The 144179-nt window shown below is 38.2% G+C and overlaps 1 protein-coding gene across 1 annotated transcript; it reads right to left on the reverse strand.

Moving 5' to 3' along the window:
• Positions 1-40154: 40154 nt before the first annotated feature.
• LOC139731069 (uncharacterized) lies at positions 40155-111429 on the reverse strand. The gene is given in 69 exon segments (XM_071641948.1): positions 40155-40244; positions 41069-41149; positions 41699-41794; positions 42257-42701; positions 43106-43181; positions 43694-43734; positions 44202-44274; positions 44667-44707; positions 45292-45379; positions 45943-46189; positions 47009-47136; positions 47615-47737; positions 48407-48532; positions 49056-49172; positions 49692-49820; positions 51011-51251; positions 51908-52020; positions 52551-52679; positions 53129-53254; positions 53876-54016; positions 54316-54561; positions 55109-55225; positions 55670-55789; positions 56327-56449; positions 56834-56965; positions 57694-57825; positions 58447-58569; positions 59234-59356; positions 59625-59750; positions 60826-60970; positions 61446-61549; positions 62167-62286; positions 62734-62862; positions 63542-63664; positions 64447-64627; positions 65014-65195; positions 65632-65832; positions 66387-66668; positions 67222-67329; positions 68042-68248; positions 68783-68870; positions 69441-69646; positions 70309-70428; positions 70928-71116; positions 71688-72180; positions 72662-72841; positions 73118-73279; positions 73897-74045; positions 74631-74756; positions 75081-75206; positions 76018-76188; positions 76693-76872; positions 77417-77533; positions 78895-78936; positions 79570-79596; positions 81570-81701; positions 82357-82548; positions 82796-82816; positions 82819-82914; positions 83593-83715; positions 84136-84255; positions 84592-84699; positions 84898-85020; positions 85733-85861; positions 86385-86495; positions 87028-87465; positions 88223-88954; positions 89994-90110; positions 111339-111429. Coding segments are annotated over 69 exon segments (10584 nt in total).
• Positions 111430-144179: the final 32750 nt, after the last annotated feature.

Raw genomic sequence — 144179 nt, forward strand, 5'->3', positions numbered from 1 at the left:
GTCTTTACATTCTTAGAATTTTATTCCAAATGGAGTGGCGGACATCTTGAGTTTCTGCTTTGTAAGGTGACGTTACCCGTCTGATAATTCATCCAGGGGCCTGTTTTATGAAGAGTTGAAATTGATTATATAGTTCAAATGAATGTTATCTTTCGATAAAACGGGGCCCTGATCACTTAAATATCCCCTTTTCCGTCGAAGTGTGTCGCACTTTAGCAAGGATGCCAGGGGCATAGTTTCAGGCAAAAGCCTGAATTCCGGCTCTTGTAGTGCCAAAGTTCAGACCCTATTTCATGTACAAAGTAGCCTAATGTAGATAATTATATTCCAGGTCCTTTCTTTCATTCTAATTGGCATCCTCATTTAACGTAATGATATCATCATTATAAGCGCTGAAAATCATATTGCGTAATAAGTTCATTGTGTATTTGATTGCTCGGTCACGTGGTAATGCATTGTATAGCGAATCCGCTTAAGATCAGTACTCATGCCGGTATAATCGATTGCGTCAAAATATATATGGATGTCTAGAACATTATGTTTCGTGATACAGGTATTGCTATTCAGTGAAGAATGTGTATACTATGTTCCCTTACAACTTTTTTTTCAATGAAATGAGAGCGTATGAGAGCATAAGATGACAAGAAACAAATAACAGTTTCCTTGAAATGATTATAAGAATACATGTCTATACAATGCATAAAAAGAGAAGAATGTAAAGGAGCCATCCAACTGTTTTGTTCTATTTATTCGTATAAGGCGTAACGCATGTGGTTACAGGAAATTAAAAGAGGTAATTGATTCTGTCTTGTTTCATTGACTAAAATCTTCACACCTTACGCATGAAACGCATGGCCTTTAGCCTACGGCAAACCGGTGGTTTCTGCGTTACTTTATGAAACTAGACTGAGGTCACGTGGGAAAAATGATTCTAATTCACAGTACATGTACATTGCAAACATGAATCAAGTAAACGTGATCCAAAATAGTAATAACCAGCTTGTATCATCAAACGTAACTTTGTCATACATGTATAATGACTGTGGAGGAATGGACTTTCTCTACATTCAAATTTTTGTCCTTCGACCTCGCTAGATTAATTTGATACAAAGTTACATTAAACATTTAATGAAAAAGCGGTGGTTAGACTTGTAACATGTGAAGCAGCGGGAAAAATAGAAGACAATATGAAATGATGCAACAATGTTAATGAATAATGTGGCTTGCAGGTCCAAGAAGGAATGAAGAAATGTTCCAAACAATGTGTCTGCATATTGCGCATCAGAATCCAGGTTTTCCACGCATGTACAGTGGAGTCTAAAAAGAAGTTGATAAAGGTAGGATGTTGTGCTGAAGCGACATTTGAATGAGTGTTTGCGTATGACGCCGTTTTCACACGACGGTTAAGATGTGTTTGCAGTCACGATGATACTCCCAATGACTGTAGAATTACAGTCCTTTTGCAGAAGACTACTTGAAAATGAGTATCTGAATATAAGAACGACCCAAGTCCAGTGAAAACCATCTCGAGTAAACTAAAAAAAACTTCATATCTTTTTTATTTGTCCAATAATATTCTATTTAACTGTGATGGGAAGGCAACATTGTATATACAAATTAGAACATAATATGTTCTGATTTGTATATACAATGTTGCCTATTATTATTATGATATTATTATGACAATTAACGTTTACATTAATTGTGGAGAGGCCATTTTGTGTGATGGACTTTGGTCGTTCTTTGAATCATATACATGATATTCTGCTATAGAGATGAGAGAAGGATGAGAGAGGGCACATTCTTACATTCATATAAGATTTAACTCATTCATTTCAGGCACTTTCGGGCGTAATTAGGATTTATCATGTATACACAAGATGAGTTCATGCATAAGCTACGATTTCCCATGTCAAACTGAATTTGGCCAAAAATTGGACTTGGGTCGTTCTTATATTCAGGTCTTCAAATGTCTCGACGGTATAGTGTCATTTGAGAATAATCGTGATTTTAATCGCGTTTTGCAATCATGTTTTGGCTCTTGTGTGATACCTCACTAACAGTATTTCGTCCATGTACCTGTTTGAATAAAGATTACAAGCTTATAATTAATCGTGCGGACTAACATTTCTCAGGGCATTATGACGTCATGAATGTAAATTGATCTCTTCGTCAATACTAATACTGTGAGTTACGTGTTTCGTTTGTATGCAAAGTTACATTAAAGTAAGAATTCCACCTATTCAGGCTCTTTTCATTGTATCTTTCTTTGTCATGCTATAAGTTGATTCCATAAGCTTGATACCCACTGGTGACTGACCCATTGACTCGTAAGGAGAATGATACTGAAAAGCAACGACAAGACCATTTCTTATTTCTTTCACAGTTGTGCGATAGATGGTGTTACAAGAAATGACGCTGTGAAAACATACACTCAAACCACTTATATGTCGACTTATTTGAATGGCGCCACCAGCGTGGACATTGATGTAACGTCTGTGGTAGCGGCGTGGCTGACTCCATTGTCTTTGTTGTCACGTTTCAGCGCAAAATTGGCCTTCAGCCTTATTAAGAGGACCATTTCGTTGTCATACCGTCAAATGTCGAACCGTCAATTTAATGTCGATGTTAATTAGTCAGCCGTGGTGTCGATAACAGATTCGAGCTATCTTCTCTTACAGTAGACGTTACTTATCAATACAATATAGGCCTACTATTCTTTGGCCAGTAAAGATATTCGTAGTCAAACGTGAAACGATTACTTACTACCTTAAAGGGAATGGCTAGTAACCGATCAGTGGGAATCAGTGGGAATGCTCAGGGATGATTGTTCCAGTCCTTGTGGGATTCATTTAAGAGTACATTATATATCTACTATTGTGTGAAAATCATTTGCTTCAGAACGGTCTCATGTTCAAGTAATGTGCAAATTAATGCCCCGTCACTGACCAGGCACGCTAACCTGGAAACATTAAACTGCACATTACTTGAATATGAGACCATTCTGAAGCAAATGATTTTCACACAACAATAGATATATAATGTACTCTTAAATGAATCCCACAAGGATTGGAACAATCATCCTCCAGCATTCCCATTGATTCCCACTGATCAGTTACTAGCCATCTCCTTTAAGTTGGATGATATATTTCTACAAGTCTTCGATGAGCTCATGCCGTGAATATAGATTAACCTGATACTCATATAAGTCCTACTATCATTAAAAAAAAATGTACCAGTAAAGGGTTGACATACGTTATTTTTCTTCTTTTAAATCACCTCCGCCAAAAGGTTCTGGGTTCATCATGTGGTTTTTTTTTAGCGTGAATCAGCCGTTCCCAACTCATAGACATTATCTATTTTCACCATATTTGATGTGAGATTGCTATAGGGAATGCAGATGTGTTCCTCTGAAAGATTGGGCAGTATCTCACGAGGTCAAAGATCACCGAAGCTTGGTACATCAAGCGTCAGACATTTTACAGAAAAAAAAAATCAGCTTGGAATATAAATCTGTTTTGGAAAGATGGAAAATTATGCAGAAAAAATACGTACTGTACCGTAAGGTGACTCTACTTTGACTGAAATGTGAGTTCCAGTCGCAACAAATATGCTGCTCTATAGCAATGTCTTAATGTTATTTAGTTGGAAAGATGCTGCCGAAATTATTTTGAATAGAACAAAAATCACGATGAGGGAGGAGAGGGAGTAGAGAAAGAAGAGAGAGAGAGAGGGAAGGACAGAAGGAGAAAGTGAGGGGGCAGGGAGAGAGTCAACTGAAGTATATTTTACATGTACATGTACTAGGAATAAGAATGGGAAAAAAACTGTGAGGTAAGCGGGTCTAGCTTCCGGTTGGCGTGTTTTTTTAGACGGCACAGATTGGGGACCTAACCCTAACCCTAATCAAACGTGTTTCCCATAGGTTTAATACGCACCATGCCCCAATCTGTGCCGTCTAAAAAAAAAACGCTTCCGGTTGAGTAGCACACTTCCGGTTATTTTTTTTTTCTTATCTCACCTGGGCCAGTTGCCGGGAACTTTGCGTTTAAACGCATCTCGAAAAAAAAAATCAAATGTCACTTTCCATATTGCAGGCAACTTAACGTTTTAAACTGTAAGTGAGGAGCTGACAAGACGTGTGTTTGATTTGGAGCTCAGCGTCAAAATAATGCAGCTCAGTGACAAAATTAATTGCGTAATTATTATTACGATTGATTCTCACAAGTCTCCATTCAGCTATACTGTATAAAAAAGGACACGAGAATTAAACAAAAGTTACTTTTGATCAGAAGAATCTTATGTGTTGTTAAATCGCAAGTCGACTGAAATGACTGAAGTCTAGAAATGAATCCACATTTATATGAACTACAAGGCTAATAAATTATGTGTTGAACATTATGAGAGGGGCTTGCGTAACGACAGTCACGATCTTGTCACCCCTATTTTATACAATAGAATGATCCCTCCCTTTAATACTTTTGTCTGTCAGCTAGGGTTACTCGAGCGAATACATGTACGACAAACCAGACACGTGTAAGTGAACGGAGCGTCTACTCGCGTGGATCAATTTTCTTGTCGACGTCCAGGCAAAAGCATGTTAAGCATTAGTGCAAATTGGTACTCTAACAGGACAACGAAGGATGGAAGATCGTGGATACAGGGGGTTCAGGACCTATGAATTGTCTCGGGAAGGTGGCGAAACAGATATTTGATTCGACTGACATGACGGAAGAAAGTAGATTATCTAGCTCCCAGATGCACGGATCCGCATTTAAAGCGAAGGTGAAACGATCGAATGTTATAGGAAGGTGACACAAAGTTTCACGTCTGGTGCTACGGCTTAAACCTTGCCTGCCTGGCCAGTGACGGTGCTCTTTTAAGGCTTCCTACACCAGGATTATCACAGAGTCAGTGAAGGAAGTTCTTCGGCAGAACAACGACAAACTGCGTGAACAAATTCCATGAGGAAGTGATAGTTGGTGCACTTTGGACATTTTGTCATGGATAATGCAGCAGCTTGAGACGATGCCGGTCTGGTCTACGGCTAGTCCTCTTCTGGTGAGAATTTGGAACATAACTGTATAGCACCAGTCTTTTCTGTTTGTTCAACATATCTTTGAGTTGTTGTTCTTTGACAACATTATGTATTTAAAAGTGAAACGTGTTTTCATACTGCTCACGGTGTCTACATGCTTTTTATTGATGATCGCCACTTTCAAATTTGTGTCAGTCAAACACACGATATATAACGGGAGATTTATAGTCCCTGCAATTAATCAGGGCTTCCGCCGAGGTACACCAGTGAAATATGGCGTAAATACCAGTCAGCCCTGTTGGGATAATGAACTCGACCATGGATGCTACTGCATACACATGATAAGAAATGCAACTTCTTTTGTAGGGTTGAGACAAATTAGCAAAGCAGTCTTTGAACAGCGAGGCTGCAAACGGCACCCTCCGGCTGTCATTATTCCAGGCGCCATGAAGAGCGGCACGACGGCACTCAAATTTTATCTCAGCCTCCATCCAGAGCTTGCCTTCAGTACATACGAACTCCATGCTTTGAGCAGGGGGGAGAATCCACTTGAGATATACCAGGAAATGATGCCATATACCACGCCTCAGCAAATACCAGCTGAGAAGACTGCAGGATATTTTGTCACCGTGGGGTATGGGAAGAAGCTGAGAGCAATCTTGCCAAAGACTAAACTGATTATCATCCTTCGAGACCCAATCAAACGCGCCATGTCAAACTACGTGCACCTCATGCAGAAGAACAGCACAACGCCAGATGGGATACTCCACGGTAATGGATTATCATCCTACAAAATTCTACCAACATTCGAGGAATCGGTGCTCAGTCCAGACGGAAATGTTCGCGAGACGAACCGCCTGATCTTCTCCGGACTGTATGCCAAGCTGTTACGCCAGTGGTTGGAACTTTTTCCAGCGCACCAGGTCCTGGTCCTAGATGGCGAGGCCTTCGTTATAGATCCAGTTCCCGTATTACAGAAGGTTGAAAAATTTTTAGGCATTCAGCCTTACTTTTCGTCTGAAAACTTCTACTTAAATGATACGAAAGGGTTTATGTGTTTGTTGAGGCCGTTCAAAATATGCATGGGCGAAGCGAAAGGGAGGAAGCATCCAGAGATAAATGAATCCGTAAGAAACAAATTAGAGGATTATTACAGACCCCACAACAAGGACTTAGCAAATTTATTGGAAGCTATGAATACACACATGTCATGGATCTCTGATCGATCAGATGCAGATGTAACGCAATGAGCGAGAATATGATCTGCCAGCTTTCAAACCATAAGAATTCTTTAAATGAAACTCTCCTTTGACGAGAACAACAAAATCGATGCCAGATCAATCACAATGATGCCTGAGAGCGAGTTGAGATAAAGGCAACGCGAGTGTTTTTAAAAGACAAAGGCGACGAGTTGAAAATATCATAATGAAGAAAGATTGCAGCTGCTAAGGTTACGCTCTTGATTCTAGGAGTACTTGTTGGTGCTATTATTGTTATTTTTGTTGTTTTAATCATTTCGTAAAGACAGTGTATCTGTTCTTGTTCAGTTCAATTCTGTGCAATGTGCAATGCAATATTATAACTCTTTGAACCATCAACTGACGGTTCAAAGAGTTATGCAGAATATGTTAGATTCTCCACCCTGAAAGCTATAATTGAGAAATTACGTCAGACAGCAGTCCCTAAGTTTCCCCGCAATGAGGAAAAGTATCCCTCCATACAAGCCAGAGAATAGAAATTGTATGTTGAAATATCAGAGGTATGCAAGCTGTCAATAGTTCAATATTGTTTAAAAAGGATTTCGAAATACTTAATTTACAAATAGCTTAAGTTGTCCTGTTGCGACATGAATTTAAAATACATTGCTGAAGATTACCATGATAACACACACACACACACACACACACACACACACACACACACACACACACAATCATGTTGCCATCTCCATTCATAAGGTGTGGAGTAGCAGAATTGTGCGTCATGGTAATTTGGTAATTTACATCTTGTAGTTTTAATCTTTCGTGCTGCTGGCAGCCCCATCATGTGTCAGAATTTCATGTTCCCCTTCTTTGTGACTTTCTACGGAGAAACGTTTCCTGAAATTCTGAATAGATACAACTCTGTATATAAGATGATAATTTAACGTAATTAGTAAAAAAAACACACACACATGAAAGCAACTTTTAAGTATAACTGAACTAAATCAATGTCTGAGCTATTACTACAAACATTTTTGTGGATTTGCTGTACCGTGTATTATTTATGATAAATCTATTTTGTATAATTTACTTTTAACTTTTACCCTCTTCGACATTTGATAGTTGTTTATCACAAACTGTTGTTATTCGTGCAGCTACATAATTTCATTGTTGAAATGTTCCCTATTTTGTATTATTTATTCATATTTATAAGAGATTCATGAGACAAAATCTATATACGTTTCAACAGCACTATGATATTCTATGTGCCATGATGCACTCTGTGCTCGAACGTGTTTTTTCTCAACGACATTTGAAAGCTTTTTCATGACTTCCAAAATATTATTGTGTTACTGAAATATTGTCAGGTTGTTTTTTTCTTCCAGCGGTACACAATATACAAAAGGGTTGAACTTGTGGCAAAACAATTGACGTAGGCACTTGACGAGCCGCAGAATCGTGCCTTTTTGTGTGTTTTATTTTCTTCATGTTCCTTTTATATTCTCGGTAACGTCCATCCTTTTGTTTTCGTGCCTGTTATACCATGTTATATTCTACCTGTGCTCCTTTTATACATCATTTGGTACTTAGATGTTTAAATTGCATTAATATCATGTATAATAAAGAGTGATCTGCGCGTACGTTCGATAACTGGTCTATTTTGATAAGCCTCTGGTTCTCACTGAATTGTACCTGTTACATTTTGTAAGCATTCTATACTGTATTTCCAAACAATTGCCATCATTCCGAATAAAGTAATATTTGAATTTGCTGTACAGTCAACGCCAATTGACTCACGCATATTACAATAGTGAGTCGCAGAATTACCAATCGAAGTTCAGTGATGTCCGTAAGTTTGGAATAAAACGCATAGTCTATGATGGACCATAATAATAATAAAGTGTTTCCATTCTTTTGCAAGATGATGAATAGAAAAAATAAAGGAGCATGGAGGCCAACGTGTTTCCATACATTTGCCTGATAAGTGCATTATAACGTCGTAATGTACGTGCTGTACATAGTCCTATACGTCCTACATTTGTCATTGCATGTGGATAAGCAATAAACGATTGGCATTTTGAAGGCTTTCACCTGGATTAACCCTTGACGTGTCCAGCCTCTAATCTTGACATGCCAAGGGTTTTTCATTAGGTTTCGTAATCCATGAAATCTTCTAGAGCTAGCCCATTCAGACGTAGCAGTGAGCTTCTCCCCAGCCCACCAGGCATGGCGCGTGACACAATAGGGATTTTGTGGGAGCAGCTAATCTCTCTCCATGGGCAATCTCTCTCCATGGGCAAATATTGCGCTTTCTACCGAGGACGATTACAACGCTCTTCACCGAAACGTCGAGAATGAGTTAAGTAACGTTCTTTTCAGGACCCCTCTCATTGAGAAAAAAATAAAAGAAATACATGATGTAACATGTACCATGAAATCACCCACTACTAAATATCTTCCGCCATGCATGGTATGGCTCAAGCTCCGCAAATGGGGGATAAAAGACTAAATTCCCATTGCTGTACCAAAGGGAGACACTCTTGTATTGCTAGACATTACTACATGTGACTTGCTATTACCTCGTTGAAAATACTGTCATGCCAAATGTGGTACTTAAGTATGGTACTTGTTCGAGTTTCATTTTTTCCCCACTTATTTATTACAAAAATGTGGCGGAAAAGCTGTTCATGATTACCACATACATAGCAACAGAAAGTTTGTTGTTTCCCCCCACCTGCTGAGGTTTCTTCAGGTTTAAAGGGACATTCCAGGCGATTTTCATAATTTCACATCTGTAAATCAACAGCTTCATGTATAGATTTGTGGAAATTATTGTGGTTCTTGAGCAGAGAAACAATACTTTGAAAAACCTTAAACGAATTGCACTGACCAAGGATGATGGCATAGGAGGTTCACATATTCCAGAAATGTAGCAGTGTAATTCCATTACAATACCGCTTGCTTGTGAGTTCACTTGTGTATAATCTACGCCTGCCTTCTTCTTTTGTTCTGCTTCCAAGAGCCCCAAGTCATGCATTCTAATGGGAACCTGCCATGTCATCATCTTTGTTCATTGCAATTTGTTATAAATTTCGAAGATATTCTTATTTTTCATCCCAATTATCATGAATATTGAAACTCTGTCCTCAGTATAACTAATTTATAGTGGTTCAAATGTAAAAATATGAAATCATCCGGAGGTCTCCTTTAATTGCTTGAAGCTCTAGTGACCATAGCTACAAACACGTTGCGGGAGACTATCTGATTATTCGAGCGCCACGTCAAATCACAATTGACTATTTGCTGAAGTTATTATATAAGACGTCAGACATTTCCCGTGCAACAAAGATGGCGACCTTTCTCTCCATAACTCTTCTTCCTAAAATTCTTTCTTAATTCTTCAAAGAAAAGTGCAGCCTATATCACGAAGATGATCTTTTGTGGGTATAGGTATAAATGGGCCAAACCGGGTTATATAGCAACCTGCCCTTTGCAACGAATAGATAATGTGGGATCTTTTATGTGCATGAGCTATGACTCTCTCAAGCATGGGACCTCTGTTTAAAGAGATCGTATAGTTTTCGTTGAGACTTAGCTTCAGGTATTTATCATTGTTGGTGAGATAGCGAGAAACCTCTTATGAAATATGAAAGAGCATGTAATTCCAAGAAGGATTCAATGTTTATTTAATGAAAATTGGTTTTGAAATGGCCGAGATATCCAAACCAGAGCAATCCTATTAAAAGGTGGGACCCACCTTTTCTTTTACTTTGTTTTTGGATGTCTCCACCATTCCAGAACTGATTTTCATCAAATAAACTTTGAATTCGTCTTAGAATGGTATACTCTGTACTATTTCACAAGTGGTCTCTTGATATCTCACAGAAAAAGTTAAAAGCCCAAACCTCATCTCCACAAATACTATACCATCCCTTCAACCGAGTTAGCACCCTTGCCCTTTACAACGAAATAATAGATGAAGTGGGATCTTTTATGTGCATGAACAATGACTCTCTCACGCATGGGACCTCCGTTTAATGTCCCATTCCAAGACACAGAGTATTCTACCTTTTGCTTTAGGGAACAGTATGATTGCAAACAACAAGGCTCAGTTAGACTCGGAGATAGAACCCTGGCCATTTGGATTGAGAGGCAGACGGACTACCAATGTACTAAGCCAAAATCACAGCAAAAGTACTTCACTATGAAGGACCCCTTTTAAATACACCTCCCCTTTCTTTTGTTTGGTTAATGGGATGGTAGATAGTTTTGGCTAAGATAGGTATTCAAGTTGAAACTCTTTGCGAGAAAATTAAGAACCACTTATATAAAATATTAAAAAGCACATAATTCTAAGAGGAATTTAAACTTTATTTGAGCAATATTTGTCTTGAATCGACTGAGATATAAAAAAAGCAACAAACAAAGTGGTCCTAATAAAAGATGGTTCAGTCCTCTTATCAGGATCTCTTTCGGATATCTCAGTCATTTCAAAATCACTTTTCACCAAATGAACTTGGATTTCCTTTTAGAATTGCATGCTCTTTAATGTTTCATAAACGTGGTTCTTAACCATCCTCAACCAAACGTATACCACCCCTTTAAAGTGTACTAGAGTCGTAGCTTTATTGGAAAATTGAGCAAAGGAAATGGGATTCCATAGGGTGTCGTAACTTTCATATATTTAACCAGCTAAAGAAGAGAAGTTATGTGTTCTATTTCTATATCTTGATAAAGTGATTTGACAAAAGGCAGCATCATCCTACATCATTCCTCAATAGCGATATGAAAACCGAGCGATCAGCAGTACGTTTGCTGCACTGTAAAAACAGCGGTGTTAGATTTAACACCACGGGTGTTAAATCTAACACCGATCAAACTTCAATAGAGGACCACACCCACAGGTGTAGAAAATGCACTGCGATGGTGTTGAAAAGTGTTCACCTGACACTTCGTGGTGTTAATTTGACACTGTACCTGGTGTTATTTTGACACTGTACTGGTGTTAATTCAAAAATGACACCACATGGTGTTGATTTGATATTTGTTGGTGTTAATATCAATGGTTTAACACCCGTCCAGCTTCAATAAAGGACCACACCAGCTGGTGTTACTGTGGTGTGCCACATTTTTTTCAAAAATCTAGTATTTTACTGTAAAATTCTTGATCGTCTTGTTTAAATTAAAAATCAACAAGAAGTGCAATTACTAAGAAACTCTTCAAAAAACAGTTTTATATTTGGAAATGACACCCGGAGGTGTTAATTTAACACCATAAATGAGCACCGAAAATTTAATACCAGTTCGGTGTTCACTATTTAACACCGGACTTTTTGCAGTGTGTCCCTTTCAACATTTTCGGCAGCAATCAAAAATGGTGTGTAGAGAACAGGACACGCGAACAAAAAAAAATCAGTAAACATTGCTCGTCTTGAACTGTAAAATGCTACTTAACATGCAGAAACAAACATTAGCCAACTAAGATTTAACATTTATGTAGTAAATGTGCCAAAGATGAATAAATTTGAACGTTTTCTGCGATACTAAAATTCCTTTTATTTTTCATTCCTTAAAAGTTTATAGCGCGAAGATTTGAAGAAAAGAAATGAAAGGATTTGTTCCTTAACATATTACCAAGACGATCCATATAGAATGTCAAAATTTCTTGTGAAACACATGCGGTACAGCTTAAAATGGTTAAAATCGAGAACGTCTAAAATTCTTTGGATTCTCTGGAAGAGCCGCTTGGGGCAGAGAAAATCAAAGCCAGTGAAATGCAAAGCTTTCAATTCGCTATTTAAAGATCTTAAATTGCTCAAATTGCGAAGGGATTCCACTCCTTTTTGTAATACCTCCCTGTCTGAAGTAATGACAGCAAGAATGACGTAACAGACTTGCATTGTCACGAAACTTGTGCTTGCGGATGTTACGTAATCACTGTCAACAGGAGTAACGCTATTTCTAAATACTAGTACTGCATTTGCCTGTTACCCGTATCATGGACCTAAAAGGGGTATCTCACCGGGTTTGAAACTATTTCGCGACTAGTTCGCGACTCTAGATTTTGCTAGTTGCAGAGACGTCTCCGCGACGTCTCCGAGACGTCTCCTGAAAATTACAGAGGCTCCGATTAGTCGCCAGTTAGTCGCAATAAATTTAAACACGTTCAATATTTCGCGAAGTCTCCGCGACGTCTCCGCGATGTCCCAGAGACGTCTCAGAGACGTCGGCGAGACCTGCTGGAGACCAGAAAACTGGTGAGAGGTCGCGGAGACGTCTCCGCGACGTCTCCGCGACTCTATTTGACGATGTTTGACCTACTTTAAAAACCACGTGACCTATCTGCGTGCTGACATCCTGCCTAAATCAAGTCAGGTGATCCTGCAACAGCTCCCTCATATTTGAAATTTTTTGGCACCTGCCATAACTCGTCTCAGAGACGTCTCCTTGGTGAGACCGCAAGACATTTTTATGTTGGAGACGTCTCCGCGACTGCTGCGACTGATAAGTTGGAGTCGTCGCAGAGACGTCTCCGTTGGTGAGATACTGTCCATTGCTCGTATACATGAGCACAATATTACAAGGTGTATTTCACAGCTGCGCCTGAAATTACCCCTTTCCTATTTTTGTCCATGGGAGTTTCTTTTTAAAAAATACGCCAAAGTGAATCAAAGCGAATTTTAAAGCATGCAAAGCTAATTCTTTAATCCGAGTCAATCTGGTATCGTCTTTGCATATCTTTTGTGTAACCACTGGAGTGTGATCCGTTGGTTTGATATGCACCGTGGGAAAACAAAATGAAATCCGATTCGCCTTCGAATCGTCCAGACATCAGAATCTTGAAGGATTTTCTTTTGTAACTAACGCCCTCTCGCGTTCCCCTCCCGCCAGTCACTAATTTTCGGATGATCGAGGCCCGGGCAATTCACTCCAGCGACGTACTAGGGTCCGTGCTCTGTGTCTTCAGTGATTGCATATTATATTAGAAGAGCACATTATTATCAGTGAAGGTTTTTGATGAGGGAGATCAAACGATCCGTTCAAAATTACGAATAATATAAAAAGTGCACGATAGACGTACACCTCATTATGATAATGATGACAACCCTATTGTAACAAAGAGTATAATTTTGAAATGTCTGCACGATAACCGAAACTTTGGGGAAAAATTCAGATTTAATTGACCATAATGTCAATGTTTCTATCCCGTATTTGTGTTGTTTAAAACCGATAATTACTCAAAAATATTGTAATGGTTGGCTCATTCAGTAAACAATGTTTAACAATAAGTTTCAGCAACGCACTCGGGGCAACCTGCGCTCAACTGATAGTCCACAAACACAGACATGACATTATGAACGTAGCTCCATTGAGAAGAAAGAAAAGCTCCAAAGAAAAGGACAGGAAACCTACTCGCTGACCTAGAAACAGAAACTAGGGAGCTTTAGATTTTAGACGCGCGGACGTTCAAAGGGGAAAAAAAAACATGGTCTGAGCGTGCGCAGTAACTTGACGTGCGCTACTGCGCACGCTCAGACCATGTTTTTTTTTTTCCTTTGAACGTCCGCGCGTCTAAAATCTAAAGCTCCCTACTTTTGGCGCCCTGCGGACGCGATCATCTGAGAACGAAAAAAAAAAAATTAATTGGATGACACATCAGCTCAAGTCTAATGGATGCAAGAAGGTTCTTGACGTTACCTGTGGAGGAGGGTAGGTGAGAGTGGCGCTAATTGTATGCTCGTCGATCGACGTACTGTCCTAGAGGAGATCTCCACATGATTTTCAGACTTTCGCATTTGAACAACTATAAATTAGTTAATTAGTACAGAGTTTCAAAATTCATATAGTGATTGGGATGAGGAATATGAATGTTTTTAAAAAAATATAACAAATTGCAATGAATTGGTATTATTGGTTTCTCTACTCAAGGACCACAATAAATTCCACAAATCTGTACATGGAACTATCGATGTGATGTGAAATTATGAAAATCGTCCGGATGCCCCATTAAACCAAGTTACAGTGCTCAATGTAGATACCGATTTACATTATGTACATATATATATATATATATATATATATATATGTATTATATGTGTGGTGTGTGTGTGTGCGTGTATGTTTGTCTGTGTGTCTGTGTAGTATTCTTTTTATCCGGATATAGCGGTACTGAAACTTCAAAGATCCATAATTTTTGAAAGAATTGTCCGATTTTCCTAAAACTTTCACTGATGTATTCTATCAATATTGCTGCATTCTCTTAGTTCATATGTAAGAATGTGAACCTGTCATTTAGCAAGGCTCCCCTCTACTGAGTAATGAGAAAAGATATCTAGAAATGGAGAAAAAAATAAGTTTGTAAATTTTGTGTGGGCTGAGAAATTTGTTTTGGTGCAGAGTATCACGGGAGGTTCGCCCAAAACATGCGTCTGTCGGTTTGCAGCCAAGTATCCCTGCCAAAGTGTGTTTTGTCCTATGAACTGGCACCCGTCTGTAATCCATCATAGCAATCATTCGCGACACATTTCATCGTTATGTATATAGTTTATGCAAGTCATGTATAGTTTATAGCAAATCATGAATTTCCGGTAGAGGCGAAAATAAGAGCGGCTTAGGTGTTTGAAGTATATAAGCAGGTGGCAACATGACGCGCGCTGCTGTTACAAAATTGCTCTGAAACATTCACCGAGCCTTCAGTTTGCACGCAAAGGGGCACCGCACGTTCAAGGTCTGACTCTGAAAACCAAATGAATCAAACAAAAGGAATCAAGCCAACAAGTTTAATTGCAAATTCTTGTAAGATAAAAGGAATGATAGAATCTTTGAAATAATACGTGTTGTGACCAAACAGGTGATAATCTTCACAAAATTTATTTAAATTTCACAATTCTTGGCTTTGAAAACATCTTTACTATAGGCCCTAATTTATATTTGACTACAAAATCAAGCAAATGACGTCAGAGTTGGAATTCTCCTGCACTGGTAACTTTAAGGAAAGAAGTTTGTATTTGCTTACAATAACATTGTATCAGTTTCATGAGTTTTTGTTAATGTTTATACGAACTATGTATAGGTTGTTGAGATGTAAAGTGATGACATCATCATATCATTTAATTTGCATATGGTTTCCATCAATTTTATTCTTTCTAGATAAGAAAAAAAAATGATAGCGATTCCCCCACTCTGTGTTTGAATAAACAAGTTTCACAAATCCTCCGTTCTGCTGTTTCCTTTGCTAGTTGGTTAGTTGTTATGTATTTCCATAGAAAAAGAAAAAAAGCAATCACGGAAACTAACTAGGCCTATGTGATAAAGTTACAAGTGATAAACATGATAAACACGACCAGATAGTTTCACCGAATAGCCATCCTAAAACTGCTGTTTGATGAATGGTCCAGTTTACATTGTAAGTAGATTAGTTTGATATGGCATATGACATAAGTGTATCTTTTTTTTTTGTATCTGTATATATAACTTATACACGATGATCTGATAACGGAAAATTATTCGTTTTATACTATGCTAACTGATTAAATTTTTAGGCTTTTGTAAAAATCTAGTTATTTTGCTTACTTTCTAACCAACACTATCAACATATTTATCAACTATCAACATATGTGAATGTTCCACTTTGACAGAGTATAACCCTATGTAAACTATCAATACCCGTTTTAAACGAACTAATCAATGTTTGTAATTTCCATTGAAGCGCCATGCGGCGCTCTCAGAAATTGATCTAACTTAAAGGGAATGTACAGTACTGGTTGAGGTAGGGATTCATGTTTTGAACATTCCTAAGTGAGATAATGAAAAGCCTCTTATGAAATATGAAAGAGCATGTAATTTTAAGAAGGATTCAACGTTTATTTGATGAAAATTGGTTTTCAGATGGCTGAGATATCCAAAAAAGTGCTAATAATAAAAGGCGACATGCCCCAACTTTATTGGTATCTCTTTGTTTCACCTTGTTTTTGGATATCTCAGCCATTTCAAAACCGATTTTCATCGAATAAACTTTTGATACCCCTTAGAACCGCATGCTCTTTGACATCTCATACAGTGGTTTCTGAATATCTCACAAAACGTTAAAAGCTAAATCTTCACCTAGACCAGAACTGTACACACCCTTTAAGTGTCTAAAGAACGAATACGTATTAAATGAAACATTTTTGTATGTGAAAACAAGATTGCAATTAACGCTTTCATTTCTACGTGAGTAATGGTGTAATTTCTGTAGCCGAAAATATGTTATTTATGCATGGTAGACAATATCCTACCGAGAAAAGTTGATTTCTTATCTTAAAGTTTAAAGATTTTGTGATAACACTCCATTTTCAGAAACTGTAATCACTTTCAAACTCGTTTTCCAAAGAACTAATCATCACTGTTTAAAGAAAAAATATATTCTAAATGTCACATGTGCATGAGATCGATCGAGATAAATTTAAAGAGGAAATCCACCCCAAAAATAAACAAACTTAAAAAGAAACAGAAAAATATTCCCGACAAAACGATACAAAAATGAAAAAAATCGGATAAGAAATAAGGAAGACGTGACATTTTGAAATTTGACATGTTTTCGGAAAACATTTTGTTGTTGTTGTTGACGAGTCTTTATGAATATTCAAATCAGCAAGTTGACGATGTCATGCCCTCACAATTTCGTATCAATTAAATATAAAACTTGCCTTAAAAGCCACCAAATATTAAAAAGAACAAATGTTAACTTTGATATATCTTGGTATGGGCACATACTTTTACTTGTATGAGCAAAATATAACAAATTTTCTGAATTACATATATCAAATAAACATGAAAAATTGTGAGGGTATGACATTGTCAACTCGCTCATTTGAATATTCATTAGGACTGGTCAAGAAATGTTCTCGGAAAAAAAAAAAATCTGTGAAATTTCAAAATGTCATGTCTTCCTTGTTTCTTATCCAATTTTTGTCATTTTTGTATCATTCTGTTGGGAATATTGTTCTCTTTTATTTGACGTTTATCTATTTTTGGAGTGGATTTTTTCTTTAATAAATATAGCATTCTAGTTAGACGCAATTTTTAAGAGTAACTTCTTTGTTTTTAGTTAAATACTGAGATGAACTTGTCAAGGTAGTATCTCTGGTGCTCCTCAAGCTTACTAGGTATCAAAATTAACTACAAATGACAAAAATGATGTTATAATTTTGCGCCATACATTTTGCATGAATCAGAGTGAACAAATTTCAATTATGCAAGTTTTGATAAAGATGAGTTTTCTTCTATTAGTCTTTATATAGTAATGGATTAATTGTTATTGTAATAACGTTATTGTTCCAACAGCTATTCAGTCTTAAAGACTTGAATAGAAGTGACATAGTGCAAAGAGTGTCATGAACAGAGCTATAATGTAAGGCTATCAGAACGGTGAGGTGACCAGGAATTAATTGATGTCTCCATCACACTGGTACTGTTCTCAGGTGAGGAGACCTACAAATGTTTTTTTTTTTCTGTCCATAAAATGCATTATACTTGAAGCAACTGCTGACAAATACAAGCTGAGAAACCCTCAGTGTACCATCTGCAGTAACCAGGCCATGATTGACGTGCAAATGAACCTATGTGATGCGGACACCAATATTTCCGCATTACATATAGGTACATATATTTGACATGGCAAAAAAAAAAAAAAAAAAAAAAACAAGAGGAGAGGTTTGTGTGTATTTTCTTGTGCTAAAATAACATTCTTTGATTATTTCACTATCAAAGTTTAGGAATAATGAACAAACATTAATTAAGTAGAGTCCTTTTTTTTTCCAAGCAACTGATAATATTCAGAAATAGAATATAGGCCCTACAAATATGTGATGCAGAGATCCAGGTCACGGTGACCTTGTCACATAGGTATTCAAATTGAGAAAAAAATATAGGGACAAAATTTTGTATTAAATCAGTCTACCCTGCTATCAAACGTTCTTTAAAAACAATTATTGTAAATTTGAAGGTGACATCAGGCAACATGCAAGTAGTAATGATTTGACACAATATCTATTCAATGATGCGGACACGAAACTTTTTAAGTTGACCAGGTTCCAAATAACGCATTCTTTAAATCTCCCTTAACTGTAAAGTCACAAATCTCCCTTACTCGACCATATTTGATGGATAACTAGTTAGTCAGTTTTGTAGAATTCAGTGTTAGAAAAAAGAATTGTGACATTTCTGTGAACCCATGTGATACGGACCCGAAAAACCCTAATAGTTGCTACATCCTGTTATTATGAAGTCATGAAACTTCCGATAATCACTTTCATCTTTACAGACACTACTTTCACTCAGTCCACATTTCTCTTTGGTTTTGACAGCCTTTAAAGGTATCGTTTACCACTGAAAGTAATAGTTTAAAAAATGTTCGAGTTATCACATTATTGACGCATAGGCATATGTGTATAGGTCAGTTGTATCACAAGACATCCTATCATAAATCATAAACATTTCCCAATAAAGCCAAAAAAAAAAAAATACGGACATGCCACTATTTCTTTCTCAATAAACTATTAGTGTAGACGTTTTTATTCTGGAATTTTTTTTTTACTAAAACTATTGTTCACATTTTGATTATACCATTGATTATACCATTGCTTACTAGTATAAATAGCAATAAGTGGGAATAAGTTCAATCAATCAATCAATCAATCAAACAGTCAATCATTCAACCAATGCTGATTAACATTTTACATTGGTTGTTTTTATTCCTGACTCACATTTTAGAATCATTTTAAAGCACTAAAGCTGGGTTTTTGTGTCATCTGCAAATGGTAAATAATGTTTACACATGCATCTATAGTGCAGAGAGTCATTTAAAGGTGTATAGGATCGAACTGCGTGTGTAAACGTAAACAGCTTGTGTGTTGGCATTTTGATAGTGATAAATTCCACTTACATTTCTTTATTGCAATCATAATTTAAGCGAACTCAGGATAAACTACACGTTGAGACATATACTAACGTTACTTCTGTTACGTATAGATCCAGCTGTGTTCAATACTTTTGATGTGTTATAATTTGGCCATGGGAGTGAACATTTGTTTATCATTCCATTGGCACGCAACACACTATCACCGTGATCACGAACGCACATAAACACGCACCCATATACAAACTGATAAATTTTTCTATCACTCCGTCCCTCCCTCTCTCCGTCTCTCCCTCTTTCTCTAGACACACACACGCACACACACACACACATGTAGGCCCCTATATATATATATATATATATATATATATGTGTGTGTGTGTGTGGGTGGGGGTGCGTGCGTGTTAATGTACAGTTTGTACAAACAAGACAAATAATGAGATGTACTAATTTATACACAAATATTTATATTTTACATATTATCATATGTTAGTATATCATATTATATTATGTAATATATACATGTAATATATATATATATATATACATAAATATATATATATTGATGATTACGTTTGGAGGTGTGAGTGTGTACTCAAGTAGGACTACAACTTTGCACAGAATAGTACATGTCTTATGAAACAATGGATAATGGCAGGATCTATAAAAGTTTAGCACCTTGAAGTGTGCGGTGAAGGCGAAGAAGCAAATCGTTTCTTCGGCTCTAAGGAAATTACACGTCAGCTGTCTGTGACATAATCAATTACACAACTTCCAGATACATCAGTCCGTTTGTGACACGTCATTGTGCACGAAGCAGTGAGAGCCCGAAATGATTTTAATGATGTTATGCGTGATGTCGTACCATGCCCCGCTCAACCGTTGGCGGAGCTCCAGAGCACTACACTGCCATTATCATAGAATAGAGCGGGAAGTTCTGCGACGGATCGAGGTACGTACTGCGCAGACGACATCAGTGACAGTTGACACATAGTTGAGATATTACTCGTAAATCAACGATGATCGCTGTTTCAGACAACGTCTGTCTTGACATCTGGAGGGGCTCTCGTGTGAGAAGTTGGAAATCACCTGCAGGACTCTTCCTTCCTGAGTGAATGTTCTTGGACAATGATGTATAGTAAGGTGAAACACGTGTTTGTCCTCTTCACCGTGCCTTTCTGCTTTCTATTAATGATCATCGCATTAAGATTTGTGTCAATCAGACCCATATACAGCGGCGGTTTTATACCCCCAGCCATCAGTCAAGACTTCATAAGAGCTACGTCAGGGAAATATGGGGTCAATACCAGTCAGTACTGTCGGGATAATGAACTCGATCATGGATGTTATTGCGTTCATTTCAAAGATTCAACCCAAGCCATAGAGTTCAGGCGAATCAGCAAAGCAGTCTTTGAGAAGAGGAACTGCGAACGGCGTCCACCGGCTGTCATCATTCCTGGGTCGATGAAGAGCGGCACGAGTGCGCTGAAATATTACCTCAGTCTTCATCCAGAGCTTGTGTTTCCGAAAGACGAGCTCCACATCCTGAACAGGCTGAAGAATCCTCTCGAGGGATACGAGGAATTGATGCCCTACACCACATCCCAGCAACTGCCTGCCGAGAAGACTGCAGGATATCTTATCACCGTAGGGTATGGGAAGAAGTTGAAAGCGGTCCTACCCAAGACTAAACTGATTATCATCCTTCGAGACCCAATCAAACGCGCTATGTCAAACTACGTGCATATTATGTACAAAAACAGCACAACTCCAGGTGGGACCCGCGAGATTATCCAAGCCGATAGATCATCCTACAAAATTCTACCCACATTCGAGGAATCGGTGCTCAACCCGGACGGAAGCGTACGCGAGGAGAACCGATTGATATTCTCGGGACTCTACGCCAAGTTCATACGCCAGTGGATGGAACTTTTTCCAGCTCACCAATTCCTGGTTCTAGACGGTGAGGCGTTTGTTATAGATCCAGTTCCCGCACTACAGAAGGTTGAAGAATTTTTAGGCATCCAACCTTACTTTTCGTCGGAAAACTTTTACTTTAACGACACTAAAGGGTTTACGTGCTTGTTGAGTCCGTTCAACTTATGCATGGGGAAATCGAAAGGGAGGGAGCATCCAGATATAGATGAATCCGTCAGGAATACATTAAAGGAATATTACAAACCCTACAACAAGGATTTAGCAAATTTATTAAAAACATTGAATACAGAAATGTCGTGGATATCCAATTGAGGCAAATGAGATATGTTAGATCCTATTTTTGGTACCACTTGTTAATCTCTTTCCAGGTCATAAAAGTAACCTTAATGAAATCCACCGAAGTTAAGACAGAGCAGTACATTACAGACATTTTGTTTATTTGGTTGGTTCATTTTATCATTATTAGCATTTTTTTCCATCGGCCGTACCATGACGTTACTGATCATAGGTACACAATTATTTCAAACTTGCTAGTATTTGTTCATGGCTTAACAGTTCTTGATCGTTCATTAAAGTGGTGACATATAGTTTTGGCTGAGATGGAGCTTCAGGTTTCCAACTTTTTGTGGGATAATGAGAAAACTCTTTACAAACCTCTTTAGAAACCTCTTTACAGTAAATACCAAAGAGCATGTAATTCCAATAGAAATTCAAAGTTTATTTGATGAAAATTAGTTTTGAAATGACTGAGATATACAAAAAGAAAGAGGTTCTAATGAAACGACCCCTTTGTCTTTTGATATCTCAGCCATTTCAAAACCGATTTTCATCAGATCAACTTTCATGCTTTCATGCTTCATATTAAAAGTGGTTTCTAATTATCTCGCACGAAGTTAAAACTCGAATCTACATCTCAACCAAAACTGTACCATACTTTTAAAGTATTGAAGTACTTTCCAGTTTTATTTGAGCCTCTTGAGAACATTTCGTATAACAAAAAGTAATTAGCCATAAACGGTACGACATGAATTGCCCTATTAAAAAATAATATTTGCAATTGCCGCATCAATCTATTACCACAGTACAAAGACGGTTTACGACCGAAAAAGATGACAAAATAATAAGCCTTAGATTTCTGTTGTGTCAAGAAAAATAAGATTCAGGATATGCTTCAAGAAGTTCGTTTAGATCAGGAGATTGCAAAAGCGGAAATAAAGTTCTAAGAACTCTGGGGTACGGAATCATCGGGACATCCTAACTCTAACTTGAAGTTAATTGATAAAATGCAAGCAGATCTTTATTTGTTCCTCTCGCGTTTCCTTGTAAAATAAAAAAAAAATCCCATCAATGGTTTGCATTCGTTCAAACGGAAAATCAGGAAAAAAATTCTTCTCTAGCTCCACTCTTATTTTGCTTTGGTACAACACTGAGACAAGAGAGTGAAAACTCTTCGCGAATTTCAGACATTGAAAGTGAAAACACTCTCTTGATTTTTTTTTAATAGTTAGTTGATATTTTTACATCCTTTCTAAACGGGTATTGGCACTGTGAATGGTTATTCCTACAAATGGAGTTTATTTCACGTTTCAGAGTGTCCAAGTGTTTAATGTAGACACGTTTCTTGCAATATATTGTTGTTAAAATCTAATGCTTTTTGTTTGTTTTTTTGTGTTCATCAGCTTTTGGTGAAGCGATATGAAATCAATAAACTAATCTTATATGCACTCTGATATATATAATGTTACTACTCACTGAATATGTTTAGCAATCCTTATTGTATTTCAAGAACATGTGAAGAGTTTGTTCGCAAAAACCGATAAGTCCATTTTTGAAGATTTTGAAGTACGGTCTTTGTCATATAGTATACAAATATTGACTGCTCATGAGGATGATGGTGGAAATTATCATTCCCGAGGTGCTTTTCATACCGACCCTTCTATCACCCCGAGGCGTTAGCCGAGGGGTGATGGAAGGGTCGGTATGAAAAGCACCGAGGGACTGATAATTTCCTCCACCATCCGAATACAGAGCAGTTAATATTTGTTTTATATACCTCATCGTTTAAGACTTAACCAAGATCTAGGGCTAGACAAATGCGAAGTATATTCTAACTGTTAGGCCTAAACGTTAGCCCTAAAATCAGGCCACAGCCTGCGCTTGCTTGCATGGTTTTCGTGCATTTCGTACACTACCCAGTACGCACGGTACATTGTACTCACTCACACGGCCTTCGGCGAGCTCCTGCATAAAATCGTGGCAGAAGATTACAGTATACATCCAGTTTCCCGTCGCTCGTGTTTTAATTTGATATTTCCAACATGCTGAGATTTGTCTCTGCTTCGGGATCGACTAAGAAATCGTAATTGCAAAGTGTACGATCTTTGATCCAGCTCACTTCAAATCACGGAGGAGCGCTCGATCACCATGCCACGTTGAAACATGCTTGCTGTGCGCTATGTGCAGTGATTTTGCATGTGTTTATACGACGCGCGTAGTGAACGTCTTTGGGTGGAGGGGTTGCGGACACCGCGCGCGAAGTCTAGTGTACTTAAATGTGCACAAAAGTCGCGGAGGGTTTACGAATTCTATCACGAGGGTTTTGCCTTTCTATCACGAGGGTTTTGCCTTTCTATCACTTACATGAAAGCCCTAAGGCAAGATAGACGGGACTACACCTTGTCACGTGATATACTTTTGACCAATCAGTGATACGAATCTCACTTATGAGGTATATAATACAAAATAATACCTTTTAAATGATATATTGCTCAATACATATAAAGGTACAATTTTGAAGTTATGATCAAAAGTAGCAAAAATTTTCTTATTATTCTCTTCATTCTTCATGACCTTTAATCGCAAATATCTCCATTTGGCAAATATGGACTTATCGGTTTTTGCGAACAAACTCTCTTCATGTATGAGCTATATAGGGGAATGAATATTTGAAACCACACTGAAGACACTGAAACCACAGATTGGAGAGTACAAACTTTGGTATGGGTGTCTTCAATGTGTACGTTTACTTTTTGATCGTAGCTGTTATGTCAGGCCTTCTTGGTTTTCATAAAACATAATGTCAATTGTGTCCTTCGCATCAAATAAGCAGTGACTGCGTTCTTAGGCGATAGTCTTTTTTCTTTGCCATTTTCCCGTTTTTTATCTATTTCATTTCAAGCTAAAACTCAGGTGCAGCTTTGTAGCTCAGTCGACCATGTTGAAACAATATGGATTACAGGAATTAATAGAGAAGCTGTATTCATTAACAAATACGTTTAAGATGATACCTGTCTGCGCCAGCATTAGCAGAAAGCAATCTGGTGTGTGCACACAAGCTACGTTTAGGTTTAACCAAGAGACGCAAAGTACAGGGAAACTGCAAAACAGATTGATGTCATGGTAGCAAAAACATCCATTCAAATGAAATCAATTGACGTTGAATTCAGTTTTATTGCCCGTATCTGAAAGTTTTCGTTCGCATGTATTCATCTACTATTCATTAGTACATAGGAATAGTGAATAGAGTTAAAACGAATGTGTGTGTGTGTGTGTGTGTGTGTGTGTTTGCGTGTGAGTATGTGTGTGTGTGTGTGTGTGTGTGTGTGTGTCAATGTTAGTGGAAGTGGGTGCAGGACCGCAGGTGGTGGATGTAGGTACTGCACGTTAAGCTTTCACAAAGGGGTCAACATACTACAGTACGTCTAGCCGAAAATGAACACATCAGAAAATACAAAAACAAACAAATAACAAAAAAAAAAAATATATATATATAATATTTTCAAACGAACCTTCGGAATTAGGAACTTTGCTTCGTTTACGGATTAACGTACCTCCGATATAACGAACCTTGTTTCAATTTCGGAATTAAGAACAGTCAGACCAACGAATCATTTTAATAAGAACAAATCTTCGGAATAACGAACTGTCCATCGTTCTTGCTATAACAAGGCTTTGTTTTTCACTTATTCGGCGTATGGGCGTATAGACACTCATGATTACCACACATGCAGCAACGGAAATTTTGGCTCCTTTTTTACTGATTTGCAGAGATTCATTCATTCATTCATTCATTCATTCATTCATTCATTCATTCATTCATTCATTCATTCATTCATTCATTCATTCATTTTGGCAAAATATAAAACAATATACAATTTCCAGGTCATTCGTTACAAAGAAACAAATACATGCCATGACACCTAAGAAGCAATTGTGTGCTTTTGGCTGGTGAGCCCTCAAACACAAAAGGTAAAATGGACCAATGCATACAGAAGATTAATCTAAATTGAAGTAACACATATGTGTACCTAATCCATCTGTTTTCAAAGACAAAGACATACCTTAGCTTAATTTGTTGGCAGACACACACATACATTCATACATACATACTTCCTAAGACAGAGAAAGAAAGGCAGAGGAGGAAAGGAAGTCTAGTCAGACATGGATACCATCAATATTCTGTCTTAGCACACCCTGTTTATATAGAACTTTAAACCTACAAAATGTAGTACTAGATTTAAGGTCACCGTCAATAGAATTCCATTCCTTGACACCTGTAAAACGTATGGATTGCAATCTAAGAGTTGAATAAGTCAAAGAATAAATCAAAGAGATTGTCACAAGAAGGGATGCTATCGTCAGACGCTCTAGTGATATAGGCAATTACACTTCGTAACTCATTTTGCGTAACGTTCCATCTAAGAAAACAACTGAGAAATTCCTTCTGGGAAACTCGAAAAAAAAAAAAGATGTACATAGGTTCAGGTCGAGACGCTCCAACGGCACGACATACTCTCTAAAAAAAATCGAGTGAAAATATTTACTCTTAAAGGAGTGAATACAAAAAAAAATATGAATGAAATGAATTATGAGTGAAATTGGAGTTAATAATGAGTGAAAATGCTCATTTTCACTCATTTTGGAGTGACCTCAAGGATCACTCGAAGATGTTGGAGTGATTTTGGAGTGAAAACGAACATTTTCACTAAAAATCAACTCCAATTTCACTCTAAATTCACTCTTTTTTGTATTCACTCCTTTAAGAGTAAATATTTTCACTCGATTTTATTAAGAGAGTAAAAGTCATGAAAACAGAGAAACCCTCAGTAGTTCTATGTAGGATTTCATATCAAACTTTACAAAGTGTCTGATTCAGAGTAGTTTTATAGGAAGTATTTTTTTTTTCCTTTGGCATAAGTCTAAATTTTCATTGTATATTTTCACCCATTTTTGTTCAGATTCAGGTGGTTGAAAATCGCATAATTGTCTAAATACATATGGATATATTTTGGTTACTTTATAAAAAAAAAATATTGCATTTCCTTTTATTTTCATTTCATAATCATTCATAGATTTTCCATCAATTTTCTTTTTTTTTCATACGAGGTTGTAATTGCTTTAATTGACAGAAAATATTAGTAAATACGTAAGCCTTTAAAGTTCGCCATTCTTTTCTCGTAGCTTTCATTAAATCTGAAAATTGCTAACGATAGCCTTCATCTGACAAGTATGTATATCGGAAATGAGTGTAAAAGGAATTGGTTGACCTAATTCGCATAAGTTGCTTAACAACATATCTTTCTAACTATATTTTAACAGCTTAATTCAAGGCTAATCCTGATATGTCGATTGCTATAAGATAATGTGGGTGATATGTTTGAATTTCCTAATAAAGACCCTTAGCAGTTACCCATACCTCATCTAACCAACCACTATAAACATGCATGATTCATGAATTAGAATTGTTTTGAAAACGTAATCAGACTAAGCTAAAGGACATAAAACCCGACATTTCGTCGGGTGGTTATACCTCTAAGGCCCAAAAGGGTGAGCATTTTTTTTTTTAAACACACTTGTACTTTTACCCACTTAAGTTTGTAAGATACCAAAAGAAACATATATGGTATATTACCGGATTTACATTGCATCCTTGACGAAAGCCTCGTCGTAAATGGAAAGTTTGACTTGCTTGACCAGTCTCAAATATCCAAAGAAATTATATCCGCATGCCATGATACTTTCACCATGTTTATGACACATTTCCAAAAATTGGGGAAACAATGCTCGCAAATATAAGATTCCATTCTTTTTAACCATGATTTATCAGAGTATTCCAGCTTTAATAGTTCCTGTATTCCAGTAAGCAATGTTCCAGAATGTTAGACTTGGACAATGACATGCAGGAGGAACTTAACCAGGGTTGTATCTCATAGCCTGTTTTGCTTGAGATCGGCAAGAGTTCTTGAAAAAAAATTTGAACACAGGACGTTACGAAGTAGGCCTGTATAGAATTTTTTTTGTGTGTGTGGAGGGGACTAAAGTTGACAAAGGGTCTGGAAACCAAACTACTCTCTAAAAAAAAATCGAGTGAAAATATTCACTCTTGAAGGAGTGAATACAAAAAAAGAGTGAATTTACGGTGAAATTGGAGTGAATTTTGAGTAAAAATTTTCATTTTCACTCATTTTGGAGTGACCTCAGGGATCACTCGAAGATTTTGGAATGATCCCTGAGATCACTCTAAAAAGTCACTCCAATTTCTCTATAAATTCATTCTTTTTTGTATTCACTCCTTCAAGAGTGAATATTTTCATTCGATTTTTTTTTTTAGAGAGTACCTGCAAAAAGAAAGGGAATGATCTCTCTCGAGGTGGGAGTGAAAGGGGAGAGAGTGAGAGGGAGAGAGTGTGTGTATGTTTGTGCGCATATAATTATATATATATTAAAAAATGAAACAATGCACAGTATAAGAAAATACAATGGCACGCGATAATTCCTTTGCTCCACTCAGGTGACACTCCAGGCCTTCGCTACAACTCATTCCAGACTCAACGTCATGAATCAACATCACATTAATTAGTTCATATCCTCTGGATCCAATCACTTCGATCTTCTTACTGCCAGAGGTCAGGTTATTGTTTGGCTTTGATTGCATTCAACAGGTGTACTTTGTACACTTGGGGAAAAGACTCAACCCGACGCCTGAAACTCAGCTGTAACTCCTGACATGTGGAAGAATAAAGCTGTAATAGAAGGGAATAGTCGATGTCCGAAGCGTTTTAAATATCACTCATGTAATATATCGTTACTTATCTGTAGATGAGTTCGAAAATACTTTAAAAATCGAAACTGGAATATGTTATGACCTTAATCGTGATGCTGTGGAGAATGTCAGCATGTTCTCGTTGTAAACAGCTATACTTTCCCCGACATTATTGTGTTGGGTGGTTGACAAGACAGACGTGCTTAAAGGGGATGGCTAGTAACTGATCAGTGGGAATCAGTGGGAATGCTGGGGGATGATTGTTCAAATTCTTGTGGGATTCATTTAAGAGTACATTATATATCTATTGTTTTGTGAAAATTATTTGCTTCAGAACGGTCTCATATTCAAGTAATGTGCAGTTTAATGCCCCGTCATTGTACAGGCATGCTAGCCTGGAACCATTAAACTGCACATTACTTGAATATGAGACCGTTCTGAAGCAAAGAATTTTCACACAACAATAGATGTATAATGTACTCTTAATGAATCCTACAAATTCCAACTGATCAGTTACTTAGTACTAGCCATCCCCTTTAAATACGCAATACGCAGCGACTCTCTGCGTGGAAGATTCCATGTCTCAGGCGCTCATTTCTCTTTAGTGCTTTTTTCTTCTTCTTCCTCCTCCCTCCTCTTCTTTATCTTCTTCTCCTCCTCCCTCTTCTTCTTAGTTTTTTTTTTCTTCTTCTTCTTCTTCTTCTTCTTCTTCTTCTTCTTCTTCTTCTTCTTTAGCTGTCCAATGAGATGATACAACAACGTCAGTAAAGGGCGTTGCGGCCGAGATCTCGCACGCGTATCCCATTTAGACTTTTGATATTTTTGCTTGAAAAAAACACCGACACAACAACAATGTGCAATAATTATTAAAAAAATAAATCTATTTTCTCACCGGCGGGTATCCATGTAAATCAGCTTGCTTCAATTAAATCATCAGATTTTAAACCTCTTTTTTAAAGAAATAAGGTGTGATCAACAAGTCGAATATCTGCAATGAAACCATCCATATCAAACCCTGACAAAGCAAAAAACAAAAACAAAAACCCTTTTTAATCCTCTTGGTAAAACTAAATCAATTTTCCAATCAATTTATCAACATGACCACTAGAAACATCAAGGTATTGTGATAGAATATCGCATCGTAATTTAATGGATATTACCTTGCATAATAATTGCTGCAGTGTATGAAATATTTCTGTTTTTGTCTGCGGCACGATTTTTTTGAATAATGTTTTTTCTGCGAGCAATAATTTTCTTGGCACATTTTGTTTTTCTTTTAATTCATATGCACACAATGGCTTGTTCGTTCTCTTTCAGAATCTGAGTTTGTAGGATAATGGTGATGATAATGATAATCATGATAATAATAATAATAGTGCATAAAAATGATAGTAGTAGTAGTAGTAGTAGTAGTAATGATAATAATAATAATGATGATGATAATAAGAATAATGGTAGTAATAATAATAATCATAGTGATAATAATAATTTAAAAAAGTAATAATAATGATAATAATAGTAATAATAAAAATAATAATATCAATTATAAAGCCATAAACAGACTCTAGTCAAGGTCTATTTATTCACGGCTTAAATAGCCAGTCAAGATTTTACTAGTGGGGAAAATATCAATGGCAAACCATGAAGCTGCTCCATGAATAAACCAAAGGTAGCTGCCGGGAGTACCGAGACTACGGGTAGTTGTAACCAAATTTGCCAGAGATGGCGATATGCAATATGGCGGCTCTTCAATGTTGCGTCCCGCGTTAATGTATAGTTTGTGTTTAGCATAATATTGTATAATCATGCACTCTTGGGTCGCACACATAACTTATGAAAATGTAGTTTCTCTACTCGCTTACAGTATTCCGGCAAGCTTCATATGGCATCGTTGAGTAGCAAGGAAAATCAATAGCGACAATAACGATTTGCATAGTGTCAGATAATTTAGGATCTCTTGTTCAGTTTGAGGTGTTTCTTTTTTTGTTGCTGTTTTTTTTTTCTTCTAACGGTTCTGAAATAAAAAGATACACACCGAACTTGAAAACGGGAGATGATATTAACAACAAGATTAAGCATTGGCAGAACATCCAGGTCGAGTGCAGGAATGCACATGGTAAAACGAAGGTATGTAATGATAGCGAAAAAAATAGGTTAAGAAAAGCACTTCTCGCAATAAGAAGAGTTAAGAGTATATCTCGCAATGGCGTTAGAACAAAGCAAACGGATACATCTGACGCTTTCCCATTGATATGACAATTATTCCTGAGTTAGAGCATTTAGGGAGAAAGTAGACAGATAGACAGACAAACAGTTTAACAAATGCATAATATAGGCATAATAATACATATACGGCTATAGCTACCTTCATGCATCTATTCATGTGGAATATTGCTTGAATAAGACAAAGCTATTTCTTTTACAGTTCGTCATTTAAAGCGGGAGGTAAAGATGTTGCGATTATCATTCTTTATCTATCTACAGACATGTAATTATATATTGTGTCTGTAATACATATGTGTGTGTATGTGTGTGTGTATTATAAATTATAATTGCATACATAAACGCATAGATAAACAAACAATAATGATAATAATAATAATAATAGTGGCTACTTGTATAGCGCACAGGTCCACTTTTCAGTGCTCATGGCGCTTCAAAAATGAAAAGATATCATATATTTACATGCACATACATATTCAAACGTTTCAACAAAGAAGAAAATGGTAAACAAAAACAAATATACCAAATAAAGAATACAACATAAACCAATTAAAAATACAATATTGATCCAACATTAACGACATACAGCAATTACAGTCCTCAGTATGAAAGGAACAGATAAGTTTTAAGTTTGGATTTTAATGACTCAGTAGATGACAGTTCCCTTAACTGAAGAGGTAACTGATTCCACAATTTTGGTCCCATAACGGAAAAAGCACGATCACCATAACCATGTTTTACTCTACGTTTGGAGTAAGAATGCATCTGATGATGAACGTAGCCTTCGTGTCGGATTGTATTTTTGAACATAATTACTTATGTATATGGGGGGAAAAGAATGAAGTGAATGATGTACTGATAACAGAATCTTGAAAATAATCCTTTTTTTCTACAGGTAACCAATGTAAGGAACGGAGAACTGGTGATATGGAATCAAACTTATTAGTAAAAGTTAACAATCGGGCAGCAGAATTTTGCAACCGTTGAAGTTTTGTGACATCTTTGTTTGGAAGATTACACAACAATGAATTCGAAAAATCCAACCGAGATGAAATCAAAGCATGAATAAGTATCTCAGTTGCAGATTTAGACAAATATTTCCTTATAAAACTTAAATTACGCAACTGATATCGAACATTCCGCTGAATATGAGTTACATGACTTCGAAATGACATTTCCTGATCAATATTTCGTTTTCATTCATTTATTTATTTATATTATGTGCGTGTGTGTCTGTGTTTGCGATTTATTGAAGCTAGAATGGAAAAGTAAAAATGGAAATATTACCGATTTTTTTTTTTCATTCATGTATAAAATAGTTCACCAAAAAATTTAGTATTTTCTTCTTTTTTTAGGTTATCTGGTGAGGTATTTCACGTGGCATGGAGAAACTAGAACTCTTCGGAAAGCAGTAAATTGATAAAGGTTTCGTTTTATTACGGCCACATTGAGTTAATCGGCAGTACCAGTATTTTAATGGCTCTTGTCGCTACGCAAGTCATTTCTACTTTACTGCCGATATTTATATAAATCATGTAACAGTTAAACGCTCTCACGTACATGATTATAATTTCATTGCTGAAATGATTGTCATTTGAGTTCCGTAATAACGTCTACTCCTCAACTTTGACCCTTTACAATGACTGTCGGACTGTAGTTAGAATAGCTAGGAGAAAAAGCTGGGAATCAGAGCAAATATGGCAATGAACCTAATAATAACAGCGTAGTGACCAGAATACGCATTAGATATAGATTATATTGTATGAGTTTGAAACACATTAATCTACAACAAGTCTTTCAATAATAGAAGGATTTTTCGGAGACATTGTAGACCTACTTATTTTTTTGTTTTCACGGCAGTGGCACTATATTATATTTAAAAAAAAAAAGTCAATACTTACTGTTTCACCTCTCTTTCATTCCTTCTTGGTCCTATTCATCCATGTTCATCAGCCTCAACTTAAAAGCGACTTTGATTTAAAAAGAAAATAAGTTGGAAGTAAGTTGGAAGTAATAAAATACTTTCCGAGGAGACCAGAATTTCTGAAATTCACATTCATCATTGTAACTTTGCCTGTCATCTAAACGATATTGCTAATTGATAATTCTAGTGGGAATTAAAAAAGAGACATTTTCTTTTTGTTAATCAAAGTTAGGAATCGAACTTTCAGTATAGGCCTAGTTCAAGTAAGCTGAAACTACATAAACCCTTTTTTTTTTTAAAGCAAAATTCTACATGCTCTAAGAGAAATATTATATTACATTAAATATTACATTCACCTTTGTGATATGTATGAATGATTGACGCTGATCGCAAGGAAAGTTCAATGCCTTTTTTCTTGTTTGTTTGTTGTTGTCTTTTTACGTGCGTATGCCCCAGATTCGTCGCTAGTGGAGACTGGGATATTTCAGTCCACAGTAGGAAGTGTAACAAAAGCGTCCAAATGTCGTTGATACCATATATCTTTTAAAGGATAAAGCATGAAGAGTAAAGGTTAGTTTGGTTTCTGTGTGAATTGGTAAACTAGGTCACTCTTATTGTGATGTGTAATAGTTGGGTGCTTTCGGTGTAAAGGTTTATAGACTGCATTCAAAACAGAACTGCTTTTCGTCTGCATCACAAATGGATGCAGGGAGGTGTTACACAAGACAAGGAGAAGAAAAAAAAATATTTCCTTTGAATACGATACCAATGATCCGTGTCGCTGAGAAGTTATGCGCTCTCCGTATCGCACGTGTTAATGTATTGCTTAAGTTGACAAATGACAGCACTTCAGTTTGTCATATAAATATGCATCATTATTAGATTACAGCATACCTAGCCAGGACCAATTCCCTGTCCCCTTCAATATTTCCGGCAGCAATTGCTTAGTGTGCAAAGAATACATAGAACACGCAAAGGAAAATTAGTAACAGTTGTACTTCTTTAACCGTAAAACGCTTCTAAGTACGATCGAAGAAATACGCATTAGCTAATTACTTGATTCGAAAGATTTAATATTCAAGTGCTGAACCTGGCGAGCAATATTATGTATAAATGTGCGCACGATGGTTAAATGTTAACATTTCTAAGAGATACTAATACTTCTTTTCAGTCATGTGTTAATGACAAAGAGAATTGAAGACAAACTTAAAGTAATTGCTATGTGTAAGATTGCTACCAAGTTCCATACAGGATTTCCACATTTCTTCGAAAGAAATCTTGAAATTGTTAAAATCAACAACCTATTTGCTGGTCTCCATATCCAAAGTCTATGGGAGAACGACTTGGGAGCACGGAACATCAAAACCAGTGAAATCCTAAGCATTCAATTGTCATGCTATTGAACCTGTAGATACGCACAAATTCGCTCAATATTTGTTACGAGATTCCTCTCTTTATCCAATGCCTCCCAGATGTAGGTCATTCATGGGGATACTTTGTCACCGCATTGGTCAATTAAGGTGGGTGGCAAAATTTGGGGATGTTTGTTAATCCGAAAATGAAATAAGGTCCATGAAGGTCCGCTTTCCGAAACATACAACTTTGTTGTTTTGAATTAAACAGGTTTTTATTATATCAGTATATCTCTTGCGCAGCCAAAGGCTGAATTGCACACGTTTACAATCATAATGATAAAAACAGACTATTTAAGTGCTCTGTACGAACAAAAATATAAAGACACGACGCACACACACACACAAAATTACGATGGTAACATGTGACAAATCTCAAACAAATGGTGCTGACGGATGGTAACAAATGCAGACTAAAATTAACAGTTAGTTATGAGAAAATGACATGGAAATCAGAGCACCAAAATGAGAGTGTCAACCGTGGAAGCGAGCACAAATAAGTTCATGATAATTCTGTATACCTGTAGAGGTGTATTGAGGATAAGATACAGTTCGTTTGAAATATTCCAAAGTTTTGTAGCCTTTCTAAGCAGAGGCACTTTTCCTGATTCCACTATATGATGACGCAATTTTTTTAATGAATAACATACATGATATACCATTTAAAAGTAATTGTACACGTTGAAGTCACCCATTTCAAGGTTTACACTCTCCATTTGTTGTTACCAGGGTAACATTGCCTTCAGTAAAATTTCAAATAAATACGTTTCCCTAATGCACATCCTTGAAATAAAGTGAGCATTACCATAAAAATTCGATGATTATTACAACTAACATGATAGGTTAGCTTGTAAGTGAGATTAGTACATAAAGTTTTTATTGCTTTATCAAATAGTGTATGAAAACGCTCACCTTAACGTTGTCTTAGGGCTTATTCTATCTGTACAAGAGAAGCTATAATGTTCATTTGCTTTGATATTTTTGTTTAGGAGAGGTGGAAATCCTTGATCGCACTTGAATGCACCGCCTCACTGACGTTCATTCATTCATTCATTCATTCATTCATTCATTCATTCATTCATTCACTCATTCATTTCATTCCAGCACATGTACAAGTTTTAGTCCATAAAGCTCTTCTTTAGCATGTCCGTACAGCACAGTCAGATAACAAGATAAAACAAAGATACAATAACATCGTTTCAAAAAGTAGTATGGTCATACGAAATCATAGAAAAGAAGAAAAAGCACAAATGATTAATTCCAGCAAAAACACAGGATTATGACACGTAGATATGATTTAGGTAAGAATAAAATTTCAATAATCAGTATTGCCGTCTTGATATTCACCATATTCTACGTTTTTCTGCCATGACCTCTGTCAAAATTCTTATCTTAAAATGTTGATGTTGTCTCTTTTTGAAACAATAAAAAGTGATTTAATGACCACAAAATTATTGATGGTGACAAGAAAATCCATAATAAATATTTAGTGCCACAGTTAACTGTGTCTTCAATTTATTTAAAGTGTGTGCTTATACCGGATAATGTGAAACTTCCTTAATCATTTGAAGTGTCTCTAAGATCAAATTTCTCTTTTAAGTATTTAGGGGTTGATTAAGCAGTTATTTTATCCATCGAAAATGTAATGTATGTTTCTTGGGTCTTTGTTTCGGTGTGTCTAGTGACGTCATTTGTAGGTTCCTTGAACACACACACACACACACACACACACACACACACACACCCACACCCAGGCATATATATATATATATATATATATATATATATACATTACATACGGTAGTTATGTACATGTATAGGCTCCATGTATAATAATTCTTTCCATAACCAAACCAACTACAAGTGGGTACATGAAATATTTTTAGTAAGGGCCAAATTACTTATGAAAGAGGTTCTTAACGCTGCAGGTGTAATGATGACTAGATCCCATCATTTATATAATTGAGAAATGGGGATTTCGATTGAAAAACTGTATATCCATAGTGCTCTGTTGCCCTTGAAAGTTGAGAGCACCCGAAAAAAGTGCTCGCAAAAGAATCCAACAATCTTATTGTAATATGATACTGTCTGAAATTGAATGATTAATTTCGAAGCGTTTATTTTCTTTCAGAAAGTCAATTCAGGACTTGGTTTGTATTTTGCAATTTGAAACAGCATTGCCCTGCTAACCGCACCTGTTGCACTCTCTCAAATAAATGTACGGTTGAAATCACCCCTACGTCTATTGAGACTGTATAGAACTGGATATTGCTTGTGGGTATGAATATTTCACAAAATTGTGCAGAAATCAACACAAGTAAATCACACGAAAGAAGTGATCAATTGATTTCTACGTAATTTTATTAATCCCGACAGATCATACATAATAAGGCACGGATAAGTTAAAGACCGCATCCTTAAAATAAGTGGCATACTCCATTTTGACTCTGAAATATAAAACTATCGAAATCACAATCCGATGTATTCCGCCATTTTGTCAAGCCAATACAACGCAATAAACAACAAATCATCAATACAAGGGCCCAAAAATAAAACAATAAGTGATTGAAACGATATCTTGATTTAACTATCCACAGCTAGGAAAGTTTCCTACATTGGGACCATGAATGCGGCCTGCAAAGTTATATAAAAATATTAGTAAACCAGAGTTAAACGTTAATGGAATCTTGCCATTTTACGCTACTGACTGGTAGTATTTCTCCTTTCAACTATACACATCCCAGGTAATGAAGTATAAGATTTAAAATCAAAACCGTTTAAGAAATCAAATTGCATATTTAAAATCATATCCTTCTAGCAAACCTTTCGACCACTGATAAACGAAACTATTCCTGAAGTATAATAAGTGGATGCTTGAAAGACTGCGTAGGCATAAACATTAATTTTGTAACGCATTATACGTTGACTACGGGACCCAATAGCATTCAATTTTGACAGCAATTTAAACAACTCAAACGAAACAAATCCTTGCGCCAATGTACTTTTGCACTCCATGACTGCTCAATATTTTTTCTAAAAGTTTTATAAGTCCAATAATCAGATGACAAAAGAAATGTATTTGGCAGAAAATAGGCAATAGCTGAAGAAGACGTCCATTTCCTTCTCATCTAACAATTCTATAATAGTTCGAGTGAATTGGGGAAAAACTAAACAAATGGACTATGTATAGGATTGCATCAAAGCACAATGCGTTTGATATAATTATACTATGAGATGAAGTACAACTATAGTTTCCTTATCAGTATCATCTGGACCCCGTCTTATAAACACTTGTGATTGATTCAAATCAATCACAACTTTACTATTGCATGCAAATCCATCTTATAAAAAAGTTATGATTGAAATTAAGACTGAGAACTGCAATCAATCAATCACAGGTTGCGATTGATTGTAGCTTTCAAGAGATTTGCGATTGATTGATTTCTATCACAAGTTTTATAAGACAAGGCCCTGAACACAGAGGAAGTTACGAATAAAAATAGAAACGATATTTACTGAAAAAAAGCGAGAGCTATCAGACTTGCTTTTAAGACATTGTTGACAAGCATTTCAATGAATTGATTTCCCTGTAAATAGAGTATACCTGTCTCTTCCATCTACCAAGAAAGACTCGTATTCAAAACTGTTTACCTGGTAACTGAACTGTGTGGATGAGTTGTTGATAATGGAAGTAATTACAAGGAATTATATGCCGTGAAAATAATATTTTGATACCTGTCCATAACAAAGTCACCAGTATTAATGATTTCATTCAGCTTATACATAATTATTTCAGCACTCCGTGTGATTCATATTTGTTTATCACGACTCACGTGCATTTTCGAACAGATACATGATTATGATAGAAATCTCAAGTATCGCAAGGGTGAGCGCCGGAAAAAGCCAGTGGGGTTGAATATTGATTGTGACGTCAAAGAGCAGCTTCCAACCTCTGACACCCTATAAATTGTCCTTAATCGCAATTCCTGATATTGAGGAATGAATTCTTCCCCATTTCTGGCACCGAGCAATATTCCTGATCAATTCCATAAAAGACATTGGCATGTTACACCACAAAGCGAATTCATATAAACCAGAAAGGGTTGTTCTATGGTATCACATATTTTTAACATACGGTAGAACTTTCCCAATCAATAAGCTATCGAGATTCAATATATTCGTGAAGATAAAACGAAGGATGGAAAGAAAACAAAAAATACGTCATTTCCTGAGCTTAGCAATTTTTAAAACAAATTTATCAACATTTTTCCCCTCTGGTCCGGATTTTTATGTGCGTTCTTGTGATTGTCAAAAATAGAGGCACGAAAGCAAAGTATGAAAAGGGTTCAAGAGTATTTTTGCTTTTGATAAATTACGCATATCAAGGGTGAAAAGTCGACATAACGACGGAAAAATACTAGGTGTTAACTGATCTCTAACCTGTGGCGGATCCAGAGGGGGTGCACCGGGCGCGCGCCCCCTCTTTATTTGTTGTTAAAATAAAAGAAATAAAAAAGGAAAAAATGAAACGAAACCCGGAATTAGCACCAGAAAATATTGTTTGCACCGCCCCCCCCCCCCCCCCTTACGAAATTCCTGGATCCGCCCCTGCTAACCACCCGATACTGACGACATTGTGATAACCACATATTACGCACTTGTGTACTAGTGTCAGAAGTGTTCATTTCATTACAGTTACAACAAAAGCGTGACCTACACATGTATACTTTCGCAATTATATACTCTACTTTACATTTCACACGAGGCCATATCAAGGTATAAGTAAGCAGTTTGCTCATTTACAGTTACTGAATTACTACTTAATCATTTGGAAATCGTGTACTCTAAACATTCTTCACAATTTAACACAGTATAAATCATTAGCAAAAAGCATGTGATCTCTGTAATATATATAGGCCTACGTTTTCTCTGTATTTTCTTCTTTGATCCTGGTATTATCAAATCTTTGTCCATAAAACGTATACTATGATAATATTCCTTGAAAAGAAAAAAAAAGGACTGACAGGTTTATCGACGTAGAATGACGCAGTATCCGACAAGCCTGGCCACTCCGTGGGGCCGTTTCATAAAACTTGTCATCAGTGAAAAGTTGTCATAGATGTGACAAGCCACTGAAATCCTTGCATCTGATTGGCTGAGAGCAAATTTGTCATAGAAATGTGGCAGTTGTCACTGATAACAAGTTTTATGAAACGGGCCCCGGGTCTTAAACGATACCTCGTAACACTGGGTTATTAATGTGTCCAGTCAGAATAAAACAACTTGGGCAGATTGAGACAAACATACAAACGAACATACACAAGTACGTTTGTTCGTATAAAATACATACAAACATTGAAAAGACAGCGGGAGCAAGATAGATTGAATTAAAGAAAAATGAATTGCGTTTCAAATAAATCAAACTCATAATCTTCAGCATCTCTGGAAAATTTGCATTTCTTAGTACATGCGTCAATGAAGACTAAATACAGATTTACGCCAACATTCAGGCGTGTTGCAGCTGACATACATATACCAGAGAGCTGTGTGTAAAGTACAGACGCACTTATCAAATTCACTTACTTCAAAATGACAGTACTGATGAACGAATACAGTCATAAATATATATATTCATGTATATAAAAGAAAGACTTTCTGCTTGGCAATAATTGAGTGATAAAACCATTGTCATTAAAACTTTTGCGATTATGCAAGTACAAAGATTATTCTCCAGGAATACATAATAATGTTCTGAATGTTAGGAATTTATCGTCTCTTGATCAGCGTCCATGTACACAATCAGCCTATTATAAATATCAATTATACATATATTCCATTCATGCCTACAATCTCATCTTTCATAAGTTTTTAGACATGAATAAATCAGTTGAAGCATAGCTTCCAGTGGACTAACCCGTTTGATTTCTTTCTTTTTTTTTTTGTCATGAGCAGAATTGCCTCATACATAACTAGCATTTTAAAGATGGCGACAGTAAGTAAATTGTTAGTCCATTTTTGTCTCTACTCACGTTAACCACAAAGTACTGATATATCATTTTCTCATTTATAATCAGGCCCATAAACTAAATTCCGTTTTTACCTTCATTCAAAATTCAAATACCCATCAAGGTAAGAGTATTACCTTTCACTCTGGACACGTGTTTCAAAGTAAAAAGAAGCGATCGAAAGTTTCGATGCAGAAACACTACAAAAAATAAGTGAGTGAATAAACATATACGTGTAATAAATACGAAATTAGGCACACATTAACGGACATGAGTACATCTATTTGCATAATTACATTCCACATACATTTAAAAAGAAACTGCTTTGCGTTTAAAACGGGTATCCAGGATGAATGGAACATCATGTCGATCATCCCAGGTGTATAAAGTATCCATATCTACAGTTTTTTTAATTAAATATAAAAAATATCAATTTAACAGACACCTTGGCAGTAAAGTATGACTAAAAGTTTTAAAAGTAGTTATACGGTTCGAATCCTCTTGACATTCCTTTATCTCGTCCCGGTCTGCCACGATATGATCTAAATTCTTCCGTCTCCTCCTGCAGAAAATGTAAGGAAACATGAAAACATGAGATAATATCAACTAAAGTTAGAAATTTTTACAAGTTACGGACAATAGTAAAATTTTGGTTCATCTGCCACATTTATAAAGTACCAAACTGTCAAACAGAATGCTGTGTGCATTTTCCCTGTTGGAAAAAATAAAATCCCATGTCCCACAGTGTGAAGCACTATGTGACACACACAGTGAGAAAATTGGAAACACAGTGCTAAATCTCTTGACATTGTTAAATTCGAGCGTTTTAACATTATGAACACTTAGTGGGTCATCAGTTCACAGTGTGAAACAAAACATTTCAATGTGAAGACACTGTGAAACCACACCACAGTGTGAAGTCATCTACACACTGTTATTTTCAATTCTAGCATCTTCACATTAATAGCTGACTATGTGAAAAGAAAAACTGTGAGCACACTGTGTGGCACCGTGTTCTTTCCAGCAGGAAATTTCCAAGAGCAAACACCCTTGCTACGCTGTGCACATGCGGACAGACAACATTAAAAAAAATGTTTGCTCAATGCATAATGCCTAAGTTAAGCAATTTTATGACATATTGATGAGTAATTGATGCAGGCCCGTCGCCTTCGACATGTCCTACGTCCTACATCATTATGGATACTTGACATAAAATCATATGAGAATGGTCTTGGTATATATTCCAGTAAATAATGATATGGTATATATTTCCTCCAGCACTTCATATTCTAATATCAAAATCTCAGTTGCAATACGCAAATGCTCTCGGACAAACTGCAAGGTACAATAGAGCTCAAGCAGATGTAATACACCCTATCAACTTACGGAATAGGCATTGCTTTCTGTTCCGTCTGCGACGTACGGTCGTTCAAACCCACTGCTGAGTTCTGGGTAAAGTGCTCGAGCCTGCAAAGTAAAAAACAAAACAAAAACAAATGGTAAGAGTTCATTGCATCTGCTGAGTGTATTGGACACCTTGAGAGTACCAAATTTCTCTCTTCATACACGAAACTCGCACAATACGTGATTATGACATCATAACCAGCTGTTCTAGTCGGTAGAGTAATAGCGATGAAATCATAATGTTCAGAGACAAAACAAAAGGCGCTTCATAACGTCATACTAGCGCGAACAATATTAGTGCTTAGGTGCTCTGGGATTATTCTGTCTTGGCGACATTTTGTCATTCAAAGTGTTAAAAGGATACTAGATTCCAGTAAGACTCAACCAGTCGAAACAAGAAAAAAGAAATCGTATGTATTTCATGTACTACGGTCCATGTTACCAAAGTTGGATTTCTTTCCTTTCAGCTCAAATAATCAGTACTATTCCCAATAATTGAAATACTTTTTTATTTCAACTTTGCATCACAATGGCTCTGACAGTACTTCTGCCATTCAAACAGGTTGAGAAAATTATGTCTGGAGTAAACTGACTGAATGCGTTGTCACTCACCTGAACGGACGCACGAGGAATTCCACCTGAAGCCAGGAAGTTCGAGCTCGTTGGTAGCTCCCTGGGGTCAAAGGTCGTGGGCCTCTGATCAGCGTGCTGGTAAACAGAAGAAGACACGTAAATAAGCGACTCATAGAAAGGCACAGTGGGTAGAGAATATATGTTTTTTTTTTCAAACAGCATTGTTTCTCCTGCAATTATTACAAAGATCTGTTCTACATCTTGTTTATTGTTTTAGTTTCTTTAGTTTACAATTTTTCATCTTCTTGTTTCGATGTGGTATGTAGATGACACAGAACATGTCGGTAGCGATCTGATGTATCTCCATTTCCATCGACACATCTCGATATCATTACCTCCTTTTCAGTATCTTTATTAAGCTCAAGAGTGGTGATATCAAAGTCCGCTTGCAAAGAGGGATTGTTTGTACCTTTTACCCAGCAAAAGCATCAAGACGCTTGCTGCAATATTTCTACAGATTTTGTTGTAACTGTTTTGCTAAAAGTAAGAAAAGAAATTCTTATCATCAAAAATAAAATTTCAGAGAAAACGGCATACCATGTTCCACATGTTTTTGACAATGCCGGAAAATCTGCTGTCAATCGTGTCGTCGTCATCGTCGTCGAACTCGAGGATTGGTCTCGGCTGGGCACCAGCAAAAGGACGCCCTCTTGTGTTCTGATAGTAATAGAAATCGTCGGATGACGTGCTGGCGAATTCGCTCGGGTCGTTCCGGACCACGGAGCTCCGCGTTGGCGCTGGGGCGGCCGGAGCGTAGAGACGACGAGCGCCTGCGTAGCCCCAATTCTCCTCGCCCTCGAAGAGAGCAAGTTTCCGTTGTCGACGTCGGCGGGCCGCGAAGAGGATGAGGCAGCAGAAGCACAGGAGGATAACGAGGAGCACGAACCCGACGACGCCAAGCACGATGCCCACGATGGCGCCCACGGACAGACCAGAAGTCGCGATGTTTTCACACCTTGTGCCCGTATATCCATCTGGACATCTGTATTTTTTATCAAAGGGGTTTGTATCATTCTCTACTCGTAAAGAAGCTGTTTTTATTGAAAGCTATATTCTTTCTATAAAATATGTTCTTTTCCTTTCCATGGTCTGAAAATCATTCCACAGATCTTTCTTGTATATCAAAGGATTATTTTGCCACATCCTGATGGTATGTTCATTCTCCTTTGAGAAATGTTACTGCTTTACCTAACACCTATGAAACTTTAGATCAAACAAGAATGGAACATCGTGCAAGAATTACTGGTAAGTATTCACCAATACAGCGAAAATGAAATACGCAAAATGTCCAGTCGTGTAAAAACTGTTATCGTGACACGACAGTATTATAACGTCATAATTGTCAGTATCGGCATGTAAACAGAGTGGTAAATGCGAGGTATTTACCGGCAATATGGTTGACCAGTTTCATCGTCCAGTTCACAGGTTCCGTTATTCACACAGTCAAGCGTCTCACAAGCAACTGGGGGTAAAAACAAATGAAATATATAGCGTTGTGATTATTAGACGGCTTTCGAGCTGTTTATGTTCATATTGGTATCAAATAATAACTTGGACCATCTTCTTACCAGAGATATTATCAATATTTATGTCCATAAAATCCATTCGTAATTATGCACTACATGAGCAAACATGAACACTACTTTTTTATCATTCTTTGTACAGCTTCGAAGTAAGGTCAGAGAACTACGCTATTCATCATACAGTGGTGACTGCATTGTGACGTAATAGATTACTGTAAGAAATAAACAGAAGACTTTGAAACAATAGGGAGAGAGAGTATGTGTGTGTGTTTGTGTGTGTGTGCGCGCGTCTGTGTATAAGAGAGCGTGTGAAAAGAGATAAATTATGTGAGCATAGTCTGTTTGTGGGTGACAAAGATAGGTGGAGAGAAAAAAAAAGAGAAAGTGTGCCTGTGTGAGAGAGAAAGGGTGAGATATTCACAAAGGCAGAATGTTTTTCAGATGTACTTACCTAAAAGCTCGCAGAAAGTTCCTGTATAATCCGCTGGGCAGCTGTAAGGCACAACCATAAAAAAATATAATGTATATTATACCAGGTGATTTTGAATAATCATCTGCAGGACATGATACTATGGAATTTTTACAATCATGGAGAGTGCGTCCATCTCTATAGCTTCTGGCAATGACATAATTTTTTGTCTTATCCAATATAAAGGCTGTGACAATAATATTCTGAACGCATCATCTGGCTTTAATTCGTCTGTGTTGAAAAGCAATGATCAGAGATAACACAGAATTATCATACATAAAGAGAGAGAAAAAAGAGAGGAAATGGAAGAGATGGAAATCATTGTTATTTGCTTCTGTCTCCTGTATATAAGTTTGAACTACTCCTATGAACTCAAAACTAATTGTTTTGGCGAATATACCAAAATGAACAACTTTGAAATATGTATAAAATTGTAGAAAATACGGAGAAAATACTATTTTGGCAAACTGTAAGTTGTGAATGCACTCACCTGCAGTACGGATTACCATTGCCGTCAACCAGACACTCTCCGCCGTTGACACAGTCATGACCCAAACAGGCAGCTGAGGAAATTAAGATGATTGATAATTGTAATTAACTGTACTCACACACAGGTTCCAGTGATATATTTTCAAACGTTTGGATGGAGACGATACATATTTGCTTAATTTTTCACCTTGTCCAATCGTTACCGAGAAAAAAAAAACAAAGTCATGAGGAGCAAGATCAAACACTTCCGTTTTATAGAAACAAAAAAAAAAAGCTTGCAAGAAGTCTATTTTTGTACTATTTTTATTTCCCACTCTATGATACGCAATGTGCGTCCCCTGTGCTGAACTATAAAGGTATCAATTATTCCTCATAAAGGGAAGGGAAGTCTCGCAAACTCATATTTGAATAGTGTACGTTCTTCCTTTGATATTAAAAAAAAAAAACAAAACAAAATGATACTTACTGTTGTTCTCACAAATTGATCCACTGAATCCCGGTGGGCATCTGGAATTGAAATGAAGAGACAAATCAAGAGTCACTTGACGGCAATCAAATTGCAGAGTCATCAACTTATATCTATATATTATAGCCTATATTTCATTTACAGAAATGTTCAACGTCAATACGTAATGACATGCAGCGCAATATCGCACGTTCAACCTACTGAATTATTACTTTATTGCAGCCTGTTATAGAAGGGGTATCATTCTCGTAACAGTCAGATACAGTTTAGAAGGCTAAAGTTAACTATGATTACTTGGTAAATTGCATAGCATGGTACGCCATGGTATGGCAGTAACTTTACTACTTCAATCAGAAGAAAACTCTTCAAGGAGCAAATAGAAAAAAAGTGTAAAACGGAACAGGCCTAGTAAGGTATAGTTACATGTTACATCGGTAAACAAATGGGTTGAGTATGGACCGAAAATGAAATGACATCCAGGAAGTCGACATTTTAAAGCAGAAACTGAGCTGAAAGCCATAATCAAATCCTCACGTGAATTCACAAGAACTCAGAGGAACATCTATCAGATCAAAAAATTGCTTAGAATGAATTAACACCATCGGAGCGTGTCAGGGATACTTACGCGCATCGTGTAACCGCGTCGTCGTAGTCTACCTGACACGTGCCACCATTAAGACAGGGGTTCACACTGCACGACGCGTTAGCTGGATCTGGAATACACGGGTTTAAAATTGCAAAGTGAAACGTGTTAAGGTAAAAATCAAATAAGGTGCTATCCATTATCAAATAGAGTAAGATTACTATCGGACCTCTGGGCCCTGTTTTCTGAAGAGGTTATAACTGATCACATAGTTGATTTTTATCATAAGTCTTCGGCAGCCTGTGTGTTCAGGAAATTTAAAATCGATTATATCTTTTGATAAAACGGGGATCTGGTAAAAGAAAGTTTAGCCGACACGAATTACTTACAAATAAGGCCTCCATTCTTCAAAGCATGGAAACGTGTGCTTCAGAAATGCATCATAATGTTGCCATTATACCCCCCCCCCCCCCCCCCCATAAGAAAAAAAACAACATAGACTAAAATAGCAGCTCACTGTTGGAAAACAAAAAAAGATTTTTTTTTTCTTTTTGCCTGCAAATTTTGGATTTGGGCAAAACGAAATCCCTGCGCATTCTGCTAAGACTTGTAGTCTGTCAAATAAGAGACGGCACTGGCCAAATTGTATTACTCATTGGAACTCGTTTAGGAAGTAAATAACTGGAAACCTACCCTCGAATGACAGGAACTCCAGATACAAAATGGTCCCGTCTGTGCCCGTCCACTCCGTCATCTCCGCTGAGGAGAAACCGTTGTCAAAAATCACGCCGGCTCTCTCCAGGGCTTCGGGTTGCGACTCGCCGAAGACGTTAAGCGAGAAGAAGGCTATGATGCTTCCCGCCGAAAAGCCTGTGACGTTGCAGCTCAGGTAGGTGTACGGCACGTTCAAATTGAGCCATACGTCAATTTGGGATGAGAACTGTTGGAGATGCAATGATGCAAAAAGGACTTAAATCCTCGAAATCCTGGGCTCATATGCAAGAAATTATAAGCTAAAGTTTTCCGAACCATCAATGAAGAATCGAAGAATGAGATATGCAGTAAACACTTCCTATGAATACAGCTAGTAAAGTCAAAATATTCGTTAGAGAGTAGATTGTAATTTGATATTGCAGAATCGCTCTCTCTTTTCTCTTAGCATTTTGCGGAAGCCACATGCAGGAGTATGCGTGGGGAAAACTTTTCCTTTCACACGTCAAATTCATCTTCAAGCGTGGCGGTATTTTCTTTCTTTTTTCCCTTTTCTAATTGTGTCAATGGACAACTAGGATGTTATTTTTGTATTATTTGACCCCCATATAAAAGCTCGCTAAACTTGACAATCCGGTTTTAACACATACGACTTGCAGTCAGGTAGATGGGTTGGTCTGTATGGAGCGTTTCTCTAGCTTGTCCTGCAATAAGTCCAATACGTGCAACTTGCTCACATAAATTATTAAAAAGCATTTACTTTGGATATATCGAAGCAATCAGAGAAAAATCCGCGAAGAAGCATAAATACTAATTTTCTGCTAATAGACTTGCTTTTATCTCTTCTATTGAACGGCTCAATATCTTTCTTTTAAACAATACACTCAAATAATGCAAATCCATGCCAGTTGACAATTCATTGTTTTGATTGTTGTGTCATTTATCCTACAACGGGAAGCGTCAAAAGCAATGAAAAGTCGGATGAAAAATAAACTCTACAATAAATTGAGGGTAAAAAAGTAAGATGCAAATAAATTGTGATTCTTACCACAGCACAGACTGTTTCACTTTGGTATTGGTAATACGCAGAGGAAGGATCCGCTAGACTACTGTTGTAGTCCACAGGAGTTCCGCTGATGCGATTGTAGCGAATCTGACCGCTCAGCTCCTCAAAGACTGTATTATGTGAAAAGATAAAACAGAATAATAGACCAGTTGATTGATGAAAACATTAAAAAAGCAGAAAATATGAAAGATGAAAGTACCCGTCATCAGTTTTGGTATCACTCTCAATATCTTCTAGTTCGTGTCGACATTTGGCAATTTCAACTTTAAACCCTTGCTCACAAAACACGAAATAAGGATAGATTAAACCGAAGAAATGAAAAGCAAACCAATTTTACAAAAACTTTGATACTACACACAAAAATCAACCCACAAAAAAAAAACACAGATTTTACCATACATACGCACAGACAGAAGCTAGGAACGCTGGGCGTTTTTGATGAGTTTAGATTCAATTTCGAGGTAAATACCGCTTTAGAGTACCAAGTTTGCTTTTGTTGCTTTACTATTCAATAGAGAAGGTGAAAAGCAAAACAAAAAAAAAAAGCAACAACAATAAAAACAACAACTAAAACAAGCATAAACTTACATAGACAGTAGCCAAGATACCGTATTGTTCCATCCATACAGACGCATTCATAGCTGCCAGCAGTATTTACACATTCCTCATTCATTCCCGTACAGGCTGTGGGATCTGCGCACTCGTCGATATCTGCAAGTAAAGAAGGGATATGAGATCTTCAGTAAATAGTGACGTCATGGTGCGGAGTCACTTTGAAAATTACGTCATGAAGACTCGAAATCATTGTGAACTCTAGCGGCAATGTATCCTTTATGGAAGAGAATCACACAAATTTTTGATATACAGGTGTATCTACTTCTGAGATCCCATTCATCCTAAAATCAACCAGAAGCAAAAATAATTGTTACAGCCATAGAACATGTTAAATTCCATCATCGATAAGTGACTGATATGCATGTAACATGTTGAATGATTTTATTTCGACATTTGTATGAATGTGTTCACTCCCTACGTATCATTGTTTCCAAAAATGTATGCATAAATGTAATCGACTGAAATGATTGTAACCAAATCAACTTAATTTGCACACAAGATTTTAAAATTGATTTTGAAAGGGATGAGATGATTAAATGCATAAGATAATCCACAAAAAAATAATAGGAAATAAAACTCAAATTGAGAACAAACTAAACCAGAATTTACAAGTTTATGAAAACTTGATATGCGACTTTACAATCGAGATGATGGTGACCTTAAAAAAAAAAAAAACATTATGAAACGTACGGTAGTTTAAATAGAACAACCAAAAGCTAATAAAGATTCCGCGATGAAGCGCGGCTAGGAAACGATGAAGCTCACCTGTGCAGACGGACCCCGGCGGAGACCCGGTAAAGCCGGTCTGACATGAGCAGCTGTAACTTCCGTCCGTGTTGTTGCACACCGAGTTGGCTCCGCACACGTTGGCGAGGTCGCATTCGTTGATATCTGGACGAGTGACGTTTAACGCAGGTAGTATAAAGAGAAGACATTGTTGAAGTTGCACCCTTAATCTCTATTGCGCGTCACACTATTTCTCTTCCTCTATCAAATACCGGTACATCTTGTGAAAGAATACATAGGTTTATGATAATGTCGCATCACATATCATACCAACGCTTTAATCTGAAATTTTGACTAGCCTCCTTTTATTGTTAGAGTCGATGTTGTTGTTTTTTTTTTATTGTGTCGTGGCCGTTGATTGTAATACTATGTTTGCGTACGGATTGTAAGGAAGTTTTCCATCCTTTTTTTCAAAGATGGATATATTATGGTTTAAAAACAAAAAACAACACCAACAACACTCGAGAGCGAAATATTCCTGCTCGTGCTTGATATACATTAATTGCTTTGTGGAGTTGCCTTGCGTACTTGACTGTTTTGAAACGACCAGTGTGGCATTAATAGGGTATGTTTATTCGTTCGATAATAATACATTGGCTTCTTAATAAATACCAATTCCCAGGCTTACCTGAACACGTAAGGCCATTTCCAGTGTATCCCTCGTTGCACACACACGAGTATCCTCCAATACTGTTGTTACACTGTGCGTTCACACTGCAAATTCCGAGTTCACACTCATTAATATCTGGGGGAAAACAAGATACAAAAATGCCAAAGCATTCACTTTGTATTACCCTGTTGGAAAGCTGGTTGGGTCATCCTTCTGGATGGCTTATTAACAGTATATGAGACATTGTTTTTGATGCATTTTCACAACTTTGTACCGTGCCCAATAAAACACATACACAGATTGTTTGTTGTATTGCAATTTGTTATTGCTAATATACCACGAATATTCGGGGCGCTATAATGGGTGTCATGCTTTGTGATATGCAATTCATCTAGGAAATTTAATACTATCTTCTCTCTTTCTGCCATGATGAAATAACAACGACAAAACGTCAACAAATATACGTGCTGTGTCCTTTTTTAAAGACAAATATTTCAGTATTAAGTAATCGTCGTCATTAAATGAAATTATTGTTGTCTTTACCCTGTATTTAATCAGTAACTTCTATCAATTCTTAGTTGCTTTGTGAGGTACTGTATACCAAACCAATGAACCACTTATAAACCGCACCAAGTCAAAAGCCAAGTGATTTACCTCCGCACGACCTGTTGGCGCTGGTTACAAACTCGTAGCCAGGATCACACTGACAGCGGTAGCTTCCCACGTTGTTGATACACATGGAGTTCACCGGGCAGATGGAGGCGTTACTACACTCATTCATATCTGTGTACAGTATTAAACACATCAAAACAGGCAGATACATATTAGGTTCTTCTCTTGCGCTAAAAAGACAAATGCAAACTCTGGCGATCTCTGATTAGAATGTACTTAAAATAGCAAGAACATCACTTTACCAGTCACTTTCAAAAGCCACCTACAAAGAGGTTAGAATAAGCAAATCAAAATAGTCTTTGGATTCATCCCCTTATAGGACTTAAAGGACAAGTCCACCTTCATATACATGTGGATTGAGTGAATGCAGCAATATCAATAGAACACAACAGTGAAAGTTTGGGGGAAATCCGACAATCCGTTTCAAAAGTTATGAATTTTTAAAATATCTGCGTAGTCACTGCTGGATGAGACGACTGCTACAGTGTTTGATGTCATATGCGTACAACCATATAAAGAAAAATAAAAAGAGCATTTCACAAAACTTTACTTTTTGAATAAAGTGCACATTTCTTCGACTTGTTACTGACATATATGTTAAGGGTAATAACAATTATTCCCCCTGCCTTCTGAAAGGGAGAAGTCAAGTGTTCTTTTGTTATGCGAGAAAAGTGAAAATATGTCAAATTTTCTTTATTCTTTCTTTATATCGTTGTACTCATGTGACATCACAAGCTATAGTAGTCTTCTCATCCAGCCTTGAGTGAGCAGAAACTTCAAAAATTCATAACTTTTGAACGGATTGTCCGATTTTCCTCAAACTCTCACTGATGTGCTCTACTAATATTGCTGTGTTCACTCAACCCACATGTCTATGAGGGTGAACTTGTCCTTTAACAACAAGCAATCATGATAATTGTTGTAGCCATAGTCCTGTCAGATATTTCTGTCAAGCACGTGGTAGGAATTGAGGTTACTTATAATCATTCTATGAACCTTTTGTGGGGATCGAGTTCGACTAGGATTTAGATCCTTTTCCTTTCATTAAAAAAAGGATTTAGATCCATTTCCTATTTTTTGGTCTGGATGTATTTGTGTTTGCATGTTTCGTGTGTATTCCCCCCCCCCCTTTCTTTGAATTTTAGGGGATGGGCTAGCGAACGTAATGTATGATAGCGAAACCCGACATTTTTATATTATTATAATATCAACGTAGAGCAATTGGAAGCACATTCATTTACCTCCGTGGTGAGACAAGACGAGAAATACATGAAAATCTAAAAAGAAAAAAAAAATCTTACCGACTTCAATGACGGTCTCGACATAGACACGGTTGTCCGGCGGAAGAATGTCAGTTCGGGTTCCGATCAGGGCGTCGTCGAACGTTTCGGCTAATTCGGCTTCAGTCGCGTCGTTGCTGAGCGGGATGTCGACACGGAAGATGACCACGGCCCTCGTGCCGTTCCCTGCCAGAGTTATCTGCTGCACGGACACGGCGAAGACGTCGGAGAACAAGGTCGATGCCCTCAGGATGACCATGGTCTAAGGACAGAAGAGTTGCAGAAATCTTGTTATATTTCAAATGATAATTATACAGTCAAACCTGTCTATATCGGCCACCAAAGGGAGACGAAAAACGTGGCCGTTATAAACAGGTGGCCGCTGCAGACAAGTTCTTTAACATTTTTTTTCACTCTCTCTCTCTCTCTCTCTCTCGGACGGAATTGTTCTTACTGGTCGTATACGGCAGGTGGCCGCTATAGAGAGGTGGTCGCTAAGACAGGTTTGACTGTAATCTATTCACCCTTTCTCGAATCATAAAGACAATGGTAAGAATAGGTGTATCAATACAAAATTACATAAAAAGAAGAACAATCCGCCAAATCAACCAATAAAAAAGAAAAACAGAAACGAAGCATAGCTCGTGTAGCTTACAGAATGAAGTGAGCCAGTCCAGATTAATTGGGCTAGGATGTAATTGTCTTAAATAGCAACAAAACAGAGTTTACGTCACCCTATTCACTTACATGCCGTTTTGTGATAACCCCATTTGTATGCTTTGAATATGAATTGGCACAGAAAACGTCATAGTATAATACAACCCGCCCACTCAATGTGCTACTGAATTAAGAACGAACTAGAACAAACGAGTCAGCTACTAAATTATACTCTTGAACAAAAAGCTGCGCGCAACTCACATCATTCGCCAGGGCTTCTAGGTATTGGTCAGTGCTGACTATGCTGTAATAGAACTCGACCACAAGTCCCTGGATGTCGACGAACTCGACCATCAAGAAGAGAGTGTGGGCCGCTGTAAGATAAAAAGTAATATCACTGTGATTGCATTTCCTCCAACTAGAAATACAAGAAGAAGAAATAGATGAATACACAAAGATACAGAGTTTATCGTTCAATATCGCCGTTTCATTACGTCTGGGAGCAAAATCTAACTAAAAAAGGAAATAAAAAAGAACTCATATCTTGCAAGTATTCTTATGCATGACAGTTTACAACAACTATTCATGTGTATTTCCTCGCAAACAGACAGTAATTGTAAATCGACATGCCAACCATGAAGTAGCTTAGCCCCTTACATTCCTCGACATAGCAACGTCTTTGCCAAATTTTAGTCATATATCAGAATAATCAGCATTTTCAATTTGAGTAAATTTCCAATATCGATATCAATTGCTTGGCCAGAGAGCATCACAGTTCAATACAACTTAAAGTAGCCCTTCAAAACAGCCTGATGCGGAGTCAAGGACAACGCTCTCGCGTTCTACGCATTGAAAGTTGTGACGTCAACGCGACGTTATCGGTTACGTAATTCAGGACACCCACCTTGACACATGCCGTCGATGTTGAAGGTGCTCGCCTGACACACGCACTGATAACCCCCGTCCTCCTCGAGACAGATCGTGTTCATGATGTCATCACAAGGATTGGGAGTCTGCGAACATTCGGCAATGTCTAGTGGCAAGATAATAAGAAGCGACATGAAAATAATGATATCAAAACTAAAGAATGACAATATGAAGACAGAGATACACGTATGATCTTCCGAGTATTTGGCAGCGGTAAGGCTTAGAGTATACACCTACTAAACGCTTTATTTTACGGCATGGTACAATCAATATTTTAATCCCGTGAAACAACAGTGATTTATCTTAGGTAAAGAAAAAATTAAATCAATACAGTATACGTTGAAAATCAAAACTGATTACAGTACCTTGATCGATTCTTTTGTATAGATCAACCCATTTAAAACGAAATAACATGGACTCACAGTAGCAATGAAATCAACGAGAATGTCCAACAACTAAAGCAAAAACAAATTCCGCACGCGGTCTGAGTAGAATAGACTTCTAAAATAATCATAGCAGACAGACAAAATGCACATGCGATCCTCTAGCACTCACCTTCACAGGTTCTCGCTGAGCTGGCCATGTAACCAGTGTCGCACACACACTCATAGCTGCCATTCGTGTTGACGCACATGGAATTGGCGCCACACGAGTCCACTTGCAGTGCGCATTCATCCACGTCTGCAAAATCACAGGGGAAAAAAGCAGGGAAGATTTGAGACAAAGAAAGCTTGTGCTTGCATGTTTGTATGTTTGGAGTTGTATCTGTCCTTAAACAAACATTCAAATGAAAAAATGCCAATTTCCTTCGAACACATCTTGCTATCAGAGCCGGTTTAAAACAAGCCAATCAGTAGGTCCTATCTTTTTAAAGTCAGCACCTTTGTATCATGATCCTGAAGCTTTCAACCCACTGACGAAAACAACAACAACAAAGATTAAGGATACGTGTAGTATTACAGACAGCGTCAAGAATTACTTGCGCTATTAAAGTAACAAAATGCTAACGTGTCGATTTCTTTGCACAATATTTCACGGTATGATATAAATATCTGTCCCCAATCAGAATGACTTTTGTGATGCTTTCATCAGGTCATGTTGACTTTAAATCAGGATTATTTGAATTATGAATTACAAAACCGTGCTCTTGTAATGTAGTAGGATTATCAATTCACGACAGCGTTTGTTGGTGTTGACGTTTGTGCGTGTTAAACAGAGAGCATGTGAGCCCACGAGGGCGGCCTGTGTACTGTAAATGCAGTTTTCGCTGCACGTTTCAAGTCTTCACAGCTTTGCACGTACCTAGACACGAGCCGGCTTCCGCTCGACTTCCCGTGCTATCGAACCAGCCATCCAGACAGTTACACGTGTAGGAACCTTTAGTATTCGTGCAGTTTGAGTTGACGTCACAGTCTATCGTCCCCAGCTCGCATTCATTGACATCTAATGATCGTGGCAAAAACAAGAAAAACTAGAGTGATTGAAAGGCACAACTTTGAGTATCTATAATAGCTAACTCATCATATCAAGACAAATAATATAATATTGCCAAAATAATCACGCAACAAAACTACATCTCTGAGACTATTTTATTTTGTCCTGCTTTCATGTCTGTTAAAAATAAGAAAAACATACGACAATAAACATATTCTTAAACATACACAAATAGTTAGACGAATAAAGTAAATAGATATATAAATGAATACATAAACGAAAAAGGAGCACGCCCTCTATCGTCTTACCTGTACAGTTGACTCCGTCTCCGCTGTAGCCCATCATGCAATCGCACGAGTAGTTGCCAGGAAAGTTGGTACAAATGGCGTCATCGTGGCAGTATTCCGGATTCTGAAAACACTCGTCGATATCCACGCACGGTTCGGTCCCGTCCCCCATGTAGCCTTCGTTACAGACGCAAGTGTACGAGCCGCCGAGCTCCATGCAGTAACTGTTTTCTGGGCACAGATTTGGGTCTTCACATTCCTTGATGTCTGTACAGTGGAAGATTACGTAACCGGTAAGGAGATGGCAACAATGGCTATTATAAGCCGGTTTGCAATTCCACTTTGCGCATGAGCAAAAAGAAAGGTCATTCGTACCAACCGGCATCACTTGAATAAGCATCTGTGATGTAGAACCTAACGATTATTCATATAATCCTTATAAATGCTTCTTTGTCAGCACATACACCTGACAGCAAAAGTGGTATTTGACAATTATCGATAGAAAGAGATTTTTCATACATTTGCAATGCAAACTGATAAAATGGATGTGTGTAACGGTTGATTCCAAAACTGAAATTCTTCAGCTGTGTGTGTGTATTACAAAGGAGTCGGTGATGAAGCTGTACACGGGGTTATTCGTTACGATGATTCCCGAATACATCCGAGCCTGGCTACACTTCCGACTCCACAGTATCACCACGCTACCTGGTTTTTAATTTCTACTGGTTTGGCCTCTAATTTCTTTCTACCTCCCATGATGTAAAAAAAAACAACAACACTAACAACAGTTATCAATTAGACTGTATGAACTTACCATAACACGCAGTGCCGTTACCATAGTAACCGGAGTGACACGTGCAGTTGTAAGAACCCTCAAAGTTCACGCAATCGGCGTTGATGTCGCATGGAACCGACAGACATTCATTGATATCTGTATGTAGGAGAAACCAAAGAACGGGATTGCACTTTGAAACAGTCTAACGTTATTTGCGATCTGAACAGTCCCGCTGGTGAAGTATGCGTTATGATAATCATTGTGATATCGAAGCGGAGTGTTCTAACCTGCACTGGAAATGGAATTTCAGTTAATCTTGTATGTCAATTTCAAATGGTTTACTATACCCTAATGTGGTTTTCTTGGTGGGTAATGAATTATGCGGACTGAATATAAAAAGCCATATAGAACTGACGACAGTCTTTATGCACGTCGGTGTTGTCGTCCTTCATAATGACAGGGCACATAATTTGTAAATTGTATCAACTATCAGCCATCTCCACGTCGGCTGCTGCGTGGCCCGGGACCCGATTTCTACAGGTTCCACTCGCGCCAAACGTAAAGCCGTACATGTCTGGGAGAACTTCTCGTGAAACTCACCGAAACACCCGAAGGTCTGATCGCCGACGTATCCCGGTGAGCAGGTGCAGACATATGACCCTTCCGTGTCGGTACAATCTGAGTTAGCCACGCACGGTGAGCTGTCACACTCGTTGATATCTGAAAAAGTGACATACAGACTCAACTTAATGCTTTCAATTCCATCCACAACTTCAGGGGCATAACGATGTCAATTATGGTAACTTAAACTAGTGAGCCTGAGAGAGTTAACGTTTCAGGATGAAATTATAAACTTTTTTTTTGCCGCGTGACGCAAACGCTTTCTGTGACGTAAAAGTCAAGCAACATCGCTGTCAATTAATCATCTACATGATTTCATCGGTGAGTTGGGTTGCTATTTGGGGTTTTTTTCTGAGTAGTGGATTTTCATACATATAGACAACAGTTTTTCTCAGCTATGTCAGAGTATTACCCTTAACGCACTGACTGACCATCCACAGAACACAGACTCAATAACACGTGACCGAGTGGTTGTCTGTTCAAATGTATTTTGATATGAGAGAATCCATTGGCTTTGTGAGCGTTGTTGTCATGAATATCCATGCTCGACAACGGCGGAATACTGAGTATTGCAACCTTTCAATGTCTATGGTGGAAAAAAAAAAGTGGTGCGTTGGGCGAAAGAGGTATACTTACTCGAGCATGTTATCCCGTCTCCACTGTAGCCCACATTACAAGAGCATTCGTATCCTCCTGCCGTGTTGTTGCACGCAGCGTTGATCGAGCAATTATTGTTTCCGGTTTCACACTCATTGATATCTGCATGATAAACGTATCAAAAAATAACAAAATCCAACATTAGTATTGTAACTAACGATGCTAAATGCCACAATGTAAAAGATGGAAATTTATTTTATCGACCTTTCTTTTTCTCTCTTCCTGCAAACATTATCATCAACGGTGACGAAAGTTGGATTTGTAATCGGAGAATCTGTAAGACAATTCACTCCTACTGTCTTAAGAATAATTATGATCATCAAACATACTTACGAGATTCTAAACAAACATTCAAGCATATAGTTCGAATGTCTTATATGCTTATGTGTGTGGTTTTGTTTGCTTCATTATTCGTTCGTATGAACGTTGCTTGGTTGGTTTGGGCATTTGTTTCTTTGTTTGACTGATTTTCCGAAGATCACCTACCCGAGCAGCTTCGCAGATCTGCGCCCAGGGTGTAGCCATTCCTGCATGAGCAGGTGTATCCCCCTTCCGTGTTGGAGCACACCCCCTCGGTTGGGTCACAGTTATCGGTCATTTCTAGACACTCGTCGATATCTGTTAATCGGTACGAAGGTGGGACGTAAGAAAGCATATTAAGAACAATGTAGTTGTATTGCTATAAATGTTGTTGTATTGTTATCGTCATCGTCAACATCAGTTCATGCTCATCATTCCCCAAAACACACACACAAATAAAGACAAAACCCTGTGATGTAGGGCACATGATCAGAAATTTACAATACTGCATGATTATGCAGCACCTCTAGGCAGGAGACAGGCAATATACTGCCCCTTCCCCCACAGCCTCTTCCCATGTTCTCGGGAATGCAGCAAATACAAACACAAAGATATACGCACATACACGCAAATAGAAAACACACACACACACACATACATGCATGCATACATGCATACATACATATATACATATAAACATACATAAATAAAAACGCGAGGAAAAAAACAACACATGATTGAATGAAAAAAAAAACACTCCTTGGATTTACCTTGAAAAGAAGAAAAATAATCTTGCAAGCCTTCCGTACAAAGTGCCGCTTAATTCTAAACCCCTAGCTTATCATGTCATGGAACGTAGCTTTCCGCTCAGGCTGGGAAGTATCGGCTGATTGTTAAGCCTCTCCGTGTCATTTTAATTACCAGTCCATAATCATTTAATATATATGGTTGGCAAGTGAAATTTGTGGATATTGTTTGACACATCGGCTCAGAATTGGCTTGGTGCCTGCGCACAGAAAGAATGGATGCTATAAACCAAGCCGTACCTTGACAGTTTGTGGCGTTGGAGTTGTTGTAGCCGCGGGGACAGACACAGGTGATGAGGCCGGTGGCGTTCAGACACATCCCGCCTCCAGTGCAGGGGTCGAGGGCCGCGTCACACTCCATGCCCGCAGCAACTGTTGGGGAGCGGGGTTGACGACAACAAAGGTTCGATATAAACATATGGAAACTGTGTCAAAAATCGATGATAAAGGAATTAGAGGTACACTGCGGGATGTAAATATTCCGAAAAATAATAAAGTCTGATGCTGTATGTCTCCATTATTCACAACACTGTAACTTTATCTCTCATCTTTATGTTTAAAAAAGATTGCAGCGGATTTCCGTATGTGTGATTTAGATCTTTCCACTTCTGCAATTATCTTTTCGCAAATATTTATTTGAAGAACGAAGTACACGTTTCCAATAAGAGGGAGAAGCTCCATCAAAGGATGTCTGATCTGATGTCAATAAAATGTGAGAATATCTTGGGATTTGGGCCAACGCGATATTTGAAAATCAGATTCGAAATAATGAATGATTCCATTGAAAAGCATTCACATCCAACAGACTGACAGAGAGATGAATACCACATCTTGCATGGAACATTAAAACATTATCTTCGTCATCTTTTACAGATGTGGTGATTTTCCATTTTGTTCTCCCAACTTTGCTTGAGAAAAGAACTTATATAGCAAGAATTCTAAAAATGGACTGTCTTATTGCGTCAAAGAGTATAAAATTGTTTCCATGGTTACCTTCGCACGTGATATTGTCGGCTGAGAGCTGGAAGCCCGGATCGCATCCACACTGGTAGCCAGGCTCGAGGTTGATACAGCGCTGTGTGCAGTCATCAATATTCTGGCTACACTCGTTTATGTCTATATTGTGAAAAAGACGAGCATAACAGCGACGACAATTACTCATGATGATGATGTGTAAACGTTTACATTAAACAATGGAGGGAGGTGGTGTGACGAAAAACTTGATACGACTTTTATTTCTCCACGAAAAACGAATCCTTTTGACCATCTTGCTCAGACCCTGATTTCTACACATGAGATACTCTTTGTCTGGACCACTGGCTGGTTTTTGACGAATGAAAATGTGAATGTTGTCAAAGTGATTTCTCTTCTAAAGTAAAATCCAAGACGCTCTTAATGATGGAATTTCAGGTGACTTCGAGCAAAATTTTAAACCGTGGTCCAAAAGCTGGTGAGTACGTATGTGCCTGAGCCTGCATTGTGTGACTGCGTGTATGTCTATGTGTGCGTGTGCGTGAGAAAGTGTGTGATATGTTGATAATTATTATTGGCACCAAGTACAGGGCACTCCTGTTACAACGAACATGTTTACAGACACACACAAAAATCGTTACAACGAATCAAAAATTCATGTCCCAAATTTATCATTTGTGCATCTTTATACACTTTATTTGTTTGGCTATAGCAAAACTTACATATTATAACGAAAGAAGAACCGTCAGTCCTAAGGATTTCGTTATAACGGGATCGTCTTATAATACTTTTGCCGCCTTCTACTCACCTTGGCAAACGAAGCCATCGCCACTGTAACCGTCATTACAGGCACACCGGTAGGTACCCTCGGTGTTGGTGCAGGATCCTTGAGGAGAGCACGGGGCGGGGACTCCCTCACACTCATCAATATCTGTCAAGGGAGGAAAGATGGATTACCATGGTTACTTGACTTGTCGCCATGGTAACGGCATAGCCAGTGGGACTGGTCTACCACCGGTACATTACTTTCTCATGAACATTATGATCGTTCAGTAGTGCATTTTCATAGCAGCGTCAAGTTACTGTCTATGCGCAATAAAGACATGATTATTTAAACGACAAAGTAAATATTTTTTTTTTCATAAATCATGAGATGTTTTGAAGAAGATAAAACAAAAAAGAGGCATGTGTGTACATACCTGAACACGATGTTCCGTTGCCAGAGAAACCTGTGTTACAGGCGCACGTGTAACTTCCCACTTCATTCTGGCATTCGGCGTTAACATCGCAGTCGTTGAAGACAGTGTCGGAGCATTCGTCGAAATCTGGACAGTGGAATGGGGGTGTGGAAGAAACGAATGTGTGTGGTCTGTTAGAGAATGTTTGATATGACCATAGGACTGTATGCGTCTGCTGCGTATAAATCCTCTAAGATGGTTAAATGAAGTATCCATAAGTCACCTGTGTTTTTGTTTTCCTCTTGATGTTTCTGACTGTAGAGCGTCCATATAAACACACAGAAAAGAGTCTACAGTTGAACCAGTGTGTAGACTACTGAACACTTGCAGCTGCAACCATCGGGTTTACATGGGGAACGAGTATATAATCTCTAGAGGATAAACCATCATAGGTGACGAGCTTTCGCCAGCAAACCTGACAGTTCCGCAATGGTGCGAGCTACAAAGTCATACCAGTTCCTACTGGTTGCCCAGACGTAACAATTATCATGGTACAAATATTGATTTGTATGACAACAAATTTGCGGTTAACTCACTTTATCCTTGTCGTGCGATTCCTTGTTCGTAATCACTCGTGTCTCCGTTGTATAGTGTACCTTTCCCATGCGGTTATGGGCATAGGGTAATAACGCCATTTGGTCTAACACTAACAGTCATATATGGATGGATGGTCTCGACAGATTACATAGAATGCATGGCTGATTCCATTTTGACGGTAGTTATTGCTGAACCCTAGCAATCCATCCATTTCTATTGTTGGCATTCAAAGAAATGCGCACAATGTAGTCAGCCAAGCGAAGCTTACTAGTGATATGCAAATGCATAATTTTCTCTCATTTGGTCAATTATTAACGCAAGCAAAAATAATAGAAGAATACATGCCAGCATAAACTACAGGGTGTTTTTCCCCAATATCAGTTTGAATCTCGTTCGCATAACTTAAAATGTTAGTGGTTGTCAAGTCATCTCGTGTATTATGCAAAATGTTGCTCACTTGAAAACATGAATAATTTTTCTATACAAGGATTTTTTTTCAAAAAATAAGTGTGATATGCATGAAGTCAATTAATAATAACCATTATTTATAACAAGACTCCAAATGAATCTTGCACCAGATGACTGGCCTGATTGCTGTATGACTACCAGTCCTGCCGCAACTTACCGATGCACGTGTTACCGTCCCCGGTGTAGCCGGCGTTGCAGCCGCACTGGAAGCTGCCCGGCACGTTGACACACTCTGCGTTCATGCTACACTGCGACACGCCCTCCAGACACTCGTTCCGATCGGTACAATTGAGCCCCGTTCCCTGCGGATAGGAACAGAAGATCATTAACCCTGCTAGTCCCGACGAAAGTAAAAATTTAAATCATATCATGCCAAGCTTGGTTTGCAGTTTTACAGTTTAAGTACTTCTTCCTAAGGATCTTTTGGCTCAAATTCCAATTACATTGTAAGCACGGGGTACTGGCGCTTTAAGATGGTTATTTTAGTGATATCATTAATTTGTACTTTATTATGGTACAGTGATGTGTGTACGTTGATCATGATTAGTAAAATGGTTACTGAAAAATTATATTCTTGCGGTGATTCCCATCCGTGTGAGACACGTTTTGGGAGGAGATCATCTCGCAAACTCAACGGAAACAATGCCTCCAATTTAGCAGCTCTGCATTGATCTGTGAAACCATCATAGAGGGTGACGAAACTCGCATCGGCACCGGGACTGCATACCACCTCTTGGAAGATATCAAACGGCACGAAAACAGGATTTGGGGTCTCACCTCGTAGCCCGTGATACAGTTGCAGATGAAGTAACCTTCGATATTTACGCAATCCGCCAGTTCGTCACAGTCGTTCAGCATAGGGTTGAAACACTCGTTGATATCTGGAGCACGGAAAAGGGTTGAGCACAGACAGTGGTGTGACGGCTCATTGACAATTTTGGAACACTAATGCTTTTTTTTTGTTTGTTTGTTTGTTTCATGTTTGAGTCTCTTTCGCACGAGGATTCTTAATATTATCTCCATAGAATCCACCGGAAGAGCGCTTCTTGAAAGCTTAAGTCGGTTAGAGTAAAAGTGACAGGATCTAGTAGTGTGTTTGATGCATAACATGGCTAAGTTTAGAATGTTGTAAAGATAACAGGACAGTTTTATGCTAGATTTCTATGAATGCTTGTGCACAGTTGTATGGCCTACGTACATAGAAATGTACCAGTACTGCTGTATTAGAACAAGCATCTGCGAACGTCATGTTGCTTGTTGTTCTGAGTATTGTTCACGGCTGGGAAGTGTGTACAGGAAAATAGCAAGGAGTACTTCCATTGGCAAGTATTTTGTCTTGCACATGCAGACGAGTATGATTGCGCTAATTAGTGTAACTGGTAACGCGGTAGAGATCAATAAGAATGCATTAAGTCGAAACTAAGGAGATTCCAGTACACTGAGGTGAATCTGAATCGCGTCGACTTTACTTAAGAAGGCGCATCAATCAAATAATTACCATCGCAGACCAAGCCGGTGCCCTGGTATCCACTGCGACAGGAACAGGTGTACGACCCCTCCACGTTGGCACAGTCTGCGTTCGTGTCACACGGCAATTCGATTGTGCATTCATCGACGTCTGGTGCGAAGAATAAAAGACAAAGACAGCCGCGGATAAATATTTTCTTCCTACCAGATGTTAGGTGTCTTCTTTGCAATCTAAAGCCTTTTTTAAGATACCGTCATTGCCACAAAATGAATCTTCCCTGTCTTGTTACCTGTCTTCTTTCCTGTCTAGTTAGACACAGACGAAGCAGAATAAAATCGTAACAGCATCTCTCTTGGATAAATTGAGAAATTTCTAAGGATTATGAAGCTAGTTAGCAAGAGATAAAAGCAAGGTTTTATCGAATATTCACTCCCATTTAAAGCAGCTAGACTGTCTCTTCAAGGTTACAAAGTTTGAATATCAAGCAGGAAAGGGTTAAGCCTGGATAACCTTAGTCAGGATGAAAAAGATTCATGAAAGGAAAGGAAGGAACAACAATTCAAGAAACAAAAATCAGAAAACGGATGAAAAGCTCACCAACACACGTCCTGTTGTCGGCCGTCAGCCGATACCCGTCGTTACACCTACAGGTGTAGGAGCCGATGGTATTATTACACACTGCGTTCTCACTGCAGTCGTCTGTTGCACGGTCACATTCGTTGATGTCTGTGGTCGAAGAATTCAAGATGGTGTAAAAAAGGTCTTCCACGCATTTTTCACAGCTACATTAGCTATTCATAGGCCTTATTTAGACAGCAACCAAAAGACTCAACCAAACAAACATGGGGTGTTTTTTTCAGAGGGCATGATATCAACGCTGAAAATGTGACTGGTCTCAGGTGTATCACAAAGCTTGTTTGTTTGTTTGTTTGTTGTTGTTGTTTTCGTGCGTGTGATGCTTGTCTGATGGGATGGTATTTTCTCGGGAAAGATCAGACCAGATTTGTGACCATAATACATCTGTGTACATCGCCTCATAATTCTGAAAACTAGATAAATAAATACTATTTAAGCAAAGTCCAGCAAAGTACCGCAATTCTTTAGCGTGCATGTCTCTCTAACACCAAAAGAGTACACTTGGCAAGGATGGCAAGGATGATTTTTTTTCTCTCGGCAAAACTTACGACATTAACACTTTGCTCTGTCAAAAATTAAATTCTGCACTGGTTTTTTCCTTTTATAAAATCTTTCTTTTACGCATGCCCTATCTACGTTACTAAGCATATTCTTTTACTTGTTAACTGTGTTCACCACAGACTGTTACTGGTAGACTGTTATTAGAATACCGTGCTCGTAATGGTTGATCAAAAAATATATGTGCATATAGTGCAAACTGTACACTCACCGATGCAGTCTTTCATGTTAGGAGTCAACTCATATCCGCCCCGGCAGCTGCACGTGTACGAGCCCAAAGTGTTACCGCAGATCTGTTCACACTCGTCAAGACCTTCGGCACACTCATCCAAGTCTAAAGACATGGAGCAACAACAAGTGTGAAAGAATTCGGTGAATACTGGTCCTTATGTGCAGTTTTATAGTAAAAGGGATATGGATGCCTTTGCCATTATTGGGATGATCCTAGGCTGTACTTGAGGGCTACCAACATGCAAACATCAGGTGCTGTGACGTTCCAATGAGTAATCAGGGAAATAATTGTGTGTTTGATATAATTATACATCCAATGTTTGATATAATTATACATCCAAGTTGTCAAAAATGATGCTTAAAATCTATGATGCATTCAAATGCATTAAGAGGTATTTAGTTCCTAATCTAGAAGACTTGACAGCTCTAATATTTCCTCATCGTCGTTTGGCTTCTCCTTTTCACTTTTCTTCTTTTTGATCATGACCACTATTCCCTTTATTTCTTCTTCTCCTCCCTCATATCACCTTCCTTTCCCTCTTCCAAATCTCCTTATCTACATTCACAAACTATTCAATTTTGTCAGTCGTTGCTTTAAAAATGAGCATGATGAACTGAACTACGTAGCCCACATGTATATTAGAAGATAAACCTATCAAACTATATGTTAACAAAGCTAACATCAAACAAAGTGGAATTTCTTTGGACACCAAAAGAGAACCGCGACTACATTACCTACTCCAATCTAGCTTCTGGACTCTTTTAACTAACGGGAGCGGGAATCCAATGTAGGCGACAAGCCGTAAGAGGGTTTAACACGACAGGACTGCGATAGGACGAGAACTACCAAGGTAAAAGGGACGGAAGCTAGACTACATCACCTACCCCAGCACTGGTATCCATCTCCGGCAAGATTCGGAGGGCACGAGGAGCAGGCAGGGGTGACACTCGGGGCCGGATAGTCGATGCAAGTGACGCCCGGGTAGCAAGGGTTCAGCTCACAAGAATCAAAGTCATTGTTGCACCGCTGACCAGTCCAGCCCTGGGCGCAGTCGCACTGGGCGATCTGGATCAGGCCAAATAAATAAATAAATAAATAAATAGTGACCATTACACGGAGGTGAGAAGAAATAAACCACATTCTTGATTTTTTTTTCTTTGAATAAAAACACGAACGACATTGCTCGCACAAACTTACATTTTACTGGTAGCAGAAGTGTCCCGTTGCTTCAAAGTTTGACTCTTTCCTCTATTCCATTTTGTTACCTTTCTGTCCTTAATGTTTTCGTAAGTGATCTGACCTTTACCTTGAACGAGTTACTAGAATACTTAAGATATCACAGTCACACAGCCTACCTCGCTCATCACAAAGCTCTGTTCATGTAATGTTTACAGCCAAAATAAAACAAAATGAAATAATATAAAAGATGAGAAAACGAAGAGATATCTTACGGCAAATTTGTCGTTGTTGAGGTTGTAGCCTTCGGTCAAGGTGGTGAAGTCACACGTTCCGTTGTTTTCACAGTGGCAGAGGACGATAAGCAGCTGGAGGAATCGGGATACCACGCCATCACTGGCCAGGATACCAATCGAGATCTGGCTGAGTCCCGACGGTTGGTATGTGAACACACCGGCTGTGAGTAGTAGTAGTAGTAGTAGTAGTAGGGCAGAGACGTTGTGTATTGTAAGAATACTAACCAACATGATATTGCACAACTGACAACTGAAAGTTGTTGTTGGTGTCATTTTACAGATCAATTTGAGTCTTTAGTTTTGGTTTTTGCTTTCTGGAATTTTTGTTTTTACCATTAACTTCGTCAATTCGAACGCCCCAAAATACTGACATAGAGAAAAAAAAATCAAGCTATTTTGTCCAGTTGTAACCAATTAACTGTGTAACGAATTGTTCTTATCCTCTGTCCCTGCACTATCATGCAGTTCCTATAGAAAGCACGTGATCATGCCAAACCAATCAGAAGAGTGTCTGTAGCCACCTATTTCTCGTTCCACATCTTGCCTTCAGCACTGCGTTCCTATGCTGGTGAAAACTTTTGTATTATCGATACTTACTCAAGGGATCGATAGTTGCTTCTGGAGGCACATCTCCCTGCAGACTGTACTCGATAGTATCGCCGTTCGCGTCTTCCCCCGAAGCCTGGAACATGTAGGTCTTGTTCACGATCAAGTTGAGAACGCCGTTCACGTTGATGGCAGGGACATCTGCGTCGCTGCTGATCTCCGTGATGTTGTTGAGGATCGGCGGGAAATTCTCTGAATATTTCAGAAGTGGATGAAGAGCAATATGCAATCATATAAAGAAAACAGATTGTCGCTTGTAAACATCATTTCTTCTGCCTTTATGTGAAAATCACAACATGTTCATCTAAAACTGATTAAAACAAAACAACTAGGACCTACTGAGTTTTAGAAAATGGGCTTTAGAATCTCAGCAATCTGATTGGTAAATCATCATGCATTGATTTTCACTGATCCACACTGAGCCATGCGTCCGTTAAAATCCGAACACATGGTTCAAGCCTTATATAGTATTGTAGGTGTACCGGATGCATGATGGTAATAAAAAAAAAAAGGTTGAATTTCATGACTTCACGGGCCCACTTTATAAAACGAATGATGCACAGGTCCATTTTATCGATCACTGAGAATTTGATGCTCTTGTTTAATTTTGGAGACAGTCTAAAATCCACTCGCCGTGCTTGTGGGTTTGAACAGTTCTAAAGTTAAACTCGCGCATTCAATTCTCACCGATCCACTCTGTCCTGTGCATCATTTGTATATACTGTATCACTCTATTGTGAACTCACCGAGGTCCTGCGCCTCCTGTTCCCGCGCGTTCCCGATCATGATGGTGTTCTCGCCAATTGTGACGTCATTAGTGGCGAGCGCATCGTAGATGCATGCATCGAACAGGTGGTTTTGGCTCGCGGAGCACGACGCCTTGGCTTGGCTGTAGAATCCCGGGTTGCTCAGGGCAACGCTTTGGTTCAGCGACTCGATGAACAAGGGCGTGAAGCTTGTCGGGTTGTACGTTGCCCACGTCTCGTTCGACCCATAGGTGAAGAGCGACGTGCTTGAGTTGACGCGCCCTGTTAGTGAAAAAAGGGGAGGAGATGTATTACACTTATGAATATGTATATATGCAAATTAATTGCATTCATAATCCAATGAATTCGCTAGAGAAATCTCACGTAAAGGGAAAAAAAATCTGGGGAGGCAGAGATCGTATACATGGCGCTAGAGAAATTGAATAGGTTCTGGACGATTCCTCTTACAAGTTCGGTGGTGATGCAACCGTGTCATTATCTGTTGTCACAATTGGAATGATGTGTGTGGTGTTGATTACCAGAAATCACCTCCTTTGCATTGTAACACACGTTTTATTCGTTCTGGTTGATGTGCAAATTATAAACATAATTTTATATCGAAAGAAAATCATATGTACTCTGATGAAAAGACATACATTTTGGAGGGAAAATCATATGATAATAATCATACGATAACAAAACTACAAAAAGAAAAAAGCAGAGATGGACATCATCCAAAAAACGATGATTTTGTAAAAATGAAAAACGAACAGTGTTGCAATAACATGCATGCTTACACTAACCTCACACGGACAATATTCAACACATTACTTACATAGTTCACCATACGTATAAAGTTCTTCGTCAGTGAGTGACATGGCGTTTGGAACAACCGTGCCATTGGGGTTCACTATGTCGTCGGTGGGGTCGCCATTCCAGATTCCTGCAGGTTGAAAATGTAAAACAATACAAAATAATGCACCAATCAAACATGGATATTACTTCTTAGATGAATATGGCGAACATGAATATTACTTTTTTATATTTCTGCTGATGCAATTTTGTATCAATTTATCCATTCTTGCTTTGCTTCATGCTTCGAGAAATGCTGAATAAATGACATCATTTTGAAAGAAAAACTAAAAAAAGAATACATCAACCTAATCAACACATCAAGATTCAGAAAGGTCCTTAGGCAGTTTGCATTCGGCTTGCACACCATCAGATTCATGTAGAGAAATGAATGTTGGTAATCACGTTTTACCAGCTATTTACAGTAGGCCTAATGATCTTTTAACACGAATTCAGATACCTGTGAAATGAATCTATTGAACGTTCGGTTCGATATAATTGTTTGAGGCACTATCATGACCACTGCGATGACTTGCGTATCAATAAAATGCCGTTTATAGGCCCTTATATACTTTTTTTCGTCGTGCGAGTGTTTGTAAGAATTCTTACATTCTTTACATCCTTTGCAAACTAGACTTTGTATTACCTTTCATTTCAATATTTGAAAAACTATCTATTCGTCCTCATCACAGACCCAGCCAATTGTGGTTGTGTCTCTCTGTTTATCCCCAAATTGGTTTGGACAATATCGTCGAAATTGTTGTTGATGTCGGGGGGGGGGGGGGGGGAGACATAATTCTTACCGTACAGTCCTGTCGTTCTGTTCACATAGGCCTCAGACTTCGAGAAGGCGAAGTCTAACATTCTCAGGTTTAGGCCCACGTTCAGCGACACGTCGTTCGCACTCGACAAGTCTTCACGAAATGTCGCGATGAAGCGGGCGCCCGTGGTGTTCGTTTCGCTGGCGTCGTAGCGCAAGTCAAACAACGGATCCCCCGAAACGAACGGCGCTGTAAGGTGAATGTAAGATACGACAACACATGAGTCATATATCGTTATTTCAGTGCACATTGCAGATACTTTCTAATGGTAAAAGTATTCATGTATGCTTCACAACCATGCATTCTCTAATTAGTAGTTCGAAGAACTGATAACGATAATACAAATGTTTTCTGATGTATCATCTAGACAAGCCAAGTTGAAAATGCAACGTGCTTTTTCTTTTTTTTTCTTTAGATAGTACTATGACACATGAAAATATCATTTTTAAAGAAATTAATCCCCATAAAACATTCAAAGTAAAAGTAGAAATCTAAAAGGTACTGCTGTACTAAGGTTGAGATAAAAAATAAGTCCTTGAATATTCATTTCTGGTTGGCTGATATCTGACTCACGATTGATTTTCTGACGTGACATTTAATTGCGTCTTTTCTGTGCAACAGGGCGCAGATGATAATTATAATAACTATATTTTACGAAAAAAATGTCGAATCTTAACATTGAAAATATATCAATCTGTTGGTTTGTATGACAACATTACTCACAAGCCAGCAGATCATTGGCAAGAAACTCCTCAGTTCCGTTAATGATGATCGTCAAATTGGCGCGCTCAGAATTGAGCACGAACTCGACCTGAAGCAGACGATACAAGAAGCACAAAATCAGGGAACAATCGACAAAGATATTGTCTTCACTACGGTGTTAGGCTTGATACAACCTGGCGTTTCCAACTATTTGCAATAATGTCCATACAGAATATTGTATGCATGGTATTATGGAACTATAGTAATACCACAAACGAAGTTATGTTTTTCCCCTTTTTACCGCATTACCATGAATGAGATATGCATAGCAAAGTAGAAAAGAAATGGAAATACAGTGGATAGATATAAATGATTATATTATATAGTTCATCCGTTTCTCTTTTTTTTGTATTCGATGCTTATAGCAGGATGTATCAACAAAACACAAGACGGAGTCGTTATCTTATCACAGGATCTTAGGAATCTATTTATTTTTTTCATTTCACATATGGTTTGCAACTTGAATTCATTACTCAAGTAATGAAACAGTATGACCATAATTCAATTGCGGCATCATGAACAAAACTAATTTCTAACTTTGTTGAGCGTCAGTCAATATTGTCAGCGAATCACGAGGCTGGTTCATTACCAGCTTAAGTTGTGGTTGCGTGGTTCATACCTTGGTTACGCCGTACTCGGCCGCGAACCCAGTAAACACAGTACCGGTGTCCGTCACTTGAAGATCGCTGTCAAACGCCTTTCCCGTTCGACCTTGTAACTCGAAGCCCGTGTATGGGATCCGCACCATAGTGTACTCGCCCAGACCGTTAAACGTATAGGAAAAGGAGTCGTGCGTCCGGATATGCGGATCACCTTGGCCCCAGGCTAATTAAGGGAGAAAGTTCAACCTCATTAAATGTTTGGCATCACATAGCACCTTACACATTCCTTAAGGAGGTTAGTGTTTGCACATTTACGTGCCCCTGTGAGCTCACAGAAGTAATGTTTGTGATTTTATTGTCGTTCTTTACGTTTTGCTTTACTGCATTAGTCCCACAAATATTAGCCCTCTCTTGAGGCATTTCAAATATAATCATAAATGATATGATTATTATCTATTTAGCAACAAAACAAGCGATTCAAATCAATTCAAATCAATTTACCCAGAACATTGATTAAGTAACAATCTTAAAATCTCATCAAACAGTTTCTTCGACTTCTAATATGTGCGCCATGAATGCGATTTTTTTTTTTGGAAATTGTGCCTGCTGTGTAGACGTGTATTCAAAATCACTGTTTTCATATCTTACGTTGATAGCAATAACAATTAAGTAACAATAATGATGCTTTTGCTGCTCATGATAATAAAGGCAATGATGGATTCGTAACATGATAATTAATGATTCAATTATTACAGTAACAATAGAATTTTCATCACTGTTGAATCATTTCTATGTTTTTTATTTCTTTTGCTTTGTCTCATTTCCTATGTCTGTACACCAGCTTGTCCTCCACCCTAGGTTGAATAAGAAATTCTGCCAGCTCACCAAGCCCTGGTGGAATGTAGGAGTTACACGATCTTCTGGGACGTCTGTCGTTGTAAAGGTCGCAGAAATATGGGTCGGCCGACTGGCTACAACAGTAGTACCTGGGCAAGACATCGTCGACTGGAGTGGAGAAAACAAACAATCAACGATATCGGTGACATAATAGACCATTTGAGTATTTGGTTACGCTGTAGTCGAACCAATAAACATTTACCCGTATATATCTAATGCAGTATGTGACAACATGATCGAAGTATGGTTAATGAATGGATATATCGTCATTGAAATTGCTAACATACAAACTGCTTGATTATGATTCAACTTAACAAGCTTACTCTCGACCATGAACGGGAAGATAGGGCAGTAGCTATTAGTTTATGGTGTTTTTTCTTTGTTTGTTTCTTTCTGTACCAGGCGTCTATGTAAGGGGACAAATTAAAAGATAATTGAATTCATTTCAATACCGTGGTTTTTTTTAGTGTAATCCGGTAAACAGCGAATACAGATCGATTTAATCTGACCAGCCATGTTCCCCATGCTACCGCGTCTTCAAAGATTCTCTTGCAAGATCAAGGCATATGAAATACATTACTGAGTGTGCTAAAGGAAGGTAACTCACTTCCCCACTGTAGGAAGAGGAACGAGAAGGACCAGGTAGACACAAGCACGCTCTGCATCTGGCTGCTCTCCCACATGGTGTTGTAGCCCACCACCAGACTCTCGTTCCGGTAGTAGACGCAGCGGGAGCCGCTGCCGTCAATTGCAGGGAACACCTGCTGCACGCAACTGTCGCTGTTAGTCAAGGAATCTGGCGTTTGGAGAAGACAGAGATCACGAGTTAAGTCTCAATGCAAGCTATTCGTTTTCAAGATAGCAAATAATATCTCGTCCTGCATTTTGGGAAGAGATCAGTGTTCAGTGATCATTTACAAGTAGATATTGCAGTGGAGTGTTGTCCCATCTCAGTTAAACCCTCCGATGGAAATGTATAGTCATGAAAGTGTTCATTGAATACATGTATATGCGAGGTGTCTTATAATAAAATCAATATAGCGAGTTTAATGGTTTTGACGTATATTTCACTACGACGTTACATTGACTTCATTTTCTTTCTAGTATATAAATGATTATCTATTCTGGAACCATCGTCGTAAACTCACAATGGACCTATAACTGTCTTGGGCATATCCAAGAGTTCGGGACAAAGACACTGGTCTGTTTGTGAAGCACTGCCAACATTTTGGTCAGACTTGACTGCAGAATTAGAAGTCGATAACAACGATAATGGCAACAGCTATGATGGCAATTTTTTGCAGGGTGTGTATAATTGTCTAGGGCAATAGAATAACAAATGTGCTAAGTAGGGTAAATGAAAATACCTGGATACGGGTCAACCTCCGGAAGTCCGAATCCTGAGGTGTAAGGGGTACACTGCTTGAAACGCTCGTCGTTCATAGCCTGCAGTCGAGTACAAGGGCAGGGAAGCACACCCGGTGTGTTTCGGGACAGCGTCCTCGTGTTGTCGTACCAGCTGACGCAGTACTCCGCTGGGTTGATGAAATCATCCGCGTTCCTATCAAGACGGTAGACAAACTTGCCGAGCTCGTTCGATCCCGTCGCGCGCTTCCTCCGGCCCGACGTGTCGGCAATCGGAATATTTCCTTCGAGTTGGTCTGGTCGGAACATCTGGGCTCGCGAATAGCTGTTGTCCGACTGGAGGTCGTAGAACTCGAGGTTTGACCGGAAGCCGATGATAGGGAACTCGTCAGTGGTCAGCTGGCTCTCATCCCACAACAAGGACAATTCTTGGTATTGGAAGAGGGCGAAGCCTCGGATGCCGTCTGTAGTCAGAACAGCTTGGAATGTGTTTGTCTGGGGGAGAAACAGATGAACATTTTGATGCATTTAATCAGCAAAATCGGCGAACGCAGTCAGCGTCAGGATTTACATGCGATCAAATAAATAGAACTGTCTTGTCTCCAGTACAGACACGAACTTCACAAACCGAGGGTTTTTTTTTTTTTCATTTCATACAGACGGCTGTTATAGCCCATTTTTAAGCTGCATTAACTGGTCTTCAATGGGGTCCAGCTGTGAATGCTTGGGGTGGACCACTTCATCGGGTTATGCACCCTGTTCTTAGTTTGCGATGAATGAATTTAATGAGATCTTTTAAATGCGTAGATTTGACTCTCTCATACATGGAGCCTGTGCTATAGAGTTGACGGCATGATAACACATAGCATTGCTCAGTTAAGACTCACTTTGGTTCGAGCCCGCGCTCGAACCCTATCCATTCTACCTGAAGGCACATACGCTACCCACTGAGCCATCTCGCCACTATCTTACTCACCTCGGCTGATTGAGGTATGGTTCCCCATCGTCTAAGGTTTGACCACGTGATAAGCACCGCCCACTTCGCAGAGTAAGTCGTGGTGAGCCTCGTGTCAGCCGTGTCGGCACTATTGATGAATGAGGCAACGCCGCTCAACAGAGTCTGTGCCTGGGTGGACGTATCAGTGTCCTCGTAAATCTGTGGAAAATATAGGAATGTACACATTTTGACAGTTAAACTTTTCAACAAAAGCGACAAGAAGGGATTCGGTTTGAAATATTAGCTGTGTTGGATGGTAGTAGTCGAATTAGTTATAGAAATGATGATATTATTCAAGGACTGAAAAATAAGCTCTACAACATTGATATCATAATGACATCGATATGAAATACTGGCCCGTCAGCGTTTGAATTGCAATGCATTTTTTTTTCATCCTGAAGTAACGAGTCACGTGGTCTGTCACGTGGTACATACCTGGTAGAAAACGTCAGAGTCCGCTTCGCCTGTGTAGGAAGATATTCCGAAGACGGCTACGGCAGGCTGTCCCGACGTGTCCGTGAACGTAGAGGGATGAGAGAACTCGGTCATGTCAGCACTCATTATATTACTGAAGGCCACCATACCCGTGTTAGTGATCTGAAGCGAAATCAAAGAGGAGAAACAAAACAAGGAAAAAAATCGTTGATGAGCTGTCGGGTACTGCTGCAAAGTTGAAACTGACTAGGGGTGACCCAAACACATTCATGAAATGTATACATTAAAACAAAACAAAACAAAACAAAAACGTCTCATTGATAGCAGTACTGGAGAAAATAGGAACTTCATTTGGAACATTATACTCGTCAAAAGTGCTGCCTTATATTCCATGGTAACGTCCATTTTGTCTAACTATTTCTCATGGAGCTTAAACTGATAGAGATCGTATTGAAGAAGAAGGCAACGCATCCCAGATAGTGTATCGATATCTTTTATCTTGTTAAAAAGATTGGAGACTGTCTAAGATTCTTCAGATAATTTTGAAATTCCGGTTCCTGACTGTATTCAAAATTTTCTGGTGAGGAGACCAGTATTCAATGATGGATTCAAAATGGATTTCGATATACTTTTAGAGACAACGCAGTAGCCACAAAACAACATCGAATATGGGATTTCTGAATGCAGGCGTGAAGAAGCGCACTCCGAGACGACGGTGTCCCAGCCAAGCATAATTAGTACCTGCCGCGAGAAACTTGCTAAAGGCGCCACTGACTTACATGAAAGTATCGATAGAGTTGGTCTCCCACGGGGAAAAGTCGACGTCTCTGAAGAGGTATCGATATCACGTATCCATCGATTTTGGTCGCAATCGCAGTGGATATGACATCATCGCCGTATGTCATACCGTAGTCAAAGTAGATTGGTTCTGAGAAAATTAACAGGACGAAATAGAAAAATTGGTGTCACTTTAAAAAAAAAAAGCGTAGGATTTAACGTCAAGGGATGACAGCTAAGAAGCAATCAAGTAAATCTTACAAATACCAAGCAGCGAGTTGCCTTCATCACGTTTACCAAGAGATACTTCCATGATGATAGCAGGTATTTAGAAATGAAATTGAAAGTTTCATAGTTTATGATATGAATAGTTAATTTAAGATGGACAACGGCAAATCCATCTTTACAGATATTTTGTATTATGTTTATATCCTGTTGAACAGGTATTAAATCCTACTGCTTACAGGTTCTATATTTCTGTAGATACGTATAAAAGACAAAAAATCAATATAATTTCTCCGCCAGTCTGAATGTAAACCAATTTTCAGTTAAGTTTCTTACTTAATTAGCTGATTCAGATTCTACCAATTTTCTCACGTCACGTCTTTGTGATACGACTGTCAGTCTTTTTTTTTTTTTGATAGATAAACATGCAGACACAAACTAAGCTGATAAGATGGATTAATGCCATTTATATGAAAGACAAGATGGCGGACGGGAAGCTGTATTGTCTTACCCACGCAGGAAGTGACGCCATCACCGATTAATCCTTCGTTACACGTGCAAATGTATGACCCCTCTGTATTCGTGCAGTTTGCATCCGGGTCACAGATGGCCGTACCAAGAACACATTCGTTGATATCTGGAAAGAAGAAAAGCAAGATAGGCATAAAAAAAAAGAGGACTGCAAGATAATCAGCAACCATGTTCGCAAAACAAGCACTGAAGATATAATCTGTCTTCATTCTTCAGTACCCACTGAAGTACAAAAAAAGGCATAGTAGATATATTTTGTTCCGTGTCTGCTTTTGCTACGTTATGTCGGATGCATTTGAAACTTGAGTTAGACAAGCACTGAGAGATATATGCCTTATCACATTTTCTAGTTCTCCTGCTACTTTTAACTTAACATAAGTGCTTTTCCTGACGATCCTTTTGAAATAATTCATCAACATTGGTTCCTTACCCGAGCATACTGTCCCGTCACCAGAGTAGCCATCGAAGCACGCGCACTGAAAACTTCCAAGTGGCATGTTGAAGCACTCTGCGTTTATGTCGCATGGGGACACTGGCAGAAGACACTCATTCGTTTCTATGGAATCAACAAGCAAAGAGATGAATAAGATTAGAGAGTACATATCAGCATAGAATATTTCTTTTTAAGACCCCTTCAGCCTCTCAATGAGACCCCCAAGTGAGGCGTACATCTAAATCCCATCCTAACCAACGACTTTACTCGAGACTACAATGATGTAAATGACGTGCCTCTTAATCTCAACAACAGTAACAATAACAACAACTAAACCGTCGAAGTCAGAGTGGATACCAATACTAGACCTTAGCAATCAGCAATAATACAGACATAATATCATCATCATGATAACAATGGCAACGATGGTATTATCTGCGTAATGTATGCACTCCAATTGCTGCTTCGCTCCCCAACGTGCCCAATGGGACTTTGAAGCAATCATTTCATCAGCAGTGCTAGGCACCAAGTGAGTGAAAATAAAGGAATGCTTTGCAAAGACATTAGAGTCGGACAGGACTCAACCTCAGGTCTCGAGTGATGAGCACTTTCGTTACACCAGTCTTGCCTTTGATGGGACTCTCAGATATCATTACATAGTGCATTGTGTCATTTTCTTCACTTTCTTGCTGTGTAAAGACTTTATTCCGAATCTTAAAACTCAGCATAATTTCTTGTTGTTGTTGTTGTTGTTTTGTCGTTTTGTTGTTTTTTGTTTGTTGTTGTTGTTGTTGTTGAAGTTGTTGTTGTTGTTCTTCTTCTTCTTCTTCTTCTTCTTCTTCTTCTTCTTCTCAAACTTTAGGTAACTTTCCCAACACAGATAACGATAGGATCCGCAGTAGATCCCTGGTTTTAGCGACAGACAGTAACAAACCTTCACACTGGGGATGGGTCGGGATGAACATCGTGTCGTTGCATGTGATGTCGGCGTTGGCGATTTCCAGGTTGTAGCCGTCGCTGCAGCTGCAGTTCGGACTCGTGCCGTGTTCGTAGGTGTCGGACGAACAGGTGAGGGCGTTGCGGTTTGGGTCGATGTGACACATACCTGCGGAGAGCATTTCATATCCATAACCGTGAGCCAGGTTAGACAGTCAATTATTACTTCAGGTGACATGATGGATGAAGATGAATTCAAAGAGAAATTCGTAGTCCGGAGACATGCAAAGATCGCACTGAAGTTCAAGTACGTTCAGGTAGTATTCAATCAGGGTGACATTTAAGTGTCGTGCTGTGACGAGTGACGCATAGAACCCATTATTCTCAGCTTTATGCTTTAATCCTTTGTGTGCTTAATGAAACAAAAAATGTCATGACATGAAACACACTGTCAAAAGTCCCTATAACAGAAAGGGTGGTATGGAAGTATAGTAACAACGATTGAGATAGTTACATAATTTCGTGTAATTGGATTCTATCAATATTAGCTGATTCAATCAGTGTCTTACGTACTCATTCCAGTTTTCTCTTCTTTTTTCTTATTTTTTGGATCATCTCCCACCATCCTTTAGATTCTTCCAAACTACAAAGCATATCGCAGTGAAAGACTTACGTAGACATTGGGTGCCGTCGGTGAACGTGCCGTTGATACATGTGATCATCAGCGAACCCTGGAGGGTGCTTCCCCGGGTGCAGGCCAGCGTGAGATTTGTACCGTCCCGGTACCTGGACTGCGCCTGGGAGCCGACTGCTAGAATGACCCGTTCGTTGAGTGATGGGAACGGACAGGCACCTGCGATCAATTATAAAGTGGCATCGCGGAGTTAGCTTTTCATTTAAATCTCCATGCTCTAATCTCGTCGATCACCAAATATTCTAACACGTTTTACTCATGAGATGCAAAACTAATAATTTATTCTAGGAATGACTGACGAAGGTTTGGAAGGAATGATGACCATTTCTGAAATGAGGAAGATAAATTATCATTATCAAGGACAGCATCTAAAGCCGTCGATCCCGTCGTTGCTTGGTAACAAGAGTCCAATGCTACCTTGGCTGTCACTAAAACAAATCAATACAGTTCAATGAAATGCTCCAAAATCGACAAGTAAGTCATTACAGTTATGTTTTTAGAATATAGGCCTACCTACCAATTCACTAACTTGTTACCAACATGTAATTGATACAGTGTACATTCTTCATATGACAGACAACATTAAACTTTTCTCTCTATTCGATTATCAATCAATGATAAGAAAAGAAAAAGTCATGTGATGGCGCCCATTAACATCCAATTGGTCGAAAGTGGCGACCGATAAGGACAGACATGCACTCACCAGCACAGTTCGTATCTGATTCATCTTCCCCTTCAAGACAGTCAAAGACACCGTTACATAGCAGGGACTCATCTATGCAGGTTTCATCGTTACACTGGAAAAATCCCGTACCGCATTCTACAATCAGGAAAAAAAAAACATATGAAACGTAGACAGTGAGAGGCGAAGCATACCAAGAATGTCGAAAACAAGATTGTACGCCACCACACGAAGCCCAATGTAACTATGGCGTAATATTATGTAATTCATAATCTAGTAGACAGCCACCTTATTTTAACGTGCCGTAACAATTTATTATATTCCCACAACTGAATATCTCTTTTATGTATTATTTAGCCCACCATATTCTCTCTTTTGTTATGTTAAATTATTTTTTATTGTCTGTATGTCTTACATGAAACATTTATATATTTTATATTACTTATAATGTTTGATGTATATGTATCACTCATAGGCCTTTTTAGGCCGGCCGTCCGTGTGACGGGTGTGATTTTTAATAAAGAATAAACTACTACTACTACTACTACTACTACTACTACTACTACTATAAAGACTAATTACTGTGAAGCAACATGGCTCGACTGGCATAAAGGACATTTAAATATGTAAATAGGATTGAATCGACAGAAACACGGAGCGATAGCTAAATAAACAGATAAATAAATATGAATGAATCATGAATGAATCATTGCATGAGTACGTACATAAACGGATAAATCTTCATTTGTCTCATTTTACGTCCCTTTTGTGGCAGCTCTCTGTCTCTCTCAGTTTTGTTTATTACTTTGTAGAGTGAAGCCCATATATGCGACGTTAATAATAATAATAATAAGTACAGCATTTGTAATGCGCCTTCGATCTAGTATCCTATTCTGAGGCGCAGAGGGACGTAATTATGAAAAGAATAGCATACATCGTAGTCATAATTATACATAAGAAGGTTGAAAAAGAAGAAAGAGATAGGTAGAGATATACACACCAATGAACAATTCGTTGAAAATTCAATCGAAACAAGATACGAACATATGTGATTTCAAAAGCTTTTTAAATGTTTCAATGGTCTCTGCTGATCGGATCCTTAGTGGAAGAGCGTTCCAGAGAGATGGGGCTGCAGAAACAAAGGCTTTTTCTCCGAGAGTCTCCGTTAATCTCCTGACGAAAACTATTTCCAGATGATACCTTTTACACTACTATTACCGCCATGGGGTAAAGCAAAAGACCTTATAATACATAATTCTATTTCTGTTGTTACGTCTTTCAAACCATAATGATTGAGACATTTAAAAAGAAAGAAAAAGTATATGACTATGAATGCTGAAACCAGACTGTGAAAGAAGAAGAAGAAGAAGAAGAAGAAGAAGAAGAAGAAGAAGAAGAAGAAGAAGAAGAAGTAGTAGTAGTAGTAGTAGTAGAAGAAGAAGAAGAAGAAGAAGAAGAAGAAGAAGAAGAAGAAGAAGAAGAAGAAGTACGTTACATACCGATAGGGGTAGAGCCTGTTCCGGAGCCAACTTCTCTCTCAACTGTCGGAAAACAGAAGAAAATCCATGTTTTTAGTCAACAAACACGACCTACATTCCTGGTTACAAGCCTCGATAATAACATTTTCCCTGAGGGCTTTAGAGTCAAGTTGGAGCTGCAGCTATTTACGAAGTCGACATCCTCAGAAGAACAGAAATAGGCCGCAAAGTGCGTTGACACAACATACTAATGCAAACGTCTTTTGTGTGGTGTAATAAAGAAAGATGTATATGACTTAAGTTTGCCTCTTTCTCCATACCAGTGCTAGTACAGAACGGGGGAGGGAACGAGCGAGAGAGACACCAGCGAAAATGATGGCAAGATTACCAAGATTACGAGCAATTATCTTACGCCAATGATAGCACTGATGAAGGTAAACATAATAACTGCAATCAACTTGATAATATTAAACGAAATGATAGGAAAGATGCTTTAAAAGTATTTTGTTAACCATGGCAAAAAAAAAATCATCAGACAACAAACGCCTGTAATGATTAAGATTGTTTTGGTGTAGTAGTCCTTATGGATCGATGAAGAGTTTTAAAGGGACTAGTTTTCGTTCCATGCGTCCGTAACATTTTTTTTTTTCTGAGTGGCAGTGAATACCGTGCTAACAAGGTCTGGCGTAAACTCACATCTTAGATGACGTTCGTCGTCCCATCCTGTGAGGAAGGAAGATGAATAAAGACGAAATTTTCAGGTCAATGATGAGAAGACGAATACACGATTTCATGAAATAGTAACAAGTAATCAGGAGCTTAAGTTTCATTTCGCTCTTTAACAAATTCCAAAACTCATTATGTATATTGATTTACTAATTCGTTTACTTATGATATCTTTACTCATTATGTATATTGTATGATATTACAATTAGACACGAACCAATCCTATTCATTCATTTATCAACGCAATCAAGATTTCTTCAGGCTTATTTTCCCCCACCCACCCCCATTTTCTCTCATTTTGAATTATTTAATGAATTTATGTAATTGATTAATTCGTTCATTCATTTTATTCATACATTCATTTTATTCGTCATTTCATACATTCATTCATCCACTCATGCATGCATTCATTCATTTATTCATTCATTCATTCGTTCATTCATTCGTTCATTCATTCATTCATTTGTTCATTCATTCATTCATTCATTCATTCATTCATTCATTCATTCATTCATTCATTCATTCGTTCATTCAATTCATTCATTCATTCATTCATTCATTCATTCATTCATTCGTTCGTTCGTTCATTCATTCATTCATCCATTCATTTAATTCATTCATTCTCTGCATGAGACGAAACGCAACACCCGCTCATTTGACAACTTTCTCATTCGAAATGGGTTGCTAGGGAGACTGGTGGAAAACAGAAACAATAGCAGACGGAATACGGTTCCTTTGATTGTTCCTATGTTATGAATCGGCCAATGATTCTATTCATTTCCTATTGGAAGCGTAATTCGGTTTATAAGTGGGCCCCATGACTGTTGTCTTTTCAGCTCTGGAAGTTTTTCATATCTGACTTGAATAAACATTTGAAAGCTCACCACACCCACTGAATGACGGAATATCTTGTCTTCGGTTTCTGAAGTTTACGCAGTCTAGCGAGACAGCTATTGACTCGTCACCAACAGGCTGATTTTCCTAAGTAAATTCTCGAGCATGTTCCCCAGCCGTGTCGGGCCGTTTACATTCCGTGGTGCGAACCTGAAGGTTGTGATGTGCGGATTTTGCGTGTGTGCTTTAAGGCGGAGGTTTCCTAGCGAAAATAACCCGTTTCAATATTTGCTCCCCTAATGATCACAGCTTGTTTGCGGTCTTGTTGAACGCGTGGATTATCGCCAACTTTCTATTTCAGCAAGACCCCAGAAAGTTTCCAGCACCCCAAAAACCCAAGGCCGAGCGTGAGTTGTTAATGTCTAGAGAACCACGGTCCCTCCTCCGAACAAGGAACCGCTGCTCATATTTTGATTTCAGATCCCCGTGTTTGCCCCTGAGATCTGACAAAAGGGTGGTGCTATCGCTGGTCTACACTATTAAATTTAAGTCCCTGACTGCTAAACTGACAGTCAGTCTCAGCTGATAGTGTTAATTCTTGCACCACATGCCTAAATGCGGATAGAGGACTTTGCTATAATTAAACACTGGCAGTTAAGTCGCATGTTATCTTCACTGAATAGCTCCCAGCCAGAGAGCTAATGGAGAGACTGTATTACGGCTGACTGGTTGAGGTGAACTATTTACTGTAAGTCTTCCTTGTGTTAGAGCCGAATCCAAACGAGGAGCAGTGTGTTGATAGATAATGTCTGGGCCCTTGAGATACTTTTTGTTTGGACTTTTGGGGGAGCTTCAAGCTTGATGAGCGATTTAACCCATTATACACTGGATATCTATATTATACACAAAAAGCAATACCGTCTTGTCAACATTGAATTGACACCTCTGTATGACACTGCACATCTTATTAAGGAAGTGATTTGTCGACTTGGACGCCGGTGGCTCCATAACAGGGGGAAGCCTGGGAGGGGGCTTCTTCACACGGTTGGATAAGGGAGATACTTTCAGGAGGGTCAGGCTGGTTAGAGGCATCCTTCCGGAGAGGGATAACAATTAAGATCTCGTTGTCGACTCACCATCATAACAGTCGTCCTCATCGGAGCCGTCGAAGCAATCGACCTCGTAGTCGCATACCTTGACGGCTTCGATCTCCTCACCGTCGTTGCACGTGAACATCGCTGTCGGAAAGCGCTGGCCGTGGAGAATGTCTGATCGACAAACAACGAAAACGTGAATGCCATCATACGAGCAGTTTTACCCTAAAACTTTCGCTGCTGCTTTCTGTTAGAGGATAGCTTCAGTTACGCAACCAAACCCACTTTTAATAAATATAAATATAATCACCACCGATCGATATCTGACACTGCCAATGTTACAACGTATTCTTAAAATGAGATGATCGTAGGAAATTAGGATAGCAGAACACCATGTTATGATAGAGATATCTTGTGAATGTCAATCATAATAAAGAAATGCATCTTGATAATATTTCTCTTCTTGTTGTTAGCTGGAATCTTGGGGAAGAACCCAGCAATTGTTAACCCGTTGAAGACGAGTCCCGAGACTACTCGGGCAGGTGTTGTCTGAGCGGGCAAATCCGTGTTAGACCAAATCGTCTCAACGGTTAATTTTAACCAGTAACCAAAGCTGACGGTGCTAATATTGTCTTTCACCTCTTATACTTGAACTTGAAATACGCACAGAGCGAGAATGTTACATCCGGGTAAGTTTTTAGCTGAACTAAGATTTATAGCAACAATATGCTTAATGCTTTGCGCAACCTAATTACCGCTTATTACACCAAACCAAACTAGAATTGAACGAAACTGGAAGTAACGAAAAATCATCTAAGAATACCCTTACCCATCATAGGCGTGACTTCTTCTGACCACGCCTTCACGTCGCCACCCTGAAATAGGGTCAGATGCGCAGGCGTTGATTGGACGGTTGACGAAACGGGCGTGGTTACGGCCAGTGTCCCGCTCTCTACGTGGATGGAAGCGTTCATTGTTGTCGCCACTGTGATGGGAGGGGCCTCTGTAGTTGGGACCTTTCCTGTTTTCCTATTGGGAATATTTTTACAATTCGTACGCATTAGACGTCATGTTGTGATATCGAGCAAACATTGAAATGATGTCCAATATGAAGGAGTTGCCTCGTTTATCATAATTTGTTGAATCTTTAATTCCATGTTAACCTTACCTATGCAGTTATCTTCGTCAACATGGAAATGATGTCCAATATAAAGGAGTTGCCTCGTTTATTATAATTTGTTGAATCTTTAATTCCATGTTAACCTTACCTATGCAGTCATCTTCGTCAGAAAATCACCACAGTCATCCTTCTTGTCGCAAACGGAACTGATGAAGATGTAGTTTCCGTTCTCGCACCGCCAGTACTCCGGCAAGCTCCCCTTAGCCTCTGTGAGTGCAAAACGAAGCAAGTACACAGGTGACTACATGTTCAAATGCGCCATATGGAGAGTTTCATTGCAAAAGGAGTCAATTCCATTCGTGTTGATTTGAGATATTCAAGCTTCTATAAAACATAGAAGAAATAAAAAAAGTATTGGATAATTTTAATCATAACTTCAAGATATTCATTGTTATGTTACAAATGATACATCACTGAAAAGGTCTTATTTTGTTCTTTTCGATGATAGGCTTACTTTGAAATGTTTAGAAATGGCGCTTAATCCATTATGCAATTAAACTCTTCATATTATGTACACATGAGTTACGCTATCACATCACTGTCAACATGGTCAACACCCTTCTACAAATACCAATTGACCCATAAATACGAATCACAGTCAGTCAAGCATAACGAAAATTTCCAGCAACATGAATATAAGGACAATCAAACAAAGGGATAGTCCAATTATAAAGCACTTCCTTTTTACCGACCTCCATTAAGGTACCCACACAACCTACATCAAATGACGCGTATAATCGCCCTTGTTTTTCAAAACATTTGGCAAATTGCCCTGAGCTTATGATTGATATACTGCAAGAGAGCCCAATCTAACGTGGAGATCCAGGGAAGAATGTAGCCAACTATTAAATGTGCATCGTTTTAAAGAAATATCATCTCTATTACCTGATACTTCTTCAATGATCATATTTGTTTCTCTGCCGGGTAGGGGCAATCTTGATTCCGTTTTCGCCCAAGACATCGAAGGTTTTTGTTTGGCGGGCTTCGTGATGTTCAGCTTTCCTTTTGCTGAGGAGAAAGAAAAACAAACACATGGACAGAATGACGCAATTTTCAAGTGAATAACAAGCACAAATTAAAAAAAAAAAGACTAACTCAACACAGAATGGAAAATAATTAATAACAAGCCTCAATCAAAAATTACAGGAATATCACTCAACACACTCAATGGAAAAAGGTGTTTGATATCATCATGATCATAAAATATTATATATGTTCTTTAACACGTCCGATTATTATTCATTTCGTTGTAACCATTAACATTTCTTCAAGGAAAGTTCATATACAAAGATCATTCCATTGAAACAACACAATTTTCCGTCTACATTTTGACCAAGGATAGTTGTTGTGCTTGCAAAAAAAAAAAAAATCGTTGGTTATCTGGTGACACTTCAATGCTCAATGTCGTGACCATCGTCCTGATCTTACCATCGCATTCGTCTTCGTCAGAGAAGTCGAGGCAGTCCCACTTCTTGTCGCACACGGCCGACATGGGCACCACGGCGCTGCCGTCCAGACATCGGAACAGTTCCTCGATCTCGTCTTCCTCTACGAGATGGAGAAAGAAAAACAAGAATACATTGCAATCAACACACGCTTCATGTGCAGTGCGGCCCCACCCCTTTTCCCCAAAAATTGTCATTATCGTCATTATCGTGTACTTCAAAATTCATTCGTGCACGAGATCATGCTCCATTACGTAAGCAGACTGTATGATTTACGTTCAACCTGTGTCATGAATGATCAGATTTTGTGACCGCGGCTGTTTGTAGTCCGGGAATCAGCGATTGCTGCCATACATTATGGGATTGTTTCTCTTGATACACTCTCTCGTTCATGTTCCACTAGTAGGACCCTATGTCGCTGTAAACGATTGGTACTCACCGTCTAGCACTTCGATCTTTGGAGAAAGGTCAAGCTTTGGTCTCATCGTCCACGACTTCGCCGACGATTCTGTGGTTGTGGTGGCATCAGTGGTCACGTGCTTACTCCCTGGAATGAAAAGGGCATCAGTAATCATTTACAGACAAAAATACATTCACGCATTGTCTATACAGACCACATAATACACACATTTTACAGAAAAAGAAAAGCAAACATGCATTATTTAGGCCTAAGTACATTCAATGTAGGGGAATGACCTGTCCTCACGCTTGTCTCATTTAAGGTTATATGCTTGACGTGACATACCATCGCAGTCGTACTCGTCGGAGTAATCGTCGCAGTCGCCTCGCTTGTCACAAACCGCTGACCAGGGAATGGTGGAACCGTCTCCCAGACAGGTGAACATCGCCGGAGCTTCGGTGTGACTCTCTGTATAAATCGTAACAACAAAAAATAAAATCATTGAGGCATCACATTGTGGTAAACCCTGCCACTACTATATCGCTGTAGGCTCTCTGTACAAATGACAATCATGGTTTTCAAAGTTGGGAGTCTTTAAGCTCGACACTAGGCAAAGACAGCCCTGGAGTCGACATTGCTTGATGTGTTGGTCTCGCGGGCCTGCTTTGCTTAGTGTCGAACTCAAGCGCTGTACGAATCGTGGGCTGTAGGACTTATGAGCTGTATGACTCATGGGCTATATGACTCGTGGGCTGTATGACTCGTGGGCTGCATGACTCGTGGGTGTCGGTCTCATGACATTCACCCGATTCTTCGGCCGTGCTCGCACTAATACATAGAGATCAGCGATAAAGTTGTACACATTTCATTACAGGGATTCTCGAATAGAGCTGAGCTGCCCAGCCTTCTAACCCCCAGGTATCCTCCGCGGGTCTTTAACCAAAGTTCAAATATTGCAATGAAGGAAGTTCCAGTCCTTTCCCTGGTAATTCAATACATGTCACTTCCCTTCACTTGTAGGTTTGGTTGGCATGTGAGAGAGTCAAAGAAAAACTTCGCTGAATTGACACCGTTGATACATTTTAAGAGAGTATTTCTTGTAATTATTGTATTAAGTTCCTTTTACAATATGTCATCTCAGTCATAATAAAAATCTGAAAATAATTATGAATATGCCTACGTTCCACTACTTGTGTATCTGATTCGCCGTCCAGAGATATAATTTCCTCATTTGCTCCCTCTTTCTTTTCCTCATTCCACAAAGAGGTGGGTCTGTGGATTTGTTCCGTTAGGTTGGCTTTCTCCTCGGCTGCGAAGGAAAAACAACAGAGAACAAAAAGAAATGAACACAAAAAAAGCCTTCGCAAATCAACAACAAAATCCAAAACAAACATCATGACGCTACTACAACAAAGAGTCAATCGAATTATCTTTCTCTTGGCTATAAAGGTTTTTGAAAGGTTATGGCAGGATTTTTGGATTGGTTTCCAAGAGACTGTTCCATTCATTTATTTTGCATTCGTAGGAAACAGAACGAGCCGATCTCTTTAACAAAATACCAAAGTGACCCAACCAATAGAAGTCATATTTGTTAAATCTTTTTGAATAGACGTCATCGTGAATAGCCAACTCGACCATCAAGGCTGACGTAGCAATAAAGTTTTTTTGGAAACGAGAGAAAAGGAGTTTTAACGGAGATTAAGTAAATGATGAAACGAACAATAGTCGCTCATAAACTGGCATAATCTTCTTAACTATGTTTGTGTGTGTGTGTGTGTGTGTGTGTGCTAATGCGTAAATTCATGAATAGTATCATTCTTGTCTGCTCTTACGATCACACATGTCTTCGTCCGAGAAATCGGGGCAGTCTCCCTTTCGATCGCAGAACGATTCGATAGCGATGATCGTTCCATCCGTGCATCGAAAGAAACCAGTTTCCTTTTCTGTAACCATGGTAACAGTGATCAAAGATTGATATAGGAGTTGTTTACGATATATACACGATAAACAATACTAAATTAACTCACTGTTCGACATCATTTTTTTCTCTCTCTTTCTCTCTCTATCTCTCTCTCTCTCTCTCACCCACTTTTTTCTTCTAGATAACTTATTCTATGTTCAATCAAGAACATTCAGTTTGCAGATTGCGTACAAAACGTTGTGCGTCATTCAAAACACTCAAAATAATTTTATGTTGCTTTGTGACAGTTTTAAAAATTTATCAAAATACGTTTAAGGTTAGATTTAAGGTTAAATACGTTAAATTTGAGGTGATCAAGTTGTACTACCTATGAACACGGAAAACATACAGACAAAAACTGTTAATAATAATGAAAGCTTCACCCATATCATTCTATACATGAATCTCACGGTCAAACGCATCTTTCACTTCTTTCCCTCTCTCCATCTCGACTCTCAAACTCATCTGTCCCCCCTTTCTCTCTTTCTCTCTCGTTACAAAGTTTGCCGTCCTACCTTCCAATGTCTCTGGAGTTGTGACGGCAGGATTCTTCTGTGTGACACTTTCCGAATCTTCTGTTCTTTCTGGAAGAGAGGTTGTCGTCTCGACGGTTGTCATGGATACGAAGTTCTTTGTCTCGTCCGTTGTGATCGAATCATCCCGCCTCTCCTCAGACGTCTGTCTGGGAGCGGCATCCGTAGTTCGCTCGTTGGAAGTCTCTTCCGGTCCATCCTTCGGTGCTTCGGTCGCGGCGCCCTGGCGTTCGGGAAGGGCGACCAAGTGGTCGGTCTCGCTTGGCAGCTCCGTCGGCGGAGGCGAGTCGTGAAGCGGTTCATCATCGGTATCGGAACTGTCGCTTTCATGGTCGACGTCAGCTGTGTCTTCAACTGGTGCCTCTACGTAATTCCCGCCGGCTGTAGCGAGATTCACAGGCATTGCCGTTGAGGCAAAATCTGTCGAAGTTAGCATTCAAAACAAAACTCAGAACATGGCTTGCAAATACAGTGTCTTTCATAAAGCTACGTATGATGGTTAATTGCTTGCTCATTTCCTATACACATGGAAAATTCTGTGGTGCAAGCATTTTGCATCCGCTTGTCCCTGTTATATAATATCCCCCACTTTCCAAGTATTCATGCACGTACTTGAATTAACATGAACACAGTAGATCAAATGTCATGTTGGCTGGAGTTTGATTGTGGACCGTCCGTTTTACTGTTCAAAGCGTTATTTACCATATTAATAAGACATAATGGTACAGATAGTGCCGACGATAACAGTAATTCTGTTGATAACTATGATAATGATAATTGTAATGGTGGCTAAAAACTAATGGTAAAAAGTCAATATCAATGACAATTATATCGATATATGTGCACCCAAATTTGAGATGTTCTTCTGGGAGCATATTGTCCTATCAATTAGTCTGATACAATTACTCTCAGCCGATCAGATGCAAGGATTTCAGTAGTTTATAACAGTTTGTCAAAAAAAAAAGATAGAACCTCATTTTCTTTGCTCATTTTTGCACTAATAAAAAAATACGAAATACCTCATGAAATGCATCCAGGAAAAGCTTAACTCGTTAAGAAAAAGTAAGTTTTAATACAGGAAGAAGGAACATATGATTTGATTATGGTTTGATAGGCCTACTCATTTTCCTGCATTCACCACTTGCCATCATTGCAAGTGAGTTTGACGAATACTTACCGACTTGGTTTGACTGAAACGACCCATCCTGATTGACGTGAACTCGGCTTTCTGTTGTCATTTCCTCCGGGGCGACTTTTGTTGAAGGTATCCTAAAGTCCCCTTCCCGGTGTGTGCTATCCGTGCGATCAGCCAACGTAACGGATTCCGCTTCCGTCGTCTTTTCAGTGGACGAGCCCGTGTGTAAATCACCGGTTGTAAAATGACCGTCGCTGTATGAAGACTCGGTGGAAGATTTTGGCGCCGTTTCCGTCAGCGGTTGTGACGCGTCAGACGCGGTTGTTGCGGCCGACACCGTCAGTGTGTCAGCGCCCGGCGTTGTAATTTCCGGCGGTCGGTTTGTCCGCGTTTCAGTCAGCGTCTCACCCGGCGACGCGGTGGTTGGTAATATATTCTGCTGGTTTACCTGGGTTAATGAATCTGGCGCTACTGTCGAGGTTCGGTGAAGCGAATTTACACTGATTTCTGTTAAAGCTTCGTCCCCTAGCGTTGTTCCGAACGCTGCTTGTAAGTCCGCCTCAGTGACATGCGTCCTGCCTGAGGACGGGGCTTCCGTCTTCGCAACGTTCAACGCCTCTTTCCGACGTCCAATTTCAGATTCTCTTGATGACGGTATAACATCTTTTCTTGCAGTAAAATAATCTAACAATTCTAAAGTGGCATCATCTGTCCTTTTTAAGGTATCTTTTTGTGAATTTGATGTCGCCACAGCAGCATGTGAAAGCAAATTTTCTGTGTCCAAAAGTAAATCAGAAATGAAAGCATGAAAAATGTCGTAAAATCTAGGTTAACAATGGTGAAGATTAGCGGAGAACAAGAAGTATAGGACAAAAAGACAAAGGATCAAGACACTCCCATTATTTCCTCCCCTCGCATACCAAAACCAATATCAGATTTATTTTAAGGGGTATGTGTATGTGTTGGCAGAATATTGAGCTGGTTTGAACACAAAAACATCAAGATGTCAAGTCGGAGTGGGGGAAATTTAACCAAAAGAAAGGAAAAACATGCACTTGGCACGGGAGTACAATTGTCCTGTACGTATTAGATAATGGAGTCTAGAGCTGCAGGCGCACACTGCGAACTCCGTGTAGAATCCGTGAATGAAATACGTGATAAAAGAATAAAAAGAAAACAATCTTATGCTGTTCAGTACAAAAAGATTCTTGCTTTTCTCGCAACAATGCAATAGACTATAACTTCTTGTTTGATCAAATTAATGGGATTTACAAATCTCGAATTTTGGATCATGACCGTATCCCTCTTTTTTATCCTTGTGAACGCTTACAAAAGCAAAAAAAAAAAAAAGAGAGAGATATGGATCACGATCGTTACCCCGCTATGCTGTATATGTGAACATGGCGGATATCAGAGTTGTGAGTCGACAACATTATTTCATCGGTATTCAAAGAATGCAGACGTTCTGTGTCTCATGTAGAATTTCGTAGGCGGTCATAGTGATTTGATTTTTTTTCTGCGTCATCACAAACCACAGAATGCAGAAAGCGAGCGAACACTCAAGTCAAATATCCAACTGCCTAGATGTATGCTATCCGTTCAGGTTATATTCTCATTGTTATTCCGTCTTTAGCTTTTGCTTTTGCTTTTGCTTTTGTTTTTGTTTTTACTTTTGTTTGCTTTTACTTTTGTCGTTCTCTAGGTCGTTAATGTACTCGTTTGAAAACGTACAAAAACACATTCGATTCTTTCTGATGCGAACAATTATGTACAAAGTTAGAATTTGAAATGAGGAAATGGATCGCAGTCCTACCTTCATATAATAAATGAGTTGAACTATGTATTGCTGATGCCCCATTCTGCGATGCAGAGTTTTGCGTCGAACTCGACGTCGACGACGATGATGACGGTAATCTGTCAGCTGACCCAACTGCAAAGGAGGGAAAGAAAACAAAGAACGTTGGTTATGAAAATAAAGTGAATGCAGCGTCAAGTAAGTCTACATGCAAACATACTGCACATGTATCATATTAAAATTTTCAGGTGATTTCCATCATTTGCATAATCATTAACATCTACGAATTGATTATGCTGGGTGCAGAGTTTCAGAAATTACAATGACTTGGGTAACGAATAATAGCTTGTTAAAAATACATAACAAATCAGAGTGAACAAGGATAATGACATAGAAACCTCAGATAATGTGCTAAATGAAACAGAGCACACAAAATAGAAACATGCATGCAGTAAGTTCTATGCATATTATAGTTCTCCAAAGGGGAAGTTGTTAAACAAGTGGTATTGTACAGGAATTACATTGATATACGTTATTGGAATACGTGAACCTCCTATTGCCTATGTCTTTATTGTTCATTGTATCATGGAGTGTATTATGTTTTGGATTTTGAAAGTATTGGTTTACCTACTCTGGAGACCACAATAATTCCACCAATTTAATCACGACATTATAGATTTATGTATCCATGACGTGATACTAGTAACATATCAAACGTATGGAATATCCCCTTTAAACTTGGCTTTCATTGCATTGCGATGTTTGGTGATGACAAAAGATCTCTATCTAAAGTTGGAGAGATAAAAGATCACGATTTTTTTTTTATTTCGTTGCCATCAGATTTGCTGGACGCTTTGAACATATCTTCAGGAATGCGCCTCTTAAACGAATACTGTTCAAAGACAAGAAACAAAATGCAAATGAGTTGCCAGTATAATTCTGACGAGTATTACATTCTTAGCTTCTGCCCAACTGTGATTGATAATCATACCATTTTCACTCGGTTAAGAATTTATTAGCAGTATATACGTTTGTTCAATTATCACATATTTCTTTATCAGAGAAACCGTGGTGGTGGCAATACTGCTTTTTCTTTCTAAGAGTCTGTTTCAGTGTACCTAAAGGTCAAAACGCGCACGCGTTCTACTACTTCCTTACAAATGAGGAAACATTTTGTGTGTGACGACGAAAGTACGTAACGAAGACTTTATAGTTGGTCTTCAGTATTGTATGATGGAATTATAAGTATATCATTATGATGGTTCATTAAAAAAGAAAGTTAGGCAGCTCACAGCTTGTGATCTTTATCATTTGATCGGTTCTTCCAACAAAACCGGATCATTTATGAAACCTCTTCACTTCTCAGAGCTGTATATATATATATATATATATATATATATATATATATATATATATATATATATATATATATATATTTCTGGGGGTCAAGTATTATTTATCTAATGCAATATATCATGTACTAACCGCTTCCTCCTTATGTGCCTACTTTGGCTAATGGTGACAATCACTGTTGTTACCGTCATTGAGAGAATGCTTGTACCTACTCAAATCAATACTGCCTATGCCGATTAATGTTCAATCAAGACCGAGACTAGGTTCGGTCAGTAATCAATATATGTTGTTAGGTGAGGTATTTTCATTTAGAGAAAGTCTGTAACCAAATCAATACTCTTTATGGTCAATTGTCGATGAATGTTGTCACTTGAGGTTCTACTCTATAATCCTCAGCGAGGTTTTCATTATGTCATAAAGTGAGGTATTGCTACATAAACTAAAGCAATGTCTCAATTTTCAGGATATTACACTATGATATTTATGTTGTTGTTGTTGTTTCTTTCAAGAAAGAAAAGGAAATGGGTGTGGCCCTTCTCGAGGTAGGCTGTCAAGTTCTTAAACGCCCACGAACGAGGACCAAATACGGTTTGGAGATATAAGCCATCTGTTCATACGTTTCGCTTCAACCTTTCCTCTCCAACAATCGTGCGCTTGATGACCCGGTGAAGGCAATCAATGGATTTAGGGTGTGGTCAACCAGTAGTTTTGTGGTGCCATTGTTGGTGGGCATTCTTTCCCTTTTTAACAACCCTGACCGTTACAATTCAGGAACGGCTCGTTACATAAGGTGATAGATCCTCTTGTGAAAATCCCAGGATACAAGGAATAAATCTTCATGCCTAGGACTTCTCTCACAAAACAGATTCATCACTCGCAAGATTTAACGTGTCCTTCTATAGGCTTCTCAACATCCGTCACGACTCGTGTTCTTTTGGAAGGCACTTCCACAATTTGGGACTTTTGACTTCACCACCTAATTTTATTACGTTCATACCATTTAAAATAAAAATGTACAAAAAATCGTCAGCTTCATTTCCTGATATTCATTTCTGATTTCTAAGAAAAGGGGAAACCAAAAAACAACTACAACCTAAACAGAATTGTATACGAAGGTACGCTTACAGAACAGATAATGCTGTTACATTGATTAGTCGATAGAGTTCAGTAATGTTTTGTGCGTAATACACGGTGTAATCTCATTTGTTGCATTCTTATCATCTCAAAAAATATTGTTCCAAAGATTACCACGGTCTGGAATAATTAAATTTGTGCGATGGATAACGAATGGAATGAAAGTTTAAGAAAATAAATGAATAAGACAATTAATTGATGACAAGTGTGTTCTAGAGAGATGAAGGGAAGAGGATTCTGCCGCATCAAAAAAACAAGAACAACTCAGAAATCAAAAGACCAGTCGAACATAAGTTATAATTTGATAATATCGCACATCAGAAGGAACAGTATCTTCTCACCGTGTGTTAGAACGCACATGATATATGGAATGACAGTTTAAAAACATTAATGAATGTGATAATTGATTGATGACAAATGTGTTCTAGAGAGATAAATGGAAGAGGATTCCGCTGCATCAAAATGCAAGAACAACTCAGAAATCAAAAGACAAGTCGGACATAAGTTATAATTTGATAATATCGCATATCAGATTTAAGGAACAGTATCTTCTCATCTGCTCATGGTGTATTGGGACGCACAGGAGTATACATCAAAACTCCATCTTATGTAATATGCAAATCAGGTGATGAAATGCGCCTGAGGATCAAGAAAACACATTCCATCTTATTTGAAAGGGGTATGATTACATTTAGTAGCACGGCGTAAGGTTGAAAAGATGTAATTTCGAGCAGATACGAGCGTACGATAAAGGTAAATAGGCTCTTTGATGCATGGGATTATCATCAAAGAAGAAACTAGGTTATGTCAGCATATTTTGTCCAGTGCTGAATTATCCCTCCGATGGATGCGCACTGAACAAAGGCGAGAAAAAGACAAACATGGCATGCGACATTTTCAGAAAGGAACGTTTGCCGCAAATACTTTTAAAAAAATGGTCATAGCAAAACTGCACGAAGGTAGACAAATTCAAAAAGACATCCATAAAAGCTGCGTGTGAGTAAATTGATGGTGAACACGTGAAGCATGTTAGACGGATGAACAAAATTTGATTTTCTTCGCTTAAAGGGAACGTAAACCCAAAGAGCAATGTGGATTGAGTGAAAGCAGTAATATCACGAGAACACATCAGTGAAAGTTTGAGGAAAATTGGGCAATCGATGCAAAATTTATGAATTTTTAAAGTGTTGGTGTTGGAACTGCTGGGTAAGGAGACTACTAGAGGTTATGACGTATGAGTGGACTACAATATAAAGAAAATATAAAGGGAATTCAATGAAAATTAATTTTTCATGAAAATTACATATTCCATCAACTTGATAGTGACATGTTAGGGGTAGCACTTTCATTCCCCCTGCTTTCTAAGAGCGGCTAGTCAAGTACTCTTTCATTTTGCTAGAAAAGTGAATTTTTGTGGAATTCCTTTTGTATTTTCTTTATATTATTGTCCACTCATACGTCATAACCTCTAGTAGTCTCCTCATCCAGCGGTTCCAGCACCAAAACTTTAGAAATTCATAACTTTTGCATCGATTGTCCGATTTTCCTCAAACTTTCACTGATGTGTTCTACCAATGTTACTGCTTTTACTCGATCCACATTGCTCTTTGGGTTTGGGTCGGGTTCCTCTTGAGGATTTTATATATTTATATGCTTAGGTTTCAGGTGTAGGAAAGGTTGACAAGTTACCTAATCTCATGTGACTTTACTAGTCACTATTTCAACAGTAGCAAAAATAGATAAAAATCACTTATGTAGACGAATATCCTTTTCCTAACGAAAATGCATAGTCATGGAGACATAATTTCCATTACGCCTCTTTCTTTAACGATTGATTGTGACGAATCACCTATTGCATGTGCGATATTGGATAGGACGAGTGGGATAACTGAGGAATACTAGTATGTGTTATTGCTATTTGTATAGTTGTATCACTTTACAGACATTAACGTAAAATACGATCATCCAAGGAGAATACAAAATGTCATGTAGACGGTAAGAAACACATTGGAACACGAAGAAGTACTGGCGCCCCGATGGCTTTAGGTGCCATCGGCCACCCTTCCGCCATCGGCGCGAATCTGCATTATCGTTGGGACACAGGCTATTTGGGCTTGAGCAAATAGGCTCAGCAGGTAAACAGGGAACCACACCCATTATCAAGCTTCCATTGAATGGCCTTTAGGGGGGAATGCATTTATCCGCCACTTTCCTTTGCTCGTTGGTCCCATTCGAGAAGTTCGCCTGATCATAGTGTGTGGATGACCATTATTATCTTGTTCTCATAAACTGCAATCGAGTGCACGGGTTTTCTACTTCTCACAGGGGGGCTATATACTCTGCTCGTAATCTATAAGCACGAAGTATACTTAAAGAGTCCATCAAACAGTGGCCTCGTGCGAATGAAGCAATATTTGCTTATCATATTGTACAGACTGTTCCATTTTACCTATCAAGTTGACGACACCTTATTCTTACTTAATTATTAATAAACCATTTTATAAGTAGAGTATTAACAAAAAGTCCTCCATCTGAAGTAAAAAAAAAAAGTATTAAACTGAAACAAAACAGCCGTATATGTTTTCTAAAATTTCTGATTAATCCAGTTTATTGAAACTTTACATTTTGTCTTTATGTATTGGTATCTTTGAAATAAAGTAAAACTATATTCACCAGGTCTCTTGATATTTTCCTGTACACGTTTGTCTGTTTAAACCTTTTCAAAATCAGACTCAATTCACAATATGTGCTACAGCTACACAAATAGAACATAGCAACGCAAATGATAGATACACCTTACAGTTCTGACGCAATACCACGACATAATTATCGTGGTATTTGATGACAGCAATTAGAAATGTTTAATTTTCCGCAGTTTGAATGACATTAGAATATTTGCCTAAGCCATGTCACATATTTGTCGTTTACAAAATATGTCCTAGTCTTTTCGCAACCATAATAACATGTCTGTGATATGTTTGTACATATATATATATATATATATATATATATATATATATATATATATATCTGATATATCATATGATGTATATATACATTGATATTTCAACATTCTTGCGTATCTGCATAATATTCGAAGTATTTAGATTATACACGTCATTCTTAAAGGACTGGACAAAATGAAAAGTTTGTAGTTACATCACCAAGATAAACTGTAGATCTTGGAGTCTGTCGGGTGCGCAAGGAAGTCGTAAATGCTGTTTCCATGTTTACCATTTGGATTTGCTATGTTTTTCACAAGTCGAAATCTCTAAACACCCGTCATGTTTTTATCTCTTTTTATCCTTTTCATAGAAGTTATCTAGCTTTTGATTTTTTTTTTTCACGACGGGTTACACGGTGGCTGCCCACAATGCATTTTTTTTTTCAAAATTAATGTATAAAAATAATTGAACACTTTTATGTATATCCACGATCACTTGCAATTCACCTTGCAGGTTTGAATGCTTTTAATTTCATCCTTTTTCCAGAGGCTTATTTCTTGAGGACACAATAAATAACGATACGTGAAATCCACGTCTCCTATCTATGATATCTCATGTTGAATTTTATCAGATATCACGCTCTTATTATTGATGTCATACTTGAAGGCGCCATTATACTCCAAACAAAGACCTTTAGATGAGAATTTCCATTTTTTGAAAGGACAAAAGTATCAAAAGCATGCTGCTAGTAAGACGATAGATTAAAAGGTTACAAAATCAATAAAGTAGGAATCGCACCAATGTACATAATGTATGAATATACACGTATAGGTGATATCAGGAATTGAAAGAGTGACCCCGCCCCTCATGCACCGCAGTTAAGTATCTGAGTTTGAAACTTTTGAAACTTTTTCGCTTTGTTTCATACTCATCAGTCTCAAAGAGACCGACTGTGTGCTCAATTCACATACATTAGATGATTACACCAAAGTATGTGTGTGTGTGTGTGTGTGTGTGTGTGTGTGCATTTACAGATGTATGTGATAATCGAGCTACCATAGAGTCAATCCACCTTCAATCAGCTATAGTTCACTTTGACCTTTTTACATGGATAATGATTTCAGTTAATTTATTCAAATTACTCTTGAACTTGATTATGAATGCAATTAACAAAGATAAAATGATTTTTTGATTACAGAAACAAACTTTTAAAATCGTTTCCACTTATGCTTGTGAAGTTCTGATTTTTAACTCACCTTTCCATGGCTCTTCATAAACTTGACATTTGGGGGATAAGCATATTTAGAGTGACTGCACGTATTCATTTCATAACGTTATAACAAGTTCTGCCTGTCGGTGCATCGTTTATATTTAAACAAGAACAGACATTGATGAACAATAATTGGAAGAACAGTAATGATGCATTATACATTTATTGATATCAGAAGTGGGTTCTAGAGCGAATAGAATTATTTTACTAATGATTTTCCCCTTTTGTTTTAGTTTATTAGATGCCGTGTTTAGGATAGTTGTGAGTGCTTTGTTGCTCTGCGTACAGCGAGCTTCATCCACAAAGTGTAACTTAACATTAAAGGAAAACTGTAAAGGATTTCGAATGGTTGGGTTTAACGTGGATGTGGATGTTACTGCGGCTGAATAGAGGGAATGCAGGGAATTTGTGAATTCTTATCATATCTTATCTACATCTTTTTTCTATCCGTGACGTCACGAACTGCATGCAGTAGTCTTCTCATCCGGCGATGGCTACACAGGAACTTGGAATATTCATAGCATTTCAATGGATCGTCCGATTTTTCTCAAACTTCGTTGATGTCTTCTACTGAAATCATTGCATTCACTCTATATTCACGTGTATCTAAAAAATTTGGGGTCTCAATTCCCCTTTAAAGCTTTGGATCTCATGGTTATTTCCTTCTACGCATCCAGTACTTCACTTTAAAAGAACAAAACAGTTGCCTGTCTGGAACGTCCAATGCATGGTCTCCATTAGGATATCACGTGGCGTATATGTGAGGCTGTCGTCTGGACCTTTGTTTTGTGTTAAATATAACTGGCACAGCGTATGCCGCACTCTGTCAATACTATAGTCCACACATAATATTTCACCATGTTTTACTCTCCTCGGTAAAGATTGCTTGATATAAAGTATCAGGAATGGACTATCTGCACACACTTCCCAAAGTTTCTAGGCGATGGCCCAGTAAGAGAAATGATATTAGCAACCAAAAAAATAAGAAAAACCCCAAAGAATTAACCTGTAATAAAAAAGTAGCATACATATCTGCATGGAACTATGTACTCAACTATGATTTTGTTTTCATATATTTCTACTTGACATTACATAATTATTCTTCCATTATAGAATTATGTTTGCAAAAAATGTCAAACATATTCATGTGTAATCTGGTTGTCCTACGTCATTTTATGTTCATTTCTGTATTATGTCATGTTTGTCTAAGGACAACAAAGCTGAAGAAGACCAAGGATCGAAAAACTTTAACTAATCCAGCAGTCATCATGCGACATTCCTTGTCAAGATTTGTCACAATGATCATATCATATTCTTTCCTCAGCAATTTTTCTGATTGCGCAGCGCAAACAATTAGAGTGCTTCTTTGAATTTAGTCGAATCAATTTCGTCATTATGGTTTTGAATTAATCCTTTAATCTTTCATCAAGGCTATCAATAACGTATAGTTACTCGGGTGAGGAGAGAAAAAAGATCGACAAACTCTCTGAGATTTTGAAAACGAGGCGCACACCGGCGCAAACAATGTCTCCTATGATCTGTATTAGAAACCGTTGAGTTGGATTAAACGTATGTAGGGGGAGGGCTCATTTCCTTTCGTTGAAAAAAAAAAATGCATGTAATAATAAACCACATTGCTTGGCACATAAGAACGGTTCTTTACGTTGTGCTGACAACACAAATAGTTTCAGATTGGTGTATGAAGAATTATAGATTGAATTGGTGTGATAATTATGAAGACTTTAGGACGGGCTTAGAGTTTTACACCGGTGTATGTGAGTTTTTGACTGGTGTATAGAGACTTTTTAAACAAGTATGAGGCGTGTTTAGACTGGTGTATGAAGATTTTACAGACGGTGGTGTTAGCATGTTCAGAAGCGTTTGTGGTCAGGCGTAAGGGGAGTTTTAAACCGGGTGTATGTAGAGATATGGACAGGTGGATGGAGAGTTTAGACTGTTGTATGGAAAGACTAAGCTACTGTGTTTGTGGAACACAACGGGAAAAGTATATATTACCATATACCCTATCAAAAACCGGCACAAAGGGTGGTAGTTCAAAAATGCCCGGCAGCTACTCATAGCGCCTGAAAACACATGGAAGCCACGTGATGAGAACGGATTATTTTTAAGTTATCTAGGTCATCTGACGTTGTAAAAATATCTTATCCTTTTGTTTATTAATAATACATGACCTTCATCAGCACGGGGACATGCATGTGGCCGAAAAACAATAGTCTGTCCACATAAAAGATTGGACGAAAACAACAAGCGTAAGAAGAAAATCAATTGAAGTAAATATTGTATCACTAAAGCAGTCCGGAAAATGTCCCTCGCTTTCAAAAGATGACATTCCTCAAGTTTTAGTTTTTGTTTTGTTTTGTTTTTGTTTTGTTTTTTTATCAAAATCGCTTCAACAAAAGAGAAGGACAGTATAATATAGATACGGGATTCGGCTCAACGACTATATTGTTCTGTGTAGGTGTGCTCTTTTTATGGTAATTTCTAACCGGGACTTCAATAACAACTAACATAATGCCAATTTATGCACCGACAGAGCAACGCAACTGGCTCATTGCTTTAAAGGGGATGGCTAGTAACTGATCAGTGGGAATCAGTGGGAATGCTGGGCATTGATTGTTCCAATTCTTGTGGGATTCATTTAAGAGTACATTATTACATCTATTGTTGGGTGGAAATCATTTGCTTCAGGATGGTCTCATATTCAAGTAATGTGCAGTTTAATGTCCCGTCACTGTACAGGCATGGTAACCTGGAATTATTAAAGGGAGGGTACAGTATTGGTGGAGATGAGAATTGGGCTTTTAACTTTTTTGCGAGATACCAAGAAAACAATTATGATATAGTAAAGAGAATACCATTTTAAGAGGAATTCAAAGTTTATTTGATAAAAAAACACTTATGATATAGTAAAGAGAATACCATTTAAGAGGAATTCAAAGTTTATTTGATAAAAATCGGGTTTGGAATGACTGAAACATCCAAAAACAAAGTAAAACAAAGCGATTGTAATAAAGTGTGGGTCCCACACTTTATTAGAATCACTCTTTTTTGGATATCTCGGCCATTTCAAAACCAATTTTCATCAAATAAATGTTAAATTCCTAAAAGAATTACAATCTCTTTCATATTCCATAAGAGGTGTCTCATTATCTCACCAAAATATGTTAGAAACCTGAAATTAGGTCTCAACCAAAGCTATACGATCCCTTTAAACTGCACATTACTTGAGTATTAGACCATTCTGAAGGAAATAATTTTCACACAACAATAGATTTATAATGTTATCTTAAATGAATCCCACAAGGATTGGAACAATCATCCCTCAGCATTCCCACTTCCCGCTGATCAGTTACTAGGAACTAGCTATCCCCTTTAAAAGCCCCCCCCCCCCCCCCACACACACACACACACACTTATGGCAACCATAAGTTACAGTGATCTGAAGTCGGATTCATCTATATACCGGAACTTCGTAACAGCTAGGCAATTTGGAATAGTAATAATAATGTAGCAGCTGTCATTGGATGTAGATAGAAAATGATTTGCATGAAATACACTGATATAGCCTAAAATGCTTTGAACTTTGCCACCGGCAATCCTCAACGGACAATGTCTCCTTTTATCTGTTAAGACTTTGCACCGTAGGGATATTGTCTCGTCAGACATTTCGTTGCTGAGTTTGCCGACTCTACCATCAAACAAGTTATGATGCAAATCATAATTGCCCAGGGTCTCAAATCATTACATTGCTTATTACATATGTATATATAGTGACTCGTGTATTGATGAATTTCACATTCAAGAGCGACAGTCTTCTTTTTAAAGCAATTAAATCACTGAGCCGTAGTTGAGGCAGCAATGGCGTCTTTACGGGGACATAAGGACAGGAACTCAGAATTGCGTAATATCAAGTGCGGCTAAATCGAGCAGGACCAATGAGGGATGTCCTCCAAGTTCTGGGATGAAGAGTTAGTCTCAACCAAAGTATGCCGACACTCCCGTTCTTGTTCGACGTGATATTCGTTATTACGAGGGTTTGTTTAATCTGAAAACGAAATAATGGTTCGTCATTCCGGGGGTTCGCAACTCAGAACACAAAAATAAGGCTCGTTATTTCGAAGGTTTGTTAATTCGATATCGAAAAGAAGGTGGATGTTAACAAACCTTGGGATTTTCGACCCTTGTTTTATTTTTTTCGGAGTAATTGAACCTTCGGAAATATTGAACTTTATTTCGTGTTCGGATGAACGAACCTTCGGAATAACAAACCAGATTTCATTTTCAGATTAACGAATTTCGGAATAACGATCTTTCGGAACCATTCGAAACTTATGTAACTGCCTATCTTGAGGGAGGGGTTCTAGAGAGACATTCCAACCGAGAAACTATCAACCAGAGACACCCTTTTACAGATTAGTAGTCTGCACTTTCTGTGCTCTTAACCTTAAAATGGATGTTTTGCTCTAGTTTGTACACATGAAAGATCGAGACCCTTGAAGTAAAAAGGTTGGCATGTGATCGAGAATACGATTGCAATGTACACCGTAAAATTATTTTACACTTTTTTCACCCTCTATTGTTATCAATTTCCTTTTTTAGTTTATACGTCAACATATTCTGTTTATTGTCTTTCCAACAAAAACTTGTCTCTCCTCCCGTTTCCTCACTAATTTTCCCTTCTTCTGTTTTTCACACACTTCTCCTCTTTTTTTCATTCCTCCCCCTTCCCCCACTAAGAATGTCTACTAAATTTATATTCTCTCCCAATAACATGACAGATTAACACATAGTTTTTTTAAAAGAGGCATAACTTTAAGACAAATTAACCGATAGACGTGGGACTACTATAGAAAAAGCAAGGTAAACGTTCACAGATCCAGCAATGAAAATGTCGATCATTGAAACTAGTTCTCTGGGTCCTATCGTACGTAGATCTTAAAGGATTTAGTATGTGTACGGGCGTTCGCTTACATGTATATGTTTTCAAGTTAGACACGACAATTCTACATTTCCAGTTACTCTCCAGAGTTTCCGTTTGATTGTGCCACGTGAATGTTCCATCATTATACCTTAGACATTCATGGATATTCCAATGGAGTGGGCCTTTTGTCGTCGACCTATTATGACTCACATGAAGGGGAATATTACGGTTTAGAGAGAGGTCTTGATATGATACAGTCGTTATAGAAATATGACGGTAGATTCAAGGGGGTGCAAAAACATGCGAAATATTCGCCATCGGTTCGCCACGAGGTTGCGTCAGGGCTGAGATTCAGCCCCACTGGCCCGCAGACGATTTACGTCTGTCTGTCATGAATATAGCGACAATCCTAAACGACGTGGTTTTTCAGTCTTCATGTTTGTTCGGGATAAACAATGTGCGACTAGAGAATGCAAAGCAAACCCTCTCTCCCTCTTTTCTCTATCTATATCTCAGTCCTTGTCAAGGTAAAAGCAGTCGTTGTATGGACCACCAGCTAAAAGGCGCTCTCGGTGAGGGGAAACGAGATCTAGGCCAAACACGGGTCTTGGACAATACTGTCACGACAGTGTTTTGGCTGTAGTGATGTCAACCGAGAGGAACTCAACTCGAAAGGGGGGAAAACTCTTCATTAGTGCTAGAAAACGGCAGTTTCTTCGTATTCAAACTCCCATGTGATAGTGTGTATGTGTGGAGGCTGCCTTGCTATGTATCATTCATGAATGTACATTGGACTTCGTTTGATTTTTTTTTTCAGATGCTGTGTCGTTTCAATATCTGACGCCTTCAGATACCCTACTTGTACATTAGTGAATAGTGAAAAAAAAGGCATTTCTGGTTATTCATGAGACATTAATTAGATGCTAACGTTAAGCCATCGGTGTCATAATTAGCCTCACTTCAAGAAGCCTGGCGTGTAGGTTTAATTCTCAATCGACTATTATCAGAAAAACCTTAAGCAGTATTAAACCACGTCAATGTTCTTGATCGCGTGATGCGGTATAACATCTTCTTAAGTGTGCTTCAAGACCATTTTCTCTCCCCCCCCCCCCCCCCCGCTATTCTTGCCCTTCCTTTGTCCTCCTCAAGCGGAACAATAGACCGGTGAGAGGAAGACATGCCGGCAAGGTATTGGCCGTCACTTTCGTAAAAGCTGGGAGTGCGCGTGTATTTGGAGTAGGGATCTCTTTCGCGCGATTTGGCGACGGGGCGCGCTGTTAACTTATTTTTGACTTTTGTCGAGTTGTTATTTGCATATGGTAAATTGCCGACGGGGATCGCATTTGGGGCCTTCTGTCTGGCCAGTTATACTGTGTCAAGCCCAGCAATGTTCAGCATGCATTTTTTTTGCCAGTGTCTCTCTTGCCTGTGTTGACGCGAATCAAGCGATTATGATCAATCCCAGGGGATGGATAGTAACTGATCAGTGGGAATCAGTGAGAATGATTGGGGATGATTGTTCCAATCCTTGTGGGATTCATTCAAGAGTACATTATATATCTATTGTTGTGTGAAAATTATTTTCTTCAAAATGGTCTCATATAAGTTATATGCAGTTTAATGTTTCCAGGTTAGCATGCCTGTACAGTGACGGGGCATTAAACTGCATATTACTTGAAAATGAGACCGTTCTGAAGCAAATCATTTTCACACAACAATAGATATATAATGTACTCTTAAATGAATCCCACAAGGATTGGAACAATCATCCCCCAGCATTCCCACTGATTCCCACTGATCAGTTACTAGCCACCCCCTTTAAGTTCGCAAGACGTTTTCGAGCTGCCTTGAACAATGTTGAATCCCACACAACAAGTGGGCATGTACTTCCCCTAGCTTTCCTCCCAACTAATACGATAGACGATATACATCATGTACATGTAGTATAGTTAGGTGCATCTGGTCCGGGAGTAACATGATGTACTTTTTTAATATACTCCGTGTCATTTTTTTCTCACTCGACAAGTATCTAGGCTATATGACGTCCCCAAAATGAAGTGGAAAGAAACAAGAAAACGCAACAAAAATACCGACTTCATAATCTTTCTTCATCCCAGTATAATAGTTTCGCATAAGAGCTGTAACAGGGAATTACTCCACTTTGTTTTACTTTGTTTTTTGATATCTCAGCCATTTTTTTACCGATTTTCACGAAATAAACTTTGAATAATTCCCCTTACAATAACATTTCATGCTCTTTAATATTTCTAATCATCTCCCTAGCGAGTTAAAAGCTTAATCCCCCATCTCAACCAAAACTATTATCCCTCTTGCATCTCGTGGTATTACAGGGTAGATTACAGGGTTTCACTGAAGATTACCTGATCTAGAGCCTAGCTGTTTTTTTTATTTTCTTTTGTCTTCCTTTTCATTCCCTAAATCTTCTTTGAAACGGCAACGATCTTCCCAATCGCGAAGAATGGCGGAAAACATTTCACATCGTAACAACTTTCAGATTACTGTACCGTCACTAAACCGAGCTCGAGGGAGAGGGGTTTTCGAAGTAGTTAAGGAGTTTAGTGCACAATATACAAAAATGTATGTCATCTCTTCCTCTTTTTCTTTCTCTTTCTCTCTCCCATCTCTCTCTCCCTCTTTATATATTTCTCTCACCCCCCCCCCCCCCCTCCATCTACTGACTCAGTAATCTTGTCTTATTCTCAGTGCTAGCCGTGTCTTTATCATGTTTATAGCATTGTTAAAATATGACCGAAACATTGAAGTCAAATACTATTTGACTTCGAGTATGTTGATCAGGCAAGAATTCTTTATTGTTTTTCCCTTTGGGATGGCATTCTCAATAAACTGTTGATAAACGCCTTCAAACTTTTACTGACTATCATTTGGGGTTAAGGAACAAAAAGGGCAGGGATAATTTTACTTCAGAGAAAATGGCGTTGCCGGTGACAGGGATATGATAAATAGTTCACAGCGTACGAGAGCGGAGAACATGAACATGAACAAAATGGCTGTTCCAACTTTGGTGTGAAATCTAGAAATCAGTACATTTGATAGAATGTTTGGAGAGGAAAAAACATGTTTGTGCCTATTTGTTCGCTCATTTGTTTGTTTGTTGTTTTTCTCATTTTCCATTTTTCAAGGTATATTGCATTTTTCGAAATGATATCCATAGATAAATTGTATACATATTATAATATTGTTCAGACAAGTGCTCAGAATCAATATTCTGTGCAAACGAAACCGAACGTATTGGGCTTCTTCTCTCTTTAGATGAATACCATAATATGTCGGCTCAGTTCAGAAAACCTCACGAATTTCAGATGAATATCATCAAGTTATATTTCAGAATCCTGAACAGACATGTACAACACAATGAGACGGGTAACTTCAGATGAAGCAACTGGGAAGATATCAGAGAAATATTACAAATTTACGTCAGAAATTTTGTACCACCCACTTGTCTTCGTACCCGACTGCAAGGGATGAAATTGATGCATGAGTTTGACTAGAGTTAGATATTTTTGATACAACCCGAAAACCAGTTCTACTACGAGTAATTGACCGTTCAACTTTCCCTCTCATGCACAGTGGACAGTGTACGCTTTACCTTCATCAAAGTCGACTTTTCTTCATGGGGTACAAGGAAACTAAGCAAACATCAACGAAATGAAAGCTGGTCCAAGGGTGTCAATACCCCTTTCCACCTTTCATCATCATGGGAAGTACTTTTTTCTTTTTTTTAAGGATTAAGGAGTGGTCCCCATCGGGTTGTCCCCAAAAGCTTTGCATGATTGCCATGTCTGTGGCTCCAATTCTTGACACACAACTGCAACATTCAAACGTCATCAATGCCCGATCGCCCTTTGTCGTTACATCGGCGGTTTTAGGGAGAGTGGCTAAGGGAGTTTACAGAAGACAATTCAACAGGGATATGATTGTAAAAAAGAACAACCTCACATTGTAAAGAGGGAACGGCACAATGTATTTGTCTTTGTGCTTAGCAGCGTGCCCCCCTTTTCAGACGGACTTCGCTTTCAGTGCGCCAAGGCCCAAGTCATGACTTTGTGACGTCAAGAGCCACTACACACCGTCATCTCCGGTGATTCACATCGGTGGACAGAGAGGGGGGTGGAGGTGGGGAGAAAGAAGATGTTCGCCTAGTACCTTCTTACTCTTACCATGCTCTAGTCTTATACCTACTCTACGGACTTTTATCTCGCTTGAAAGGGATCACGTCACTTTTTTTTTACGCAACGCTTAACACTGGTTCAATTGCATATCATTGTAGGAAACCATGTGACTAGCGGGGGGGGGGGGGGGTGTGCATGAGAACTTCTTTCTCATATCCCATTCCTTTCAATATCGCATCTTTGCACACACATACCCCCCTGCATACACTTTGTGTCTGCCTCTGCTCATCTTTTTATCTACTTTATGTTTTGGCATCTTACACCCATTATAAAATGCAACCATAATTGATATGAGCCAATCTGTGTTACTTCCCTTTTAGATTTTCTTTCATACATTCCATTCTGTGTTTGGTGTTGTTTTTTTCCCAAGAAGTCAAAGTACACTTACCAGTAATTGCAAGATAAATCATGTGATGGTGAGAAGAGGCAGTTAAATGCAAAGAAATTTGCCCAATTTTGCAGAAGCTGCATGATGATATATTCACAGTCGATTAGACGGAATGATCAGTACACTATTACAACTAGAAAGTGCGAGGGAGGCTTTTCCGACCGGTCCAGAGCAGTGACTATAAGCCAGTTCGGAGTTCCACTTTGCCCATGAGTAAAAACACAAAAACAAACAAACAAACAAAAAACACAAGTAATTCGTACCAACAGGCCAGGTGGTGTTTAAATCCACTGAGTTAAGCACACTGTGATGTAATGATAATTCATGTAACCCTTGTAAATGCTGCTTGCCAGCACATCCACCTGAGTAAAAGTGGATATCTATGGCAAGATCAAAAGAGATTGTTAATGCATTTAATGTGAAATTATGAAATGGATGCTTACCCAAGTGTTAATTGACGGATTGTCTGAAAAGGATGGATGAATCCCATAAATTGTTGCGTAAAGCTTATGCATTATGTTGCTCTGAAACCGAGTGAAATGCCCCTCACCAACAGCGAAACAAAGAAAGGTCATTCGTAGCAGTGTGCCCATGAGCTAACACCGAACTGGCTTATTGTATGCCCCATTTCATACCGCATTAACCGTAATCCTGTGTGCACGAATGTTACATGTTATGTAGCTCTGACGCAAAGATAATTATACCCTTCGATGTTCAGGGGAGGATCAATGGCCTATTGACAACAGTAACGACTTTGAAAGACAGGGAAATTGCCCATTCAACATGAAACTTTCGGCTCTATACCAGCACGACAGGAATGTGGTTAGAAGCTGATACAGTAATCATTATGAGTTGAAAGCAGTAGCAGAAAATGCTACTCCACATGGTATTCGCCAGATCTTTTTTAAACATACAGCTAGGATACCCTTTCTGTTTCGTATTAGAACATGTGCAGCTTTCCACTACGCTATCCATGATACAGTCCATGTAAAGCCGCGCCAAGAATACTTTCTAAAAGGTGTTTGGGAAGATTGACTGGCAACATAGTAACATTACACACGCTTGAGAAGGCATGGAAATCACCTAGTCAAGCCGAACCATCTGATTTTATAGTCCGGGAGGGAGAGGGGGCTGGACGTTGAGGTATGAAGGTGACGCAATCATTGCCCTCGCCATCTTTACCCACGCCGATGAAAATCGGCAGGGGGTTATGTAAAGGGTTCCGTATGTTTGTTTGTTTGTTTGTTTGTTTGTTTGTTTGTTTGTTTGTTTTTTTGTTTTTTGTTTGTTTGTTTGTTTGTTTGTTTGTGTACAAGATAACAAGAGAACGGGTAAACGGATTTGCACGAAATGTTCAGGGAATGTTTGGATAATGACAGGAAAGAATCGATTAGATTTTGGTGATAATCGGTTGACCCTTGCAAATTCTGTGTGACCTTGAAGTTTTGACCCCATGGTATAGTGACCATTCCGAAAATTTCCCGTTTCTCACTTTGCGATTTTCCGCTACCATACGAAGACATAAACTCCCCAACGATCCGACTTCGCTGCTCAAATGTTCGTAAGAATTCCGAAATTTACGTTTAGGCCTATTTGAGGGACTATGTCCTTCTAGATTTATGAAAGTTCGTTCTCCGTCATCACAAACTGGCCCGTATTTTGATGATTTTTCAGACTAACATTGATTGTTTTTTTCGTTGGAGGAGCATTTTGCTCGGTCGCAGTCACACTGCACGATATGCGTGCTCAATGTCAATGCGTGTGCAAGGCCGCTGAAAATGCATCGCGCTGCACCGCGGACGTTGCGGCGCTCGTTGGTGGCCGAATACTGGTGCAGTAGACATTTGCATTCAACCCTTGCATTGAATAATTCCCGTAGACACTAATCATAGGGGTAATTGCCTAGGGGGTACGTAAATTTTGTTTTTCTTTTTTGCTTTTTGTGGATACCATCAAAGATCGTACACTCATACGACCTTTGATATTTGATGATTTTTCAAATTAACATTGATTGTTTTTTTCGTTGGAGGAGCATTTTGCTCGGTCGCAGTCACACTGCACGATATGCGTGCTCAATGTCAATGCGTGTGCAAGGCCGCTGAAAATGCATCGCGCTCTACATTGTTGGTGCAAAATTGCACCGGGGACGTTGCGGCGCTCGTTGGTGGCCGAGTACTGGTGCAGTAGACATTTGCATTCAACCCTTGCATTGAATAATTCCCGTAGACACTAATCATAGGGGTAATTGCCTAGGGGGTACGTAAATTTTGTTTTTCTTTTTTGCTTTTGTGGATACCATCAAAGATCGTACACTCATACGACCTTTGATATCAACACACTCTCGGCTTGCTATAATCAAAATATCCCGCAAGAAAACGGCGTATTTCTCGATTTTTAGCGCTTTTTCCGCGACCCGTCGCGTAGACAATACTCTTAAAACTGGACTTAATTCGCGCGCGCTTGGAAAAGTTCCGATTCTGCACTTTTGACGGTGGAATTTGGGATTTTCGATGGATTTTTGGAGGAGACTTAAGGACTTTCCTGTACGTGAATGAGTGTTAATACCGTATGTGTAATTATGTGATTTGCGTGTGATGTGACTGTAGAACCAAAGATCGTACACTTCAGTGTACGATCTTTGGTAGAACTCACTGGCTGGTGATAAAGCACACTGGCAATTAAGTGGCCGAATTCTGGTAGATGACCGAATGCACATTATGTTTACCCCGACTTTGTACTTAGGCGTGGGTCTGCCGCCTTTGACGGCCCCTCTCTAGTTTATTTCTTTGTTCTTACAATATAAATACTCTTTTCTTTCTTATAGAGGCATTAACAACTGCCACTATAATCAATTATTTATGTGGTCGATTCATAGCCACCCCACGAATCACTGTCATCGTGTAATCAATACTCACGGCACACATTTGTTTTCTCTGTTCACGTCTGGCATTCGTCGGAGCTACTGTATGTGCGTTATATTTTTAATACATTTGTTTCTGCATAGAAGAAACCGTACCACCGACAGTTATGGTTTATTTAAAAAGAAATAGTGATACCTCCTTATATTTTAAGCTTTATGTGTTTCTGTTTATTGCGAAGTTCTTATATGGTGAGATGTTTTGTGATAGAACGGACTTACATAATGCACCAGTTGTGATAACTCGAACATTAAAAGATATATATATATATATATATATATATACATATATATATATATATATATATATATATCACTGCTCCTAATGGTAAACATTTTCCATACAGTTGAATGATACCTTCGTTTCATCCCTCAGATAATGCCTAACTTGATATAGACTGTGACCTTGTATAAAGAGTTCAAAGAGTTAAATGCAGCAATCAAAGTGAGAAGAGGGAAAATGAGTTGTTGGGGCAAAACTTGCATCCATGATTTATAAGTTTTGCATAGACATTATATGATATATATCATGCGACGGATGTATTAGATCAAGTGTAAAAATACAGTGAAAATAAATCAATTAGGTTACGTGTAACCGTTAAATTGCTTCAGACAAAAAAAAACAACATAATGATTTGTTGCGTGATTGGATTGACATACTCCTAAACTTCATATTCCTTAGACAATAATATTTTGTAGAAACAGTTAAGTGACCGGTTTACTCAAACAATGATTTTGGTCATAGACGTCTTTATATAGTGACATCATAATGCACTTTACATATATCTTCTTCCTGTTCTCTACAGTCTACCTTTGGTGCATTGTCGGACTGTTAAATATATTCTAAGCTTGAATGCTTTTCTTTAGATTTGAACGCTGCAGTGCAAGTTAACAAAGTTTTACTTACTTTCCTGGATTTACTTGGATAAAGAGACCTAAAACAGTTCTTTATCTGCCATTCCGGTTAAGTTCCTTTATATGGGCTGTACTGTTTTATTGAATGGCTGTTCCATTGAGTTTCTCTATCTTCTATGGTAGTTTTCGACATTTTCTTCTTGTCTTTTTCAAATTGAACAAAGTTTCACATTTAGAGCTACTGTTTACCACTGGGAGCAGTGATTCAATACATGTTCGAGTTATCACATTTGATGCATAATTATGTGTAGGTCAGTTATATCACAAAACATCCTAGTATACCATATAAGGATTTTACAATAAAGCCTGAAATGTAAGGAGATATCACCATTTTTCTCAATAAACCATAGCTGTTGCCGGTTAATTGTAGAAACAGTTGTATTACAACTATTGTTCACATTTTGTATATTTAACAATAGATAACTTGATTATACTGCTTAACATTTTTACATGGGTTATTTCTATCCCTACGAAACTCACATTTCATCAGCAAATAGTAAATAATACCTTAAAACCTCAGATCATTATACATAAGGTTCGTAATTAACATTCCTATAAACCATTAATGTTAGAGAGAGTAACTGCTAGTATATCATTCACCCATGACTAAGGAGAATCTCATACATATTCTGAAGGAGTGAATATGAGACATTGCTTGGATTTACGTGTGACATTTGTCCCCGACGAATCTTTAAATTTCATACAGCACAAAAGCAGGAATAGAGGTAGTCATAACGACTTCTTCAGAGCAGGCAGAAGAAAAAAAACGGAACATGTTTAGAAAGAAATATCTTATCACAAAGAAAGTGGAGAAAACAAGATTTAAAAAAAAGAAAGAAGTAACGTATAAAATAGAGGAGATGGAAGATGAGAAGAAGGACAAGCAGAAGAAGAGGAGGGAGAAGAAGAAGAAGAAGAAGAAGTGTCTATGGCTTCGAAATCGGTTTAGATAAGTTTCGGGACGATGAAACCATCAAGTTTAAGTTTGACGCCACTCCACCTGGCCATGACCCAGCTTACTTCAAGAAGGGCCAAATCTTGATCTTAATAAAGAGGCCCAAAGCCTGTTTTCAGAATCATCCATGAGTAGGTAAGAAGAAGAAGAAGAAGGAGAAGAAGAAGAAGAAGAAGAAGAAGAAGAAGAAGAAAAGGAAAAGAAGAAGAAGAAAAAAGAAAGAAAGAAAGAAAGAGAGGGAGAAAGAAAATTGAAGAGGAAAAAGGGGGACAAGTAGAAGAGTGAAGAAGGTTAAAACAGACGATAATGCAGACAATGGTTTCTGAAACCTACACTGGTTCGGCAGGCTTGCGGTCTTGACGTGCATGTAAAACAGCATCGGAATTGTGAGCTTGTCTGCGACCGCCACAACTTCGGACACCATCATTGATTTTTTTAAACGAAATCTTTTTATCTAAGTAGAGACAGAACGAATACGTAAGTCTTGTAATAAACTAAAGGGATCTAAATGTCTTTCCTCATTGTAAATCTTGCCTGGTGGCTCGGTATAGTCCTGTGCCTAGTAACAACACGTTGTCGCTTCGGAATACCGCACACAGTGCTTAACGAGAGCAGAGAAACATTAAAAGTGATATGAATAAATAAACAAAATAGAGTCTTGGAGTGGAATGCAGAGCATAATGCTGAATTTCTTCAAGGCGGCGATCGGAACGCACATGATATGAGAGTAAAGTAAAGTATTATGTCAAATTCCACAGTGGTTATGCTCTTTTGATCTTGATCACGTAATGCATTATGACCTCGTTGGAAGCCTTCTAACTAGGTGTTTCTGTTTTTTACGCATATAGTATTGCACCGGCGGATAAAACTTAATGTAGTAGTCATGAATTGTCAATATTTGTGTTTAATGCTTTTCTGTTGATTGTAAGAAATAAACATAAAAATATAGAAAAGAAACTAGAAAGCTATAAACTTGGATCAATCTTTCGCACTGATGTACGCGCTGCTTTCAAGGTTGCAATAAAGAAAGTTGTCTTCCAAGACGTTTGTATGAATAAAAAGGCAACTTACTGTGTAGTAGGAGGAACAAGCTCCCAAATGCGACCAGTCTAGATATCCCATATAACTCCATGACTGCCAATATTTCACTTATTCCATGAGATGGAAGGGTCTGCGAAGGGATGATGGCGCCGGTAGGGGTACTGACACCTCCTGGTACCCTGCAGCCGTCGGCATAGAAGTTTCTACCGTGGTTGAAAGACCATTTGGTACGGGTAATCAGCTGACGCGAGAATGAAGGCCACTAAATGACGATGCAAAAAGAAAAAAGGCCCAGAACCTGATGAAAATAAGCAATAGTGGGATCCCAGATCCCTTTTCTATCACTGCGATTGTCGTATGGCCCTCAGAATACAGAAATCACAGGCGATAGGCGAATTTCCGTTCCGAGAGTGGACCAGGTTCACGCATTCAGCGTCCTCCAACACGAGCTGATGAGAAGCGAACAAGACTCCACACTACGCACCAGTGCGCGCTTCCCAAGAGGATCATTTCTTACCGCCGAGGACCTATAGACGTGCAGCGTTCCCGAGGAAACTTCAAGCAGCTTAAAGACAGGCACATGAGAGTTAAGTTTTCTTTAGTGGGGCACCCAACAGGGAAACGTCGTCAAAGTTGAACAATGCGCCTGGTTATGAGACACACTGATGCGTACGATCTCGCGCACAATCGTTTGACGGGGTCCTATTTTTCGTCCTCAAACGGAATGAGGCGAATCCGATAGCCAATCAGGCTTTGCGTAGCCTTCATCGACTTTCGATTGATCACTGGTCTGTAGTGGATGGCTAAGACCATGATGACATTGCAGTCGAAGGGGATAGATGCCGACGGTCTGAAAAAAAGAGAGTAAAAAGGATCGCATTAAGGGTGTAGAAAGAAAAGAAAGGAATGTCTGAATGCTATGGAGTGAAGAAAACGTCGAAGAAAAGAGCTTTTTGTCTAGATTTTCAAGATGTGCTTTTTGTATGGTTACGTGCACATAATGGTGTGTGTGTGTGTGTGTGTGTGTGTGTGTGTGTTTGTGTGTGTGTTGCGTGTCTGTGTAAATGTGTAAATGTGTATTACTTAGGGGAATGTTCTCCAGTGGATTCTAAGAAAATTTTTAACGACTCCATGTGATAAAATGGCTTCCCACGTGTCAAAAAAAAAATCTATAGGAATCTTGGGAAGTAAGCTTGAGTGGTAACATAGCAACCAAGAACGTCTTTCTCCGAATTCCCACCCAGTTCTTCTATATTCTTTTCAACTTCTACACAAGCATCATAACTTTGTTCTGTCAAGTGCTAATATCAATGTACCAACCCAAAACCCTTATATCAATCACCCCCCCCCCCCAAAAAAAAGAAGAAACCAACCAACCAAACAAACAAACAAACAAAAGGCAAAAACGTTGAAGATGTCAGGCGAAATTGATCATTCAAGATCAAGAATAATCTACACCCTTCATTCCTTACTATTGCGCTTTTTTTATAGTCTGGTGTGAGCTTGATATTACAAGATATCCTTAATGGTTAGAGAAAAAAAAATTGATGGAATAGCCATCGGATACTGTCCACAGTGGGAACTACCTTTGGGTTGGCCATGATATGAAGATGAAGTCAGACAACTAATATTTGTCCTCTTTAGTCGGTTAGTATGCTATGAACAACCACAAACTCGTCCGTACATCCACCACACAAACAATGCATATTGCAAAACACGCTAGTCATGCTAGTGGACAATGCATACACAAACTATCAGCATATCAGTATACCTAATACGAATATGTACAGAAGATTATGATATTCTTTTGAATAATATAAAATATGTGCGCATTGAGCACTCTGCTATACTGAGTGGATTTGGCGCAACATAAGTCATGCATGTACATACACACACACACACACACACACACACACACACACGCACACATGAATATGTATATATATATATAGAGATTATATACATATATGTATATATATATATATATATATATATATATATATGAAGAGTTTGTTCGCAAAAACCGATAAGTCCATTTTTGAAGATTTTGAAGTAAGGTCTCTGTTATAAAGTACAAAATAATACCTTTTAAATGACATATTGGTCACTACATTTAAAGGTACATTTTTGAAGTTATGGTCAAAAGAAACAAATTTTTTCTTATCATTCTCTTTATTTTTCTTGACCTTTAATCGCAAATATCTCCATTTGGCAAATATGGACTTATCGGTTTTTGCGAACAAACTCTTCATATATAATTCATATTAAAAAGTCAATTACTTCATAGTTACGACGTTTCTTCAAGTAACACAACTTTTTCATAGTGACTTCTTGTTATGCGCATTTTCCTTTAACTGGTGGTGCTCATGTCGCTATTATCAAAAAAAAAAAAAAAGGACTGATACAATCAGCGTAGGACGGAGTAATACGAGAAAAATCACTTCAAATCAATCAGACATATCAGAAGGGAGGAGAAAATTTGTCCATGGAGGAGATCTGACAAAATGAGATGGAAGGGCGTTCCAAAAAGTTCGGATCTGTCTTCGGTTTCAATCACTTAAATGTACTTTTATTCATATGATTGTTATTAATCCACTACGCTCTGCCCATAAGAAATGAAAAAACGTAATAAATAACAAGCAAAATACTGTATTAATTCATGTGATGTCGAAAGCAGATTTATGAACATATTATGCATTCGTTTAGATCGTGACAGAATACTGCCTTTAAAAGAAATTGAAAAGAAAGCTATCCGGTTGCAGTTGAATCTGCCATAAATACCATTAATCGTTCTAGGTGTCCAGACTTCTAACTGCGGCCTACACGGATAGGCTTGAGTTGTATAAAAATACCAAATTTGTGATGTCTTTTATCTTTATAGTCTGCAGAAGTATGACACTAAACAACTTATTCCTATCTATTTCATGTAGAAAAAAATATTCAAAAATACATCCATGGGACAATGAGAAACTTGTGATATCGTGTCATCATCTCCTTCAGTTTCCTTGTAATTATGATGAAATCTTTCAGGCTTCCGTGGCGGTATCTATAGGAACGATGTGTGTTAGAAGGCTTAACGGTGCATCACATCTGGGTAAATATGTGCCCCCCCCCCCCCCCCCCCCCCAAAGGGCCTGTCCATTCTCGACGTTTCGGCGAGCGTGTTCTTGCCGTTTTCAAGAGAAAACGGCATTCTCTTCTAAACGGCAAGAACGACAGTGGGTATAGGCCCTTTTCAGGCCATACTTACCCAAGAAAGAATACGTGGTGTACTGTTAAGCTTTCTACCACCCACCATAATTATAACTATGATTGCTGCAAATATCATTGTTTGGGGGAATACATGCAACTTGGAAACTTTCCTCAATACCATATCTCACCTCCAAGCCTTATGACACGTCTTCTAGCTATTCCTTCTATGTTATATTTTTCACTATCCCTTGCGTGCCACATTATATCCGCAGGGGTGTGAATGAAATGTGTGCACATTATTGACTAATTGACGCGGAAAGGGTTAATGCAAACTTAAGCGTGATGATAATTTGCACTCGAATGACTTTCACAATTACTGTCCAACCTGCAATTAGGATTCAGATGAGTTTCCATTAAAAATATATATATATATATCTTATTGATTGATTGGCCCAATCTAAAACTATCAATCAATTCTTCATGCTATGGTGAGGGTGGAAAATGAATTTCGGGTGTGGATATTGTTGGTATTCACGCTTGCTTGCATCTGCGAGTATTTTGGGAGAAATTCCCCTCCAACAGCAGACAGTTCGTCAGTATAAGACAAACACATCATTGGTTATATATGCACAGTGGGGTCAAGTTCCCGCAAACTCTTTTGAAATGATTATTTGCCTGGAATTACGGAGATGGAGCCTCTTAATATCAATACTGCTCCTGTCATATGGAGCGCTCACGGGGCGTTAACATTATTTTGTGAGTATATAGAGTTAACGCCCATTTTGCCTCACGACGTATAGCGTCAAACTACTACGTGTTCTTTTGTTTCGCTGTGTGCCTGCGTGCAAGTTGTATATTATGTGGTTGCAGATCTTCGCACACCGGGGGAAAGCAAATAGTTTGAAAAAATTATATTTGCTCAGTTAAAATCCTATCCCGATTCCTCTTTTGTGTCAGTCGCATTTTTATGAAACCAATGCTTCCGTCACACACACAATATTTATGTTGCCATGCAGGCAGAGGCATGTCCTTTTATTTATTTTCATTTTTACTTGTCAATGTCCCAATCCCGCTCGATCTGTACAGATATTCGTAAGAAAGGTTGTGACCCATCTTGTAAACTCGGTCAGTTGGTGTATAGAAGTAATGAAAGGAAATTGAAAAAAAAGAACAGCTCGAAGGCGTGATCATAGACAACACTTAACTCAGAGACGGATTGCAACGTTTACTCACGTGATTGCGTTATCATGTTCGGTATACTGATGTAAAAGCACGCATGATCTATAAGACGAAACTAGTAATACGGTTATAAGTGACCCAACGATTTTCGTGTAACTACGAATTGTAAAACAGAAACAATGATGTTCAATGAAACAACTGTTTTGGAAAACAGAGTAAGTTTATTCATTCTTTTTTAATTCCATTTATTTGTCCATGGAAAAAAAATACGAAGGAAATAAACCCCCACTGGATGGAAAAAAAAACCCACACAAACAATTACGATAGATTACGTACACGAACATGTGCACATGATTACATTAAATATCTTAATTAAGAATCAAACGGCCATCTGGTATAGGTTACTAGCTTAACTCTTTCTATGCCGATAAGTCTGATGTACACATATCTCTCGCATAAAACTATAGACAGTAAATGAGTGTGGGAGGCAGAGGGTTTAAGGGTGACTGAGAATAGACTAATCCGGTAAATGTCGTAAAGCACATGCAGCGTAGAGTAGCAAGATTACAAATCCAGCATGTTCAGTCTTAGTTTTCCAGCTATGTTTTTAGAACTCGCGATCACGTGGTTGGTGCACCTGGTTTATGTTTGTAATAGACATCAAACGTGAATTTACATGCTTCTGAAAAAAAAAATGATTACAATTGAAGAGGCACGAACGGCAAAACAAACAGAAAATAATAGATGGCAAAAGAATAATAATCGCTGGATAAGGAGACTATAACATTTCTATAATGGTATCCATGGACAGCTGTATAAAAAAGAATATTATACAAGTTATCAGGAGGCAAGGAGAATAATATCGCCCTTGAAATATCTAAATATATTGAGGGAATGTGTGCTTCTCATAAAATGAATTTTTGTTGAATCTCCTAAAATCATTTTCTTTACATCGTTTTCCTGTGGTGACGTCAATCCACGGATGGAAGTATTCTTTTCATCCAGCGATGGGGGAACCAAAACTTTAGAAATGCGTTACTTTTTCATCGGATTGTCCGTTTTCCTCATTTCGCTGATGTATTCTATCAAGATCATGACGATGGCTAAAGTGCAATGGGGAGAGTGTAAGCTTCATTGAAATGAAGTGAGAAAAATGAAAGTTGTAGAAGTTTGAAGTATGTTTATATTGTAAACGTATGGCAAATTTTCCTCATCAATACTTCAGCTTTTTCATTCCTTAGCCCATTCCAAAATCCTCATTAAATCAGGAAAAACTCACGCACAAGTTGAGAAAAAAAAACACTAATATCAAACTCCCATTTTCTTTTCCTTTCCCCCATCGTTTCCATGGTTGCACAAAAGCATGGTGCCATGCAGGTCTCATTATCTGCCACATTTCAAAGTAAGAATTACCCCTGCATGGTAACGACCACCCCTTCTGCACGTGTAGTGTTCTGTAATGCAGTTTTGCTCTAATAATTGCCAATATTATGTACTAGTATTTAGTCAACTATGAATGTATCAGTAGTATACATCAGCAGTACATAACAAACTTTCATTTTTCTTGCGAAAGAGAAAGAGCACCCGGTTTCTCTCTGTCAGAATCAAGGCAGGGGAAATGACAAAACACTTAATCTGTTAGTAACAAGTCGAAAGAAAGACATTGTACTTTTCGTTATAAAGAAATACATTTTATGGAATTCTCTCCAAAATTTCTTTACATTTTTCAACCACTGTGACACCAAAAATTGTAATAATTTTCTTTTCCAGTACTAATGGCACATAGGTAAAAAAAAAAACACTTAAACAATTCATAACACCTGAATGAATGGTCTTATCTTCCTCCAACTTCACTATTTATTTGCACTACTGTAATATATATTGTTAACATCATCATAATTATTGTCATTATTGTTATTATAATGATAATTATAACAAAATAATAAGAATAGGAATAATAATGATAATAAAAATAACAATGATAATAACCATATCATCATCATCATTGCTTATCGTTGTCGCATTACCGATCTTCTATATATATTCAACCTCCCTAACTTTCTTTATCTGATAATTTCTTGCTTCTTCACCTGATTCGATTCTGTTTTTCTGGCAGCGACATTACCACCAGGCTATAATGTATATCTCTGGTTGCCGGCAGTGACACGATGAACTTGGAAGATACAAAATCACTAACTGCAATTACAAGGTAACAGCAATATACCAATAATGCTTGTGTCCGTCTTTGTTTTGTTTCAGGTCTTTTTTTTTAAATAATCGGTAAAGTCTATTGTAATAAGAAAGAGAACTAACGATCAGGTATTGCTTTCGTTAAAGACTTGTTTGGCTTCAAACCGTTAAAATGCACTTTTCCTTGAAACACGGCAAAGGGGAAAGAAGAGAGATGAAGAAGGAGAAGGAAAAGGAGAGGAACAAAAGTAGAGGCAGACTGAATAAGGAAAAGATTCACATACGGAAACCTTAGTATGACATCGAAATTACGGGAAAATGCAACATTAACTGCAACTACAAGGTGGCAGCAAGAATAGTAATGCGAGTGTCCGTCTTTTTTCATAATGGGTGAAGTGTAGCTACGTAACATGAGTCAACTCTTAGAAGTTTCAGCCAACCTTGTCCATTTCTCCATACACATTATCTCACGAATTCCAAGTCTCCCCACATCCTCGGTTCTTTTCTTTAAAGTGGGTATAAGTAAGGTATTACGTAAGTCAGCTCGGCGGCTTTTTGGATTCAATGACTTTTTGGGCGTTGGCTCAGATTGATAATAAAGGAATTGTGGTCCTCTCCTCCGCTCAGGCGTGTAAGTCCTACAGCGCATTGTGCCCACGCGCAAAGCACGTACAGTGAAAGAGGATATGCGGTACAAGACGGTAGGAAGGGATGAGGGGAGGGGAGGGGTGGGGGACGTAGGGGGTGGGGGAACGTAGGTGGGTGGGTGGTAGGGTTATGCAGTATCCATGTTATCCCTGCAATCCACAAAAGGTAATAAGCTGTACAGTATGTCCCAAAAAATTACAATCAAATTGTTGCATTGATAACACCCAATATGATTAAACTGTCTAAATGCTACTTCAGGGTCTTAAAATATAACATTTTTACTCTATATTGCGGAAAACCACATTCAATTTGGTTAAGCCGTCACAGAGAAATGTGGAATGTTGTGAAGCATATCATGAGTCTGATTCTTCCAAGTTCAGCACTTCGATGCTTTTGTGTGTGAATACAATAGACAGAACTTGCAGGGAAGAGATTCTTGACATCCTCTACAAAATTCCTCATTTAATTCTCTTTGACCACTGAAGCAAATCGAATGGGGTTTTCTGTAAGATGTGGGCAATGAGTTATAGTTTCATGCCCTGAATTCGTATTTGGAATGATTCACTATTTCTAAAGACATCATTGCGGAGGGTCCCGTTGTAATTTTTTTTTTTTTTTTTTTTTTTGGGGGGGGGGACAAACGGTACGGGGATGAGATGCATGAATGCTTCCTAAGATGCAATCAAAGTAGTCGTGAGGAACGACGATTGCATAGAATATGGGATTACTGGCTTTGCAGTCAATGATAAGAAGATGTCAGAGCAGAGTGTGTATTTAAAGAGTAATGCTTTGTGTGTGAAATGCGTGTATGAGAGGTTGTCTGTTTGACTGTCTATCTGTCTGATCCTTAATCTGTCTATGTGTGCTGAGTTGTCCGTCTATAATTATTTAGCATACTCATCACTTTAAATTTCAATCTATCAATACCGGTACTATCTCCGACACGGAAAAGTAACTACCATAGAAAATAGCAGCACCTAAAAATTCGGGAAGCTAATTGCAACTGCAAACTACGAATTTCGAGTTTGTAACGAGCCTTGAAATTTAAACTGTATATTGTAATGTCTTTTAAAAATTAATATCAGTGAGATTTCATGTTCTTCATACTCTGTTTTCATACTCAAATGCAAACGCATAATTAACTCATGATTAAAGTTTAAAATTAGTGCAAATTTCTTATTTCCCACGAAGATAATTTTTTTTTTTCCTGTTGAGAAAAAAGAAATCCACAAAGTCCAAAAAAAGCAGTAAGGTCATTACTTCGAGGGTTCGTTAATCCGAAAATGAAATAAGGTTCGTTATTCCGAGGGTTCGTCAACCTAAAAACGAAATGATGTTCGTAATTTTGAAAGCATTCGTTAATACGCATTTTTTTGTTCTTTTCGTTTTCAGACTACCGAACCTTATATAGGATCAACTAACCTTCGGAATAACGCCGAACCCTATAGCTATTTCATATTTGGATAAATGAACATTTCGGTATATACGAGTTTGTGAGTTGTTGTTGTGTTTACAGAAAAAATAGGACCGTATCAAAAAAATAATTTGCTCCAGAAAAATTGACATTTGTGTGTTTCGAAATAACAAAACATTCAGAATTACGAAACTATCACCAAAGGAAATTACAAGGATTGCCATGGCTGTTTTAGCACCCTTGCACTTTTCAATTCCTTAGTTGTGAATAAAATATTGTCGGAGAAAGAATCATTATCAAACATGACTATGCTAAACAACCTCCTGAAATGAGTTTTTGTATAATGAATTAAATATCTCATTTTCTCCAAGTTATGGATAGTTTTATCAGCTGTCACTTTGTATGTAAGCAAAAAATGTGCTCTATTACATAGCTCAGCTTTAGACTGATTCTTCCTTTAAATGTGCATTTTGCACATACACACACACACACACACACACACACACACACAGACACTACACCGACACACCTATATGAATATATATATATATATATATAACATGTGTACATCTACATGTATACATATATATATATATATATATATAGGGCCTATACATAATATTTATGTATGTGTGTACTGCATGTATTCACATATGTACATATTTGTTATGAGTACATGTGTATATTATGATGTTTTGCAGTCTGTATTCGTATCAATAAAGAAAAAGAATTTCAAAAGTAGAGAATTTATGCATTTTCAAGTCCAACAATGATATCTATTAATACCAATTTTCTTCGACGCGTGCACTGTACGTCTCCTTCAGGGTCGGCATGAACTCAATAAACGAGATGACTCTACTTCCTGATGACATTGGTGGTAGTCATAGGAACATTGTGTTTTTTATTACAAAATAATGTACGGGTGAAAGGGCGTTATTGATAGTGGTATTTACGATGGTGTATTGCAACATACACGAGGCGCGGCCGAGTGCATGTTGCACAACATTGGGAATTACACCATTAGTGGCCTGCATTTCCACTAACGCATTGTTTTACCATTAATTGAAGATGAAACAAAAACTCAGCTTTAGTGCATCAAAATAGTTCTAAAATGTGATTTAAGGATAGAAAACCAGCGTAAAATTTGAATCAGAGTATAATCAATATCAAAGTATTTGTAAACATACAAAATGTGAACAATAGATATGATAAGATTGTTCCTAGACTAAACCGTCTACAGGTATGGTTTGGTGAGAAAATAGTGATATATCCTTATATTTGGGATTTATCGCAAATTTTTTGTATGGTAGGATATTTTGTGATACTACTGACGTACACATATGCATCAAATGTAATCACTCGAACTTTTTTAAAATCACTGCTCCCAATGGTAAACAGTACCTTGACACCTGGGCATTATTTGTTTTTATAAAATTGTTCAACTGCTTTCAATTTACCATTTTGTGTAGATATTAGTCATCTTCGTGTATACATTTTTTCTCAAAAGGGAAGACGCCCAAAATACTGTTCCAAACACACTGAATACGCCTCCAACAACGTGTTTTACGTGTAGTTAATAAGTGATTAAGCGCATGCTTGAAAATGATTGCGAGTGTACTGGTAAATTATACAATTGTGACGTCAGTAAGTGCGATTACGTCAAGCTCTTATCTCTGAGCGGTTGCTAGAACCAGTCATTAGTAAGCGGTAAAGGGTTAAAAAACTTATAGCTGCTGGGCATGTTAGGCAATATGAAAGACTGATCACGTGATTGTTCTCAACAATTCATTTGATTAGGACCCACATGATCATAATTACTATAATGCACGTTGCCAATGATCTTCCTTACATTACTCAATATCACTAAGTACCTATACTAGATATAATAAGTGAAGAACAATGTCTGCCGAGTTGCCGGATGTAATAATGGTCTGGTCACCACTGTCCACGTGTGTATCAAGCAGGATGGTTTCGCAACGTATAGGTCTTGACGAAATGATACAACACGTTAGAATCAAAAACCAGCAAAATCTCTTCTGCAGAAGAAACACACTCTGTCTTTTGAAACCCATGGAATCATACTTATCTTCAACCTTAGGTAACTTTATGTTATAATGCGCACTTCACTGTTGGCATCTGGATTATATGAAATTCTGATAAGTGTTGCACACCATAACAGATGACCAGTAGCTCCTAAGTCGTTCGTAACTTTAAGAACAACTTTATAAAACACCCCCGACGACTGAAAAAAAAAAAATGATACCTCAATACGAAAACAGGCTCATATACGTCCTCAATTTTGTAGAGAGAAGGGAGAATACATTACCAGTAATATCATGAAAAAACATTGAAAAAAATCTGATAGATGTGAAAGTGGTTTCAACCTCATCTTTTGGCAGAAATAGGAACTGGTATTTGTAAATACAATTAGTAATCCCGAAGATGGAGAAATTCAAGATAAAGAGGAAATATCTAAATATTTTTTATACATTTCACCTATCACTGCTGGTGAATTAATCAAAGAATATGTCGAAAACAATCTTGACGGCAAATAATATACTCGAAGTTTAGACAGTAAAAAATGGAGAAAAAACAACAACTTTTGCTTTATAGATATTAAAGAAAATTTTTACTTAGAATACTGGCTCCCCAAACTTCACCAAGGGTATCTTATACGGGTAGCAGCATCATGATTTCCAAAAGCATTTGACACAATCATAGGCCATGCTACTCTTTGACATTGTTATGAGTTATCCCTTTAGTTTTTGCTGCCCGACTGATTCCGTGATTGAACGGTTCCTCAGTCCTTTCACAGATAGCACCCATAGCAGTGTTTTGTTGGTTGTCAGTGTGATCTGATCTAGACCACAGGACAATTTCATGTGTTGTTGGATACCCCAGGGCTAGGATTCAGTGTCCTTGCTGTTAACTGTGCACATCATTGACTTCTCTTAGTGCGAAAAGATCAGTTTAGATCATTTCTCGATATAAAGATAGGGCTAAACACGTGCCACTGGTCCACTGTTAGTCTTGCAACACCGTTGATAGATTAAAACTATATATGCATATATATATATATATATATATATTAATATATATATACATATATATATATATATATAAAGACCTATAGATGATATATCAAATTTTATATTCATTAAATCAAAGATATCATATTTCCTGATTTTATGTTATTGTATCTCATGTACGAAACAAAACCGTATTGAACATGGAAAACGACAAAAACAATGATATCTTTTATCATTTTTTTTTTTGACATTAAAACGGGCTTTAACTTCAGTCAGTACGTGCCTGGAAAATCGTGGATCACCGTTTTTCGATTGTTTGACAGGACATAATGTTTGTTTCCGTGTGTTCTCTAATTAGTGTGTGTGTGTATGTGTCTGTGTTTTTTTGTGGGGAGGGGATAGGGTACACGTGTGTTTCATGTAAGTGTCGAAAAAAGTGAACGGTTGCAGGGGAATGAAATGACCACTTAATCAAAATAGAAAAAGATATGAGATAGAATTGAAAGACAATTTTCTTGACGAAAATGCTTGCTAAAAGACGAAATTGCTTTTTACTGTTACAAGTGCAGCGAGTACGACGGACAAATTTGAATCGTAAATGACAAGAGTTTGTGACAAATGATTAAATTGAATAGAGCTTGTTTTGAAAATGAGCAACAAAAGACGTATTTCAAACTAGGATTGGCATATTCCGGATTTCTAGGAAAGAATTGAACTTCAGATCTATTTAACTTGACGGGGAAAAAAAAAAGTTAGAAAATGAACGGAAAAGCCTATAGTCATGTAATTTTATTGGTCTTGTAAAAATGAGTTTGAATGCTGGGTTGTTTTTTTTTTTTTTTAATTGGTTTGAACATCAATACACAGGAATTCTATTGTCATTGTCACAAATGTCAAAGAGGACGTTAAAATTACACTGCTGTTGCTGCTGTTATCATTGTTTTATTACTTCACCACCGAAAGCTTTGCTAATTTTCATGCTTCTAGAACATTTTAGCACGGAATAGAGGGTCATTTGGGATTACAATCTCCTAAAAATGGCTTAGAATCTGCTGGGTTCAGATTTCCTTGCTGGAAAAGAAACCCCAAAACACAGTGTCCAACAGTGTAATAGCCGAGAATGTTCGTGGATATTCTGTGAACACTCGGTGGGACACTGTTCTTTTCAATAAGGAATTGGTAAACACCCTCTCAACAGTAAAATGGAAACTGAACTAGGTATGAATAAAGTTCATTAATTTTTTTATGCTTGTTTGTTTGTAGACGCACACTCCGTTAACCTAGAAACGTACATATTCGGACGTGCCCTCTGACAATACATTTTGTCTGAATGCAAATGAAAGCAAACTACCGTGTCGTGCTCGTATACTATTCATGTCACTGTTACTTTTTACCTATAATGACAATCAAATACTGAGCTCACATTCTTTTGTGGTCTTTTTTTTAAGGAAAATGTCCCCAATGAAATTCATTCAATTCATATCTCAAATGGGAGCCAACGTCGGAACACTTTTATTTTCTTTTCGTTTATCTCTTGTGCTTGTAAAGAAATAGTTATTCAAAATTCGCCTGCCATACAGAATCGTCATTAATCTTGTCCATTCTTTCCCAAATCTATAGAATACGTTCGATTACGAATCATTGAATTTGGTAACACATATAAACTTTGTTCAAATGTCATCACCTCTGTTTGCAAAATCGCTTTCTCAGTTTCAGAGTCAGTTCGTCTCCTCCTCCCCCCTCCCCCTCCCCCACCCCCCCCCCCCCCTTCGTCTTCCTCCCCCCCCCCCTCCCCTTCGAACTGTTTGTAGCGATTCTAGCAAGAGAGGGCGATATTCGGGTTATCACCAACAGTTAACCCTATTAGGGCTCACAAGGGTAAATAATTCCCTATAGAGACGTGTGTTAAAATTCAAATTTCAAAAAATTCTGTAAAATAGCTGGGAGAAATGAGGTGTTTCATCTTCACTAACCTGAATAAGTGAGATATACCCTTTCCTCCATCAAATTTCCAGGGTGGGTTCTTCTGCTCTAATTCTGTCCAAGGGTCCGCAAAGCCAGACTACGAGTTCTTGTCACTCAAAAAATCACCTATTTTCCGTACACGTACCCAATGAAATATAGTCCCCTCAAATTCCATCAGAGAAGCTTTCATCTTCCAACCAAAATGCAGTTTGTATAGGAATGCATACTCAATGTCTACAGCTATTCAGGTGTTTGTTTGTTTTTTTGCCAAACTACAGCATTGATTTTTAATTAATTTTTTTCTTCATTTATTTTGGTATCTTTGGTATACGAAATTTGTGAAGGGGTCTGGGACAGTCCATTTTATTTACAGGTGTGAGCCCTATTAGCGACTGAAGATTTTTTACATAATGCCATATGATTCCCTGGAAGGTACAGCAATACTGCTCTCATTTCGACAACTTTCTAAAATGATGTGAAATAGCTCACTGCACGTTTTTTTTTTTTTTGTCTATTATAAGTTATGTTTATTTGAAAGTCTGTGATGATTTTTGTAAGGGGAATGGTGTGTCACAGAAGAAATTCTGAAATACTTAGTACTTTTGTTGACCTTTGACCTCTTTCAAATTACATAATTCCAAGTGCATTAAAGATCGCCAAAGTGATACCAGTTTTTAAGAATTGTAATCAGATATCTGTAAATAATTACAGACCTGTCTCTATTTTATCGATTTTAGTAAATTTATCAGAAAAAAAAATAGTTTATGAAAAAGTGATCTGTTTTATACAAAAACATGACATTTTATATCGGAGACAGTTCGGTTTTAGAAAAGGGTGCAGTACATCACATGCAATAATTGATTTAGCAGACAAACTTTCCAAAGCTTTTGAAGATAAAGCAATAGTAGTCTGAGTTTTTTTTTTTTTTTTAGATTTATCGAAAGCTTTTGATTGTATTGATCATTCTATTTTATTTGATAAGCTTAGTTTTTATGGTAAACGGGCTATAGCAATCAAATGGTTACAGAGTTATTCAAGTAAGAGAAAAGCAATATATTTGCACAGACAATGTTAATCTACATTTTAGAGATCTTCCAGTTGGTGTGCCACAAGGATCAAATCTTGGACCACTATTATTTTTAATGTATATTAATGATTTGCAATAGTAAGTGATGTTTTTATCTGTCAATTTATTTGCTGATGACACAAGCCTGTTTTTACCTGGAAATAATGTTGCAACAATTAATCAACTTGTTAATGCTGAAATAGAAAAAGTGCCATCATGGTTTTTAGCCAACAAATAACAGATAATTTATACAAAGACAAAGTTTCTAAATCTCGGAATGTAAATGTCGATGCGAATTCAATTAATATTATGATTAATAATGTTGACATTGAGATAGTCAAAAGTATCAAATTTTTGGGTGTTATTATTGATGAATGCTTAAGTTGGAAAGATCATATTAACCATATTTCTTTTAAGAACATGTCAAAAGTAATTGGAGTACTGCATAATTTGAAGCATAAATTACCACTGAAAATTTTAATGAATATATAATAGAATGATTTTATCACATTTATCATATTGTAATATTGTATGGGGTAATTGCGCAATGTATTTTAACGCAGAAAACTTTTTAAACTCCAAAAACGTGCATTACCTACAATAACTAAATCACATTATTTGGCACACACTAAAGAGTTGTATTTCAAAGTTGCAGTTATTGGATATTAAACATAGTATCAATAAATGTCAGATTGCTTCTGTTATGTATTCCTTCACCAAAGAGCTATTACCTGAGGCTTTTTAATGATTATTTCATTTATAATTTTGACGTGCATATGTATGTAACTAGAAATTCCCATAAAATGTATATTCCTTTTTATAGATATAAATTCTCGAGAACAGGTGATTTCTTATAAAGGTCCTGTACCTTGGAATAATAATTATGTTAGATAAGTTTAAACGGTGTTCCACAAGTGATTTTAAAAGAAAGTATAAATTTTATTTATTAGAGTAAGTATAATATGCAATATATTATGAGGTATTTTTTATATACATGTAAGTTTTATTGCTTACCTGTTGCTTGTTCATGTATTTTTGTTATTGTTGTTGTAGCTCATAAGCTTTTTTTTTATTTGTCTTCTGACTTTACTACCTGTAAATCTTGTCTGTGCTTCTTTTTGTCTTATTCTCGCCGTGTTCTTGACTGTCTTTCTCCTTGTCTCCGTTTTATGTTCTTAACTTAAGAAAAGCAATCTTTAAAATGCAGTCCATCGAGGGTTTGACCTTTGACAGGCCAATGGCCTTTTGTCATTCCCACACATCTGCTGCCGTTCTGACTGTTTTTGCTGTGTTTTATATTTTACTTTAACTTTCCTTGTACTACTTTGTGTTTTGTTTTGTATATATTTCTGTGTTCTGTTCTGTACATATTATACATATATGTCTATTTTGTGGGTTTTTTGAAAGATGTGAAATAAATTGAATTGAATTGAATTGAATTGAATTAATTAGACATTGATATTTAAGAAATGGTAAGGCATTACAGGTTTTTTTTTTCGTTTTGTTTTTGTTTCTTGTTTGTTTGTTGTTTTTTTTTTTATACCGACAGACAGTTTTCAGTGACTACATTGGTTAAAACAGACTTTTTGGAGTTGGCTCATGTGTTCATGGATACTTAACCTGTTGAGGACGGACTGATTTGCTACAACACGCATTTCTAATAGACACTTGCCCGAGTATACTCAGGACTCATCCTCAACGGGTTAAATGACTGCGAAGTATCACAGTCAACATTCTGCTGTGCTTGTAGTTGGAATTTTAGTCAGACTAAAACCAATTTCATGGTTAGAGAGTAAGATTATAATTTTGCTCACTTAGACTTCACTATACGGGTGTGATGTACTACACAAGGGTACGTTCATGCACATAAATCTACAATATTCGTTGATTGAATAATCCCAGTCTCATTCCGGGCCACCAATTGAGATATCTGTTCTTTGGTTACTTGTAAGTCTTTAAAAAAAATAAGGGAAAACTCTTTTAGCTCTCTTGTATGCTTGCGTAGACCCATGTAAAAACACAAGTAGTCTTGAAATAGGAGGAGTTTAATTCATCTCATAATAGTCACAAGTCGATGATACCAAGAAAATACAACCAAAACCAGTTTTTACACTACGTTACGGAAAGACTGTGGAATGCTGACAATTGCATCCAAGGCCTGGGGAAGATTTTCCTTTTTTCACCACAATATCATTTTCTCAAACATTTATCATTATTTCAAACTTAAAGGGTGTGTACAGTTCTGGTTGAGGTACGGATTTAGCTTTTAACATTTTGTGAGATATTCAGAAACCACTCTATGAGATGTCTAAGAGCATACAATTCTGAGGGGAATCAAAAGTTTAATTGATGAAAATCGGTTTTGAAATGACTGAGATATCCAAAAACAAGATGAAACAAAGAGATCCTAATAAAAGGCGTGGCCTGTCGCCTTTTATCATTATCACTTTTGTTTGGATATCTCAGCCATTTGAAAACTATTTTCATCAAATAAACGTTGAATCCTTCTTAAAATTACATGCTCTTTCATATTTCATATGAGGTTTCTCATTATCTCACTTATGAATGTTATAAACCTGAATTCCCACCTCAACCAGTACTGTACAGTCCCTTTAACTGCGCCAGGGGAATAGCAGCGTTTAATTTCCCCGTCCAAGCTCCAGATAGGAACTAATAATGTTAGTTCCTATGTCCCGTCGATTGGTGTTATTATTATATCCAAACTGGGAAGTCTACCAACCTTTTGCGAACAACTTGATTGATTACCGACGGAAAAGGTCCATGGGATAACCATTTACCATTACGTCAATCACAATAGAGCCATTATAGGGATATTAATAAGTCAGATGATATGTCAGAACAAATATTTGGAGTGAGGGAAACAGAAATGGGCCTTCTGTCCTTGGAAAAAGATTGTGGTGACTATCAGATAAGATCAGTTTAATCAGACCGTACGATTTTGTGCTATGGCTTTTCAGAGTTTTAGCTCCAACAAAAGGTCTTGATTTTATTCATTCAATCGTGTCAAAAGACATTCACCCACCTTCTAGAATACTATAATAGCAATGACAATGACATTTCACCTCACACTTACACTATTTTTTTAATTTTATTTAGCCCATGCTAAGTTCATACAATGCCCTCATTAATTTCATTTTATTTGTTTTTAGGCCTGCTGGCCTGAGAATAGGCTAATAGATCAAATACAGAGCAAACAATGATACCCTTGGAAACTCTACATACACATGCACACGAATACAAATTAGATACAAGTGATAATAAATAAGCGTGGTCAGACTGGCAAAAGTAAGATCTGCGAAGTTTTGCCAGTGTAACCGCAAACTTTCCGCGAAACTTCTTGATATGTTAGCAGGCGGACGTAACGTGTTTCCGAAGCGCGAGGCCATTGTCATGTACGGATATGCATTGTTACGTCACAATCAGTAGCCATCGGACGGCGCACTCTTTCTTCTTTCGATCTTTTGCCAGTGTGACCGCGCCTAATAGTGATGATTGCCCCCCGATACATACAATTTTCAAGTTTATTGGCACACCTTGACACGTACATACACACATACATCCACACACAAACACATGCACGCGTGCATACACAAACACACAAATACAAGCACACACATTCACACACTAGACGCTCGAATACAAATACATTGTACATGCATACACAGCCCATGTTAAGTTCACACAATGCCCTTATATATATATACATATATATATATATATATATATATATATATATTTTTTTTTTTTAAGGCTTGCTGGCCTCAGAGCAGGCCACTGGATCAAAATTTGATACACAGCAAATATAAACTAATATGCAATTGCATCCAAGGCCTGGGGAAGATTTCCCCTTTTTCACCACAATATCATTTTTTCAAACGTTTATCATGATTTTTAACTTGCCTGCGCCATGGAAACTATAGCAGCGTTTAATTTCCCCGTCCAACTCAAGATATGGACTTATAGGCCTAATGCTAGTGCTTATGTCTCGTTGATTGGTGTTATTATTACATACAAACTGGGAGGTCTAACGACCTTTTGCGATTAACTTGATTTAATTAAAGACTGATGATGTCCATGGGGTAAGCATTTACCGTTACGTCAATCACAATAGTGCCATTATAGGGATATTAATAAGTCAGATATCAAATATGTCAGAACAAATATTTGGAGTGAGGGAAACAGAAATGGGGCTTCTGTCCTTGGAAAAAGAATGTGGTGACTATCAGATAAGATCAGTTTAATCAGACGATTTTGTGCTATGGCTTTTCAGAGTCTCAGCTCCAACAAAAGATCTTGATTTTATTCATTAAATCGTGTCAAAAGACATTCACCCACCTTCTAGAATACTATAATAGCAATGACAATGACCTTTCATCTTACACCTACACAGTTTTTTTTTTCAATTTAACCCATGTTACGTTCAAACAATGCCCTCATTTTTTTTATAGGCCTGTTGGCCTCAGAATATGCTACTAGATCAAATATATAGCAAATATGAAATAATAGCTTTGGAAACTCTACATACACATGCACACAAATACGAATTAAATACAAGTGATAATCTATGATGATTGCCTTGCGATACATGACAGTATTCACGTCTATTGGCACACGTATACATAGTATAGATCCACACACAAACACACTATGGACGCATGCATACACAGACACACAAATGCAAGCACACACATGCACATACAGACGCTCGAATACAAACGTATACATGCATACACAGATATACAAATACAAATACACACATGCACTTAACACACACGCACAAACAATGACACACATTTAGCTCTCCGCAATCATGAGGATCTGCTGTCCTTTTGACCTTAGTCGGAGGAAATACACTGTGTCAATGTTTGACAAGCAGAATCAAAAACTAGCTCATGTATTTTCATGAAAAAAGGTGTGCAACAATTAAAACCGGAAGCTAACTTCACCTAAATTTTGCTAAGATAAAAAATAGGGATCAGTTTAGTGCCTTGAGGCACAGAACAAGAAGTTGACAAAGAAGTAGAGGTGTGTTTTCCCATTTTTGTAATTGACACCAAATCGGATAAAAACGTATAATTAATGAGTATACAGTGTTCTTTAGTACTACGTTATGGTTGACTCAATCAAAATAATACCTTAATGAATTATATGCACTATGTGTAACTCAATGTGCATGATGCCCAGGTTAGTCAATCCTCTCAGATACAGACGGCATAAATCCAACGAAATAGTAAACAATAAAAAATAATCGGCAATGAAAAGGGCAAATGCATACACAGTGTGTATACAATCATCATACATGAATACAACTGCCAATTAACAACAACTCCAAGCTTTAGATTTCGTGCCAAATAGGGGATTTAGTAGATTTACGATATCTTTCTGTATGGCATCTTCGGTACACATTCCAGACATGTCCCTGAGCTGTCTGTGGGTGCGTTTATCAACTCCTTTTCTCGGCAGAAACAGGTTTTCCAAACAGCTTTCAAGGAATTTTTACGAGTTGATAAACGCAAAGCTGTTTTGAAAGCCCTTTCGGAAAGCCTTTTCGAAAGCCGCAAATTTGTGGCTTTCCAAACAGGTTTCCTAAACAGGTTTTCAGAAACCTGTTTGTAAAAGCCTTTGAAGTTGATAAACGCAAAGCTGTTTTGAAACGGCATGTAGTATTGTACTGCAGTTACGAACAATGCACGCCTTATCATGACCTCTTCTCCTCGGGCCGATTTGCGCAATGCAGCTGTGCTGTGACAGGCCATTCATCGTGTTCTCGAAGAGTTGATAAACGCAACTACTTTGGAAGCCGTTTCTAAAGGGCTTTGGAAACGGCTTTCGAAAGGGCTTTGGAAACTGCTTTTGAAAGCCGTTTAAACAGGGGAAAGTTGATAAACGCAGCCAAAGTCTCATGCCGCCACTCAAAAATATTTGAAGTATGTGCTAAACTAGGAAGACAATTGATTCATGTGGCATTGCATCATGACTCGTCACTCTCAAAGGAAGATATGTCTTTATGATGGTAATTGCTTTTCGCCGTCCCTTCTTAGAAAACAAGCGGCACATTAATAGTTCAGGGTTTTGGAAAGGGCTTTGGAATGGGCTTTGGAAAGTCGTTTAAACAGGGGAAAGTTGATAAACGCAGCCTGTATCACATGTACTGGACTTGGTAGGTGGGAGTAAGTGTCTGTGATTAAAGAGAAAGTCTAGTTCAAATATAAGTTAATCTGATAAGAAAGAGTAAAATGTTATGAGTTCAAAGGTAAAAAAAAAAATATGAAATTGAAAAATAAGGACGTTATGGCATTTCGAAGTTTTATTAGCTTCTGCAAAACAGCTCCTGTACACTGAATGTATATATGCAAATGAGTGAGCTAGCCATGTCATAACCTCACAATCTTCGATTAATTGTGTAAAAAAAAATAACAAAAATCCAATGTTTAAATTGAAGTCTGAAATATGACATTATTCCTGGTTAAATAACTTCAGGATGACATTATTTGAGCCCCTGGCATAATTGCGTTTGAATGAAAAACAGGCAATTTCAAAATTTTATGTACAAACTAGGGCCTATATGGCAAGTTGTCAGGGGATGACATGCTCACTTTGCCATTTTCATATTGATATTGACGTTCCAAGAACTGTTTCCCGAAAAAAAAAGCGAAACTTCAAAATAACTTCCTTCCTTTTCATCCGATTTCGATCGAAATTATACCGTTGAACTCTATTACTCTTTCTTAAGGCCGTGTCACACCTCTCCGGGCAAGCCTTGCGTGCGACTTGCGAAGAACAATTTTTACTACCCGGAGGTTCCCACAGATGACCCGCACATGACAGTACCTAGCACGTATCTCACCCGTAGTCGCCCGCAACCATGTTTAGGCCCTGTCACACCTTTCCGGGCAAGCTACGCGGGCTTGTTTCATGTGGGGATTTTCCAGCATACCGGACAATTTCTGATGGCGGACAGGATTTGGGCGAGTCAGTGCATGTGTCTTACTTGCTGGACGCGCTCTACTTAAGTTCAACTGGTTCAACGTGTATTCTGTGTGACCTGCGTGCCTAGCGCTTGGGGGCTGACAAGTCAGTGAAGGAAATCTTCTGAAAGAATGGCAGAAGTCCCACAGAATGTCATTATCTTGGCCGCAGACGGGGACTGCGAAGTATCTGCGTGGGAGTTGCCTGTGAGGTGCTGCCGTTGAGGGCCTCCTGCTGGCATTCTGCGTGGACCTCTGCGGGCAATCCCCGCGACTCAACCGGAAAAAGTTCTGATCATGCTCAAAACTTGGCTGCGGGTAAATCGGATGTGCGTGCGCACCTCCGGGCAACTACGGGTGAGATACAATCATGTGCGCGCTAGGTACTGTCAGGTGCGGATCAAGTGCGGAAAGTTCCGGGTAGAAAAATTTGTTTCCCCTCAAGTCAACCCGTAAAACTTCCCCAGATACGGTTTGACAAGGCTTTGAGCATGCTCAAAACTTGTTCCGAGTGAGTCGTGGGGGTTCTCCTGCAGAGGTACACGCAGAACACCAGTAGGAGACCCTTACCGGCAGCACCTCCAACGCAGGTTACTTCGCAGTACCCGAAAGTCTCTCGTAACAGAAAACGGATCCGTTTCAAAGCTCTCACGCAGGTCACACGGAATACAGGCAAGTAATAGAAGTGTCACGCGTCTAGCAGGTAGGACACAAAATGCGAAACTCGCAAACATTCTTGTCCGCCCGCAGAAATTTATCCTTAGCTTGCCCGAAAAGGTGTGACACGGCCTTTATCAGACTAACTGGTATATTTGGACTTGATTTTTCCCTTTACGAGCTTCGTCATACCCAGTGTAGTTCCTTCCCAAGCTGATAGATTACGACGTGCTCTCCTCGTACAAATTCAATTTTGTCAGCTTCTGGGTATGCATACTCAAGTACTGGTCTGATGTAGCAACAGAACACTCTCACCATGTCCTCAGTAGGGATTTTACACTTCTTCAGAATGCATAGAGTGTAAAGTAATTTTCGAGAGGCTTTGGACACCGTGTTTTCCACATGCACGTACCACTTCAAATCATCATCTTGGATTGTCATTCCTAACGATTTCAATTGAAGAACTAATTTGAGCTGTACATCATTCAAGGTGAAATTTGTGAGGGGGTCCATAATAAATTTCTAAGAAAGCTCACAATCATCAAATCACATTTAGGAGGTTTTAGTGGGAAGAGCATCATTTTGTCTGGCACTTATATCCAGGGATTTTGTCAAGAGCGTTTTAGAGAGTTGGGGGCTGGTTGCGTTTGACAACTTCTCCCAGTGTCAAACTATCTATACATTTCTATTAATTTGTTTTCATATTCACTAACTCAATTTAATCAACTTATTCAGCTGAAAATTTTCTTAAGGATTCTGCAAAGAAAAAGAAAAAATTCTTAAAAGGTGCATTACGTTTTTCACGTACGTACACACGATTCAAGATGACTCTGAGAAGTCTCTTACTAGAGACCTGGCAATTAAAAAACACTAAACAAAGTAAAACTATAGACAAATATGCAGTATATCGCATTACATAATCCAAGACCTAGTACGAAAAGTAAGGATTTGAATTACCTTACCTTCTGGGAGGTGTCGGGTTTGCAGATCTGGTGTTCTTGCAATGATATTGAAGATTGCACAAAAGCACAAGTTTTATTTCCTTGAAATTTTGGGCACCCCTCCCAGCGACGTGTTCTAAATCCTTGTGACAGAAACATATAAATGCAAAATAGGTAAATATTCACATTCCGGATATCTTTCTGCTGTTTACGAATCCCTAAAACAATCTGTACAACATTGATATCGACAGTATGTATTCGTGTTGACAAGGCCAGGAGAGAACATGATTTGTCAATATGACGTGCAATTACTGCATGCCTAAAGCATTAGCATAAAGCATCACGTAATCAGAAAGCTATGTGTACAGACAATAAAATTAGTACAATAATTGGCCTCAGGACCTTCAAGTACGAAAAGTAGCGTCAGCAAACACTGAAATGGCAGCACGCCCATAACTAGACTCCCACTTTTGTTACAAAACCCATGCAAACAATAGGATCATAACGGCGAACTTCACTGTCATCGAGGTAATTATTTGTCATTCATATTCAGTTCAAGTCAAATAAGATTTTGCTTCCAATGTCACGTTTTTGTCTTCAATACAATTGATTAAGGAAAACAAAAGAACTATGCTTTTACAACCCATCTATTCTGTTCCCATTCGCCACTCGCAATCCCACAACATTTTCCAAATAGCAGTGGTCACCAGAAAGGTTCGGGTGTGTCATTCTACGAGATCTATATCTTGCTATTGCGAATTTGTGCATAGGCCTAAAGTCCAAGTAAGGTGCATAACGTTAGCACCTGACCTTATATTGTTGATGACAAGTTAAGAGAGTTATACCCCCATTCCACAGAGATTTTCTTTCATCGGTTACTCACCGGAAGCAAAGTTAATCGCTTCCGGCCACCCACAGAAGTGTATCGGATCGCAGTCCTATTCTTGCGGTCGGCTACACGTCACTTCCGGTCGACTGGAGTGAAAACAAACAGCTTGCAAGCGCTAAGCCTGCATAATGCGCATACTGCATGCTGTGCATGTGCGACGCGTATAATTTATGTGCAACTCTACGCAGCTCGACATGGGGACTGTTTTTCATTATTCATTTTGTCATTTGTGCCATCATTCATGAGATACATGCATCATGTCTTGCCAGCAATATTCTAAAAATCTGGATCCTGTCGATCGATCGGTCCCCGTATTTTGCCAAGTTTAAGGCGGCCGGACTGGACCTGTGCCCGTATGAAATCGCGGCAGGACTCTGGATCAACGACCCGACAGAATGGCCAGATGTGCAGTAGAACCTCTTTGAGTAGGCCCTACCCCGATATCTACGCTTACCTAGTACCTCATAGAAACTTCAGGTAGGTCTAACGTTAGTACTGTAGTACTTAGGGTAGGGCCTAATTTAGAGTAGGCCTAGGGCCTAATCCTGCCGCCCGCACAGCTACAGTACCAGCTTGCGCTAGCGCTATGCTCGCGGGGCGCCCCGGCAGAAAACACGTACAGCGTTCACTCCAGGCTCACGCGAGTGGTTTGTTTTCACTCCAACGCTATCCATGACCCCGTGACACGCAAAATACCCGGATGTCCGACCATGAGAATATGGATCCGACTTGTGATCAGTGTCAGACATGTCGGGCGGTGATCCGATGATGCAGATTGTCCGATGAGGATCACATGTCTGTCACTCACCTGATAGTCAACCAACCAAGTCGGATTCAACAGATTGTGATCCAATACACTTCGGTGGTTTGCCGCCTGGAAGGAACAAACTTTGCTTCCGATGAGTGACCGATGACCAGAAATGAAAAATCTGCGTGGAATGGGGTTATAATCCATATGGAGGAGTTTAATTGGGGTGGAAAAATGATTAAAGAAAAGTGATGACAAATTTAAGATGCATATTTTGACCTTAATAAAAAACCAAAGAAAATGAGAGCAAGTAAAATTCGTGATTTGTTGACCTTGTCATATCACAACACGTGGTGGAAGTGAAAAGACCGTTAAGGCCCAACGCATGCATGGTTACACACGACTGATCTCACAGTCACCCACAAACAATGGCAAATGGAATCTGTTGAACGCCCTTCCACTTGGTTTCATGACCAAAACGCCGTAAAATTGACGTCCATAATGTTGATTCTTTAAGTATTTGAGACCAGTTTGCTTACCCTTGTGGTTAACCAAATCGGGGTATTACACAAAAATGGTGTGGAAATTTTTTGCAAATGGGCGTTATTGCACTATGCAAGTCATGGGCTGTGAAGTGCTCAAATTACCTTTTTGTTTTTGTAAAGATAATTCACATTTTCTAAACATATGTCTATACCTTTTCACTCAGATCTAACGGACACATGGTATTCGCAAAACCATAGGATTATCGTATACGAAAACTTCTCTTCTTTTTTCTAGGTGCAAGCCATCAATAATGATGATGAGGATAACGATGATGATAATGATAATGATAATAATAATTTCTATATTTCCGTATTCTTTTCACGCATCCCATTATTTTTTCGATATAATTCTGACGAGATCGCTGGATCTGCTTTGCCTTTCTATCCGTTGTATTGTCTTCATGTTATGTTAGTCTTGTCTCATTCTGTCTTGTCTTTTAGTCTCCCTTTATTAGTGCCGTCGTCCCAGTCTCGTTTAATGTTTATTCACGTGTGTATGTGTGTCTATTTGTTACTCTGTCTTCTTAGTGGGCTTCCAGACATTTTTTAGTCTTTTTTCCTGACCTTTTTCCCCAGCTTTTTTCCCCTTTTTGCATCAGTTCATTTTTCTATTTGACATTCTGTACCTGAGGGGCCCACATTCTACAAACTTTGTCTTTTTAGTGGGTCCCTCAATTTTTCGATGTTTTGCGTATTGTTATATCGTCTTTATCACTTCAGTCAGTTAATTTCATGACAACGTATTTGTTACCCCAAGGTTCCACAATCATATTTTTCTCAATTTACTTTGTTTTGAGTGTGCAACCCTATTCTCTGTTACCAAAGAAAGTGAAATGTTTATGTTCTTTTCGAGAAATGAGTTTGAATTGAATTGAATTGAATAGTGATATATACATATCAATAATATTGATTAAGCAAATTCATATTATGGAGCATATCACAAAACATACATTAATGTTTCTATGCACAAGAAAGGAAGGGAAGTAGGGAATATAAGTAAGCATAGAAACTTCCCTTCATAATCCAAGTCACTCACTGGCGTGATGATTAATTATTCATTTCTTTAAAATAAATTTAGCGATGCAAATTAATTTTGCGAATTTCCTTTCTTCAAGTTGGATGTAAGGAGGGACCACTTCACCTCAACAACGTACACATAAATTATAAGGCAATGTCTGTATGATGTCAAATTACTAAATGTTGCGCAGCAGCCTATTCAAAATTGTGGTATAGTTTCCAACTGGCTCAGCTGGTGTAGGTCTGCATATACCGCATGTCTCCCAAAAAAAAAAAAATTACAACGGGGCCCTCCGCAATGATATCTTTAAAAATAGTGAATCAATCTGAATACAAATTCAGGGTATAAAACTATAAGTCATTGCCCACATCTTACAGAAAATCCCATTCGATTTGCTTCTGTGGTCAAAGAAAAATTGGGAATTTTGTAGAGGATGTCGGGAACCTCTCCCGTCCAAATTCTGTCTATTATTCACACACAAGAGCATTGAATTGCTAAAATTGGAAGAATCAGACTCATGACATGCTTTACAACAATCTACATTTCTCTGTGACCGCTTAACCAAATTGAATGGGATATTCTGCAAAATAGAGCTAAGATGTTATATTTCAAGGCCCTGAAGTAGCACTTAGACAGGTCGATCATATTGAGTGTTATCAATTCGAAAATCTGATTGTAATTTTTGGGGCGACTTACTGCAGGATGTCCCCAAAAAATTACAATCAGATTTTCGCATTGATAACACCCAATGTGACTAATTCTTTGAAATGCTACTTCAGGGTCTTAAAATATAACATTTTAACAGAAGAATGTGGATTGTTGTAAAGCATGTCATGAGTCTGATTCTTCCAATCTTAGCAATTCAATGCCCTTGTGTGTGAATAATAGACAGAATTTAGACGGAAGAGATTCCCGACATCCTCTACAAAATTCCTAATTTCTCTTTGACCACTGAAGCAAATCGAATGGGGTTTTCCGTAAGATGTGGGCAATGAGTTATAGTTTCATACCCTGAATTTATATATAGATTGATTCACTATTTTTAAAGATTATCATTGTGGAGGGCCCCGTTGTATTTTTTTTTTTTTTTTTACATACTGTACTGTAGCTAGCCTGACGTATGTATTGACTGCTTGCCAATAGATGGCGCGATTCTGAGGAGCTGCTGGACGGTGTGGTGGTCGACAAAGCACAATTTGAGTGCTGTAGTCATAGTATAGGCCTAGTTATACTCTCAAGTCGACAACCACCGCCTAGCATCTCCACAGAATCGCGCCATCTATAGTCTGTTGAGAATGAGAAGGGCATTAAGTCGTCTTGAACACTAGGGTTTAGTGGCAACTAAACGCCCTTATCAGGCAATCGATTGAAATGTGGATAAAAATACATCGCAAGCTAGACGAGTGTACATCTTGAGCCAAATGTTGGAAATAAAAGGTGGTTTTATTGGCACCGTTACAGATCGGAAGCGTACATTTTGTATAACACGAAAATATTCACTCTCAGGCCAAGAAAGATTATTGCACACTGTTGTTAAAGACAGCTTTAGATGTTTGTGTTTATCGCATAATATTGTGTCTTTAGTGTGCAATTCTTTTGTAGCAGAACACTATTACTTCATGATTTTATTATGGAATCTGAGTCAGGGGTTGGCTCTACAAGACAAAGGAACAGAAATCTTGTAAACAAAAATAAACACACACACACACAATAATTGTAAGAACAACTAGACATTTCCATATCTATTATTTATTCATTTATTTATTTATTCATTTATTTATTTATTCATTTATCTATTTATTTATCTATTTATTTATTCATTTATTTATTTATCTATTTATCTATTCATTTATTCATTTATTCATTCATTTGTTTATTCATCTATTGATTTATTTCTTTATTCATTTATTTACTTATTTATTTACAAAGAAAAGTTCACTTAGATTTTTGTCACCATTACATTTTCTTTGTAATAAGAAGCTGCCTAGGGAACATCAATTACAAGTTATCAAGAAATCATGAATCGCTGGATAAATCATTGGAAAGAAGATAAAGATCTTTGCCTAAGGGCATAACCTCTGATGTTAGGGGAGTCGAACAAATGACCTTATCTAATTAATAGTTCTTGGTCTTACCCATTGATCCACAACGGTTTGTCATTCTGTTTCTTTTTCTTTCTTTTTTTTGTTTGTTAGTTTGTTAGTTTGTTAGTTTGTTATTCTTGTTTGTTGACATGCCATGAAATTCTAAGTTCCTTTCACTCTGCAAAAGACACTCCAGTCAGTCGAGTTTAGAATTTTACCGCAAGATCGCATACAAACAACGGTAGCGGCTCCCTCCAGCTATTCGTCTATTTCTCGAGCGAATCCGTGAGTACCGGTAACATTAAGCTTGGAGCAACAACGTCCGACTGAGGGCGTCCTCCAACACAAGCTGCTAAAAAATTAAAAGAACTTTTACTGTCTGCGTTGAATTAGCATCAATTCCGTCCCATACCGGTACCACGCCGTGTAAGGCACGGCGAGTCCAAACTAATCCAAATATTGACACGTGTATCTGTCTATAGTGTGATAACAATAACAGTCCACTGCAAAAAGTTTAGCATGCAAGTCTCCTCCAGGTAAAATCAGTTACAGTGTATGTCACAAGTGACAAACTTCAGCAAACAAGACCGGAACAAAACAAAAACGAAACTTAACAGTTTTCCATCATTTTACTTTCAATCACAATTAGCGGAATCATTATTATCATCGCCATTCGCATTATTATTATTATTTTTATCATTGTTATCATTATCACTACTATTATCATGATCATTATTATAGCTATCATTGTTATTATAACTGTTATGATAACTGTTATAATCATTCAATTCTGATTCTTATTATCGCTATCATCATCATTATCATCATCATTATCATAGTGGTACAATCTGTATGAAAAAAAACCCAAGCTCATCGAGGCAGAATATATACAGCATTTGTTTTCTGTAACTGGTGCTTAACCCCCGAAATATCAATTCGGACAAGTTTCCATATTTAAGGTTTTAAAGAATGTGTACAGTTGTGGTTGAGGTAAGGATTTAGCTTTTAACGTTTTGCGAGATATTCAGAAACCACTCTATGAGATGTCAAAGAGCATGCAATTCTAAGGGGTATCACAAGTTTATTTGATGAAAATCGGTTTGAAATGGCTGAGATATCCAAAAACAAGGTGAAACAAAGAGATCTTAATAAAAGGCGTGGCCTGTCGCCTTTTATTATCATCATCACTTTTTTTTTTGATATCTCAGCCATTTGAAAACCAATTTTCATCAAATATAAACGTTGAATCCTTCTTACAATTAAATGCTCTTTCATATTTCATGAAAGGTTTCTCCTTATCTCACTTAGGAGTGTTATAAACCTGAATCCCCTCCTCAACCAGTAGTGTACAGTCCCTTTAAGTCATTATAGACGTGAAGCATTGCTGTGAAGTTGACGTGAAAGATATGATTATATCTGATTCAAACACATCAGTCAAACGGAGGGCCTCGGTTCTAATGACGCAAGACGGCACGCCGAACTTGAGCCAGTAAATGATAGGGAGAACATCCAGGAAAATCCAAAACATTCTCGATGAAAATGAAGATTCGCGGTGTCTGCACAGACCCCCGGCCCGTCCCGGCACACCTCCAACAGATCTGCTGTACACTCATCCCGTCTTCTAGTTTACGGCCCGAATATCTAGCCATTACTTCGTCACCCCACGGCGCGCTGATTAAATCTGGTCCAGTCGAGACAAAGACTCAAGAAAATCTTAGCGTCGCCCGTCACCATAGCGACCGAGTAAAGCCAGTAGGAGAATGCCGTAGAGTGTACGGAATCATTGTCCGGAGGACAATACGATCTATTTGGTCTAAGAGGTTGGAAGCTCCGCTGCCCAACTCAAATCTGCGTGCGGCAGCAGTGATTACGCAACACAATCCATCCCTTTCTCCTCTAATAAAGAAAAAGAAAAAATACATACTGCGTGACTGGGTTCCTTCAGAAGTAGGGCATTGGGGACATAAAGAAATGCAGAATCTCAGAATCTCAATAACAGGAAGTTACTTTTGGCTGTCTAACGGGGAAGAAATCTCATGGTTTTATCCTAAAATTACTATCAACAAATCCTCTTAACACCCTCCCTTGACCCGGAGTCCCATAAAACAAACAACACAGTCCTTACAATCTTGATTTATAGTAAAATGGGGATCAAGATGAATACAGAGCATTGTAGTCATCATCATTACACGCTAATTAGAACAACGTTGCAAACAAAATTCTACAAAGGGATAACAAGAGGAAGACCAAAAATGATATAAATCCAACAATGACAATCGAGGTATTTGAATCATACCCCACGCTACCCTTTTCCTCTATAAACTTACCTGCTTGTATAATCATTCGCCGAGAGATTTATGTTTCTATATTTCATTTCATTTCATTTCATTTCATTTCATTTCATTTCTACCATTTCATTTAAATTCATTTCATTTCATTTCATTTCATTTCATATCAATCATTTATTGTCCATATCGTGGATATTCGTTTTGTCCATATTTGTGTATTTTTAAAAATATACAATACAATTATATTAACAACATTTAAATGACATTAACACATAAGAGAGGCATCATTTTGCCAACGTTGTAAAACATAGAACAATATGCACATCTTGATACGTGTGTCTATCAATAATAATTAGGAAGCAATGCCGTATGTCCCCCACCCCCCCCCCAAAAAAAAAATACAACGGTACACTCTGCAACGATAACTTTGAAAGTATTGAATCAATCCACACACAATTTTAGGGTATGAAACTAAAGCTAATTGCCACATCTTACAGAAAATCCCATTCAATTTGTTTTAATGGTCAAAGAGAAATGAGGATTTTTGTAGAGCATATCAGAGGAATCCCTTCCCTCCAAGTTCTGTCTATTGTGTTTACACATTAATACGCAGTTCCAAGAGCATCCAAACTTGAAAGAATTAGACTCATGACATGCTTTACAACAATCCACATTTCTCTGTGACCGCTTAACCAAATTGAATGGGGTTTTCTGAAAAATAGAGCTAAGATGTTATGTTTTTAGACCCTGAAGTAGCATTTAGACGGTTTAATCATATTGGATGTTATCAATGAAAAAAATCCGATCGTATTTTTTTTTTTTGGGGGGGGGGGGACATACTGTAAAATAAATGTCCTTGTTCTTCAGTATGCCACAGCTCAATAGGCTGTGATGCGGATGCTTTAACATCCTTAACTTCTTTCTTTGCTTCATACATTCCAGAATGTACCCCCAGCATGGAGAGTCTTGTTTTCAGTCATTAATTACTTACGACAGCACGCATGCGCAATATAGAGAATGTCGGCCTACATTCCCTGGAAAGAAGGGCATTTATTTTTGGAAGTTTTCAAATGGAAAGATAATTATTTCAAACCAGCGTTATAGAAATTATGCAACTGTTTTAAGTACCAAATTTGAACTGTTGCCCTGATTATGGACATGCACGAATGTTTGCGAGTGGGGTATACTATGCGCGTTGCTGAACATTATTTTGATCACTATTTCATCCATTTATGATGCACCTTTTATCTGGTTTCGTAGAGAAATTGAAAAAAATGAACTGAAAAGGTAT

Source organism: Diadema antillarum, unplaced genomic scaffold (genome assembly GCF_040938485.1).
Source record: "Diadema antillarum isolate AM-2024a unplaced genomic scaffold, OU_Dant_1.0 seq00000356_RagTag, whole genome shotgun sequence".
In the NCBI taxonomy this organism is placed as follows: Eukaryota; Metazoa; Echinodermata; class Echinoidea; order Diadematoida; family Diadematidae; genus Diadema; species Diadema antillarum.